Source organism: Anabrus simplex, chromosome 5, assembly GCF_040414725.1.
Source record: "Anabrus simplex isolate iqAnaSimp1 chromosome 5, ASM4041472v1, whole genome shotgun sequence".
Lineage (NCBI taxonomy): Eukaryota > Metazoa > Arthropoda > Insecta > Orthoptera > Tettigoniidae > Anabrus > Anabrus simplex.
Genome location: NC_090269.1, coordinates 202,970,182 through 203,114,360, shown reverse-complemented (window position 1 = coordinate 203,114,360; position 144,179 = coordinate 202,970,182). Strand labels below are relative to the sequence as shown.

General features: G+C 38.9%; 1 protein-coding gene across 2 annotated transcripts; it reads left to right on the top strand.

Annotated features, from left to right (window-relative positions):
* Positions 1-24,436: 24,436 nt before the first annotated feature.
* Prim1 (DNA primase small subunit) lies at positions 24,437-127,676 on the top strand. Of its 2 annotated transcripts, XR_011018307.1 has the most exons (9): positions 24,437-24,624; positions 24,707-24,863; positions 42,590-42,765; positions 42,851-43,049; positions 62,819-63,029; positions 80,648-80,853; positions 107,098-107,276; positions 118,011-118,152; positions 127,523-127,676. XR_011018307.1 is itself a non-coding variant. In XM_067148437.2 (8 exons), the coding sequence occupies exons 1-8, from the start codon at positions 24,516-24,518 to the stop codon at positions 118,028-118,030; spliced, it is 1,257 nt and encodes a 418-aa protein (XP_067004538.2). In that variant the 5' UTR covers positions 24,437-24,515; the 3' UTR covers positions 118,031-118,648. The 2 variants fall into 2 exon arrangements, 1 of the variants encoding a protein (XP_067004538.2); XM_067148437.2 differs by lacking the exon at positions 127,523-127,676 and having other exon boundaries at positions 118,011-118,648.
* The last annotated feature ends 16,503 nt before the right edge of the window (positions 127,677-144,179 follow it).

The following is a 144,179-nucleotide window of genomic DNA, read 5'->3' as shown; positions in this document are numbered from 1 at the left end:
TATCTGGTGGACTTAGAAAATTTTTCCTCAACTTTAAAACTAAAGTTTTTCTTCTGAATTTAACTTCTACAAACATAAAGACTTTACTTCGCCAGTCACAACAAAAATTTTGAAACTGAATCAAACCACATTAAGAAAATCTTATAAATACTTCTGCAATTAATCTCCATATCAACATTAAAACTTGGACCTTGTTTCCAAACAAATTGCATGTGTCACCCCTGGAGGAACTTTTGGGGGGGAAGGTCTGTACCGGGCGGTACACCTCCACGCCGCTAATTTAAAATGTGCGCCAGTTGAAACTCCTCTGCTGGAGGAAGTCTGAACTTTATCTACGGTATTAATTTTCTACCTTCTCAGAAGATGTCACTACCTGGAAATTTTGGAGTTTTTGAACTGTGTCATTTTCGACGTATTTTTGTTTTGCTTGTAGTAAGAAGTGTGAACTTTCTCTTCTAGAGGACACTACTGAAGATCAACAATAGTGCACCCTAGTGCGACGTGAAAGAACTATTTTTTGGAGAAATTTTTATTTCAAAAGTTTGTTTCTTGTTAAATTTCTTTCTGTTATTGTTTAAGTTGGCTGTATACCCCTCTCTTTCCCCTTGTTTTGTATTTAGCCAATCCCGAATTTCTTTTATTAATTTCTGACCAATCTGATGCATCTTCCCCCAACTTGAATATGTTGCTGTATCCTACCCAATAAAGTGATTGTGGGCGGGTGTTTTCTTCCCTAAAACGCCTCGAACTTTCCGCGAGAGTATATAAACTGCTGATTTTAGGGTCTCTGCGCCACTTCTGTTCCATCTTTCTGTGTGTAAAGTACATAGCAGGGGGCGGGAAGTGCCTCTTTCTTCGGCGGCAGTCAACAACCAGGTAATGGCCGATTAATTACTTCTGTTCTTTGCTAGCTCAGCAGTTTAACTCTCGGGGCGGGTCCGAAGTTTTTCCATAATGTAACCTTCCTTAAAATGTAAAGACACTTGGTATCTATTCTATCTTTAAACTGCATATCGGGATAGAGAGTGCTTAACCCTCTCGAGCTCCCACTCATATTGTTTTGAGGTGAACTTATTTTTTTCTCAACCTATTCTTCTTTAACGTAATGTAAATTGTTTCCTTCTTAAGTCACCTCTTTAGTATGGGATTAGCCCTTGTATTAGTGGCCTAGAGCCAAATTAGGTTTTGAAACAAATACATTAGGAGTGCAGATCGCCTCCTCTCAAATTGTTATTTTAGAGGTCATGTAATTACCCTTTTTCATTTAATAGACCTCAGTAGGTTGGGTATGTTACCCCTGTGTCTATGTCCTGAGAGGACAACTTGAAGGTGGAGTTTGGTGTGGCCTTTGAGAGGCTTAAAGTTTGAGAGCGTGTGGCTCTTTCTTGAAAATTAAGTGTTTTATGCCTCGAGGAGGCTTTTCTGTGCAATTTGGAGCAAGTGCTCTTGAACATGAATGGGGTTTTCTGCCCCTCTGGTAAAACTTATTTTGGAGTAAAGTTGGGCTAATTGCCCTAGAAGTGTGAATTCGGGGCTCGAAGCCCAAATACTGTAAATACTGTAATTGCACCTTTTGTTGCCTTGCTACTCTGTACCTGCCGTACATGTTATTTCTTAATTTTGAAAAGAAAATATAACCTTGTTAAATTTTAAATTAATTTTACTTTCGTAGCTTGAGACCTGTTCACCACCCCGCACATTCTTTCACGCATAACTACCGCAAAAACACGGTAACAATAAGATTTGATATTCTGATAATAAATAACCAAACAATAAGAAACAAGTCCTAATCCATCCCATCCTAACAAGATTCTAATTAAATTTGGTCCAACAATCAAAAATATTATTGATAATACAAATATTAATACCAAAATAATAAAACGATTAATAGTCAAATCACCGTGTATATATTCATCTCTATAAAAAATTACTAAAGCTGAAATAAATAATACAAATCCTATAAAAAAGTGATATCCAATCGAACAAAAAGGTTATAACAATTGAGCTTCTATTTAAATTTAATACTTCTCACTCAATAAAAACTACTAAATCATGTATAATAAAATAAATCCTATAATAACTAAAAATATCGCCACAATAAACAAAAATAAAAAAAACTTAAGAAAACAAATAGATAATGACCATAAAATTGTTTAAATGAGTTACCTACATCATTGGTATCACAAACTAACATTTTACATTAAACTATTCGAACATAATCACAACATACATACATACATCTCCCTTCAATACTGCAATATTTAATGGTAATCAATGAAGTAACAGCAAAATAAATTCACGACTATATCCACTTGAACAAGAATAAATCCCAGAATATATTATACCATGTTGACTATAAGCATATAGATATAAAGTGTTTACCGCTCTAAAAATGACAATAACATTAATGTAACTATAGACACTCATGATCAAGCAACCAGTCTGTTTAATAGACCAATCTCACCTATTAGATTTAGAGAGAGGGGAGCAGCCATATTAGAAGAACTAAGAAGAAATCACCACATAGCCATCGAAGGTTTAAAATTCATCAAACCCTTACTTACTTACTAATATTCTTCGTCTACCAAGGCGCTCATACGTAATATTGGCTAATGCAAATAGACCAGAAGAGCGTAATCCATGAGCAATTATAAGTGTATAACTTCCTCTAAATCCTCAAACACTTATTGTTATTAATCCTCCTAGGACAATCCCTATATGAGAAACTGAAGAATAAGCAATTAAAGCCTTTAAATCCGTTTGGTATAAACATACCAAACTAACTAATACGCCCCCAACTAAATTAATAGCAACCCAAACATAATTATACTTTAATCCTAAAGAAATCATTATTGAATAAACACGTAATAATCCACATCCCCCTAATTTTAATAATACACCAGCCAAAATTATAGAACCAGACACTGGGGCTTCCACTTGCGCTTTCGGTAATCATAGGTGCACAAGAAACATAGGAATGTTTACTAAAAAGGCCAAGATTAAAACTAAATAAAACATAATATTAAACAAATTTACATTTTTTAACAAACTTAAATCCAAATTACCATAAATTCTATACACATTAAACAACCCTACTAATAGAGGCAAAGAAGCCAATAGAGTATAAAACAATAAATATACTCCCGCTTGTAGTCGCTCAGGTTGATATCCTCAGCCTAAAATTAAAAACAAAGTAGGAATCAATCTACTTTCAAAAAAGAAATAAAAAGAAAATATACTTATTCTTCTAAACGTACAATATAATATTAAAATAAAAACAAAACATAAATTTGAAATAATTGATTATAAAATTTAACTCGATAAACCGACTCTCTCGCCGTAATCATCAACGCACAAATCCAAAATCTTAATAAAATAAGTCCATAAGATAAAATATCACTTCCAAAACAATAACTTAAATTACGAAAATCACCTGATAAAATACAACCTATAAAAACATAAAAGTTATAAAATATATTAAAGACTGAACCACCCACCAATAATCAATTAAAACATAGGGGGATTAAATATATAATTATAAATATAAATTTTAACATTGTAAAACTCTAAATGTTTGAAAAAAATCGTTACCATGAGTTCGAATTATAGAAACCAACACAGATAATCCTAAAGCTCCTTCACAAACAGAAAATGTAAAAAAACATACTAAAATACAATTCATAATCAAAAAATGTAAATAAAAATAAAGTAATCCAAATAAACTCAACACAATAAATTCCAAACTCAACAATATAGACAATAAATGTTTACGCTTAGAACAAAAAGTTCACACTCCTATCAAAAATATTAGAATCAAGATAACTCAACTTATATTTATTACCATTGTTTTAGTATAATAAAAACACTGGTCTTGTAAATCAATATTAAGATACTTCTTCTAAAACTCAGAGGAAAGAAAAATTCTTCTCACTAATCCCCAAAATTAATATTTTATACTAAACTACCCTCTGAATCTTAAATTTAAGAATTCTTATTTTCAATCTTCTTAATAGTATAATTTTCATACAAGCCAATCACCCTCTTGCTATAACCCTTATTATCATTGTACAAACATGCATTACCTCCATAACTGTTGGATTAATGTCCTCCTCCTTCTGATTTTCCTATATCCTATTCTTGATTTTCATAGGAGGTATATTAGTCCTTTTTATTTACATTACTAGTTTGGATTCCTATGAACTATTTTATACCTCTATAAAACCCGTTGTTATTACCTTATTATTAATCACCCTAATCTTCATAATATCATGGATAAGAGATCCATATTTTACCAACATACTTACCAAAAATACGGATCTTATATCAATTGATCTAATACATATATCTCTTAATACAGAAGCCACCCCTCATTTAATTAACCTCTATAATAAACCTAACCATCTTATTACATTAATACTGGTAAACTACTTATTTCTTGCCTTAATTGTAATTGTAAAAATTACAAACATCTTTCAAGCCCTTTACGACAGAAATTTTAATGGCTAAACCTATACGAGTGTCACATCCTCTTTTCAAAATTGCTAATAATGCTTTAGTAGATTTTCCAATATTTCCGCCTGATGGAACTTTGGATCACTCCTCGGCCTTTGTTTAATAATTCAAATTGCCACCGGTCTTTTCTTAGCTATATACTATATCGCAAATGTAGATCTAGCTTTTTCTAGTGTAGCTCACATCTGTCGTGATGTCAACTATGGTTGACTCTTACGCACCATACATGCTAATGGTGCTTCTTTCTTCTTCATCTGTCTTTATCTTCACGTAGGTCGTGGTATATATTACGGCTCATATAACTATATACACACTTGAACTACAGGTGTTGTAATTCTATTTTTAGTTATAGGAACGGCTTTTATAGGATATGTACTCCCTTGAGGTCAAATATCTTTTTGAAGGGCAACTGTTTTACAAATCTATTATCGGCTGTTCCTTATTTAGGTATTGATTTAGTTCAATGAGTTTGAGGAGGGTTCGCTGTTGATAATGCCACTCTTACTCGATTATTTACTTTCCATTTTGTTCTACCACTTATTGTAGCCATAATAATTATAATTCACCTCTTATTCCTTCACCAAACAGGATCAAATAACCCTTTAGGTTTAAATAGAAACTCAGATAAAATCCCATTCCACCCTTATTTCTCCTTTAAGGATATTTTTGGTTTTATCATTATAGTAGCCATCCTACTATTATTAACCCTTCTTGAACATTCCATACTAGGAGACCCTGATAATTTTACTCCTGCCAATCCTTTAGTTACACCTGTTCATATTCAACCTGAATGATATTTCCTTTTTGCATATGCAATTTTGCGATCTATTCCCAATAAATTAGGAGGGGTAATTGCATTAGTAATATCTATTGCAATTCTTCTCATCCTTCCTTTTACTGCAAATAATAAATTCCGTGGAATCCAGTTTTATCCAATTAATCAAATCCTATTTTGATCTATAGTTTCCATTGTTATCCTTTTAACATGAATTGGTGCCCGACCGGTAGAAGACCCTTATATCCTAACTGGTCAAATCCTTACACTTCTATATTTTCTTTACTATATTCTAAATCCCCTAATATTTTATATTTGAGATAATCTAGTAAATTAGTTATTAAGCTTATGAAAGCATATGTTTTGAAAACATAAGACAGAAGTTCAATTCTTCTATTAACTTTGCTAAATAAAATTCACTAAATAAGTAGTGACAACACAAGAACCTTCAACACTAGAAAAAATAATAAAAAATTAAGTGGTACAGGTAAATAAGCCTTCCATGCTAAATATATTAATTTATAATACCGGAATCGAGGAAGTGTTCCTCGAACCCAAATAAATATAAAAGCTAAAAGTCAACTTAAAAAGAAATAAATTGACAAAATATCGCCCCCTTAAAATTATACAAAACAATATTCTTATAAATAAAATACTAGTTTATTCAGCTAAAAAGATTAATGCAAATCCTCCACTTCTGTATTCAACATTAAATCCTGAAACCAACTCCGACACCCCTTCCGCAAAATCAAAAGGAGTCCGATTAGTTTCCGCTAAACATGATGAAAATCGCGCTAATATGAGAGGAAAAGTTAAAAATATGAAGCATACATAACCCTGAAGACTTATCAATCTTATTAAAAATAATTATCTACTAAAAACATAAATAAAATCAAAGCCAATCTCACTTCACAAGAAATTGTCTGGGCAACAGCTCGCAATCCACCTAATAATGCATAATTAGAATTAGATGATCATCCCGCAATTATCACCGTATACACACCCAAACTTGTACATACTAAAAAAATAAAATCCCTAAGTTAAAAGTAAATAAAATTGTTATAAAAGGGTAAATCAATCAAGTCATTAAAGCCAAAAACAATCTAAAATAGGAGAAAAATAATATATTAAATAATTTGGTGCTACAGGGTATGTTCCCTCCTTAGAAAATAACTTAATTGCATCCGCAAAAGTCTGTGGCAAGCCAATAAATCCCACTTTATTAGGTCCTTTACGAATCTGAATATAACCTAAAACTTTCCGCTCCAATAAAGTAAGAAAGGCTACCCCAATTAATACACAAATAATCAACATAACAGCCCCAATATTCTCATTAAAATCTCTATTAACAATACTACCTGTAATACTCTTACATTTTTTAATTCTAAATTCAATACACTTCTCTGCCAAAGTAGTATTAATATTTATCACTTATATAAAATTATTTTGAATATTTGGTCCCTTCGTACTAAAATACTCATTTACTATAAAGATAGAAACCGACCTGGCTTACGCCGGTCTGAACTCAGATCATGTAAGGATTTAAAAGTCGAACAGACTTATTAATTAAACTTCTACACCTAATCATATTCCTTAATCCAACATCGAGGTTGCAATCTTTCTTGTCGATATGAACTCTCAAAAAATTACGCTGTTATCCCTAAGGTAACTTTATCTTATAATCGCTAATAACGGATCAAATATTCATAAATAAATGTTTGTAAAACAAAGAGTTATATTTATCTTTGTGTCACCCCAACAAAATATGGTAAAATACCTATTAATAATACCACCATACAAAATATGTATAACTCCATATAAAGATCTATAGGGTCTTCCCGTCTTTCATATTCATTTAAGCCTTTTGACTCAAAAGTTAAATTTTATTCATTACATGGAGACAGTTAATGTTTCGTCAAACCATTCATTCCAGCCTTCAATTAAAAGACTAATGATTATGCTACCTTTGCACGTCAAAATACTGCGGCCCTTTAATTCAATATCAGGGGGCAGGCCCGACCTTAAATACATCTCAAAATGACATGTTTTGATAAACAGGCGAACATTAAATTTGCCTAGTTCCTTCACATAAATTTACATATATTAAATATCTTACACTTTTATATACTAATTTTATCATTATTAGACTTACATTTCCATTACGAAATTATTTTCAATACACAAGTTAATATTATTATAAAATTATATTACAATAAAATAACTTATAACATTATTCAATTGATAGCTAATTTAAAGCCTACAATTCTTTATAACTCCTATAATAATTATACATCCTATTCTAAAGCTTATCCCTTAAAATATTATATTTAATTAACAGTCAATACACTAATATAAAAACTACTATTAAATAATGAATTAAATTCATTTCTTGAAGAACCAGATATCTTAAAACCGACTAATATTTCATTACAAATTTGTTATTCTTGATAATAATATTACATTAACCAACATAACAAATTAGCTCTTTTTAATTCGGGAAAAATAAATCTCTACTCCAATTTTAATAAACCCTGATACACAAGGTACAATATTAATTTACTTTTCTATAAATTTTTCAACTTTTTCAATTTTCCTTCACAGTACTACTCCACTATAAACAAATAAATTTGTTCTATTCCTATACTAAAACATATATAATGAATGTTATTTCAATTAAATAAACTCTGCCTATCACTAATTTTAAATTGATACTTTCAAAATAATTCGAATCGCACGAACATCCTCTCAGTGTAAATGAAATGCTTCACTTTAAGCTTTATTTTGCATTCTAGATACACTTTCCAGTACATCTACTATGTTACGACTTATCTCACCTGATAATGAGAGCGACGGGCGATGTGTACATGTTTTAGAGCTTAAATCATATTATCATAATATAACAATATTCCTTTCAAATCCACCTTCAAATGCACTACTTTTTCAATGCAAGATCCATTTAATTTTTTTTATTGTAATCCATCTCTTACTTGACCATAAGCTGCACCTTGACCTGACATTCACTCTAATAAGAGTTAAAGAAAATTACCACTCTTAAAAATAATCTTACGACGGCGGTATACAAACTGATAACAAAATCAATTCGACTATAACGTGTACTATCGATTATAGGACAGATTCCTCTGAAAAGACTAAAACACCGCCAAATTATTTGAGTTTCAAGAACATAACTATTACTACTCAAGTAACAATATTTACAATTTCAATAATAGGGTATCTAATCCTAGTTTATAATCCAATTTTCAAAGCTTCATATACTACTTTTAAGTTCTATATAAATTCAAAATTCTACCTAAAAAATTTACATTTAGACTTATTAAAATTTATTAACTCCTACACTAAAAATATTTACTCTAACCCTACGTACAACCGCGGCGGCTGGCACGACTTTAGCCGGCTACACATTATATTACTAATTCCAAGTCACCTTGATAAATAATATTAAATACTGCAAATATACCTTCACTATTTAAGCTTATAAATCTACAATCACAAAAATTCACACGTAAAACATATAAAAAGTTAATAATTAAGCAAGAATAAAATTTTTTAAATCTATTATTAAACAATGGATCAAATAATATTAATACTAATAATAATATAATAGCACATAAATATTGTTACCGTGTTTTTGCGGTAGTTATGCGTGAAAGAAGGTGCGGGGTGGTGAACAGGTCTCAAGCTACGAAAGTAAAATTAATTTAAAATTTAACAAGGTTACATTTTCTTTTCAAAATTAAGAAATAACAAGTACGGCAGGTACAGAGTAGCAAGGCAACAAAAGGTGCAATTACAGTATTTACAGTATTTGGGCTTCGAGCCCCGAATTCACACTTTTAGGGCAATTAGCCCAACTTTACTCCAAAATAAGTTTTACCAGAGGGGCAGAAAACCCCATTCATGTTCAAGAGCACTTGCTCCAAATTGCACAGAAAAGCCTCCTCGAGGCATACAACACTTAATTTTCAAGGAAGAGCCACACGCTCTCAAACTTTAAGCCTCTCAAAGGCCACACCAAACTCCACCTTCAAGTTGTCCTCTCAGGACATAGACACAGGGGTAACATACCCAACCTACTGAGGTCTATTAAATGAAAAAGGGTAATTACATGACCTCTAAAATAACAATTTGAGAGGAGGCGATCTGCACTCCTAATGTATTTGTTTCAAAACCTAATTTGGCTCTAGGCCACTAATACAAGGGCTAATCCCATACTAAAAAGGTGACTTAAGAAGGAAACAATTTACATTACGTTAAAGAAGAATAGGTTGAGAAAAAAATAAGTTCACCTCAAAACAATATGGGTGGGAGCTCGAGAGGGTTAAGCACTCTCTATCCCGATATACAGTTTAAAGATAGAATAGATACCAAGTGTCTTTACATTTTAAGGAAGGTTACATTATGGAAAAACTTCGGACCCGCCCCGAGAGTTAAACTGCTGAGCTAGCCAAGAAAGAAATTATTAATCGGCCATTACCTTGTTGTTGACCGCTGCCGGAGAAAGAGGCGCTTCCCGCCCCCTGCTATGTACTTTACACACAGAAAGATGGAACAGAAGTGGCGCAGAGACCCTAAAATCAGCAGTTTATATACTCTCGCGGAAAGTTCGAGGCGTTTTAGGGAAGAAAACACCCGCCCACAATCACTTTATTGGGTAGGATACAGCAACATATTCAAGTTGGGGGAAGATACATCAGATTGGTCAGAAATTAATAAAAGAAATTCGGGATTGGCTAAATACAAAACAAGGGGAAAGAGAGGGGTATACAGCCAACTTAAACAATAACAGAAAGAAATTTAACAAGAAACAAACTTTTGAAATAAAAATTTCTCCAAAAAATAGTTCTTTCACGTCGCACTAGGGTGCACTATTGTTGATCTTCAGTAGCGTCCTCTAGAAGAGAAAGTTCACACTTCTTACTACAAGCAAAACAAAAATACGTCGAAAATGACACAGTTCAAAAACTCCAAAATTTCCAGGTAGTGACATCTTCTGAGAAGGTAGAAAATTCATACCGTAAATAAAGTTCAGACTTCCTCCAGCAGTGGAGTTTCAACTGGCGCACATTTTAAATTAGCGGCGTGGAGGTGTACCGCCCGGTACAAATATTAATATACCACATAATGAACCCGTTTTGAGTATTTCCTGGCATTGAATTTTCATCGTATTTTCCCCCCTATTAGAATGAAAATATTCACTTATCTACAAAATAAAACACGGGACACATTTACTAAACACTAATAATTTCACTTTACACACCCCTTGTAGCCGCTTGGCGTCGCCGCACGCCGTCGGATAATAAATATTTAATTAGAATAATAATCATAGTTTTTTATGTATATTTCTTGAAATATATACTTAAATAGGTATATTAATATAAATGCATATTTAAAATAAATACTTTAATTTATTACCAAAAATTAAATGGATAATGAATATAGGTCATTATATATATATACCTATACTTAAAGAATATATTATATAAACATTTATTAATATATAAATCTATATTTAATATATATGTAGATATATACCCCCTACAATGCTAGAAATATCTATAAGATCCTCTTTTCCTCTCTCAAGTATATTTGTTATTAACGTTATCGGGGGTTTGTATATCAATAAGTTATTATTAATTAATGTACCTTTTCTATATGTAATTAATATTATATAAATGTGTATATATATATATATATAAAACTATTGTAACTGACCAAAATTTCTTACTAAAATTATTGACTATTTCAAAAATGATGTTAAATAAGGCCTTTATTTGAAAATTTTGAAATTTCAGATATTTTCAAAATTGTTATTAATCTTTATCAACTAAACCTATTTTAATTATTTTTCATCAACCTCAAATTTTCCAAAAATCGTTGATTACCAAAAATGCAAAAAATGTGCACTTTTTAAAAAAAATTCTCCAAAGAAAATTTCCTCCTTTAACTACCATTTAACACTAACAATCACCCTGCACCAATACTTACTATTCGTACATTAAAGTTTTTAACAATGAAGTGTCTGATAAAAAGGATTACTGCGATAGAGTAAATCATGTAATTATTTACCTTCATTATATCTAATAGATTTAAACTATTTCCTAAAGTATCAAAAACTTTCCATTTCATTTCAACAGCCACCATGCTGCTTGGGGATGTAACTCTGATACAGCTAAAGGACCTCATCTCCTTGCTGCCGCACAACACCACGATTTGGTTATCTTAAACGACAGATCTCCCACTCGCTTACCCCCCCCCCCGAACTCCCAGTGAGGTTGATCTACCCCTATGTTGACCCACCATGGCACCAGTAATCACATGGCATACTTTACCTGACACACACTAGCGATCACTTTAAATAATTATTATTACATATGGACTAGGCTGACCCCATCTGACCCCCTTTTCATCAGCAGGCGTTAGTAATGTCCGCCCCTTACGATATTTTGACAGTTATACATTCTCCTCTTATTTAACTCATCGCATAAACCTAATACCTGACTGCGATTTAAACTATTCTACCCTACTTAGCATCATGCACGATTATATTCATATTCGTCACCCGTACAAGACAGTCATTTCCCGACCCTTTAAGCAACCTCATTGCTTGTGTTCGTGGGATACTGAGGCCCGGTTTCATCAACACATGTTAGTACTTAACAAGGTGTTAAATCATTTTAACATGCAATTTAAAAAAATTTGCGTTTCATCAACATCTGTTAACGTTAACATATGTTAAACAGCTTATTAAAGTTAACATCAGCCATTTCCCATGTTAAATCGCTAACATTAGCATTTTGCAACTTGTTCCAAAATGGCTGCTTTGAATCTCTCTTTATATGCGGAATAGCTATATTCAAATCTTTTACATAATAATCCTGATCGAAGAAGAGTCCAGCGACTTATTGACTTTGAAATTTTGACGGATGCATATTTTCTTCATAGATACAGGTTATCGAAAATAAAGGTTGTTGACGAGATCGAATGAGGTTGGAATATCCTACTAAGAGAAACTTACCTCTTTCTCCAATGTTGCAGTTACTGATAACATTACGATTTTTTGCTACTGGTTCTTTTCACCCACTGTTAGTAGAGTTGTTTGTCTGCAGCAATAGCATCCATAAGAAGGAGGTATGTAAATTTCCTTCAGTAGAAGAACGTCAGCAAAATATCCGCGACTTCTGTGAAATAAGCCGTTTTTCTGGTGTTCGAACTGATCTCTATACATGGATCGCTGATGGCAGGTCTCCGCTGCAGGAGAAAGTACGCCAAGTTGAGCGCGCGGTTCGCCATGTTGGCGTACCCAAGCTAGAGCTCTCCTTATGGGGAAGCAATGATAATATACTCATTTTAAGTCGCAATTAATGGCGCATTGGAATAATTAAAAATGTAGAGACATGTTCACTCAAAACATAAGGACATTGGGATCACTGACACGTCATTTCGAGGTCAGTAAATCTCCGGGATAGCAATAAACATGAGTGTATAATAACGACCGACAAATATTAACTTAGGTGCTGAATACATGCAATTAGTGATCGGTAACACAATACGAGTGAAAACCAGTTTCTGGAAACATTGCTGTAAATTGTATATATGTATGCCACGAAATTATGCATTCTTAAAATGATGTAACTATAAACGTAGCTCACTATACAGGCCTAGATTCGACATATCGTAATCGGTGCTTGATAATGAATTTCTGTTTCCTGTTTCCATGAAATAACGCGCATATTATCAAATTAAAATATCATTGAAGCAAATGTACACATTATAAAACCAGCAAATATTCAAAACTTGTCTATATATCACATTACCTGCAGCTTAATTTACTATTACAGACCTCTTTAATTACATTCAGCTAGCAAAGCGATATTGATAGTCATCATCAGAAATATGTAACACCCGTTAAAAGAGTCCCAAATACCACGAATAGTATAATGGGATAGCCCCAAACACCCACCACACTTTCCCTTCTCCCACCACTCCAGTGTCTGAAACCCATAATTATTACTGATGTAAATAAGGTCTAGAATTCCTCCAGACTTCATTTTCTAAGATTGTTATAAGGTCACGTCAATTATTTCATCGAAACCGTCAGTTTAATTATGAGAAATAAAAAAATATAAGTAAATCTTTACTTGCAGTTAATGTTCAGTAAAATTGAAAAAAGTTGGCTGTACATCACTTCTAAGGTTTACAGTTTGTCCATTTCTATCAAAAAAGTCTTCCTCTAAGTGATCCGAGCAGAGAACATCTGTTTTAGAAGGCTCCCAATTCTCCCGCCTGATACTCCTAATCGATGATCTTAGATGTTCGGGTCTCGAGAAAGGAAACCTACAAAATTTAATTGCCATTTTGCTTCCGAAATATGCGATATAAGATACAATAAACCTAAAACTCAAAACACTACCCTAGGAAGATTCTTATGTACAGTATAAAACTCCCCGATGCAATTATTTCTCCTTCTGCTGATCGGTTCTGTTTGTACATCCATAAGCTGAACACTGCGGTATGTTAATACCCCGTAGAATGTTTCTTCATTCATATTTCAGATAAACACATACATATTTAAATTGAATCTTGTAATCCACAAGTATACTACAAGGCAACGAACCTAAATTCGTAAAATACACTACTATTTACTTTGCAATAACACAGCACAGAACACTCGAGGAACTACAATCAAGGGGGTTGGTGTCACTGAACTAAGCATAAACAAAGCAAGCGCGCTCCTCGTTGTCTGTTGCACCGTGCGCTCGCTGCCATCCGGTGGTGCTGCCATCTTACTACGCCAGTCATCTTCTATTCGGCTTACTGCTACCCAAGCTACCAGCCATCCAGGTATAGAGATCAGTGGGTGTTCTATGTGTAATAGATTGCACACATGTAAGAATCCAATCGCCTGGAGGCAATAGGGCCGAATTATATCGTAATCGGAGGGGATATTTCTCTGTTAATATTCAGGTGATTAGTGATCCTAACCTCCAAATCGGGGATATAGTTGCTAGGTGGCCTGGTTCTGTACAAGGCAGTACAATATTTAATAACTCCCACAATTAACGAAGGGATTTTGTTAGGTGATAGTGGATACCCGCTAACGAAGTATCTGTTAACCCCATTGAAACCCTCGCGGACTTTCTCCCACGCCTTGTCCTTTTCTTTTATCGTCAAGCCGTCTGTGCACTTGCATTCAATAACTTCTCTATATTTACTAACTAATTTAATTAACAACTCTTTTTCGAAGGAGGGAAAAATAGAACTACGTCTCCGTTTCACTTCACGCGCCATGCTTAACAGCTGTACTCAAACAAAGGAGCATCGGAGCGCGCTGTAAAACAGCATGTTCGTACCACTGCCTCCTTGATTCGCACCAGTTCACAATGTTGTGAGAGTTAACAGTCGATTGGTTAACATTTCACAGGAGAAACTTGATGAAACGCAAGAAAACTAACAAAATGTTAGATTTTTAACTCAGTATTAACTAACTACTTGTTAGTTTATATTTAACATGTGTTGATAAAGGCCTTTCCTGGCAAGATGTAGTGTTTACAGTGCACTATGTCTTCTGGTATGAGCTAGAATAAAATTGTTACTTTCATTGCCCTGTCTCAGTCTTACGCTTGGCTTTGACAATATGAAAGTGACTGAGGTATGAGTGATGCTAGTAATGCCATTCCTTCTGCAGCCAGTCCCTGTTATGATTGGTGTGAAAATGTCGCTCATAGGGTCGGTTGGTGCACGCATTTCAGTGGGTTTGGCAGACTGATGTGCAATAGCAACTTCTGGCTCAGTGAGAATAGCAACGGGAAACTACCTCACTCCTCATTTCCCTAGTACGCCTCTTCAGTGACACCTAGGCCATCTATGGCACCTAATGGTGAACCTGTTGAGGATCCAACCGGCCTTCGGGCTGAATACCCAACATACACATACGTGTTGATGGAACCGGGCCTGAGTGCCACTAACTGATACAAAGACGTCGGCGATTGTTTCGTGTATATCGTAAAAAAAATAACTGCTCACCATTACTTCATCTTAAAAAATAATGTATCCTACTTCAATTCCAAATGACGTGCTGCATTGCAATCTATCATTTCCTCCTTATCCAGTCATATTCCTGCTTCTCACCTTTGGAACGCTATCCCTGCACTAACACGGGTATCTCAAAATGTATCGCCATCAGTAATAACTAATTCTCTATCATCTCATTTTTTTACCTTACTTACTCCGGATTATGTTTTACCAGACTTTAACCCCCCTCATACCACCGCCACCCCTCAATTTTCCATATTACTGCAAACTATTCATCCTAACGAACTTGAATCGGCCCTGCATGCGACTCATAACTCTTCCTCCGGCCCCGATTTTATCTCCTATGCAATGATTCGGCTACTCCCACTACGTGCTAAACAGGTACTTTTCGCTTTCTATAATCATATTTTGCAAACTACACTCACTCCTCTTCAATGGAACGATTTTTTCTTGCTTTCCATTCTCAAACCTCGTCACCTTCCCACTGAACCTTGTAATTTGCGAGGGATCGTTTTGGGATCATGCTTCCGGAAAACTTTCTTAAAAATCCTTTTATGGTGACTTACGTGGGCTCTAGAGTATTATAATCTGGTACCGAAAAATATATACGCGTTTCTTAAAGGCCGTAGCGCTCATGACGCTGTTAACAATCTCATTATTGATATTGATACCGTAAGCATAGCACCCTCGCGCTCTTTTTAGATATACAAGGATCTTATGATTCGGTTCCTCTTAACCTCCTTTGGAATACCCTCGCACTAAAATGACTACGTTACCAGTTAGTTTTTTGCGTATTTTGCGAAACCTGTTGGTGCATCGTACTCTCATTCTTAAATCAGCTCAATATTCTAATCCTTCTCGTCAATCATCGCATGGGCTTCCTTTATTTCTCCCATGACGACACTGATACGTGCCGCAACAATCTATCTCACCTCATGGGTACCGCACTTAAGCGTCGTCACTCACCTGGATTATAACTTTATTTTCAACATGTTCTGCCATGATGTTTACCCATAAGCGTACTTATAATTCGGACCCGATTGTTTTTCTGGGTATGAAGTGCCTAGTTGTACTCATCACAAATATCTCGGAGTAATTTTGGATCACAAATTGACATGGCAACAGCATATTTCACGACTACGTAATAAAGCTGATGTTTATATTAAAGTATTGAAAATGATGACTCGTCCGAATTAGGGAGCCGATCCAGTCACAGCCAAGTTATTATATATGGCTACGATTCGCTCGCATATGGACTATTGTGCGCAGGTTATTGATACAGCACCTCTTGCCACCTTAGCACACCTTAATACAATTCAGTTTCAGGCTCCACGAATTTGCTTCGGAGCTCTTACAACTACGCCAACCAATGCTCTTCTTGTCGAGTCTGCCGAGGCCCCACTATTAATTCGCCGGCAATTACTTGCAACCAAATATCTTTTTAAAAGATTTGCTATGGCGAATCATCCTTTGGACCCAAAACTGCAATTACTATATGAATACTATCAACTCCCTTTCTCTCGACGATGCCGAAAGCCAGCGTTATATTTTGCTTAGTAATCCCTTCATACTTCTCGCGATTCGATATTGAGACCCCCCTCCGTATTCATTTTCCTTCGCTAGTTTTTATCTTATGCTTTCTATCATCATACAACCTGCTACCCGCTTTCATTGGTCTCCATCCGGAAGACTGCGTTGCCTGCAAACCAAAATCAGGGGCTGGGACGTGACCAAAGAGGATGGAATTGACGTTCCACCCAGGCCTGGCTTCAAAGAGTATGTGATATAGTGATGTGTGCGAGTGACGCTTGGACTCGCGAGAATCGAACCTGGCGGTTCCAAGCATCTCCGAGTTGGTCTTGCTCCGAGTAACTCTCCGCGGTGACGATCCGTAACCTGTTGCTGCACAGTCGGAATAAATACTCCAATCATTAAGTACTATCTCAACAGCTAACTAAATAATGATCATAGCGTGAAACACGCGAGTGTATGGCCGTAACATACTCGTTTCGTATGTTTGTCACACAATTACATCAAATACACTATAGTGTATAGCGTATATGATTACATTCAGTTTTCTTTTGCTTCAGTATTGCGTTGGGCTCTTTAATTATATGACGACTGAAATGCCATCGGAACGCCAATTCTCCATCTCAAAGCAAAATCATAGCGAATGTATCCTATTAATTGCACTGCCTACAATTCTCGATCCGAGATTTAAGATTTTGCCTTTTATGTGTGGTGCTCAACGCGATCAGGCAGTGCATATGCTGATTAACGAAGCGTGTAGATTATGGCCCACGACTCCATCCACTTCAATACAGGCCGTTACACCATCAAACACAACTGGACTCGACATCTCATTTTGGGGATCATTTGATGCCCGTGTCGCAGACGAAAACCTACGTCACAACGTCAGAGCAGATGCTACGGTCGAGGTACAAAGATACCTGAAAGATCCTTACGAATCCCACTCGATAAATCCACTGAATTATTGGACACACAATGCGGCAAAATTTCCAACACTCGCTAAACTTGCGAAGAAATATTTATGTTCACAAGCAACATCCGTTCCTTGTAAACGACTTTTCTTCAAGTTTGGAACACTAGTGACTCTCAAGCGAAATCGTTTGAATGCGGATATGGTGAATATGATTCTAAATACAAATTGGAAGGACACGTAGTGCACACCACCGGTTATATTGTGGTCCATGAGTACCTCTGTCCACACGTTCCTAAGTTTACGTTACAATAAGGTTTTGTTGTGTAGGCCTATACATTGTTGTAAATATGGCATAATGTACATTTTCGGCTGTTTATCTTGATGTTCAGTAGTACAACGAATGCCCTAGTTCAACTTCCATAACGTTCAATTGATTGGAGGCATGCTCTGGGCATTTGGTGAGGTATCCATTCCCTTTTCCAGATTCTCTCTGGCTAGGGTAGTGTACCAAAGCCTTCCACCTTTCTCGATCTTTCCACCATTCCTCTTCTAGTATTTTATTGCTATCGACTCCTCTATTTACAATACAGTCCACAACAGAGCTCCTCCATCTCATTCTAGGACGTCTCCTAGGCCTCTTTCCAGTCTCTGTATCCATGAATGTTCTCTTTGGTATTCTGTCTCCTGGCATTCTCATCATGTGTTCAAACCATTTTAGCTTTGCTATATCAATCACTTCTTGAAGTTTACCCATTCCTACGATTCTCCTTATTTCCTTATTTCGTATTCTATCTCGCCTTGTCTTTCCCTGTATCTAACATAATTATATTGTTTCCACCTCCGGTATTTTGTCCTACCGTATAATATCATACTTATTTATTTGGCAAGGTACCGTATGTATGCTTCAGTATTAACGACTGTTTCAAAGGGTGACTGTGTACACACTGCTTTAAAGTGATGTTCATTACTGCATCGCAACATTATTATGTACAGGCAAGTTGATTCACGTCGCACCAACACAGATAGGTCTTACTGTCCGACTCCATGGCTAAATGGTTAGCGTGCTGGCCTTTGGTCAAAGGGGTCCCGGGTTCGATTTCCGGCAGGGTCGGGAATTTCACGTCGCACCGACAGAGATATGTCTTACTGTCCGGCTCCATGGCTAAATGGTTAGCGTGCTGGCCTTTGGTCGCAGGACTCCCGGGTTCGATTTCCGACAGGGTCGGGAATTTTAACTATCATTGGTTAACTTCGCTGGCACAGGGGCTGGGTGTATGTGTCGTCTTCATCATCATTTCATCCGCATCATGACGCGCAGGTCGCCTACGGGGGTCAAATCAAAAGTTCGGCACCTGGCGAGCAGAACTTATCCTCGGACTCTCCCGGCACTAAAAGCCATGCGCCATTTCATTTCAGATAGGTCTTATGGCGACGATGGGACAGGAAAGTACTAGGAGTGGGAAGGAAGCCTTAATTAAGGTACAGCCCCAACATTTGCCTCAGGGCTACCGAGAGTGGGGTTCGAACCCACTATTTCCCGAATACCGGATACTGGCCGCATTTAAGCGACTGCAGCTATCGAGCTCGTTTATATTGTACATTATATCACTGTGCATTGTTGGGAAACGGAAACAATACTTGTCCTTGGTCTGCTTACAATATTATGCATCGTGTTGTCTCCATACATGGCTCGCAGATAACGCTGACAGCGTACCTTGAGTTTTAGGGTGCATTTCTTCGTGAGTCCATTCGCAGCTCATCACTCCTACATGATCCTTGGAGTACCCCACTCTAAAGTGACGTTTTGCTCCCGTGTCCCGCAACTTCCTTGAATACCGAGCTCGATACCTATAGTCGCTTAAGTGCGGCCAGTATCCAGTATTCGGAAGATCGTGGGTTCGAGCCCCACTATCGACAGCCCTGAAGATGGTTTTCCGTGGTTTCCCATTTTCACACCAGGCAAATGCTGGGGCTGTGCCTTAATGAAGGCCACGGCCGCTTCCTTCCCACCCACCCCTAGCCCTTTCCTGTCCCATCGTCGCCATAAGACCCATCTGTGTCGGTGCGACGTAAAGCCAATAGCAAAAAAAACCTTCCTTGAAGACCGAGCTCGATAGCTGTAGTCGCTTAAGTGCGGCAAGTATCCAGTATTCGGGAGATAGTAGGTTCGAACCCCACTGTCGGCAGCCCTGAAAATGGTTTTCCGTGGTTTCCCATTTTCACACCAGGCAAATGCTGGGGCTGCACCTTAATAAAGGCCACGGCCGCTTCCTTCCCACTCCTAGCCCTTCCCTGTCCCATCGTCGCCATAAGACCTATCTGTGTCTGTGCGACGTAAAGCAACTAGCAAAAAAAAAAAACTTCCTTGAACTTGAAGCTCCGTGTGCGGTAGGGCGGAAGCAATGTTGTCAACTTAGCAGATTTCTCGCTAAATATGGTGGATTCTAAATCCACGTACTAACACGTACTATCGAGACTGTCTGTGCATGGCTTCCATCATCACCTCTGCAAAAACAAGATGTACGACAATCCGGTGAAGACTTGGATATGCCAACTGTGTGAAAAAACGTGTGATCGTTATCACATAGAACTGTGTACAAAGCGAACAAAAACCATAAGTGAATACGCAAAACTATATATTAATAGAAATAATATTTAAATCATTTCTTTTGTTGTACTCTGCACATTTGTGCACACTAACAATAATAATAAATCCTTCTAGCGGCGAAAAAATCCATTTAGCGGCTAGCGGTATTTTTGTCTGAATATGTTGTGTCTGAGGATTTTCTAATGGCTTTGTAAATTGCAAATGCAATGTCCCACATTTATGGCATAAATATCACCGAATCAAATTAGTGGGGAAAATTATATAGAATGCAACCGTGTCCTTTGTGGACGTACCACTACTGTTGTTTCTCAATTGCGTTAGGCCGAGCCTGTAAATCCCCTCGTGTAATTAGGAAGTATACTTTTCTACTGGACGAGATCTGTTTTCGTTTGTGAGTGTGTATATTAACGCAGTGTTTCACTGGTATCTGTGCGGGACTGTCATCCTACTGCACCACCACAGGGGTCATTATTTAGTATTTTAGTGACTTTCATCAGTGTGTTATGCATACATTCTGTGTTTTTTATGTTTAAATGATTTACGGCATTTATTTATTTATTATTAAATTAAAATAAAGGTGAAAAATGTAGCGGATTTCTAGTGCCAATTAGCGGATTTCACGCTCACAGTGTTGGCATCACTGGATGGAAGGCATGGAAGGCCTCAGCAAGACCTTAGAGCATTGAAATTTGTATGCTCATTCGGTGTTCGGCTGTTGTGCAGTGCACACGTCTCGCTCCGGTCACTGGTGCAGCGGCTTTTTCCCGTCTGTAGATAAGTATTTTTTTTTAATCAATACTGATCTGCATTTAGGGCAGTCGCCCAGGTGGCAGATTCCCTATCTGTTGCTTTCCTAGCCTTTTCCGAAATGATTTCAAAGAAATTGGAAATTTATTGAACATCTCCCTTGGTAAGTTATTCCAATCCCTAAATCCCCTTCCTATAAATGAATATTTGCCCCAGTTTCTCCTCTTGAATTCCAACTTTATCTTCATATTGTGATCTTTCCTACTTTTATAGACGCCATTCAAACCTATTCGTCTACTAATGTCATTCCACGCCATCTCTCCGCTGACAGCTCGGAACATACCACTTAGTCGAGCAGCTCTTCTTCTTTCTCTCAATTCTTCCCAACCCAAACATTGCAACATTTTTGTAACGCTACTCTTTTGTCGGAAATCACCCAGAACAAATCGAGCTGCTTTTCTTTGGATTTTTTCCAGTTCTTGAATCAGGTAATCCTGGTGAGGGTCCCATACACTGGAACCATACTCTAGTTGGGGTCTTACCAGAGACTTATATGCACTCTCCTTTACATCCTTACTACAACCCCTAAACACCCTCATAACCATGTGCAGAGATCGGTACCCTTTATTTACAATCCCATTTATGTGATTACCCCAGTGAAGATCTTTCCTTATATTAACACCTAGATACTTACAATGATCCCCAAAAGGAACTTTCACCCCATCAACGCAGTAATTAAAACTGAGAGGACTTTTCCTATTTGTAAAACTCACAACCTGACTTTTAGCCCCATTTATCAACATACCATTGCCTGCTGTCCATCTCACAATATTTTCGAGGTCACGTTGCAGTTGCTCACAATCTTGTAACTTATTTATCACTCTATAGAGAATAACATCATGCGCAAAAAGCCTTAGCTCCGATTCCACTCCTTTACTCATATCATTTATATATATAAGAAAACATAAAGGTCCGATAACACTGCCCTGAGGAACTCCCCTCTCAACTATTACAGGGTCAGACAAAGCTTCACCTACTCTAACTCTCTGAGATCTAGAGTGTTTTATGTTTGTGTTTGTTTCCTAGTACTTTTCTTTTGTGTTTGTACCGGTGCTAGTATAGTGTAATCCCCTTTTGGAATACTATGTCTGTAGATAGTGGCGGTGGCCCTTTAGGACGACCTCCTGATATTGGTAAAGATGCCGTGCGTGAGGATTTACACATGGACGCTAGTAATACTGATACCCAACGTGACAGTTCTCAAGATACAATACGTGACATGGATCGGCGTCCGTCCGTTCCTGTACCTACCTATTCTAACACTCATCTTGGCCCTTACATAGTATTTGTCGAATCGACTGCATCTCAAAATAAAATAGGACATATTCACCCTATGACTCTGGGTCGGATTTTCTATGAGAGGCAAATTGGTGACGTCAAGGCCATCCATAGGAAGGGTAGAAATAGAATTCAAGTTACTTTCATGTCTAGCAAGGCTGCCAATGCCTTTCTTTCTCATCCCATTCTTACAGAAAAGAAATACGGGGAGTAATACGGGGAGTAGACACTACTATTTCCGAATCCGACATTCTCACCTATTTAGACTCACCATATCCTGTAGTGAAAGTACAACGTCTAAATAGACGTTCATCCAAAGTCAACAACTTCCGAAAAGTGTGTCCATTTTTAAAGTCATTTTAGAGGTTCAGGTCTTTATATTCTCTCCTTTATTATGCAAACGATGTCAGCGGTATGGACATACCGCTACTAATTGTCGTTCCAGGGAGCCGAGATGTGGAAAATGCTCCCTTACTCATTCTACTGAAGATTGCACTCACCAAGTCGTTAAATGCGCTAACTGTGCCGGAAATCATCCTGCGGGAGCAGAACATTGTGAAATCCACAAACAACAAAAAGAAATTAAACGCATTATGAGTGTTGAAAACAAATCATATTTAGAAGTGAAAAACTATTTTGCCCCATTACAGTCCCTCTCCAACCCCCTTCTGATGCCCCAACATTTTCCTCCTTTACCCAATAGACCTTCTCAATCGGACGAAACTCTCCCTCGAAAGCGTAAATTTACTATGGTGGTTAGTAACCCTTCCCGCCCACGCGTTAAACCAGGTTATGACAGGGCATCATATCTCAATTTGATAAGTAATCCGAAGACGGTTCCAGAACATTCTGGTACTCCAGTCGTGCGTTTGATACCTGCTACTTCTAACGAGCCTGCATCTACATCACGGCAGTCAAGTCCCCACGGGCAACCTTCGGATTCCCACGCACCACTTTCAGCATCTCCCTCTGTCCCGGCTGTACACGGTACTTCCAATGTTAATTTTATCGACCAATGTCGCACCTTATCCAAGGCAATTGACGATTTAATAGCCCACACGGGACAAAATGTCCGCTTGAAGCAGTTGTTAAAGTCATTACAGGAAGATGTTCTTTCATATGTACCCTCCCCTCCTTCCAAGTAAAACATACGGCTATTGTAATAGAATTGTAAGAGCACTTTCCACACATCCGCCTCCGCCTCAATCGTGTCTGTAAGCTTACACATCTCTCTTGCCTTACTTTTTTTGACAGTACCATCTGTCCATGTGGCCGAGTAGTCAGTACTGTAACTCTGTTTTTTTTTTTCACTGTCCGACATATGAACATCACCGTCGCGAATGCCTAGGTAAGCTTTTTCATGAGGGTTACCAACTGTCGTTAAATGTTTCGTGTTTCGTGTCCTAACCGACTTTTCACGTTGTGGACTTAATCATCAATGTTTTTTGTTGTATGTAACATCCCTTTGTAACCTTTTCCTTTCATCTGGGTACGGACTTGCACATACTCACCCTTATATGTGGTCCGGTTTTTGTTTGTTTGTAGTAAGACGTCGTGGCAGACCACACAGACGTGAAGAATTAGAACCTTGTGTCCCAGTGTTTTTGTGTTCTTCCCTGATCGTTTAGCCTATATATCATTGGTATTTTCCTAAGTTTCATCATTAACCGTTGCAATTCGCTTTTTTTACATAGCTCTCCCTCCTCTTTCGTAGTGTACTTTTTTCTTTTACTGTTGGCATCACTCCCCGACATTCATTAGCCCGCAAACCAGTGACTGGACGTAGCGTCTTACGACGATGTCCAACAACTAACCAAGAAGAAGAAGAAATTTGTATGCTATTTGTATGCTCGAAGAGCAAGACCAACTACACCTCAGTCACAACCACTGCCTGCTGGATCTGCATCCAATGGCTGCAGCCATCGGGTGCATATCGAGCAGGCAGTGGTCACAACAAAAGGGCGCGTAAAACTTGGATCTTGGATGTGATGTCGTAAGCTTTTTGGTGCAAGACAGGTGCAAGCGATCCGTTTATTACCATGGAAGGGAACAATTTCGACTCAAATCTTCTTCCGGACCTTCTTCCATTGTACTACAAGAGACTTTTCCCATATGGACCATACTTTAGGTGGCTCAGTTATGGAAATGGTAGGTCAGTCGTTAGCTCTTGAGTATAAGTGGAATAATAACATTGGTTTGTTATTTTAATTTGTGCTTTGTCATTTTTCAGTTACAAAAACATACTTCCCTCACCGAGAATTTTCCTTTACTTTGGCCGAAGATATCTACATTCGTTACCTGTCATTCGCCAACCAAGAAGAACTAGAGAATGAGATACAGAAACGGAATCCATACAAAATTGATATAGGAGCAGTTTATACTTACAGGTATGAAAAATCTAGATAAATAATCGTGATTATTGTACAGAGTAATGATACTGTCATTTTGAACTGATAGCAATTGCAATTACCTTGCAAATGTTGGCTTAATGGAGAGTAGGTGGTGGTGGTGGTGGTGGTGGTGATCTTTTTAACAGGAAGTTAACATGAAGCCTCCCCTGTTAAAAAGGGAGAGTAGAATTGTGGTAGTAAAACTTCCACAAGGCTTCCAACTTAGGAACTAGGTCAGGTTACTGGCAAGACCATTGACCGGTGATAAGAATATGAGAGAATGTGAGACATCCGACGGTGGCACTTCCGCACCAGGTGGGCATAATTAGGTAAGAGAAAAATGATTTGCAGCAATATTTTAAGTTGTGTAAAAGGGGAGATCCTTCCTTTATACTGGCCATCTTCCCACCCCTGGATGTATTCTTATCGGTATAGAAGAATTAAAACGAAGACTGTGTAAAGCTGAGAAATTAGACCATTTTCTGTGTTGCTATTGGTTGGCTTGGGCCTGCTATGATGAAGACAAGTTTCCTGTTGTCTCCGATAAAGCTCGTTTCATGCCTGGCCTCAGAGTTGCCACAATCGATAAAAATAAATAAACCGTTCAGTTTGAATTTGTCATGGCATGTGCCGTTTGACCTTACCTTTTTGTCACGTTATAATTCTTGTTGCATTGTAACTGGACTTAAAGGGAAAGCTAGAGGCATGTTGGCTGCTTCATCACTCATAGGCCCCGTTGCTTTCGCTCAGACCAGTAGTCTTGTGCAGACCATATCCTAACCTATCCAGTCCTATATTATAATCTCTGCAGAGTATTGGTCTTCTCTCTTCTTAATTCTCCAATGTTGGCAACCGTTGTTTATTATTAGTGATCTTGTGCTATGTTGGATCTCTAATTTCTGTTTCGCAAATGGGCAGTGGAAGTTTTACCAGGGCCACTGTTTTCATGACAGAGATTAGCCTGGACACTTGTATGAAAGATAGACCGATCACAACCAGCTCACGCCATGACAGTTTCAAACTTGCAGTTTCCTTATTCTGACCAAATGTGGCAGCCCTCTGGTCACACTTGATATGAATTCTATCCCAGACAATATAATTACAAAGAAAATGGTCGCACATCTGTTTTAATTCTTTAATTCTTCTTTCACTTTTACGACCATGTAGGATCGGTCAGTCCATTATCCAAATCTCTTCAAAGGGGCTGTTCGGGCCTTGGCGGTCCTCCCAGTATGTTTTCATATGTTCCAATCTTCGTGCCCTCCCTGGTGTTGAAAAATATTTGTGTTATGGATTTCTTTCTTGTTAGTGTGAAGCGGATGTTTGTGTCCTGAATTTTTTTGTTTAATTTTATCCCTGGTAAGCATGATGATCATAAAAACTAGGCCAAGTCTATGTGTACGATACAGATCTCGCCTGCTAACCTACAGTCATGTGGAAAATGCGGGAGAGAAAGAGGTGAATACGCTCCTATCATTATATCTACCATCAATCATTGTTGGTACTTTCATGTCTATGTCATCCAACTTGTGAATAAAATATCCTGAGTTCACCCAGCTTTCACTTATATTTAAATGGTGTGAAAAGCAAAATTTAAGATAATTTCATCTGTGAAAACGGTTCCTTTTTATTAAGATAATTTCATCTGTGAAAACGGTTCCTTTTTATAAATTGCAGTTGATCACAATCCCTAAGTTACCACTCTACCTTTACATCTCCTTGAATTGATTTATTTTGAGACAGTATATATTCTGCGACAATGTCCAACAGGTGATCAAAATCATGACTTAATCACTGTATCATCGTAATATTTATTTTTTATGAGAAAGCTTTAAAAGTTTATAGTGTTTTGCAGTAGACTGTATACATTCTCACTTTGTTGGATATTTTGTAAACACCTACACGTTTGAATCAGTGTTTTCTTCACTGAAGGAAGTAAAATCTAAAAACAGAAACGAACTTTCAGATTCTGTGTTATCAGATATTCTTCGAGTGGCAATCTCCAGTTAGAAGTGGAGTTTAAATAATTGTTTTCCCACATCCAGAAACCATACTATTCTCATTAAGCAGTGTTTGCAGAAGGATGTCAGTAACTATTTAAGGACCATAACACAATGTTTCACAAGATATTTGTGGTCTTTCCTTCAGAGAGATAATTTATTCTATTTCTGTTTTGGTGAGTAATGACAAATTTTCAAGGATCTGACCTTTGCTTATTAAATTATATCTATATACTAGCACAAGTACCCATTCTTCGTATGGGTTATAAAAAACTGGCTTTGGTTACTCATACTATCGGCGCGAGTGACTTCATTAGATATTTATATCACTGGTGAACTTACTTAAGTACGTAGAAATTATTAGTCATGTTTGAAATTATAGTGTAAGTATACTGCCGCTAGATAGTACCACAAATATAAATATTATTGAATATACTTGTTTGATCTGACATATCCTAACTATTACAAATGTGTACCAATTTTGGGTGGCAAATCTCGTTGCTGTAGAATCCTTGAGCTGACGTTGCCATGGTTACGGCCGTTCGTTTCTTTATCCGATTCCTAGAGCAGGGGTAGTGTGGTACCAATATCTCCATAACGGTTGGTTTTAGGGCCCGTAGGGCTATCCGAGTTTTGTTCTTTGTGTCAAGGGGCTTGTACGACAAATTCAACATTACGCCTGTAATAGCCTATGCTAATGTGTGACAGGGATCAAATCACGGTTCTCACGGAAACCCTTTGATATTCCGGGATGATACATAGCCTATGTTACCCGGAATGATGACATCTTTCAAATAGTCAAAGAAATTTCAAAATCTATTCAGTAGTTTCTAAGATTAGCTGTTACATAGACAAAAATTGACGTTTCTCTTTATGTATTATTTCCATCCCTGCCCAAAGGAGTGCTACGAGCGTCTTACACAACAGTTTATTTTTTCCAGATAGTAAATTATAGGTATACCAATTTTGGTAGGCTGCTATGTCCAAACGTAAATGCATAATCTCGCTGCTGTGGAATCCTTTAACTGACGTTGCCATGGTTATGGCTGGTCGTTTCTTTACCGGATTCCTAGAGCAAGGGTAGTGTGGTACCAATATCTCCATAACTGTTGGTTTTCAGGCCTGTAGGGCTTCTTTGTGTCAAGGGGCTGAAAATGAGCTTTGTCTCGTCGTTGTACGACAAATTCAATTTTGCCTATATTAGCCTATTATTTTTATATCTCTGCCCATCACCCCCCTCCCCTTCAAATTGTTTTGAAAATAAAATACAGCCCATGTTACTTACTGGCAATGTAGAATTCTATAGGTGAAGTAATTTTTAAAGTCGGTTCAGTACTTTTTGAGTCTATCCGTTACAAACAAATATACAGATTTTTCCTCTTTATAATATAATTAGTATAGATATAAAATAAGAGTTTTGTCTGTACATTGCTCAGAAAAGAATTGTACTTCTGCATCGGTCATGCCCATAGTAACAAGGAAATGCATTTTTTACTTTTCTGTAATTTCTGTATGTATGTATGTATGTATGTACACACATCATGAGAAAACGGCCCAAGAGATTTTAATGAAAATCAGTATGTAGAGTTAGGGGTAAGCCTCTACAATCTAGGCTATAAATAATTTTATTCATGTTGAGTGAAATGGTAGTTTAGGGGAAGGCCTAAAATTTAATTCTCAAATATTTATATAATTATTAGTGGTCATATCAATAAATACTACATAACTGAAGTTATATAACATTAAATTTCCGATCATTCATGTCTGATACATTTTTACCGTACCGGCTATGATAACACAAGATATTCGTGAATTTGTATTTTTGTTGCTAAGTCCATGTCAACACTGAGCCGCGAGAAAATGGGTTCACAGAATTTAATGAAAATCGGTATATAGAGTCGGGGAATAAGAAACTGCAGTGTAAGCTTATAAACAATTTAATTCACCCTGGATGAATTTGTAGTTTAGGGGAAGGCACCTAAAATTTAATTTTTAAATACATATGTTTTTTATCCTATCGAAAAGTACTACATAACAAAAATTATAGAGAATACAATTTCCTATCATTTATGTTTTATTCAGTTTTACCATACTGACTAAGATAAGAGTGGTATTTTAGAGTCGGAAGAAAACTAAATGTGCAGGCCTACAATATCGAAAGCGCATAACAGTGATCAACAATAACATTACATTGACCATTGTTTGTTGTGATGTTATTTGTCTCTTATGCTGCCACTCAACTCCGATAGATGGGATTACTGCAGTGTACCTGACTGAATATTGGCTTGAAATAGCTGGGAAGTTAGAAAACTTTCTTCTTTAGCATGCCATTCCTCTGGTTCATACATTTTCTGATACTGCTGGTACATTACGCACTGGTTCATCATAGTATACCAGCTGTTTGGTCCCTACTCTGATGCGCTGTTTTGAATGAGCAGTGTGCGCACTTAGGCAGAGGCTCACTTAGTAGTGCATACCTGCCGGCTTGTACGGTTTATCCATTAAATTTATGGACATTGCAGCATTTTATGGTTTTATGGATGGACCGTATCAATTTACGACTTCGTGGACAAAAATTTGAAACGTTTAACATTCGATAATCACCCCCCTTCTGTACAATTGATTTTTGCGTGGATCGAAGGCAAGTCCATGATAGTCGATAACTCATTCTTTGATATGGTTGGTACTCTTAACTGTGTGATTGTCGTGTCATCATTGTAATTGAATTTAAAGCCAGGATAAAAATCGATTGTTTGCGTGGGTCGAAGGCGAGTCCACGATAGTCGATAACTCATTCTTTGATATGATTGGTACTTTTAACCGTGTGATGTTTGTGTCATCATTGGAATTGAATTTAAAGCTGGACAACAATTCTTCCATATGAATCTTAGGCTTCGACAGGCTCTGTTTCACAAATTCTTTGTTCCGTTTCGTTCGCTTGTTGTGATTTAACCCATATTCATTGACCACGTGAGTGTTTTTTTATTTTTATGAAGTTGGCATTCCTTGTATGTTTTGGCCATTTAAGGTTATGACATATTTTAATGAAGTGTTCGAGTTTTTGTGTTATAACTTCCTGCTTTGCAGTTTCCTGTATTCCTTGGACTAATTTTGACATTGGGACGCTTTCATACGCTGTATTCCTATTGTAGGATTCATGAATAAATCCAACAAGAAACTGTACTTCCAGACATTTAAAGAATCATATTCTGTTGATTTTCCATGCATACTAAAATCAAGAAAGGGTGAAAAATTTGCCTTTTGCTCGGTATGTGGGTGTGATATTAACATTGTACATGATGGAGAAAACGATTTAAGTAATCATGTGAAGTGCGGTAAACATGTAAGATATGTTAAATAGAAAGAAGATGATAAGAAAATCAACGCATTTTTTGCAAAGTCTGGAAATGTTAACAGTGACGTAATTAGAGCCGAGTGTCTGTTTATTCCTTTTTGGTGGAACACAGTGTGCCCTTAAGTGCGGCTGATCATGCTGGTGCTTTAGTTACGATTTTTCCCACATCAGAAGTTGCAAAGAAATATAGCTGTGGTCGCACGAAAACGACATGCATTGTAATTAAAATGGCAAAAAATGCATCATCTGAAGTTGTTAAGTGCCTTTTAGAACGGACCATTTTCTTGGGCAACGGATGAAAACAGTGATATGAATGCTCAGTTGTATCCTATTGTTGTTTCTGTTACGGGGTTACCTGTGGAATGCAGAGGTGAAAGAAGGTGCGGGCTGGAATGGGTCTAACTACAAAGCTGAGATATTGATTAAAATTGCATTAAAGGTTATATTTTCGAAATTAGCAAAACATAACAATTTTGACATAGAATTTGAACATTCAAGAAATAACAAGTTAATAAATCAGGTACAAGACCAGGAAAGCCAAGATTTAGAGACACTTTAACGATCTGGGCTTCAAGCCCCACTTTTTACAATTCCTGAGCTCTCAGCTCACAACCACATATTTATCAAAGGGCAGAAAACCCTTAATAACCTGGAGTATTTGCTCCCACCTAGCACTGTCAGGCCTTCTAGAGGCACATATCCAAATACAAGAAAGAGCTGACCCGCTCTCAATTTTTCAAGCCTATCAAAGGCCACAACGGACTTTACTATTAACTGCCCTCAAGGCACACTTACAAAGAAACGGGGGTACCTCGTACCCAACGGCCTTAGTAGAAAAACAATAGGTTAAGTTAATGGCCCGCAACACCAAGTAGAATGGAGGCGAGTACTTGCACTCCTACATGAAATCTTTTAAAACCTAAGAGGCACTAGGCCGATGAAGCAGGGGCTATTCCCAAACTATGGAGGTGACTCGTATGAGATAACTTTAAGACATTACAGAAGGGAAGAAACGGTTACAAAACATAGTCACCTCAAACTAAAAATGAAGGGGAGCTCAAGAGGGTAAAGCACACTCTATCCCCGTTTTACAGTTAAAGATATGTGAAGTTTTATAAAAGCGACGGCAAATTACATGTTTCAAGATAGGTTACATAGTAAAGATTTCGGACCTTCCCCGCGGTTTAGACTGCTGAGCTAGCGAGAAATAAAGATGTTAAGTGGCCATTACCTTGTAGAAGAGATGCAGCCGGATGAAAGAGGCGCTTCCCGCCTCCTGCTACACTTTCATACACTAGGCTAGATATTGTTGGAGTGGCCGAGAGACAGGAAAATCAGCAGTTTTTATACTCTCGGGGAAGATTCGAGACCTTTCATGAATAATTAAGACACACCCACAGTTGTTTATTGGCTGGCTACAAGTTACACATCAAAATTGGAGAAGAAATATACGATTGGTCAAAAATTAATTACAGAAATAATTGATTGGCTAACTTCAAAACTGGCGGAAAGAAAAGATTTATATTGCCAACCCACAAATGAAAGAACGAAATTTAGTAAAGAACAAACTTATGAATACAAAATTTCTTCAAATAAAGTTCTTCCACTTCTCATCAGGGTGCATGGCCATAGTTTTTTGTAGAGACATCTATCAGAGAATGTCCACACTTCTTGATCAGTAGAAAACAAAACAAGTTGAACTCCACACAGTACTGACAACTTCGTAATCACAAAATTTACGGTAGTGACATCTTCTGAGGAAACTTATAAGTTGATACAGTTGTTAAAGTTCAGAGTTTCTCCTGTAGAGGAGTACTTAAAGGCGGAAAATTCAGATGTGCGGTGTAGAGGTGTATCAACCGGTACAGTTTCATTGAGTGCTGTGCTATCCATACCAGCGTTAGATGGGGATTCAACAGAGTGAAACATAGGTAACCTGATATTATCACAGCTGAATTCTCATAACATACCAATTGAAAACGGTGTGGCTTTATGCTCTGACAATGCTCCTGTTATGACAGTACACAAAAATGGGGTTTCAGCAGTTCTGAAGGAAGTTCAACCAAGTAAAATGACATCATAGGTTGAATTTGCCACCTGATTAATCTAGCAGCTGAAAAAGGTGCTGGAATATTATCACTCAAAGTGAATGAGATCCTTGTTGATATATTTTATTTCTTAGGGAACAGTGTCAAAAGAAAAGAATGCCTTCAGAAATTTCAGAACTTGCACAATAAATAGGCAAAGAAAATTCTGAAGCATGTACGTATTAGGTGGTTATCTTTTAGATGTTTGGATAGACTACTGGACCAGTGGGATCCGATACTTTCTTTCTTCAAGGAGGAATCTTTAGGTAGATGTTTGGATAGACTCCTGGACCAGTGGGATCCGCTTCTTTCTTTCTTCAAGGAGGAAATTTTCCACAAGCTTGACCTCTTTCAGAATACCTAGAGTTGAACAAATTGTATCCAAAGAGTATCAGAAGAATTCTTAATTCTGCTACTACACATGCCCCTAAAAGAATAGCATGTTCTTCCAAATGTGACAAACCCATTGGCTGCAGTAAAATCTTTATTAAAATTTACAAACCCATCCTAAAAAGTAAGACTTCTACAACACGTGAGGAAAAATTGTTTATGTTCCTGTCTTCAAACTTGAACAAGGCCTTTTGCACTTTCTTTCATGTGACTCTTCCTGTATTTGACAAATTCAGTGTTGCCTCACAAGTTCACTTTTTATTAGAACTTCTAATGGATTTGCTAAAGCAGTTGTTCACCAAGTTTAAGCCCAAAATTGTCAAAAGCTCCTCATTACTCGAAGTTGAGTACAACTTGATTCAAAATCAAAGAAGTGATGGTGAGTTAGTTATTGGCATTCAGATTTCGAACAGAGTGAATGGTCTCCAGGATACAGATAAATCAATTTCCTTTTCATCAGTGATAAACTACTTTTTCACTGCCCGTGACTACATCATCAACAAGTTTCCACTCGAGGATGATGTGTTAAAGCATGCTCAAGGTGCTAGGTTAGACAAAATTGAAGATGCACACTTTTCTTCCATTCGTTTTTTCCTTGGAAAAGTTTCCTATCATGTTATGCAAGGAAGAGAATGAAACTACAGATGAGGTGGAGGAGTTCAGAGGCAGTTCATAGCTCTTCAGGTAGATGACACTTTGGCTGCAAATCAAGATGCTGCAAGTGATTCCAAAAAACCAAACCCCACAGCACTTAACGCCCTTGAAAGGGCCTTGGCCTGCCCAGCGATCACTGCTCAGCCCGAAGGCCTGCAGGTTACGAGGGGTCATGTGGTCAGCACGATGCATCCTCTCAGCCATTATTCTGGGCTTTCAAGACCGGGGCCGCCATCTCACCATCAATAGCTCCTCAATTCTAATCACGTAGGCTGAGTGGACCTCGAACCAGCCCTTAGGTCGAGAGAAAAATCCCTGATCTGGCCGGGAATCGAACCCGGGGCCTCCGGGCGAGAGGCAGGCACGCTACCCCTACACCACGGGGCCGGCTGCAAGTGATTCCAGTTGGGCAAAAATATCAAGAATTTGTGGAGCTGATGGACTTCTTAAGTATAACGAAATTTCTAGAGTAATGTTCTCTATTCTCGCCATACCCCATAGCAATGCGGAATATGAACGTGTTTTCAGCCTTGTTAAAAGAAAACAGAACAGAGTTCATCTCGTCCATGTCCAATGAATCTCTGGAGTCTATTTCTCTTTTGAAGACCAGGAGTTCTGGTCCCTGTTATGGCAAAACGTTTCCTCTAGACCTTTTACAGGAAGCTAAAAAGGCCACAACTATGACTTTAAAGTCGAATTAGCATGTGATTTGCAGTGTGTATTGTATTGTTTCTTGACTGTGTTATGTTAAAAAAGTTTTATTGTGTAACGCCTTTTTCAGTTATCGCATACCTGCTTAATTTATCAAGGAAGTCCTGTTGTATATGCTCCAAACTAATATTCACCATGCCTCCTGCTGTTTAACATGTTTGTCTACAAATCACTGGCCTATGATGTAAGTAGATATGTTTTCGTTGAAGTATCCTGTTTAAATCTTAAATATTTGAATTTTGTAGCCCAGAAGTATTATTATTTTCGTCAAGCCAGGGTATTCCCATTCCCATGTTGAAAATCATTACATTTTTGTTGCGCGTGAGTTTTACTGATAGCCCTTTTCGAAAGTTGGCAGGTGTAGTAGTAGTGGTAGTAGTAGTATGACCTGGTTGAGAATTACAATTTAGGCCTATTCCAAATTATAGCAAAACAGTTCACTAAATAACTCAAAATTGAACCCTGAATAGAGCTGTTTCTTAAGAAAAGCTTCTTCTTCTTCTTCTTCACTTTTATTATTCTACATTCATTTTATTCCAAACTAGCTGATGTACCTGTGCTTTGCTACGGAATTCTACATTGTATATGGAATTCTAGTGTACACGTTGTGAGCAAGATTGTATTAAATTGCATAGGTCTTAACATTACCCTAGAAACGCGACGGGGATGTCACCAAACATCTTTTCTCATATGAAGACTGAGTTAGGGAATTTTCACTGTAATGGTATACCCGCTTGTATGCCATCAGTCACAGTCAGGTTGGGGAGTTTTCATTATAATGGTAGACACTCTCCACCTGCCTTTTTACATCCTCAGAAAGACTGTGTTAGTGGTTTTCCGAACTGAAATGAACATACGTTACAATGATGTCAGTACGAATGGCGCGATTAAAAGCATTGCTTTCATATGAAATACTCGATCAAATGAAACACCACATAGTTTCTCACTTTTAACAAACAGGACTACACTGCCGATCCAACAGTCCAGAGTTCCCCGCAGACAGCCATGATTCGTGAAATCTCTTCGTCTTTTTTGGCGGGGAGAGGGTCGAATAGTGGAGACTCCCAGGGCAGAAACTATGCCCTTTTACTAATCTGTTTCCTGGGAGTACCCGATGAGTCGGAACATATCAATTCACTACACTGGCGGCGGAAAAATCTATCTGATTTGGAGACAAATTTTTCCTCCAAGTCAGAGGAGAAACCTCCTCTTCACTGATAATTTGGAATAAAATGAATGTAGAATTTAATAAAAGTGAAGAGGAAGAAGCTTGTCTTAAGAAACGGCTCTTTTCATGGTTGAATTTTTTGTTATTTAGTGAATTGTAGTGCTATAATTTGGAATAGGCCTAAATTGCTATTCTAGACCAGGCCATACTACTACTACTACTACTACTACTACTACTACTACTACTACGTCAGCTTCTGCCTTAAGTATGCACACTGCTCATTCAAAACAGCGTGTCAGAATAGGGATTGAATAAATGGAATATTATGAAGAACCAGTGTGTTACGTACCAGCTGTATCAGAAAATGTATGAACCAGAGGAATGGCATGCTAAAGAAGAAAGTTTTCTAACTCCCCGGCTATTTCCCGCCAATATTCAGTCAGCCTATTATAGTCGATATGCAGCAGTAATACCATCTATTGGAGTTAAGAGGCAGCAAAAGAGGCAAATAACATCACAACAAACAATGGTCAATGTAATGTTATTGTTGATCAATGTCATGCGCTTTCAATATTGTAGGCCTTCACATTTAGTTTTCTTCCGACTCTGCAATATCAAGTAACTATTCTCATTTTGGTTCCGTATTGAAGTTGACGTATGTCTCAAATATTATTACAATATTATAAGTCCACCTATTCAATACAATACAATATGATCCACTATTTCATATGGTCAGAAATTTTTATACATAATACATAGTGTCAATGGTACATGTTTCACCCTCCTTACGGGCATCATCAGCCTATATCAATCTTAAAAATAATACATATAGAGTCATTCTAATCTTATAAATTATAGGTTAAAATGTTGAAAATGATTTTGTAAAACATTATACAATAACATCTAAAACAACGATAATGCACCAAAGTATGTTAAAAGAGAGTAAATTAACAGTTTTGAAGATTAAAACGTGATTAAACATGAAATTTTGAGAGTTTAAAACTAAACTACTACATAATTTCTGAACTCCGCTAGCTTTGACATACGTTTTATCATTAGCAACGCCTCTACAAGAAGTTCCATTTTCTTTTCGACTTTCAGATATCCCAATCATATACATTTTAGCATGTTTATTACGTTCATACTTCCGGTTTAAATAACTGACAGTGATTTTACCATCTTGGATTCAAACTTGGGAATTGAAGAAACATCCCCCTTTGATAATTGTGTTTACACTCAAGGCCATCACAGTCTTAATGACATTATAAAAAAAGGATCCATTTTAGTTTTAAACTCTCCTGAGAGCTATGCTGGTAGTAGCTTTACTAATAATGAATGTAATGAGTTCTGCTTTAACCTGTTTTAAACAGTTGCTAACACACTTGACATACGGGAACAATCGAAGGTTATTCTAATATTTAGATTTTAATTGACACGGTCAGGGGGATACTCTTGGACCTAGTTGACTTTCATTACATCGACGTTCAGCTCAACCAAGCACCCAGGACAAATGTTAATAGCCATATATTGAAATGTCTTTATATACAACGTAAATAACCAGCAGTTGTTCTACCAACTTCTTTCACATTCTTTTTATATCCAAGACGGCAAGCTATCTTAGATTTAAAACATTGGAACCCCAACAACATGCCGGACATTCACAAGAAGTCAACATTTATAACAACTTGACAAAGCTTTTCATCTTATCTGCTTATGTCTAGTGTTTTAAAAGTGTTTTTATCTTTTGTGAATGTAGTGCTTTTCTTCAAGATATTATTGTGTTGTATATATTTTTAATAACTTGCCGATTTTAAATTATATGGCTGAGGATGACCTCGAGAGAGTCAAAACTGGTCCCAGAAACAAGAATGGTGTCATTTTTAGTCATTTAGTTTTGTTTTGAAAGGTGATGATTTCTTTCCTATTCCCCTAGAGATATATGTCTGTATATATGCAATATTGAACATTAAAGTGGAAGATTTTAACTGATTTTTGTAATAATATTGAACTGAGAACTCATTTAGGTATAGACTGTCTTTGCAGCCTGATTGTCAACATAATAATCTACTTTCAATCCCATTATCCCTCAGTATGGCTAACATTCAAACGTATTCAAATATTGCATTGTTGGCTACAGTCGTGAACAAAGGGAGTAGTGTATCAAGGAAATATAAATAAAAATCAGCTGATTTTTTTATTCCGATCATTTGTAGTTCTGAGTAGGCAGTTAAAGTATCTGTAATTTATATTTTACACCCTCGATCTTTCAGTATTTATGAGCGGTTAACTAATAATAATCAAGTTCCTATATCCCAATAATTGCAATTCAAGTCCCTTGCGTAGTTTTGACAGAAGTTTTTTGAGAAATTATCGTAAACAACCACATATTTTTCAGCATTTAGGAACACTTATATTCTCCATCCCATGGATTAGGGAAAATAATAGTAATCTGTAATAATCACATAAACACATTTCAGTTGAGAATTGTAGTGCTGATACGGTATATTAGATAGCATCTTGCCTATTATATCAGTGTGTATCTTTGTGTACGGTAACCCTTTCAATACTTTAGCACTTAACCAAATGGCAGGTTTCATTTCTATTACAGCATAGTAGGTAAAGTGCCGGTCCCGTGGTGTAGGGGTAGCATGCCTGCCTCTTACCTGGAGGCCCCGGGTTCGATTCCCGGCCAGGTTAGGGATTTTTACCTGCATCTTTTGAGATGTTATTAAGGTGCTGCTGTAAGACTTGCCGGCGAGTTTCTAAGTCCCTTATCAGTGCTATTGCGCATGTGTGGCTAGCGGTGTATATAAGCGTGTGCAAGCTTCTGCTTGCTCATTCCGAGCGGAGCAGTGCCACGTTATAGACGTGTACGTTATCCTATGTATAGGTCTCCTCGACCTATAGTTAAGAAAAGTGTAATTCATATTGATAGTTATGGTAATGGCGATGGCTATCATGCATTTATGTTGTATAAGCCAGAAGAATCTGGTGTATTACTAGGTTGGAGGCTGAACATGTGTGTTTAATGTTATTAAGGACAACGTTCCCAAAGGACTTATGGCTCGTTTCCACCTCGCTAGGATTGCTCCATTAAAGGGACACTGTAGTTTTTATTGAATCATTTCTACTATGATTCTACGACTAGTTTTAAGAAGCGCGACAAATTAAGCACGAAGTACTTCAAGACTGTTTTATTTTTAAGTTGTTGTTCTTTTAAATCCGTGTTATTTCATAAGTGAGCAAACCGGTTTGCATATGTTTTTATCAGTTTATGGCCTAAGACTCGCAAGTCTTGGACTTGTAGAAAATATAGTCTAATTTTAACACAGTTTCATGTTGTTAATATGGTTTTAAATTGTGATCAATTTGAAGTAGATAAACTTATATGATTGTCAATTTTTCCACAAACGTATGTCAGCTGATGATGACACAGAGGGGCGTCGAGAGTAGTTCTGATTGAAATATATGTTGTAATTACAACTAAGCAACAATTTTTATGTATTGAATGTGGACCCAAATTATAATAAAAGTTGTAATTTTGGTTCAATACAGACAAACAATGAAGTTTATTAATTTAACTGACAGTGAGGTAGTGGCCCCGGACTAGAAAGCCAAGAATAACGGCCGAGAGGATTCGTCGTGCTGATCACACGACACCTCGTAATCTGCAGGCCTTCGGGCTGAGCAGCGGTCGCTTGGTAGGCCAAGGCCCTTCAAGGGCTGTAGTGCCATGGCGGGGGGGGGGGGTGGTAGGATAAACTAGCACTAATATTAATCTGCCTATGCATTTAACTTTGTTGGTAATCCTTGAGTAGTTCTTGCAAATTTTTGACTTTAGAAATTAGAGTGCTTATTGTATTATTTTGAGTAGTCTTATGAATTTTGAACTTGAATTGTAATTTCCATATCTGTTTGTGCTTAGTTATAACCTGTTGTAATTAGGATATGTCTGATTGTAGTTTAAAATTACTGTAGTGTATAGTAGTATCTGAACTTAGTCTGAACGTAGTTTAAAATTATGTAGTGTATTATAGTATCTTATTAGAAATAAGTGTGTTTATTCTATTACTGAGAAATATTTGTGTAGTATGGTATCTGTGGTATCTGTAGTAACTCTCTTACTAGAATTCTGTTGCAGTTTAGAATTGTGTAATTCTTGTGTATTATTTTCTGTTTTCAGTAAATTGCATCCTGTTAGGGTGTTGTAGGAAAAAAAAAATCATTCAACTAAGTGGTATTGTAGTGTAGTAGTAGCCTATATTAATTACCATATTGTCGTGTGATCTTTGTGAACTATCTTAGACAATACAGAATTTTTTTCCTTTCATTTTTATTTTGCACAGAATAAGTTATCTATTTTTCCTTTTCTTTTCATTATTCAGTAAAGAATGGATAAGGAGGGCAATTGTAGGAACTGTGGGTGTGGCCAAGCATTAAGGAGTGAGAGGGAGGAGTTGGAGTCTTTGAGGGATATAATTAAGATTCTCTCAGAGGACAGGAAGGAGAGTAGGCCTCCCTCAAACAATGTACAGGATACAGTAGGTGTGAAAGAGGGGTGGGAAGGAAATGGGGGAATTGTAGAAGACAGGTGGCTAATGTTTTAAGGGGAAGGAGATTGCCGGCTAAGGGCTCCATTCAGGATCAGATTTCAGGACAGGTGTCTGTGAGAAATCGATACGAGTCACTGCAGGTAGAACAACTGAGGGAAGATGAGGAACTGTTGTTGAGAAGTGTGGAAGCAGGAGGAAGGGGAAAGGTAGGAAAGGGAAATGTGTAGTAGTGGATAGCAAAAGACAGGTGGAACAGGGTCATGGGAGGGAGAAAAGGGAGAAGGAAGTAGCTTCCGCAGCTGTCAGGAAAGACAGGGATGACCAGGAGAGGAGGGGATCAAATGAAATGGGTAGGGTTGAGGCTCTGGTCATGGGGCACTCCATTGTTAGACATGTGGGGAAAGTGTGTGGAGGAAAGAGAACCAAGATAGCGTGTTATCCAGGAATTAGGTTGAGGCAGATGTTGAGGAAAGGAGGAGGAGGTCGTGTTTCACATTGGTACTAACAACGTAAGACAAGCTGGTATAAGTACCAACATACTGTAGTTGGGGATGTGTGGGATCTGGTAAATACAGCTCGGGTGAAGTTTAAGGAAGCGGAGATTGTTATCAGTGGAATATGGTGTAGGAGGGATACTGACTGGAAGGTGACTGGGGATTAAAATGAGACTATGGAGTGGGTATGTGGGAAGCTGGGAGTGAGATTTCTAGATCCTAATGGGTGGGTAGGAGATGGGGATATGGCCTTCACTTAAACTGCAGTGGTACATATAAGTTAGGAAATTTGTTTAGATGTGTTATAGGGAGGTACATTAAGGGAAACGGGGTGGCCTAGGGAGCGGTGATCGAGGAACAGGGAACTGGAAGTCAAGTAGGGATGACATAAAAGTGTTAGTGCTGAACTGTAGAAGTATTGTAAAGAAAGGAATAGAATTAAGTAATTTAATAGATATATACTTACCAGATATTATAATAGGAGTTGAATCATGGCTGAGAAATGATATAATGGATGCAGAAATTTTCTCACAGAACTGTAGTGTGCATCGTAGAGATAGAATAGGAATGGTAGGAGGGGGAGTATTCGTTCTGGTGAAAGAAGATTTTGTAAGCTATGAAAAAGTTAAAGATGACAAACATGAAATTCTAGGTGTAAGGTGGTAGTGGTGATTGTTTAAAGAGGAAGTACAATTAGGCAACCATTCTCTCCTAGGTGTAAGGCTTATTTCTAAAGATAATAGGCAACTTGATGTCTTTGGAGTGTACAGACTGGGAAAGGGTAGCACTGATGCTAATTAAGAATTATTTGATAAGATAATCAGCTATGTGGGAAACGATAAGGAAAGGAGTGTGATTGTAGCGGGTTATCTCGTTTTACCAAATGTCAAACGGGAAGGTAACGCGAACTACAGGAAGCATGGCCAACAAATGGCAAATAATACTTTCAGGTTCCCTATGGGAATCAACATCTATATCATCCGATGACCAGGCAGGCATCAATTTTTGGTAATGAGACAAAGTCTCTCATAGTGCATTGGCACTGCCGGTGGCTCCAAGTAGCCTATGCAGTGGTCTCCACAGTATACACTAGCCATGCGTCTTGGTGGGTGTGCTATTTACCAACTGATGAGCCAAACTTAGCACACTGGGGCGAAACGCTGGCAACCAGGAATGAGTTAGCTGGAAAATTGGTAATGTCCAATAACGGACAATTTATATTGGTATTATAAATTTATTCATTCGTGACAAATATTTCAGGTTCTGTATGGGAATCAATATCTATATCATAAGTGGTATGTACCGAGCTTTCAGTGGAGAGATGGCATGGAATGACATCAGTAGTCTAATAAGTTTGAGTGGTGTCTTTAAAAGTAGGAAAGATCACAATATGAAGATAAAGTTAGAATTCAAGAGGACAAATTGGGGCAAATATTCATTTATAGGAAGGGGAGTTAGGGATTGGAATAACTTACCAAGGGAGATGTTCAATAAATTTCCAATTTCTTTGCAATCATGTAAGAAACGGCTAGGAAGACAACAGATAGGGAATCTGCCACCTGGGCGACTGCCCTAAATGCAGATTAGTAGTGATTGATTGATTGATTGATTGATTGATTGATTGATTGATTGATTGATTGACATACTTTCCCTCGGTACTCTGTCATGTGCTTACAAAATATAAACATAACTGTGATTGTGTGATCTAAAGATGCACTGATTAATTCATCTTGTCCTCCACCAAAGATCACACATCCCCCCCCCCCGTAAAGGCCTGTATTATGTCAGCTGTATTAACTTAAGAAATACCGTGATACTTGTGTGGAGTCCTCCTTCTTCCCCTGTGAGTGGCTGCGTGGTTTGGGTCATGTAGATGTCAGCTTGTATTTTGGAGATAGTATGTTGAAACCCGACTGTCGCAGCCATCAAGATGGTTTTACATGGTTTCCCCATTTTCATACCAGGCAAATGCTGGGGCTGTACTTTAATTAAGGCCACGGTCGCATCTTCCTACTCCTAGTCCTTTTCTATCCCATCGTTGCCATATGACCTATCTGTGTCGGTGCAACATAAGTCAGATTGTAATTGCTTGTAAATTTTTACAATCACTAGTTTGTCCAACCGGTGAATTCACTTCCTGTTGTTGACACAGATTTCTATTACAGAATATGTTTGAGACAGTACCATGTTTCACTCGCAGTATGTTCATATTCTTTATTTACAAGTTTCATTCAATTCCCTCTTGTTGTATGAAATACATTTTTGGTAGTAGTGTACTAGTATACTGATTTGTCGTGTTCTTAAATTCTAGGCCCAAGGACCATAAAACATTTGCTTTGTTCCAACCTGTGGAGAAAGAATTAGTATTTGATATAGATATGACTGATTATGATGAAGTTCGCTCTTGCTGTAGTGGTACTGATGTGTGTCGGAAGTGCTGGCGATTTATGACAGTTGCTTGCAAAATTCTGGATGCAGCCCTAAGAGGTAAGACTGTGAATTCGAGTTCTTATGAACAGAATGAATCCAATATTAACTCAGCTTATCTTGGTTGTTGCTCTTTGATTTTTAGAGGATTTTGGATTTGAGCATCTTCTTTGGGTGTTTTCTGGTCGACGTGGTATTCATTGCTGGGTTTGTGATGAGAAGGCTCGCAAATTGGATGCAGCATGTCGTGGTGCCATAGCAGAGTACTTGCAAGTAATTTCTGGGGGAGAAAATCAAGCAAAGAAAGTTTTTATTACCGGTGACAAAATGCATCATTCTCTTAAGTAAGTTATTGGAAGTCATTTATTATTATTATTATTATTATTATTATTATTATTATTATTATTATAACCTTGTCACTCTCTAGTTCCTATGCAAATAGAGGCTTATTATATACCATATTTACTCGTGTATTAGACCCCCTCATGTATTAGACCCTCCTTGGCTTTTCGAGACGAAGAAAATTAAAAAAATGAATCTCACATATAAGACCCCCCCCCAATGTAATTCGTCGGAGAAGAACAATTCCACTTCGAAGCAGGTGCAAGCCTTATGCAGCTCTGATGACATCATACAAATTTGTGAATAGTTGCGTCCGTATGACCCACGCAATGAAAACATGCGTCAGTAATGCGATACATCTGTGTTTCGTAGTTAAGAAATGTCTGCCTCCGTAGCGTAGGCCTACTGCAGCTGTGATGATGTCGCACATATAGGTGAATAGTTTTGTGTCCGACGCGCGCATTGCAAGCACGCATCAGTCATGTATATATGTCTGTGTTTTGTAGTTAGGAATGTCCGCCAGCGTAAGGGTTAGCACAATTAACCGCCGTTCTCAGGAGCTTGAGTTCGATTCCCGGTACTGTATTGCCAGAGATTTACGAATGGCAGGAGGGTTGATTTGCGTTAAGAATGGTACATGCAACTCCCTTCCACTGGAGGCCTGTCTAAAAAAGAGCTGCACAACCTCGGGATGAGGAAACGAGTTTACTTTAGTTCAGAAATATTCACCTTTGTTGCTAGGTCTGTTAATACAGGCAGGCAAGATCATTAACAAAGTGATCGTTTAATATCTTGTAACTCAGGCCAATATAGGTTTTTTTGTAAAACGTGATATAAACAATCCAATCACTGTTGTTTTACTCGCCCAAACAAATAATAATAATATTGATTTATTTATGTCCCCACTTACTTTCAACGATTTTCGGAGGCGCCAAACAAAACATACTAGGGTATGCGTTAATAAAGAGTGGGAGACAACGAACGTACGAAATTAAACATTATGATATTAAAACGCATTGCTGCCACACCTGTAGATGTCCAAAATAGCGGCAAACTTTTGTGTTATTAAATTTTATTCTTTCTGTTGTGGAACTTTTGGCACTATCCAGGCGATAGCATACCTAACCACCGAGCTCGATAGCTGCACTCGCTTAAGTGTGGCCAGTATTCGGGAGATAGTGGGTTCGAATCCCACTGTTGGGAGCCCTGAAGATGGTTTTCCTTGGTTTCCCGTTTTCACACCAAACAAATGCTGGGGCTGTACCTTAATTAAGGCCACGGCCGCTTCCTTCACATTTCTAGCCCTTTCCTGTCTCATCGTCGCCACAAATCCTACCTGTCAGTGTGACGTTAAACAACTTTAAAAAAAAAATACCTAACCTAAACCATTGCGATCTCTCTTATCTCATTTACAGCTGTTTAGGTAAATACTGATGTGATAAATGTAGAGAACAAGCATGAAATATACTTAAAAAAAGGGTCTGGCTTTCAACAGCTGCAGTTGTCAAAAGAATGCTTCGAGTCACTATGTATTACATTCGGAAATACAGTAGAACCTTGATAATTCGAAATCGGTTAATTCAAAATCCCGCCTAATTCGAAGAAGCTCTCGTTCCCGGAAACATGAGATATAGTTTTGCATGTTATTTCAATTGTTTAATTCGAAATACGGATAATTCGTAATTCGAAGTACAATGTCGGCCCCATTACCGAAATTCAGACTTTTAAAATGTAAAGGCAGTTTCGAATTAAAACAATAGTATGTTACAGAGTAATTTCAACTGGAAATTATCCGTTCCGCGTCACAATAGAACGTGCGTTCCGGAACATGGAGGGGTAGCTTTCCGCACTTACACTCACTTCGGTGGGTCTACAGTGCACTTCATGATTGCTAAGTTGAATGAATCATTGAATGAAATCGGAATTCTTTTGTATTCAACCTTTTAAGGAATGCCGTAATATCACACAACAGGCAGTGTGCGGGAAAACAGAATCCGCGAACACTGGCGATGCCGACAGTTGATGAAAAAATGTGGCTCATATGATAAATTCGTAGGCACCGAACAATATTGTCATTGCCAGTGAAACTGCATTGCTTTATTTTCATGTGAGCCCAAACGGTCTTATGGTTTTAAAGGAGAAATTGCCAGCCGGGAAAACGTACAAGGGTGAGGGATGGGGGTCATAGTAGTGCGTTGCAACGCACATGAAAGCGAGATACTTTATCCCCTCGTCATAGGAAAGTTCGATAAGCTACAATGTTTTAAGGGCGTCGGACACTTTCCATGCCAGTACAAAGCTTCTAAAAATGCAAACAGTACAGAAATCCAAAAAGTAATGCATTTGCACAGGGCAGCCGGCATAATTTATCCTCGTCTTTGAATTGTGTGATTTTTTCTTTCGTTGCGTTGGGTTTTGTCAGTGATTTATCTAAGTGCATTATTTGAACATTGTAAATGCACCTTGTTGGACACATTTCGGAAATAGTTTTTTCCATGGCATTTGAAAGGTTTAAACTGTGAATCGAAGTGATTGCATGTATTAATGGGTCTTAGAATACTTTGTGACGCGGCAAGTGTTTACATTTCTGAAGTACGAGAGAAGTGCCATGGCGAGAAATCGTACAAGGATAGAGTCATAGGAAAGTTCGATTTTAAGGGCATCGGGTACTTTCTGTGTAAATACAAGGCATCTAAAATGCATGGTATAGTAATCCAATTAATAAAGCACTTGCACAGGGGAGCCAGCATAGGTTTCTCATCGTCTTTTAATCGTGCTTTTTTTTTTCTTTCTTTCGTTGCGTGAGGTTATGTTTACCAGTGAGATATCCGAGTGCATTATTTGAATACTGTAAATGCACCTTCTTGGATACATTTTGGAAATAGTTCTTTTTTCATGGCATTTGAAAGGTATAAACTGTGAAGCAAGGTTAACTGCATGCAGTAACGAGCCTTAGAATATTTTGTAACGCAGCAAGGGTTGGTACTTCTGAATTGCGAATTGGCGGTTAATTCGAAGTCTGATTTTTGAGTCCCAACGACTTCGAATTACTGTACAACTCGTAACACAGAGATGCCAACTATTACGATTCATTCGTAATAATTACGAATTACCCGTCATAATTACGCCTTTACGAATGACACACCACAAATTACGATTTTTTGTTGATTTTTAAGTGTAAGTGTATGAAGTTGTCAAAAGGATACACAAGGAATGCCATTACAGCTTGAATTCTCAGAATATTATTTTCGGATTTTTCAGTAATCATTGATATCCCTGTACTGTCCCTCGTTTAAGAATATTTCGAGTTTTCACGTGCCAAACGCAGTGTGTGCTTCCAGTACCAGAAATACAGTAGAAGTCCGCTATAGTGAGAATTCATAACAGCGAAAAATTTGCTCGTTATAGCGGATTGTCGTTATATCCGATTTTTGTAAAAGTTGGGGAAACCTTCATACACTTTAAAATCGGTATGAAACGGCAGTCAGTTTGTTCAAAACTTTTGGTTTCGTGGATGAATTCCACACTATGGATTACTTGTTTGTTATTTTTCGAAATCCGATACTACGTGAAAGTGTGTGTTTAATTTCACCCTAGACAACCCTGAATGCAATACGACCCCCACTTTTTCCGTCAAAAAAATTAAATCAAGCTTAAAAAGTACTTGGCAAAATCATATGAATGCCTTTCTTGTACAGTATGCATTTTAAGACTATTTGTCTTCACGCCATCGTGGCTATTGCGGTAGTTGCGAGTGGTGTTAATTACTGTTAGGCCGCAAATGCAAGATGACTCTTGATTTTTCACATGAGATTCTGAGGAAAAAACGTCGTCTTTGATTCAGAGAAATACGGTATCACTCCAGAGGCTTGTGTGGCAAACTTTTCAGTTTTCTTCTTCAAACTACGTCAGCTAACCTAACCGTATATGTTTAATGAAAACATTTGAAACGCAGCTATACTCCGTACGGCTCTACTTCTAAATTGACGTTTTAGCAGATTTTGGCTCTGTCTGGTGGTTATGCGCTGAAGCATAGACATCCAACCAATCCCAAGCTGTCATTCATATCGATGTATATCGGCAGAGCACGATCTCGAAACTTAGTTGCCAGCTCTAATATTTACATTCGCCACGTGGTTAACCTATCTCGTTCAGCGTGTTTGGTATTCGGTACGGTTCGCGATCTTTTGCATTTTCCTTCAATATTTAGTGTGTTTTTCATATTGTTGGAGGGTTCCAGTGACTCTGAGATCAGTGGAGTGTTCCCTTTGTAGGCCATAACCTCCTTTCTGCGCCAGCCGTTAATGATGTGTTATTTCCTCATTCTCTTTTATTGTTAATAAAAGTGCCAGATATTATTAGAAAGTTTAGTTCTTGTGAATTTGTTTTCAATCCATATTCATTCGTTTTTCTGAGTATGTATTACAATTTAAAAGGGCTGTTTACCGCGGTCATATTGCATCAGCTATTCTCGCAGGCGTAGCGCGCTGGCAACAGAGGTAAGGCGATGCTCATTTGTTTTGCGAAACTTCAATTTAGAAGTAAGGCCGTGCGGAGTATAGAGAAATTATAACTTTCTTGCTATAAATTTACATGATGGGAATAGCCTTTCCGAAATTTAACTAAACGCAAGAAAATATAAACTATCCTCTGAAATCAGTGATGTACGCTACTCTGCCATATTTTGAGGTGTTTCACATTCTTACTTAATTTCAGTATTTAACATTAAAATTAAGAGATTGTTTACTTCAGCCTATATTTTTAAAGAGTTAACAACTGCTATAATACCAATATATTGGTCCATTATTGGACATTATAAATTTTTCCAGCTAACTCATTCTTGGTTGCCTGCGTTTCGCCCTTGTGTGCTAAGTTAGGCTCTTCAGTTGGGACTTAGCACACCACCCAAGACGCAAGGCTAGTGCATACCGTGGAGGCCACTGCGTAGGCTATTTGAAGCCACCAGCAGTGCCAATGCACTATGAGAGCTATGTCTCATTTCCAAAAATAGATGCCTGCCTGGCCATCAAATGATGTAGATGTTGATAAATATAAATATAAATTTACTCATTCAGGACAAATATTTTAGGTTCCCTATGGGAATCAACATCTACATCATTTGATGGCCAGGCAGGCATCTATTTTTGGAAATGAGACATAGCTCTCATAGTGCATTGGCACTGCTCGTGGCTTCAAATAGCTTATGCAGTGGCCTCCACGGTATGCACTAGCCTTGCGTCTTGGGTGGTGTGCTAAGTCCCAACTGACGAGCCTAACTTAGCACACAAAGGCGAAACGCAGGCAACCAAGAATGAGTTAGCTGGAAAAATTTATAATGTCCAATAACTATAAATTTACTCATTCAGGACAAATATTTTAGGTTCCCTATGGGAATCAACATCTACATCAATTAACAACTGCTATCGGCCACGTTTTTTACGCATTTATTACGAAAACTAGTTATCCTCTTTCATTTTGAATTTTCTTTAGAGAACAGTAGTCGACGGCTATTACTAATCGACTCCAACATCGTCTTCGAATGTCGATGAGGGAGGTCGAAATGCACATTGTGAGAAAACTATACCGTACTAAGATGATCGAATCGCATTTTGTGGCAAACGTTTCAGTTTTCATATTCAAACAGCATCACCTATTCTAAGTTAACCATACTATACTCGTGATGAAAACACACTTCAAGCGCTAGTAGAGAAACGATAACTTTCTCGCTATTAATTTAAATGATAATAGCATTTCCGTAATTTAACCAGATTTTAAAGACTGAAATTATAGACATATAATCAAGATGTGAAATGGACTGCTGTGAAAGGGCTTGATCTTTCATTTATGCATTACATTTTTAGCTTTAGAATTCCTGCCTGAACGTTCACGACTAGATTTTTCTTTTTTCTCATTTAAAAGCATCGTATCATCATATTAAAACACTTGTCAACAAAAATATCGGCACATTCCTTACACACGATTCAATGAATTTACATTTAAGAGCTGGACAATTTTCCTTTTAACTTGAAGCCTACTAACAGAAAGAAAATCTATAAATTTAGCCTCAAAAACATTCAAACTTTCTCTATAAGCAATACTTGCCATTTTCCTTTTAACTTGAAGCCTACTAACAGAAAGAAAATCTATAAATTTAGCCTCAAAAACATTCAAACTTTTCCTATAAGCAATACTTGCCATAATGCCATTACATTAGGGTAAAGCAATTTTGCACCATATTGTTTCAACAAAATATGTACACTTCTTAAAACCCATATTTTCCTCAGGGCTTGACAACGCATTACGGCATTCCAAATGGGGTAGCTTGGAACACAACTAGCCACACTTATATGCATAATATGTATTTTCCTGAATTAAATCAAACCCACAGATCACACCTACAACAACACATCGGTATTGAAGGTTAACTGCTGCAGTATACAATAAAATATGCGTATTATATTTTAAGCCAGTTAAAATAGGGGTCAAGCAGATCAGAAGATTATGAAGTACTATAAAAATCTTTGTCACTGGAAGAATATATATGCAAACACAATATTACTTACATTTTCTTGTCACGAGAGAAACTGAAGAAAGACCGTGCATTCTTCTCTACTTCATAGTTACTGCAGCCAAACACAGCACATACCTTTCCCCTCATGTTGAGAGGAGATATCAAGGAATGACACAGGCTACTATTTAATTATGTCAACTCACTGAAAACACATAAATAACACCAAAAACTTAACACACAAATACACGTGCTCTTATGACAGAATCAGTAGTTCTCAGGTCAATCCGCTAGAGAGAGCTCTAATAGCCGTCCCTCGATATCTCGCTGAGTATCGTGTATTGTCTGTACTATATTTGGTTTCATATAATTATAAGTGCTCGTGTCGTGTTTGTATATATTTTCAACCAGTGTATGAGTTTCTAGTGTTCCGTGTTTCGTGAACACAAGACAGTTTAAGCCAGAACTAAGAACTTTTTAAGTTTCAAGTGCTGCTTGCCATGTGTATGTTGCATTTCAAGGTAATGTCGCGGAACCCATTGATGTGTTTCCATGCAATCGCCTTTAGGTACATAATTTTTTTATTCTGATGATTGTTATCAGATTCCCCTTGATTTGATTTTCAACAAGAACTGATGATGACTCCAAGGGAGTCAAAACCGGTCTTGTTATAATTTAATATATTTTACAATGTGTTGAATGGTGGAACATCCTTCAACTCTATCTTATTATATTTTATTATATACACAGGGTAATTTCCATGGATTTATAGGTCACTTTGACTACATACATGTCAGAATTACTTGTCCCAATTGCCAGAGCCCTGTCACATATATCAACCAGGAGGGATTCACTTATATTTACTGCCAAGTAAACACACACAATAGTGAAAAGTAAAAAGTAGTTTGTATCTGGTTTATATATATATATATATAATCGTGTAAGTTTTCGGCAACTATCAGATAGGAAAAGGCAAGTAGTGGTGATGGTGATGATTATTGTTTAAAGAGAAGGACTGGGGAAGAAGAGCCATGGCCATAATAACAGCCCTAGTATTTGTCTGGTGTAAAAATAGGGAAACTACTGTACCAGGAACCGTTGGTCACCTGGAAGATGAAATTTTAAAGTCCGAGATTTGTAACGGGACGGCCAGAATTTAGGTTCTCGACGGCACGGCCCGGTACTCAGCCTGCAGTCCACGTCACCGATGACGCAACAGCGTGTGAACAAGGCGTGACAATCTGGAAGTTTCCAGATGATTTTCTAAAATCCAAACCCCTTGGAATTTTGATTTAAAACCTACGCCATCTTGTAGTCCATGGTTTAAACGTACACATCTGCAAATTTGGCAAAAATCAACCCATGGAATTGGGAGATATTCGAGGAGAAAAAATACAGTTTTCCACGAGGCTCAGGCGATCGCCCGGCTCGTGGATATAAAAGGGAGAGCCACATTGACAATGTCATTGTAGTTCCAATTCAAAGCTCAGACTTGTCGAGTGTGCAGGCATGAGAATGAATCTTTACTCGGTATTTGAGCTTAGTACGGTACACGAAGGATCGTCAAAATAAACTTGTGAATTCAGTGAACGATGTGACACAAAATGTTCGATCGCGTACGGACTTGTAAATTTGATGAGTGCTACAACACTTAGAAACTTCTCGACAACACAGTGTATGATGGTGATAGTTACCAATTTCATGTTTCTAACTACAGTTTAAAACTTCAGTGGCAAGTAATTACTTGAAGTTTTTTCAATACATTATTTTGTGTGAATTAAGAACATATCTTAGGATATTATAGACTGCTTAGCTCTCAAAAGTAGACTGTTAACAATCGTACTTTGACGTGTACGTTTAAAGACTGTGGAATGGTAACATATTCATGGCGAGTGTGAGATATTGAATTAAATTCTCTTTCTTCCACATTTGTACTCTGAATTTTATAGACCATTGTAGTTGAGAAAGGACGTTATTTTCAAGTGTTAATTTTCTTAAATATTATGAAATATTATGAAATTTACAAACATTCTTCATGAATAGACTCTTATCATCGCATATAGACACTTATAAAATTACGTGAAGTGAATTTTGATTTTTGCAACAATATTAGTGGAATATAATTTTGTTAACAAACTTTATTCCAAGTGACACTACTCTTAAATTTGATTTGAAGTAAGGACATTATTAATTATCCCTAATGAATTATGCTTTCAGTAGACTACAATTTTCGAGTGCTCCAATTTAGGAACAATTGAACTGTACTAGAAATAGACTGTGAGATCTGAGTGATACTGATTACAGACGGTAGACCTAGGTGTATTATAGACTAGGATTTCTAGAGCAAGAATCTCGAAATATGCTACTACTGATAAGATACTCCATCGGTTCTATCAGTATATTTTGAATACGATAAATTCTAACGAGTGCCTATTACACTTATCTGCACCTGTCGACGATGGAAAAGAACGTGGTTCGATGAGGGATTCAAACGTGGTGCCATGGTGGACATCACGACGTCCGACTACAGGGAGCTCAACTTGTGGTTCGCTGAACTACATGTTCTTCAATCCAGTCCAGTGTTCCAGTAATACAGGTGATATAAGTGCTTTAGAAACTGTAGTTCCACCACACTAACTTTTGTTGAATGGAACAGCAAAGTGAGTTTTGAAGTGGGTAGCACAACGAACATTATGAACTTGAACTAGAATCATTTGGGTCTATCACAATTATTTAAAGACCAAGATTGAACTTTACAAGACGCAGTTTATACTTCACTTTCGTAATTTTGCGAATTTCAGTGTTAAATTTAGGTAAAATACAGCAAAAATTTGCATCTCGAGTGCTATAAACTTAAAAACAGAATTTATGTTACAAGTGATGAAATATTTTATTTGTTTCAGTTCACTAAAATGGACTTATTCTCAAAAGAGACAATATCAGAAGAGTTCGTTACTTGAAGATACAATTTATTTTCATTCAAGCATTAATCTAAAGACTTAAGAGAAAAATTCTTCATGTTGACAAGCCTATGTGCAGGATAAATGCTTTACTTTCAATAGCTTCAACTAAAGCTAGCCATTTTTTTGTATATAAATCGTTATCGAAGAAAATGATAATGGATCTACCTTTTGAGTTCAATGAAAGAATAAATGATGTTGTTGTTGCTTGTTTAAAGGGGTCTAACATCGAAGGTCATCGGCCTATGAATAAATGTTCTTAAAGAATAATACACTATCATTTCGCATACCCTCTCTGTACCGCTCCATAAGAACCCAAAATCACTTTGATAAACCTCATGCCTCAGTGTTCCCGGTACACTACGGAAAACGACCTTCAGGGCTGCCGATGATGCGTTTTGAACCTACGATCTCCAGAATGCAAGCTACATGTATATGGCCCGTACAACACACTTGGTTACACATTACTATTGCTTCATGTTCCCCTCGTCGAAGCTACCGTATTTATGAGTAGATTACACTCACTGTAACAACGCTATAATCAAAGCTACACTTCTCCGTACAGTCGATATTAGTATGAGATTTAATTTCCACTGAAAGAGATACCCTTATCTGTGGGCAAGTCATACTCATACTTAGCCACATTAGAGTAATGTGTAGGAAGACAAACAGGTGACTGACTTTCGGCGCTCGCACCAAAGAATTTCATTGGTTGTGACAAGCAAAGAGTTGCATGGAAGGTACTTCTATCTCCATTTTCAAACCAATATTGAAACTTTAATCAATGTCTAGTTAAACATCGGCTGAACATTGTTTATGCAATGGAAGATCGTGCTCGATTTAGACGTTGTTTTGGTAGACGTTGTCTAAGCCTTAAAACTAGTCATTGTTTCTGCAATCGGCCCTAAATCTTCAAATGGATATTTGAGTATCTTGAAAATGATTTAAAACATTGCCCAAAATGGTGGTTTAAATATCACCTTAATCATTGATCTAATACATGTCACCATAATATACTGTAAGTTAATTTTGATTGTAATTGACAATAACATGATTGAATTTGAATATAAATTGGTCTGAATGAGTTTGAGTTGGATATTTTCATAAAATGAGGTCTTAAAGTAGCCTTTAGAATGAACAACACACTGCAGACATATCAGCAAATGCAACCTAAACAAAAAAGACCTCTTCCTCAAGTCAGGAATTTATGAACTCGAGTGTCAAGAACCTAACTGCAGTGCCATATACAGGGTTATTCACCTAACATGTTACACGGAAATAACTTCTAAACCATTAAAGATATTGGCATTCTGTTTTCATATTTGTAAATGGTAATCAGGGTCTTGTAAAATAACGTGCTACTTAGTCTCATGGGGTGATTAATAACCAGGATATTGATAACTCCATATTTTTAAATGGAACGGCACAAATTCATACAGCTGGCCTAAAAGTTCACCTGTGTACAAATTCAAATATGTAAGATTTTCAAAATCGGACAAGTACTTTTTGAGATATTAATAAGAACAGAATGCGCAGTTTTGCATGCCGCATCAGATGGCGTGAATTCGGGCAAGGACAAATTGACGCGCAAGCAGCTTCCTGGGAGTGAGTTCAGCCACAGAATGGATACCAGGCATGTAAGCACCTTGTACACATGTGAAAGGTTTGCAAAGTGTGTATGATAGGTGAACTCATGACAGGACACTGATGTGTTTAAAAGGAATAAAGCAAGTACTTTGCCTTGAAAGGAACATAACTAAAGCTATAATTGTTATTGGTTTTAGTTCACAGTACATACTACTGTATGAGTTGAGAAATAAGCACAACACAAAACACTGGAAGAGTTCCTTCTAGAAAAGTAAATGAATAATGTCTGAGGTAGACTTCATTGGAAATGATCCTAAGGGTGTAGGAATGGGAATATAACGTCTCGTCAGTGTAATTGTTATGAGGCAGGCATTTTGTATGTAGAGACCGTGTTGGCAACGAGTTCAGTAGTTCATGTGGCAAAGCCATTCGTGGCCAATCATTGATTGGCTGGAGGCTGAATTATCACAACAATAAAGATACAAGGTAGGTGATGTTTGAATACGTGTGTCTCAGTAAAAAATGAAATGGCGTATGGCTTTTAGTGTCGCGAGTGCCCGAGGACAAGTTCAGCTCGCCTGGTGCAGGTCATTTGATTTGATTTGATGCCCGTAGGTGACCTGCGCATCGTGATGAGGATGAAATGATGCTGAAAACGACACATACTCCCAGCCCCTGTGCCAGCGGAATTAACCAATTATGGTTAAAATTCCCGATCCTGCCGGGAATCGAACCCGGGACCCCAGTGACCAAAGGCCAGCACGCTAACCATTTAGCCATGGAGCCGGACTGCATCTCGGTGATCCCCATACACAATGTGTCTATTTAACTATGTGCTCGAAATGTTGACCATCAACGTCAATGCACATTTGCAGTCATGTCGCGAGGGATGATGTCACAGACCGAAGAGATTCCCTCGATATTGCAGCACATGTTGCGATGATATTTCGCTTGAGATCCTGCGGTGTTGTTGGAGCTTACGCGTAGACTATGTCCGTGCACGTTCCCCTGAGGAAAAAGTCCAGCGATGTCAAATCAGGTGACCGTGCTGGCCACCTGATGACGCCTCCACATCCGATCCATCGACTGGGGAATGTCTCGTTTAAGACTTGCCGGGCTACAAGCGAATAGTGGGCAGGAGACCCATTGTGCTGGAACCACATACCCTGTAGTATGTTAAGGGGTACGTTTTCCAGGAGAACCGGTAACACTTCTGATAGAAATTCGGCATACCTGTTCCCCGTTAAATTACTTCCAAGAAAATATGGCCGCCGATTATCCCGCGCTATACATTGACACTCCATTTCCGCTGATGATTCACCTGCCTGAGCCAGTGTGAGATCTCACAAGACAAATAGTGCATATTCCGTAGATTGATATGTCCATGGTTGCTGAAGGTCGCTTCATCAGTGAAGAGAAGTCTCTGCAGGAAGTTCCTGTCGTCCCGTGCTCGCGAAAGAACAACACGGCAGAAATCCACACGTTGTCTATAATCGCGCTCATCAAGTTGTTGATGCAAAGATACGTGATAGGGATGAAACTTGTGTCGCTGTAAAATGCGAATGACACTTGCGTGGCTTATCCCGGTATCACGCGCAATTGCGTTTGAGGTAGTATGTGGATTATGGGCCACGACCGCCAGAACATCTATTGCTTTCTCTTCCCCTGTCGCTGGTGTGCTCCCTGTTTCTCTTCACATTATTATTCCTGTGTCCGTTCTGCAACAACTTGCGGCAAAGGCGTCATATTGCCATACGTGACGGATGATCCTGGATGGTATACCTCTCAGCATACAGTTGTGAAGCTCTCCTAGAACTCCTTCCACACTCTCCGTACAGGAGAAGCATGTCCAGTTTCTCTTGGTTTGTGTAGGGCATTGTGTAAGTTCTCCAGACTTACTCCAAAACTATACTGTACGTAACATGAGGCCCGTGAGACACAGGGCGGACAAGACCTTCCCCTCCTACGCCCTCTAATAGCAGCTACACTACCTTACCTTACTATTTCCATTTGTTTGCAGGACGTGCGTCATTCACACTGTGATTGCATGACAAAATCCATATTTTCAAACACTAAGACTACTCCAGAACAGTAATGCTTATACGGTCGCACTTTCAGTAACGCAACTTATTGTTCAGGTTCCTCTCCAGACGTACGTGAGTAAGACACTCGAAGGGGTAGACGGCAAACGAATAAATCTCGTGAAGAGATGATTTTGTTGGGTAGTATTGTGTATATTAGCTCTATGTAAACAGCAAGCACTAAGTGGGTTGCATAAGTGTTTATTTTGTTGGTGTTTGTCACATATTAGTTCTTATTCTGGGAGTAAAGTCATAGAATCAAACTTTAAGTGAGTCTTTTGTCAGTGGAGTGAGGCTGAACCTGGCATGTTACCCAAATTTAATTTCAGGGGTTATATAGCAACAGGTAAGGTTACAAAGCAAGTCTGGAGCCTCGTCAGCCTGATGACCGTCGCCGTGGGAGAGGGAGTGGCTCGTTGCTCTACATAATTAAATATTCCTGCAAGTGTTTTGCAGGTGGCGCCCATTATCCTTGTTATTTACACTTATTTGAGTCAACGTTTATCTGTTCAGTATTTCAATAAGCTTGCAGTAGTTACAATTGGCGCCCAACGTGGGGCAGAATGATATCCAGACTTGCTATATGACCTTGGTAGGCACATTTGGTCCAGTGTTTTAGTGGGCTTGTGTCAGGAGTTATGTATCGGTGTTGTCATGTTTTGAGTTCTATGTTTTATCAGTGGAATATGAATAATAGTAAGAGTAATAGTAGTGTAATGAATTTGAGAAGGAAAAAAGTGCATAAAGGAAGTATATCAGTTAATGATGAGGAGAGCAGTTGTGGCACAAGCACACAAAGTTTGATGAAAGTAGTTTTCAGAGTGATAATATGTCTATGGAAAAAGTGTATGGAATTGTAATGGGGGGTGAAGGGGAAGGTAGTGATCAAAATCAAAGTAGCATGGGGGGTAATAATGAGTTTATGAAGTTAGTATTGGAGCAGTTGGCCAAATTGATTGATCAAGGGAATAATTTAAGTAGTCAAATCAGTAATCAGGGGAAGGAATTAAGTGATAAAATTAGTAATGTAGGGGAGGAGGTAAGTAATTTAATTGATAAGCATTGCACGGCAGCTAATGATTGGAGTAGTAGTGTGGAGAAAGGAATTGATAATGTAGGGAGGGAAGGTGATGATTTGAGGGATTTTGGGGGTAAGGGATGTGAAGAAAAGGAGGAGGATTTGTCGGAGGACCTACTATGTGCTAAAATTGATGGTGATAACACTGTGGTAATTGATGCTCTTTGGGAAGTTGCAGAAATTGAAAAGGAAGTTAGTTGTAAAGGTGATGAAGATTATTTTGTGGAGGAGGAGTCTTTGAGGAAGACATATCATGTTGTAGAAGATGGTGTAATTGAGGAGATTAATGTTACGTCGATAATGTGTCTGAGTAGTGATGATTTTGAGATTAATGAAACTTCCGTTAAGAGGGTCAAGAGCAACAGTGTTGATGGCATGAATGATGTGCGAGTGGGAACAGCGATGAAAGATATGGAAGTGGGAGAATTTAGTAGTAATGGTCGGGATCTCGAGTTCAATGATAGTAGTGATTTCAGGAAGAGAGAGAGTGTGAGTGAAGGAAAGTGTGAGAAGTGTTGTGTGAATGAGATTGAGGTGGTTGAAGCTGGTATGTCCGATAAGGATGAGTGGAGGAAAACTGTCGATGCTGTGGGTGAAATTCTTTGTGAAGTGGAGGTTAGGTCACATTTTGTGCATAATGAGAATCATAAGAGTGGTTGTGAATATTATGGGGATTCAGGGTTTGAAGATTTTGTGAGGAGTAATTGTGTTGGAAAGCTTTTTGGTATTTGGAGAAAGTTCAAAGAAATTGAGAGTGACAATGTGTATGAGAGAACAGGAGGTCGATTCAAACGTATGTTGAGTGGAATATCTGATGCTGAAGATCGTACGAATGATTTCATTGAAGTGTGGAAGAGTATTGATGAAAGAGGTGCGATTGTGGTGTGTTTTCAGAACAGGAGGGATGTTTGGATTGTGAAATGAATATGTGTTCCGAATGTAAGTCTGTGTAAGTTATGTGTGAAAGAATGGGAAGAGAGTTTTTGTGTGAGATTGGCAACCAGGGTAGATCTACCCTCAGCAGAAGTGGTATCTTCAAAGGTGATTGATTTAGCGAGGCAGAATTTAAGGAAGTCAGCTGATAGGAGAATGATGCAGCAGGGGAGGCATCATGGAGATAGTTTTGAAGTAGGGGAGGAGGTGTTACTAAAGGTTCCACACATTTCATCTGCAGACAATGAAGAAATTCATAAGTTTTTTAAATTGTATCAGGGACCTTATACAGTAGGTAAGAAAGTTGGCAAGTGTGCTTATCACCTGTTGAATAACAAAGGTGACATGATTGGTACACACAATATTCACAATCTTAAGAGGTATGTAAGGTGAAGTATTGTAAGTTCAGATGTTTTGTGTATGTTAAGAAGAATATGTGAATTTTCTTTAAATCCTGAGTGACTTTGACAGGCTGTGTAGGCTGCTGTACTGAAAAGACTGTGATTTGCTCAGATGTATTGTATATAATCTTCACAAATCAAGGGGAGGTATTGTAACCGTACGTATGTACGATCCCCGAGTTTTTAGGTCAGGAAATTTTCGTATATAGTTTGTTAGGTTAAAATCATGTAATTTTGTTTATTTACCATGTAAAAACGTAATATTATAAGAAGAATGTATAGTTAGGGAATATTGCATATGTTCATCATTATATTTTGTATAAATTTCCGTTTGGGTAAGAGTCTGTAAATATGGCCTAGCCGTAAGGATTGTGCAACTGGGAAAACTGCGACTATATCGGGAAGGACGGTTGAAGTCAGTTGGATGTGTTGCAACAGGTGGCTTGAAAACACGGGGTACGGCAGGTTGTATCGGTTGAAGAATTGGAGTGAATCAATGTGGACATACATGAGTGGACGGTCTATGTCACATCATATACTCGATAGCCAATGCGAGGGCTTTGTTTTGAGCGAGGTTTGTGTTGACAGAGTGACGCGGGAAGAAGTGCCGGTGTGAGCGTTGCTACCACTAAACTTTTCAGGACGCTATTACCATGTGGAGCAAGCATATATAAGTGTGTACGCGTGTGCGGCGAGTTTTTCTGATTCTGATTCTCATTGCGGGAGCGACGTATTTGCGCAGTTTGCTACACGATCTGCTATTGTTCGTGAGTATCTGATACGGAGTGAACATGGTATAATCTCGACGACGGACCGGCTTTGCAGTGGACTTTCTGTAAAAAAGAAAGTATTTGTTTGGAACTTGTCACCCGAGTATGCAGCTTCAGTTGATGGAGAATTTTGCTGTTTGCTTGCCTCCGGACATGTAACGCTTTCTGTCCAGCCAGCAATTGGAAAGAATTCAAGACGACGAAGAAGTGTAAATAAGGTTAGGGATGCTGTTAGTAAAGAAGGTTGCATCCATATGTAGAGAAATAGTCGTCGTACTTTTCTCTACCAGATTAGGATTCACGGTAACAGTGGAGTGCAGTGGGGCTCTTACCTGGAGGTATGTTAAAAGTATAATGATGTTCGATTTTTAGTGATGATTTTAATGATGTGTAATTTGCCTTTGTAGACGGCAAACGAGTAAATCTAGTGAAGAGATGATTTTGGTTGGGTAGTATTGTGTATATTAGCTCTATGTTAATGGCCAGCACTAAGTGGGTTGCATAAGTGTTGATTTTTGTTGGTGTTTGTCACATATTAGTTCTTATTCGATGTTCGATTTTTAGTGATGATTTTAATGATGTGTAATTTGCCTTTGTAGACGGCAAACGAGTAAATCTAGTGAAGAGATGATTTTGTTGGGTAGTATTGTGTATATTAGCTCTATGTAAACGGCCAGCACTAAGTGGATTGCATAAGTGTTTATTTTTGTTGGTGTTTGTCACATATTAGTTCTTATTCGATGTTCGATTTTAGTGATGATTTTAATGATGTGTAATTTGCCTTTGTAGACGGCAAACGAATAAATCTCGTGAAGAGATGATTTTGTTGGGTAGTATTGTGTATATTAGCTCTATGTAAACAGCAAGCACTAAGTGGGTTGCATAAGTGTTTATTTTGTTGGTGTTTGTCACATATTAGTTCTTATTCTGGGAGTAAAGTCATAGAATCAAACTTTAAGTGAGTCTTTTGTCAGTGGAGTGAGGCTGAACCTGGCATGTTACCCAAATTTAATTTCAGGGGTTATATAGCAACAGGTAAGGTTACAAAGCAAGTCTGGAGCCTCGTCAGCCTGATGACCGTCGCCGTGGGAGAGGGAGTGGCTCGTTGCTCTACATAATTAAATATTCCTGCAAGTGTTTTGCAGGTGGCGCCCATTATCCTTGTTATTTACACTTATTTGAGTCAACGTTTATCTGTTCAGTATTTCAATAAGCTTGCAGTACGGCGACAGCTACGAATGCTAGCTGCTACACATGATTAAAAAACTCGACAGACTGCTCTGCATTCGGAAGAGCGCAGGTTCGAGTCCTGCCTCGCCCAGCATGAAAGTGATTTGCATGAGTCCCATGTTCAACACCAGGCAAATGCCGGATAGGAACCTTTGGGATGGGCCATGGCCGACGTCCTTTCCAAATCCTTCCCATTCCTGTCCATGGGAAAAGACGCTAAACTGAGCGCAGCCTATTACACATGGATGTCAAAACAAAACGAAACAACTTTAATCTCCCTTCCCCGTTGCATGTTTGCCAGTCGTACAATAACTTTGCACACCGAGGGTATGTTACGGTATCAATAAATCAATCAATCCTGATATGCATTTAGCACAGTCGCCCAGGTGGCAGATTCCCTATCTGCTGTTTTCCTAGCCTCGGTACATCACATTATGTTTACAATGCATGCCTGGTATCCATTCTGTGGCTGAACTCACTCCCAGGAACTGCTTGCGCGTCAATATGTCCTTGCCCGACAGCACGCTGTCTGATGTGGCACGCAAAAGCCCTAATGCTGTATTTATTTATATCTTGAAAAGTACTTGTCCGATTTTGAAAATACTTGCATATTTGAACTTGTACGCACTTGAACTTTTAGGCCAGCTGTATGAAATTGTGCCATTCCATTTAAAAATATGGAGTTAGTATCAATATCTCTGTTATTAATCACCCCGTGAGACTAAGTAGCACGTTAATTTACAAGACCCTGATTACCATTTACAAATATGAAAACAGAATGCCGATATCTTTAATGGTTTAGAAGTTATTTCCGTGTAACATGTTAGGTGAATAACCCTGTATATATAGGCAAAACAATATGTAATTTCCCCACGAGAAACAAACAGCATAAAAATAAATGTAATCGACATGCAGCCCTCGGAGAACACATAGATGGCAACACGCCTTTTGACAGACATCAACACAGATCTAAAAGTTTTGCACATTTAAAATAAAAGGAAATCTTTGATTTTTAAAGAAGAGATCGAAATTTACATGACAAAAATCAAACTGACCTCAATGACCATACAGATTTTAAAATTCCCCCTTCTTTACTTTAATTTCTGAACAACATTTCAAACTTTTTGCATTAGCGCTTCCTGAATCCCACAGGAGGCTATTCTGACTTAAATGTCTGGGATGTGGGTTAGGATATTCTTATCTATACTAAATTCTTTTAATTTACACAGCATATTTCGTCAGTTGAGATGGGTTCTTTTAGGTTATTATTTATCACTAAAAGTAATGTCTTACAAGATACTTGTCAATCATTTCCATACTTTTATTTCACCTAAATCATTAACTTGGATCTACTCCCTAATACACCAAAATACATTTTAACATGAAGAATCAACATTCCCCTCCACTTTGCAATGAACAGAGTCATTGCCCACAGCACTCTGCTCACTCCCCTACTTCCCCTCCTCTCTCTGCAGAACAGAGTTAATTGCCTGCAGAATTCTCACCCCCCTCTTTTACCTACCAGGACTGGGCAAGGACGTGGCTGCAGTCCGAATGCAGTTGCTGAAGTTAACAGACGATTGATTAGCAGCTTAGTTTAAGTACAGAAACATTTCTATAAGTTAATAAGATGACAGTAGAGGACTACTACAATCATCATTTGTTATTACCGGTACTTGTTTATATCACCAACTCTCAATCATTGATAAGTTTATGCAGTGTAAACAATTTTGTACATATATGCACATGATTTAAAGTGATTTGATAGAATCTGAGGATATTCTTATAGAATGAAACATGTCATTCCTTGTTTATTACTGTGTATATGATTTTACAGGTATGTTATGGTGTTATAACTAGTGTTTTTGACTGACTGAAAAGCTTTAAAGTTACATTAACTAAGTCGACACTGGAAAATATGGCTTCCTTCTTAACGAATTATATAAAAGTCCTAAGTCCATAAATGGAACTACCTGTTCTATACAGTAAAATTATATTTTGCAGCTGCACATTACAGTCACCAGCAAACATCTTCTTGTAAATTTCAAGCTTTTTAAAATTGGGGTATGCATTAGATTTGAGTAAATATGGTAATTTTGTTCAATATCCTATAGATTAATATGTACACCTAATGCTTCATTTATGGTTGAGGTCTCTTACTGTAATTCAAAAACTTGCTGTGAAGGTATGGTTAGTTTTTATACCTGTATCTCTTTGTTTTAGGCGGGCGTTGGAGTACATCGAAAAAGAATTCACTAATGTAATTGTTGAGGAGCAAGATATTCTGGGATCTGCATCTGCTATTCAACAATTTCTTGCCCTAATACCTGATGAGTCTATAAGACAGCATTTACAGGAGGCATTTCAGAGGTATACAACATCTCGTGATCGCTGGGATGTAGCAGTTTCATATATTCAGGGCTTGAAAGACAAAGTATGTTTATTAGTATTATCATTTTCAAATTCTTGGACTGTGTTATTATTGTTATATCCTTAATATTTGTAAGAGAGCAACTATCGTATTTACTCGCGAATTATTGTAGTCTTGTGCCACCAACTTCCCTGCTACCGGCGTATCGTCATTCCATGTGACGTCATCTTTATTGACATCGAGGGCATTCAAGACCCCGTCTTTTTGAAACTTAAAAATAGTTTCGTTCCCGACTGTAGAGTCCAAACAGTGAGAATCTAATTGTAAATTGTTTCTGGAGATGGTCTCTGTTATTCCTAGTTGGTATATGTGTAGCAGAAGTCACCCCTTCTGAATAAAGCCGTACTGTAGAAAGAGTGCCAACCCACCAGCAGATAACTAGTGTATGTTATGAATTGTTCTTCCGAATGTAATACATAGTGAATGAAAGCTATAATTGAGATACGAGAGACCGCATTATTTAGGTTAGGTATGCTATCAAGTGCTCGGACAGTGCCAGGAGTTCCATGATGGAAAGAATAAAAATAAATAACAGGAAAACTTGCCGCATTTCTGGTTGTTGGTAATGCATATTATTAATATTATTATTATTATTATTATTATTATTATTATTATTATTATGTTTAATTCTGTACGTTCGTTGTCTCCATTTTTTATTAACGCATGTCATAGTATGTTATGTTTGATGTCTCCGAAAATTGTAAAAGTATTTAGTGGGGACGTAAAATCAATAACATTATTTGTTTGTCATGATTGGGTTGTTTTTATCATGTTTCAAACCTACTTCTCTCCAAAAATTACCTACAATGGCCCGAGTTACAAGATATTAAACAATCACTTTGTTAATGATCTCGTCTGCTATATTTATAGCAACAACCGTGAATTTCTTAACTGAAGTAGACTTGTTTCCTCATCCCGAGTTGGTGTAGCTCTTTTTAGGCATGCCCTCAATGGAGGGGAGCTCCATATACCATTTTTACTGCATATAAACCTTCCTGCCATTCTTAAATCTCTGGCAGTACAGCACCAAGAATCAAACTCAAGCCCCTGAGAATGGCAGCTAATTGTGCTAACCATTATGCTGGCTGGTGGACATTCTTAACTACAAAACACAGACATATAGCATGACTGATGCGTGCCTGTAATGTGCAGGTCAGACACAAAACCATTCACCTATTTGTGGGACATCATCAGAGTTGCAGTAGGCCTACACTATGGAGGCGGTCTTTTCTTAACTACGAAACACAGATGTACCGCATGACTGTGATCCATGTTTTCATTGCGCGGGTCGTACCGACGAAACTATTCACAAATTTGTGTGATTAATGGGAGCTGCAGTAAGGCTTATACCCGCTTTGAAGCGGAATTGTTCTTCTCTGACGAATTACGTTGGCGGTGGGATGGTCTTGTATGCTGATTTTTTTTTCGTTTTCTTTGTCTCGAAAAGCCGCGGGGGTGGGGTCTAATACAAGAGTAAATACAGTATACACAACCAGGGATTGTGATGGTGTTTTAATATAAGTAAACTAAGGTTTCAAGATGTTTAATCAATCTTTATCTTTTTAATGTTGGATATGGCTCTGGACAGTTGATGGCCATTCCCCAAGAACATTTCATAATCCATTTCTAATTTTACCCCGCATTTACGTTCCCGGCTTTTACGTTTTCCCATCTTTTACAATATTTTTTGTTGGTCCCCTGAGATTTCCTATGCTCACAATGTATTAAAATCCTCAAATTTATGTTTGCGACATTTTAATTCCTGCCATTACGCCACGACAGGCCGTTCGAGAGGAAAAAAAATTGGAGGTAAAATGGCGTTGCAACTAACCTAAAATGCTTTGAGTAACCACGGCATGACAACCAAATCAAACAACTATGGTCTATAATAACTCTTGGAACTTTCAGTATTGAACTTCTGCGTAGCCAACGCAGTGCATTCTTTGATATCAGGTGTTTTCCACTATGTCCTAAACCTTATTTTCAAATCCGACAACGATAAAGTGCCCATTAATCTTTCAAGAAGAAGAAGAAAAATCCAACGAGTTGAATTAACAAAACCGCAAAGGAGAAGAAGAAGGAGATATCAGATGTTTGCTCTATTGCTAAGTACAGTATAAGCCACAAGAAGGAGACGTTATCAAGTGATTCAGTGTTTGTCTTGCCCAAGTTTGTTATTTCACGGTGAACTGACACTAAGGATACGATGAAGACCCAGTGCAGTGGATTTGGTCAAAACTAGCGAAAAGAAAACTACCAGGAACTGGACTCGGGTCTCTTATAGATAAAAGAAACATATAAGAGATGCAAAGAAAAGAAAACATAACAGTGATAAGGGTAAGAACTTAAATTTATTATGAAAAGAAAATCAAAAGAAAATAGTATAAGTAAAACAGGGGGGCCGAAAATCAAATCGGTAATATTAATAATATGTGGCCCGTGATTGAAATACACCAGACACAATGATAATAATACCTTCACAAACGCTTACCTTCGTAAAGGACGTGAAGAAAAGTTTAGCATAAAGATATGGCATTTATATCAATTAGCTGAAGCATATGAGTTTAGACGGTACAAAACATTTCTTTATAGCACGTCAGGTCAAGACAGTCATAAGATTAGAGAGTAATAGCCTCACATCATAACGTACTCTCATTCGATTCCACCGTCAAGGCATCAAGACTCTCAACAATAATCCTCACATCCCCCGAGAATACAATAACATAAAGTAAAAAGAGCATAAATGGAGAAGAGGGAAGGGTGCACCGAGCTCTTAAAATTCAACCAGAGAGAAAAAGCAAAAGGGGCGGTTACCATGGTTTCACGCAACACAACAAGAAAATATGGAAAGGCAACCCTCAAGGAATTAAACATATTAAACTAGAAAATAAGTAAAGAAAGCCAATGACGGCGATGTGAAACGAACAATAAACGGGTAAATTAAGCACAAAAGGTATCACGAATCAAACGTCAGAACCACACAGAGACCAAGAGGTTAGGTTGTCGCAAATAAAGGGACTTATAAGAGCGTCGACATACAGCACATAATAAATAAACAACCGCTCTCGAGCTCAGACAATATGAATCAGAAAGTGGTCCATCAAGTTAGCTTGAATTCATACCAGATTTATGAAATGGACATGAATTATACAGAGCACGCGATAAAATAATACGACATGAGCTCAAGCGGAATGTAAATGAAGCGACATGGGTAAAAGGTCTCGGTCGCACACAGCAAACAATCTCATACACACACATAAATCCGTGCTACCTTCCATTCTCAAAATAAACATAGTGGATCAGTAAAAGAAAATCAAGGTTAGCACACGAATAAAACAGAAAAATACGTAATGAGGGAAGCCTTTCTAACCTAACTAAAAGAAGATTAAAGAAAATTAAAATACCTCGACTACATAAGCAAACAGCATACACAAAAGGCTCAGATGTTTACAGGAACATCTTGAATTTCTTAAAATATCTTTTATAAGCCATAAAGGCGACTTGAAAATCAAATCCTTCCATCTTCTCAAGTCGAAAAGATCTCAAAAAATCCATCAGAAAGATAATCCCACAAGATGGGGCAAAAAGAAATGCTTTGACCTATCCTATCGTATAAGACGCCATCTGTCGGAATAGAGAAGGATTACATAGTGGTAACGACACATGATGGGAAAGAGTAATAGTTGATAGATACTCGAGTTCGCTAGGAATGTGAAGATATCGGAAAAAGTAAACGTACCATAAAATGATATGGTGTGGTAGAACGGTTATTGTTTTACATTTGCGTTTGTTGTTGGAGTTGTTAAAGTTATTGTCACTGATTCGTCACATTTACTGTACTTTTGTTTTTTGTTACGTTTATTTTTGTTCTTGTTATGTGAGTCGAGCAGCCAGAGTGAATTGCCGCGATCTTCCTTTCCCATTGTGTGTATTTGTTAATCCTTCTTTGTTATCGCTTTGTTGTTTTCCTGCTAATAATGGTAAAAAAGAAGGAAAGATAAACTTTCACTATGGATGAGAAAGTTTGAATATTAGAAAAGGTTGATTCGTACGCGGAACACGTGTTTCATTGGCATGCGAATTGTAGCTTCCTGTATCCACGCTGAATACAACTGTGAAAAACAGAGAAAGCATTACATCATGTGCTTCAGAATGTGGACCAAACTCCAAGAAAAGGAAGTATGCGTCATACTGCAAATACGAGAAAATGGAAAAAATTGTAAAAAGTTGGTTTGAAACTTCAAGTGTTGCAGGCATTCCAATTGATAATGTACTCTAAAGGGAAAAGGCGCGTAAAGTGGCAAACATTCTTGGCATTGAAAATTTCAGCGTGTCCAATGGCTGGATCGACTGATTTAGGAAAAGGTATGACCTAATCTATAAAACTGTTTGTGGGGAATCTAATGCAGTTAGTGGTGAAACTGTGGAAGAATGGATCGATAGAAGATTGCAGGACCTGACTAAGAATTACGAACCCAGGAACATTTTTAACCTAGATGAAACCGGACTGTTTTTCATGTGTTGCCCAGCAAGACATTGGCATTCAAAGGAGATAAATGCCATGGTGTGAAACACAGCAAGATGAGGCTCAAAGTGATGTTGGGAGCCAATGCTGATGGCTCTGAGAAGCTCCACCCCTATGTGATAGGGAAATCTAAAAAGCCTCGTTGCATCCAGAATGTGCGATGATTACCTACTGCCTACGATGCCAGCCATAAAGCTTGGATGACCTCAGATCTTTTCCGACAGCAGTTAATTGCTCTGGATTAAAAAATGGGTGCTCAAAATAGGAAGATCCTTCTTTTCATCGACCGTTGTCCTGCACGTCCCGTGGATGTTAATTTGAGGAATGTGCAGTTAGAATTTCTGCGTGCTAACTGCACAACCAAGCTACAACCTATGGAGTTAGGGGTTATTCACTCCTTTAAGTCACTTTATAGGAAGAACCTGGTGCAGCAAATTTTATTTCTTATGGATGCTGGAAAGGATCCATCATCTTTCAAGTTTCAGTCCTGGATGCGCTTCACTTCATTGCAAAATCTTGGAAAGCTGTGAAGCAGACTACCATCTCGAATTGTTTCTTGAAAGCAGGATTTTTCAAGAATCATGCCGAATCTCAGCTGCCAGAAGAAGAAGAAGAAGACGAAGACCTGTTACCTGATGTATGGAGAATGTTGCAGTCAGACTGCACTACTGAAGATTTATTCGGGTATATGATTCTGTGATCACTGCAGAGGAAAGAAGTGTGGAGGAGTTGGTTGCTGAGCAAACAGCAGCCAAGTCTCCCACCAGTGACAGTGATGAAGGAGAGGAAGACAGTGAAGTGATGCCTACCAGTTCTGATGCAAGTGCAGCAGTGGATGTTTTACGCATTTATCTGTCATCTGTAGATGGGGGTGAAAATAATTTTCAGAACCTTTATGAGCTTGAAAAACAAATAGAGGTCTTAAGAAATAAGAAGTGTAAACAGAGATTGATTCTGTACTATTTTGGTAGGAAGCAGTGATTGTGTAGTCTTCCATCTGGAATAAATTTGTGTTAATGTTGTAAATACAAATACAATAGTAGCAATTAATATGTTTCATTCCGAGAAAATATTGCATCTTTTTTTTTTTTTCTTTATAGGGGCTTTACGTCGCACCGACACAGATAGGTCTTATGGCGACGATGGGATGGGAAAGGACCAGGAGTTGGAAGGAAGCGGCCGTGGCCTTAATTAAGGTACAGCCCCAGCATTTGCCTGGTGTGAAAATGGGAAACCACGGAAAACCATCTTCAGGGCTGCCGATAGTGGGATTCGAACCTACTATCTCCCGGATGCAAGCTCACAGCCGCGCGCCTCTACGCGCACGGCCAACTTAGATAATTCTATAGCCATTCTAAGAAAGTAACTACTGTAATCTGTATATATAAAGTAACATGTCCTGACTGACTGACTGACCGACCGACCGCCGAGCCAAAACTACTGGACATAATGAAATGAAATTTTGAGAATACATTTATAGTACAATGTGAATGGGTGAAAAAAGGTGAAAAATAATTTTAATGCATTTAATGAGGATACTTATATCTCAGAAAATGAAGATATTACAGACCTGGAAATTGGTATTTGGGATCTCCTTTAAAAATAAAGAAACACGTATTTTTTTGTTTTTTGGAAAATCCAATTAATGACCGGGGGGGGGAATTCTCTCAGAAAACAAGTCAGATTGCGAATTTGGGCGGATTATATACAAAACTTAAAGCACCCAATTATAAATTTCAGTATAATAACGTAGCGAAGCACGGGTATCTTGCTAGTAAAATAATATATTACACAAATTTTTAACCACCTGCCAGTAACCTTCTCCTTGGCAAAGGATGAGCAGAATTGCAAAGACAGTGTAGTCAACGGTTAATACAGTACAGTAATTAACTTACATGGACCTTTATTTGAGGTAAGTACAGTAAATCGATTGAAATACTCTATAAATTAATAATATGCATTTGTGTAACATTTACCTCCTTTTTCCAGATCATTTCTATATATACCTGTACAAGTTTTTTCCCACGATTTACACTTGTCCCCCTTTTACACTTTCCCCACTTTTACACCAATATTCCTTGGTCCCTTGAAAAGTGTAAAAGAGGGGTAATACTGAATATAAACTAAATGTGGTAACTCACCTTAAGTCATAATTTGTGACAAGACAGTTTCTCCTGTATTATATGTCAACAGTCTCCTGTATTATGTCAACAGTTTGTTGCTAAAACTGAAGAAGCATTGATATTCCGTTCTGAGCATTTTACTTTGTCATTGAGAGGGCAAGTTTAAGTAGAGATCTTGGTACCGTGATCAAAGAAATCCATATTTGCTTTTTTTTGTCCTTTTCTTTCTTAACCTACACAATCTTGTATACTGAATAAGGCTTGGAAATGGGTCAGTGGTGTACATTTAGTTTTTCTGGCTTTTCTCATGATGCTGAGCATGGCTGTATCTGTTTCTTGGGTGAAAGATGGTATGATCTTCTCTGACCTGAAGTACAGTATATTGAGCTGTCTGCACAGATGGCTTCTGTTATTTTTTAAGATAGGATCTTTTGTCAGGGTATACTCCAGTTGGGTAAAATCAAGAAAGTCTTCTTGTGACATTTTATCATTAAATGGCTTATTTGATCTTACTCTTTGAATGACTCCAGAATGTAGAGTGAGGATCCCTTATTATCTATACTAATATCATAAAGAGGAAAAATTTGTTTGTTTGTAACGAATAGACTCAAAAACTACTGAACCGATTTTAAAAATTTCTAATACCAATATAAATGGTCCGTTATTGGACATTATAAATTTTCCAGCTAACTCATTCCTGGTTGCCAGCATTTCGCCCTCGTGTGCTAGGCTGGGCTCATCAGTTGGTACCTAGCACACCTACCAAGACGCTGGCTAGTGCATACCGTGGAGGCCACTGCGTAGGCTGGAAAATTTATAATGTCCAATAACGGACCATTTATATTGGTATTATAAATTTACTCATTCGGAACAAATATTTCAGATTCCCTGTGGGAATCAACATCTATATCATTTAAAAATTTCTTCACCTAAAGAAATGTACATTGCCAGTGAGTAACATGGGCTGTGTTTTATTTTCAAAACAATTTGAGGTGCGGGGCATGGGGGGGAGATATAAAAATAATAGGCTAATATAGGCAAAATATCAAATTTGTCGTATAAGGACGAGACAAAGTTCAATTTAATCCTCTTGACCCAAGGAACAAAACTCGGTAAGCCCTACGGGCCCGAAAACTATGTTTTAAGTACCCAAAAAACAGCCGTTACGGAGATATTGGCACCACACTACCCCTGTTCTAGGAATCGGATAAAGTAATGAATTGCCGTAACCATGGCAATGTCAGCTCCAGGATTCTACAGCAGCTAGATTATGCATGTACGTTTGGCATAGCTGCCAACCAAAATTGATACACATATGACTTACTATCTGGAAAAAATAAACTGTTGTGTAAGACATTCATAGCACTCCTTTGGGCAGGGATGGAAAGGGAGTGAAGTAGTACAGCGACCAGCGGTTGTCGACGGGCCTCCGTTTTTACGTACTGGCTTAGATTTCAGCATTTTGCGGAGTCTGTTACCTTTAGTTTAAAATATTTTCTATCAAATCATGGAGTAGTAGGATCACTGATGTTATTAATGCCGATATTTTGGTCCACTTTTACGATAATTGTAATCATGAAAACAACCTATATACTGTACACAATTGTCATGACTTGAAAACATTTCTCAACATTTGTACTCAGTCCTACTCACTCATATAATACACGGAGTGCAAACAGAACAACAAGTAGTTCTCAAGAGGCTAGGAGTAACACTAAACAATTACGAAGCAGAAAGAAAAATATACCAACAAGCTATTTTGGAACATACGAGAACATTTAAAATCCTATATCACATTAGAAAGTGTTTCATCAACAAGTTTGTTCACGAACAATATTCTCCTCTTGACAACATAAAATTAATGCCAATACATTTGTATAAATGTTACTCCAGGAACAACGAGAACAAGTCAAATGTCCATAACATAGACAATTATCAACTGCAGAAAATTGTCAATATAGTTAACGAAGTTTTAACGACAATCATACAAGTTAAGCAACATTGAATCAATACAATTAGCCAGATCTCAAAAGATTTTTATTTAAAAAAAAAAATTAAAAAAAATAAATAATTTTAAAGGATGTTCACCAGATGAGTTTCGTCAATAAAATGTTAGACTTAGATAGATTTTAGACAAATATGTTTTAACTTAAAGACATAATTTTATTGTTATATGACTTGTAAAATATTATAAGATTTGTCAATCAGTTTTATAGGCATAATCTTAATCAAAAAAAAAATTGTTTCATGATCTTATATAACTTTAGGTAAATAATAATTGGCTGAAGATTATCACGAAAAAGGAGCGAAACATGTACCATATCAACATCTTAATAAATATGTAAGTTTGTACTACGTTTTTATTGTACTGAATAGGTGGTAATTAACAAAATTATAAGAATTTGTATCACAAGTAGATCTTCAATACGGACAAAGAAAATGAAATTTATAACCCACTTCATCTTGCCGCACGGAAATTGTAGCACCGATACACACACTGTCGGATCCCGGGCGACGCTGTTCGACAAGCATATTTTTGAAGCATACGGCACCAGAGAGTGTTCGACAGATGGGGATATGTCTCATGCCACACAGCCGCACGCTACATGCCGTGCCGTGTTTCTTCAATTGAAAGTCGACTGCAGCATGCTTCACTGTCGTATGCTCCATGTCGCCCAAATGTTGCCTCAGTGGAATCCCGCCTTAACAGTTACGAAATGTCGGATCAAATAAATACATTCAATAATATTTATATTTGTGGTACTATCTAGGGGAAGTATACTTACACTAAACCTGCAGCTCTGTGAAGGGAGCAGGTATATCTAGGTGGGAATGAAGGAAAAACATGGTAGCAAAAGATCTTAGAGGTCGACGCTAGATAGGAACTAATATTTAGAGGTCGCCATGAAGAAAAGAAGCAGCAGATACACTATAATTCCAAACATGACAAATAATTTCTACGTACTTAAGTAAATACACCAGTGATATAAATATCTAATGAAGTCAGTCACACCGATAGTATGGAGTAACTAAAGCCAGTTTCTGATAACCCGTACGAAGAACGGGTACTTCTGCTAGTTTTCAGTTATAGCAAATGCCTAGTTACATGGCAAAAAGTTGTGCCTTCTACAGAGGCATTTCCTTCTTTGAGTTGATTCTCTATGAAAATTATGAATTAAAGGGTTGTTTCCTGTCCTCATTTTAACTGTCCTGATCCCCTTTTTTCATGCTCTTATGATATTCTATTGGACAGTATTTTTCTTACTCTCTTTGTGTCATATTATAACATATTTGCTATAATGAAAATAAAATGCATAATATAACATACATGTGATTTGAAACATTATTTGATGCACATTACTTAAGCACTTTCGCTGGTTTTGTTATTCCTTTCCTCGCATCTGGTTTATGACCATTCTTCTGGCATTTTCTCACATTGTCATTCAACTTAGTTCTATTAATTTGTCGTATTACACCCATATTTACATGCAGTAACAGCGACAGTCAGCAAAGAAAAGTTTTCGTCTTATCATTTTGAATGTACAGTGAAACCTCATTATCGCGTTCCTCATTAACACGTTTTCCCACTTAGCACATCGTAAATTCAAAGCCCTGATTCTCATCGTATTAAATCCACATAAAAATACCTCACTTATCGCATCACGAATTTTCGCTATTACTGCCTAGTATGATCAAATTTTTCCTAGCCCTGAAAATTATTTGTCATCCCTTGTACAAGGAATATGATTTCCAACTCAGACTACAGGGGCTACTATAACAGCTCACCATTCAATTTGTATAGCTCCTTCATGAAAACGGTAATGAAATAAGTACTTCAGATATGGTGCTATATCCCAACCCATTGTCTTTAGTATATCCCCGGAAATCTTATCAATTCCAGCTGCTTTTCTAGTTTTCAACTTTTGTATCTTTTCTCCATTTGTGTTTATCCTGTGATCCTGATTGTTTACCACCTGTATCTATCTTTTGTTTTTTCCCTTTTCCTGTAATTATCCAGCTTTTTTTTTTTTTTATCCTACCCTTCCCACATGAAGACAAGATCTGATAAGGTGACTCCTCAATGAGCGTTGAAGCCTGCCCTTGCGATGGAGCTGGGATTCAGGATCAAGCTCATCGGGAGCTGAGAAGAGATGGATGGAGAAGAAATGGCATTGATGAGAGAGCATATCTATTTGAAGTTGGCAGTGTATGAAGATGTTCCTTGTCCTTTTATGTTTTCATGTTTGTCTTTGTGTCCTAATTCTGTTGCTCTGTCTTACTGCACTGACCTACCATTGTGTTTGTCTTCTTATGTGTTCCTTTTCTTGTTTCTATCTCTGTACATCAGGGGTGCAGAAATCCCAGGCACCAGGTTGCTACGGTGACTGTGTTTTGGCTGCTGGCGCCAAAGAAATGTCCAAATTATTTGCAGTTTTAAGAAAAGACTAGGTAGACAACAGATAGGGAATCTGCCACTTGGGAAAATGCCCTAAATGCAGATCAGCGGTGACTGATTGATTTGTTTAAAGTCCTATATTTACATGATAAAAGAACATAACAAGAGAGGTAATACATATTTTGTGGAGGAAGAATGTAATTTGTTTTACTTAGTATTTAAATACGTAGGTTATTACAGTGGTACAGTAATTATTTGATATGGAGTTATTCATATAGTAATGCTAGTTCTTTTAATAGTCTGTAGTGCTTACGAAGGAGTTATCGTAGGTGAAAATTTATTATTATATTCATATCTTTTTGAAGAAGCAAGATGTTCAGGCATATTTTTAGCCTTGGCCTTTTAGTCATCTTTAATATTTCTGGGGGTAGAGTATTAAAAATATGTGGTCACAGATATGCTATATATGTCTGTCAGAAAAGTGTGGTTCTACTTCGGATTGGTAATGCAGATCTTAGTTGTTATCTAGTGTTGTGGCATGTACATTTCTGGTCCTGGAATCTGTGGTAATTCTTAAACGATGTGTGCTGTCACAATTTTTGGGTATAACTGTCTTATTTTTAAAACTTAAGCAGCTAAATTAAACATTTTATCCGAGGAAAAGGAAAGAAGATTGCCCAAGCTTAGTTTTCGATATTTGTTTAATGGATGATGGCTAGAGGTATTATATACTTGTCCAGTGCCCCATCCTGTCGTATAATTCCATATTAAAATGCGTAATTGACGAGTACATAATAAACATTGGGCATTAATTGAGAGAGACGATTTGTCTAAGGCGATAGGAGATATATAGTAGAGTTTGTTGCTGTCTCTGTACATTGGAGGTATGATAGTACTATTTCATGTGGCTGTAGATCATTATTTTATACCCAAGTATTTAATGTGGGTTTTTTTTTTCTGTATCACGTTGCAACTACAATAATTGTCTGAACATTTCTGACAATGCAGTTTGATTATTAAATAGTGTGGATGTTGCAATGTTTTATTGTGTGAAAAGGCAATATAATAGGTCTTATTTTAATGAAAAGTCAGGAAGGTTACCATTCAGCCATTTGTTTATTGTGATCAGTGCTGTATTACACTTTTAAAAGTCTGTTCCCAAGACACATTGTTAAAATCTATTACTGTGTCATCAGCATATGAAAACATTTTTCCACCTATCTGTAAATCACAAAGGTCATTTATGTATAACAGGAATAACACTGGTCCAAGTACTGTTCCCTGTGGTGCTCCGGTTTCAAGATTTCTTTATTTACTTATTTTGTCCTGTACAGTATTTAACTCCTTGCTGTAGAAAACTGGCTGTGGAAAGTGGTAAATAAAAATGTAAACAGACTGTGGGATGGGTTTAAAGCAATTGTTGAGGAATGTAAAAACAGGTATGTAGCTTTAAAGGTATATTATAACAGAGAAGTGAAGAGCCTCACAAGGACTTACATGTTGGAAAGAAATAGTTGGAAATGGTTATGGAAGTAAGGAGAAATTGAAGGAACATACTAGAAAATTGAATCTATCGAAGAAGTCCGCTAAGAATAACATGACGGCAAGCATAATTGACAGTCATAGAAATTGCAGTGAAAAATGGAAGGGTGTCTATAGGTACTTTAAGTCCGATACAGGTTCCAAGAAGGACATTCCAGAAATCATTATTGAACAAGAGAGAGTATGTGAGGATCTACAGAAGGCAGAAGTATTCGGTCAGCAGTATGTAAGGATTGTTTGTTACAAGAATAATGTCCAGATAGAGGAGGTGATTAATGCTAACAAAGTATTAAAATTTACCCAAGATAACAAAGATTCCAATGGGATAATATGAGAATCAGAGCAATCTGAAGACTAGATTTGACACTTGTTTGTTCCTTTCCAATTCTTATGTTATTCTGTAGTTACTGTCACTTCCTCATGAGTCTCTTCACTTCTGTGTTATAATATACCTTTAAAGCTACATACCTGCTTTTACATTCCTCAACAATTGCTTTAAACCCATTGTCGTGAAAAATGGGTGTCTATAGGTACTTGAAGTCAGATACAGGTTCCAAGGAGGACATTCCAGAAATCATTATTGAACAAGAGTGTGTATGTGAGGATCTACAGAAGGCAGAGGTTCTCAGTCAGCAGTATGTAAAGATTGTTTGTTACAAGAATAATGTCCAGATAGAGGAGGTGACTAATGCTAACGAAATCCTAAAATTTACCTAAAATGATAAAGATTCCAATGGGATAATATGAGAATCAGAACAATCTAAAGACTAGATTTGACACTTGTTTGATCCTTTCCAATTCTTATGTTATTCTGTTAGGATCCTTCTTTTCTTTTGTGTTTGTCCTGTATTCCCGATCATTTACTATCTGTAACTATCTTTGTCTTATGTTTCGTCCCTTTTCCTGTACTTGCTTGGCTTCTTATCCCACACTTCCCTTATGAAGACTGAAGATCTAGTAAGATGACCCCTCAGTGATTGTTGAAGCGTACCCTCCTGAACAAGCTGGGAAGCACAATTGAGCTCATTGGGGTCTGAGAAGAGGTGGATGGAGAAGAACTGGGATTGATGAGCAGAGAGCCCATCTATTTGAAATCAGCAGTTTATGAAGATGTAGAGATTGTCCTTGTCCATTTGTGTTTTCTTGTTCATCTGTGTGTCCTTTTTCTGTTGCTCCGTCTTCTTACATTGACCTGCCATTGTGTTTGTGTTATTATGTGTTCTTTTTCTTGTTTCTCTTTATATAAGACTAGATTTGACACTTGTTTGTTCCTTTCTAATTCTTTGCCATCTCCATTTCCTTCATAGTCACTACTCGATGCGAGGACAAGAGCTTAATCCGTGACGGTGCCATAATGCATTGAAGCTACTTGTAGAAGCACTAATACATTGGCAGTGACCAGCAATTACATGGCAAATGACGAGTGCGGAGGTCACTCAAACCCTTACCTTGTGACTGATTGCCCCTGACTGGTGAATCTACTACTGTAGTACCTAACTACAGACTCACAAGACAACCGCTAGATATCATGAAGATCAAACTTTTTCAGCAGTCTGCCATAGCGAAAAACATAAAAGCTGAACAACACACGACTGCTACAGTAGTCCACTGGAGTGAGAAGATTAAATTAAATTACAGTATTAGGTCTGTGTAAATGATTATACACTACCTAATCAGTCTTATAATGTTCAGTTAAATAATTAGACTTACAGGAGTTACAGTAATGTTGGCAAAAAGAGAAGACAAAGAAAACCAAAAACCATGAGATTTGCAATAATATGCAGTTTATAATGACATATGCTGGAAGTTTCATTCATAGGTTTGAATTGCAGGACAAAATTGCTCATTGCTAAACAGTTCTCTCCCATGTAACACCAAATGAATGATTTTAAATTTAACAACTCACCATTACTGTAATTTAGGAATGAACTATCAAAATATTACAAACAGCACATGCCTTTTGCTTTCACCTCTCCCAAGGAACACCTGCCATATACTGTAGCAGAAAACAAAGATAATTTTTTGCATGTGTTGTTCACAGTATACAAGCTGATATCATGTTAAAGTTGCCAGCCATGTTGTATGTAAAGAATGAAACAGTCTGAAAGTTCTTTTTTTCAAATGTAAATAAAAAATGATCACGCTTTCTTCAGAATTGCTGGTATTATGCTGAAAATGCAGTATATTATTGTTTTGGATGTTGTATGTTATTGTTTTAACTCACAATAATGGAACTGGCCTTAAAAGGTTGCAATTATGACAAGATGTAAAGAAGACTGAAAAATAGGTACAAAAAATCATGCTTTTTGTTTAATCGTGTTTATTGCAGTTGCTATATTTTCATGTCTCTAGTCATGGTGACTTCATTGATTTCATTTGCGAAAATACCTGTTCTTTTTGTGATATTGTATCCACTATATCTAGTTGGCAATACACCGTATTCTTAATAGTAACAGTGGATGTTCTGGAAAATAGTGAGGGCAATGCTCTTGCTCGAAACTGATGTCACAGATCTTGTGACTCTTGCGAGAAACTCAAGACGAATTCTCCTGTACCGCGATCTGTGCGACGTCCCAGTAACTACAAGCATAAGCTTGCTAGTATATCATAAGCCGTTCTTGCATGACATACTGTAACCTTCCCATATGAAAGTGTGTGTGCCGATGAATTTTGTCAAAAGCCTGGTAAAGTACTGCATGTTCAACAATGAGCCTCTTAATACCATTGTCGAAAGTGAAAACAGAATGTCAGTGTCTTAAACTTTTCATGACTTATTTGGGGTTGACATGTTAGCTGAATAATCCTGAATAATTTGTGAATAACTGTAGATAGGATGTACATCTACCTGGATACTAGAGGTGTGCATTATTCAAACATGAGACAGGGCAAGATGTGCCTTGCTGCATATTCAAACACCATTATACATGAGTGGAACATGTAATCTAAAATGCCAGAGTTTGCTCCTCGACAGGGCATGTTCGATTCAAAGTAGGCTGACTAGGGAGGATGACCTTTCTTTCTTTCTTTCTTTCTTTCTTTCTTTCTTTCTTTCTTTCTTTCTTTACTGATGTTGCAAACAGTGCGGTTCATCCAGAGATGAATAAGCTCTTGTTTACATAGAACAAAGGCTGTGAATTTGGGGGGTATAAAATGATGATGGAATGGTTGAGTTAACCATTAATTTTGAGCTGAAGTTCACCATGACATGTGAATCGACAGACAGTGTTATGGCTAAAATTCAAAACGGTGAATATAAACTAATCAAGTGAGAAAGAAGGGCTCATTTCTGATGTTTGGAAGAAATTCCTTGCTTGTGGTCACTTCAGACAGTCAGGAGACAGGTTGTTTCCTTTGAAATGATTTGTGTACTTTTAGCATATAAATCCGATACAACTTATTAAAAAACATGTTTGCAAATTTCATTCTAGCGCTTCTTGCCAAGTTTCGCTGGCAATACAAAGCAAACCATATCTAGCATATTTACATGTGCACCAAGGATTTCCAACCACTCAACACTGTTGCCGGCGAAGAATTGATAAATATCGGTGCTAATTTTAGCAAAGTAGATATTGTTGATATATTACCACATCATCCCACCATTAGTAGAAATAAGGACGGAGGGAGGAGAGCACTGGTACCTATGACTTAGATAGTGCTTGAAGGAGTGAGTATCAAGGGACAAGGTTGAACATAGCTCGCTTCACCTTTTAGAAGCCAACTTCGGTCATAATCATCCTTGACAAATATGAACCGAGCACACAGCGTGTTCTGCATGACACTACTGGATACCTCACAATTGTTGTTGACAGGGTAGCTTCTTGTTATGAAGAACAGGTCGGAGGTGTTCTCTGCGACGATTCCCCTTCAGCGGTATTGTGTGTTTTTAAGTGCCAGATCATCCCAGAAGTATCTCTACCGACGTAATTTACTTCTTTTGAATGAACAACCCAACAGGCTGTGCTATGGCATCTCTTCAAAATAACCCACATCCACAACTTACGTTGCATTTCGGACGACATCGTCTTAAAGTTGTTGCGTACAATTACAAGACACCATTACACATTGCACCGTCATATAACGAAGTACATTACTATGACACAAATACTCTATAACATTATAAGGAATATTTCCTTCGTCACCATAATGTCGATGAACACAAGTATTGGTCAAGTGGCTATTGAATGTGGGGTGTGATAAATTGAATAGTGATAACATACATCTGCAATACCAGTCAGTTTCTGTACTTAGTCTGCGGATTCGTGTACTTGCCGCTGCATACAGTGGCAGAATACGTATCCTTCATAATTATGTTATACTGCATCACAATAGATCTCGGTAGAAATGAAAGGAATATACTCCCTAGTCGCTTGTTGACACATATTTACAGAATGGAGAAGGCCTGTAGTTGGCTATTTGCATACTCATCACAAACAATATTCATCTCCGTCTACTGGTAGGCCTATGACACGCTGCTTGCCACACAGTGTGGTGAAATATCGAGACACCGTCTCGGACTGCCCAACACTACTGTAAAATTATTTATGTAAGGAAAGAGTTGGAGACTATGACTTATCATGAAAGAGCGTGGTCAAAAGCTCGAAGAAAGATATCTGAAGAATATCTGAACCACTTGCCAGAGCAAAGATTCAGAAGAGACACAATGTTGTAGAGAAGAATAAAACAAAAAGGAACTATTCAGTTTTATTCCTTCATTAGTTTGAGAGGAAGAAGAGTTGTGTGCAACATTTTTACACAAGGAAGAAACACGACACATTTCAGTTTTTTGTTTAGTCCTCTTACTGATGACTGATCTTCTGTCGGTTTTGAGCTATGTATTGCTTCTTGTTTGGTTGTGTTTATGATCTATCCCTTGTTTACCTACTTTTGGTTTTGTAGACTGTTTAACTTGTCCCTCGTCACCTTTTGTGTTCAGTTTTAATGAGGTTAAGTTTATAAAATTTAGGTACCGTACATGTTATTTTCATAACCTTAGAAAGATTTTTTTCTGTTTTATCTATATCTTTCTCTTATCCAGGGACAACTGAAAAAGAAGCAGCTCTTCCTTTTGGAAGAGATTATGTTGCAGTACACTTATCCACGTTTGGACATCAATGTGACTAAAGGACTTAATCACTTGCTAAAATCTCCATTCTCCATACATCCCAAAACTGGAAGAGTATGTGTTCCATTCAGTGCTAAAAGTGCTGAGAAATTTGACCCTTTTAGTGTTCCTAGTGTAAGGTAAGGAATATTTTTAAAAAAATTATATTTAACTTTTAGTATTTATCGGGTTACTAGCTGTACCCATCCTTATTGGCGGGTTAATCAGAATGAAGGTACAGTTACACTAAGCTGAATATTTGTAAACAGAAGGTTAATTTTGTGTTGCCTGCTCAGTGTTCTCCACAGAAATTTTCGTCAGCCGGGTGGCAGGAATGAGTAGGTGGGCGGGGAATACTGTGTAAAAAAATTAATATATAATAATATAATATAATTAACTAGCTGTAGTACCTGGCGTTGCCTGGTTGGTTTTTGAATGTTTACTTTTAAGAAGAGTATTACCAGTTAGTTATGTGTGAAGTGAATTTTTATAGAATTCCTTTTTGGGATATTGATTTTTACCATCTATTATATAGTTTTAGAGTTATTTAGATGTGTTCGATTTCAAGCTTTAGATTATTTAATTTTCGAGTAAAACTTTGCCCTTGTGGAAGCCCGAATTGACTGGGAAGTATTTGATCCTTTCAAAAAAATAAGTGATAACTACATGTATTTATCTGTCGTGCTATCGATATGATCTACATGATTTCAACTGTCTTTCAGAGTGTCACCAATTCAACACCAAACTCGGTCATTTTAGACTATTTACTATTAAACTTCATTCAGCCTTCCGTCTCAATGGCGGCTGAACGTGGACTTAAATAGTATTCAAAGCGTCACAAGTCATCTCAGCGACAATGGATTCGACATTAATACTGGTTGTTTTGCATTATTTTCAATGCTATCCCCTCCCACTCCCCATCCCCAGCGGGGATTGATATGTTTCATCTCCATAGTATTTTTATTTCCAGATGGTAAGTCATGTGTACCAAGTTTCGTTGAGAGCTGTTCTGGAACATACCCACTTACAGCCATATGTATAACTTAACCATCCAGAGTGTCACAGTTCAACTCAGCAACTGCATGAACGATGGTATTCAACATTAATATCAGTCATTTTCGTTTATTTTATATTTCACCACCTCCGATAAGAGTGCTAGTGGTGTTTTACCCAACAGTATTTTTTTCAGATAGTAAGTCATATGTGTACCAATTTTGTATGAGGGCTCTGTTGGAAAAAACACACATACATCCGAAATTTCGGTCATTTTGGACAATGTCTTTTCCACCCATTTTCATCTCCATCCCGATGGGGGCTGAACATGGTCTTCAATGACGTCCAACGTGTCACTGAACTTCTCAGCGACCTCGAAAACTATGGATTCTACACTATTTTCAATCTCCCCCCCCCCCTCGCCCCCCCACCACAAATGCTAATGAATATTGATTTTTAAAAATCCGGGGGTAACTGTACATCTCAGCGACCTGGAAAACCATGGATTTGACACTATTCTATTTTCTGTTATTATTATTATTATTATTATTATTATTTATTATTAGGTTTGTTACAACCCCTGAGGATCACGAGTGACTTGTTCGGTACGTCTTCTTTCTTCCCAATACCTCTTCATTCTCTCACTCCTCCTCTTTCTCTCGGCTTCCGTGATCTGAATCTGGATCCTGGTGTCTGTCCATCTGTGACCTTCCACGAGCTTTTTGTATTTGGACCTATCCTGTACTGTCATCAGTGGATATTTTTCCTTTATGCCAATAGTCTCCCAATCTTCTCTGACTTCCTGCATCCACTTATTTCCAGTTAAGCAGGTTGCATTCCATATCTTCTTCGTCAGCCTACTGTCATCCATCCTCATGAGATGTCCAACAAATCCTAACCTTCTCTTTCTTATCACACTCGAGATTGGTTCTATACTCACATATAGTTCCTGCCTTGATCGGTGTACCCAGATTTCACCTTGCTTATTGGTGCCCCATATATGTCTCAAGATTCTTCTTTCCTCCTTCTCCAATTGTATACAAGCTCTCTTGCCCAATGTCAGCGTTTCAGTTGCATATAATGCAGCATTCCTGATGGTTATCATGTAGTGTCGCAGTTTGGCGTTCCTCGAGAGGTTCTTCTTTCCATATGTAGTCATGGCTGCATATCGTAGTTTCAGCAGCAGTTGAGCTCTGTCTGTGGTACTTTTGTTGCTTTGTACTTTACACGTGATGTTCTCACCTAGGTACCGGAAGCTGTCGACTCTCTCTACCACTTGGCCTTTTACATTCCAATCGGTCTTCGTATTCAGTACCTTCGTCTTGTTGTAGGCTATTTTCAGACCAACCTTTGCTGCAATCTCTGCTAGATTAGCTAGTGCCAACTTTGCGTCTTCTTCCTTCTCATGTAACAACACCATATCATCTGCGAAGGCAAGGCAATCCACTATGACATTGTTTTTGATCTTATATCCAATCTGTACACCTTCAATTCCTATGGTTTTATTCAACTGTCTCCACTTCATCCAAAACTAGGTTAAATAATATTGGCGACAGACCATCCCCTTGTCGGACTCCTGTCTTAATTTCAAAGCTGTCTGACAACATTCTCCGGTATCTTACTCTAGCAGTTGTATCCTTCAATGTTTCCCCCACCAATCCATGTGTCGTAGAATACAATCCTCTGTCGCGTAGGATGTTCAGTAGTGTGTTCCTGTCTATTGAATCGTAGGCTTTTGCGAAGTCTACAAATGTAACTATTGTGTCCTTTCCTTTCCTGTGTCTGTGTTCTATGATTCTCTTGAGTCCAAAGATCTGTTCTACGCAGCTTCTCCCTTTCCGGAAACCACCCTGGTATTCTCCTATGGTCGATTCAAGCTGTGCTTCCACTCTGTTCAGCAATAATCTCGAGAGTATCTTGTACCCAATATTTAGCAGTGAGATACCTCTGTAGTTATCCAGTATTCTTTTGTCTCCTTTCTTATGTACTGGTATAATTATGGCTTCTTTCCAGTCGCTAGGTATCTTCTTATTTATCCAGATATCCATTATTATTCTGTACATGCTTTCTTCCATTGCAGGACCACCCCATTTGATCTCCTCGGCGCATACACCATCATTACCTGCCGCTTTGTTGTTCTTGAGATCCTTGATTGCCTTCACAACTTCTGTTCTGGTGGGTGCTCGTCCATGGTTGATGTCTCTGCTATACTGTAGAGTAATACTCCCTGTGGGTGCTTCTGTGTTCAGTAGATCCTTGAAATATCTTGCCATTTCCTGGCATACATCTTTTTCTCCTATTTTCAACTCGCCATCTTGTCCTTTCTCAAAAGGTTCTCTCGCCTCATAATCCTTTATCCTGCTCTTCATCTCCTTAAAGAAGGATCGTGATTTGTTATTCTTAAACGCATGATCAGCTTCTTCCAGCCTCTCATTCCACCTTTTCCTTCTGGCATTCCTGATCGTCTTGGCAGCCATCTTTCTCTCTGTCTCGAAAGTTGACAGGTCCTCTTCCTTCTTGGTAGTCTGCCAACTTACCCACATCTTCCTCCTGTACTCTACCGCCTCTTCACATTCTTCTGTCCACCATTCGTGCTTCCTTCTCTTGTTATTAGTGGCCAATCGTTTGGATTCTTCTCTAACCTTATCCTTTAAGTTTTCCCATTTACTCTCCACTGTCAGGTTCTTCATGTACTGATCTTGGTTTTTGTTCAGCAGTTCTCTGTCGATCTGGTGTGAGTTTGTGTTTGTGTTTCTCCTAGTTCTGTTTGGTATCCATCTACATTTGATTTCAGTAAGATAGTGGTCAGACTCCATTCTGCTGTTTTTCCTGACTTTGGTGTTCATGATCTCTGCATGATTTTTGTCTCGGATCGCTACGTGTTCTATCTGCCTTTCACCAATTCTATTGCCCGGACTTACCCAGGTTGTCTTTTTACTCGCCTTGGCTTTGTAGCGTGTGGTCATGATTCTCATCTTGTGTCTTTTGCACAAGTTCGCAAGCCTTTGTCCATTCTTATTTGTTCTCTTGTGTGCAGGGTAATCCCCTACAGGGCCTTTGAATCTCCTTTCAGTGCCTAGTTGTGCATTGAAATCCCCCAGCAAGATCGTGACACCTCTCTTGTTTGCTTCCGTTACTACCTTATCCAGTGTGTTCCAGAAGTTCTCTGCCCCTGCCTTGTCTGTTTTGTTCTTATCATTTGTGTGGGCGTGTGCATTGACAAGTGTATAAGTTTTATTGCCAGTTTTCATCATCAAGTATGACAATCTCTCATTCACACCCTTCCAGTCAATGACACTACTCAAGAAGCTTCGGTCTACTATAAACGCCGTACCAAACATAAACGGCTGTTGTTTCATCTTGATACCCGGTTTTCCCTTCAAAATTACATATCCTTCTGATTCCACCGTATCTTCATCTCTGAATCTCGTTTCCTGTAGAACCAGCATGCTGATTCCATGTTCCCTCATTGCATCTAGGACTTGTTTCAGTTTCCCCACTCTGATCATGGTCTGTATGTTGATGGTTCCTAGTTTAAAAGTTCTCTTGGGTCTGATCTTTTGTGACCAGCGTATTGAGGATGTTGAGGTATTGGGGAGCTCCGACTCTCCCTCCACGCACGATACAGGTCCCCCAGAATCCGACAACCTGCTTGCGTCGACTGAGGTCGACGGGGGATTAACCCCCTGGGGTAAAGTAGTGATTATCATGTGCTCCATGGTTACTTCACAAGCCGAAGTATTAAGCTGGGCTACCGCAATATCGGTAGCGTTGTTACAACTGAGGTAATGAGCCCCAGAGGGCATTTTATACCTTCTGCCAGGATAATGTTTACCTTAGTTGGTCAGGGCAGGGAGTAGGCATTTCCTCCATACCCTCCTGAATAGCTATGGTTTTCCCGCCAGTACTCGGGAGGCTGACTGCAGTGGTTTCCCACTGGGCGATTATTATTATTATTATTATTATTATTATTATTATTATTATTATTATTATTTCTCACTCCCCTCTTGACCCCCACCCCTAACCCCCTCTAGGGACACCATGACCTTGACATCGGTGTGGGGGCTTGAGTGCTTGTTGATCCCGAGGGCTGTGCCAGCTCAGGGTTACCCATGCTGGATTGGCCTTGGTGTAGGGCCAGACTAACAAGGTGTCCCCCAAGTTGCCTGTAAGGTGTCTGTGCTCTTTAGATTTCATAACTATTTCTACCCTTCTATACTCACATTCTTAAATTTCTTTCCTCTTCCTGTCCAGCCAACCTCTCTACCTCGGGTAGAACAGGATAGTATGGAGGTTTTATCCTCCCCCAATCGCAAGTTTCGGGTCGTGGCGAGGTGATGCATGGCTACTGGGAGAGTAGTTCTTAGCGACCCAACCCAATCACAAGTTTCGGGTCGTCGCGAGGTGATGAATGGCTACTGGGAGAATAGTTCCTAGCGACCCCCCTTCAGATACCGGGCGCCCTCTGGAGTATATAGCCTTGCCTTCGGTACGTCAGGGCTCTGCCGAAGGTCGACCTTTTATATCCCGGGTACTCTTGGGACATGTATGGTTTTTGAGTTTGATTTTGGTTTTAATTCTTCGAAGGCTGTAGGCCTTAAAACTGCATCTTTAAATTGTACCGCAAAGAAACGTAAACGCTTCAACAGAGCCGATGATTTGTTCAATAGGGAAACGTGTGAGGAAAATCTGCCTCGATTCCTGGTTGCCTCCAGAGTCGATGGACAGAGCTTCCTTCCAGAAAATCAGTTTCTAATCAGTAATGCTGTGGAGGATATTGTTGTTGGAGAGGTTGATGAGATGCGGAAGCTACGAGACGGCTCCGTACTTATCAAGACTAATACGGTTGTACAGAGTAAGAGGTTACTGGAAGCTACAATGTTCGGACCAGTACCTGTTAAGGTGGAAAAGCACAAGTCCCTGAACTCCATTAAAGGAGTCATCTTTCACAGGGACTTAGTCAAAGCCTCTGATGATGATCTCATCCGAAGCCTTGCACGTTGGGGAGTTTCCGACGTCAAGAGGCTCAAGAGGCGTGTCGGAGCTAATCTTCACGACACAGGTGCTTTCATACTCACCTTTGACAAACAGACACTGCCCGAACGAATTAGAGTTTCAATGTATACGCTGACAGTTCGACCGTATATTCCAGCACCTATGCGCTGTTACAACTGCCAACGGTTTGGTCACACATCACTGCGCTGCCAAGGCTCAGCAACTTGTGGGGAATGTGGAAAAGGGGCACATACCGGTGTAGAATGCACACCACCACCCGTGTGTGTAAACTGCACAGGTGAGCATGCCCCGCGATCCAAGAATTGTCCTATATTCAAGGAAGAAAAGAAGATCCAGGAGATTAAGACACTGGATAAACTATCTTATCCAGATGCCCGGAGGAAATTTAAATCAATGGCCCCATAGTCTATCTACAGGAATCTCGTTTGAAATCTGGACACGACACGACTATGAGAGGATATCATCTTTATTCCAAGGATAGATTAGCTGTGGATGGTGCGGCAACTGGGGGCGTTTGTACCCTAGTTCGCTCCGACATCTTCAGCGAAGAAGTACCGCTCCGTACTCAGCTAGATGCAGTTGCAGTTCGCACTCCGTTGCCAGTAATGACAACGGTGTGCAACGTGTACTTTCCACCGGACTACGATCTTGAAACGCATGCATTACAAGATTTGATCGCTCAGTTGTCTCCTCCTTTCCTCATGCTGGGAGATGTGAACGCCCGTAACACACTATGGGGTTCTCCGTCTTCCTGTGCTAGGGGGAGGATGCTCGAGCGACTGATCAATCTGTTTGATCTTTGCGTGCTTAATACAGGGGAACCGACACACTTCAGCAGCGCACATGGCACTTTCTCACACCTGGATGTCACGTGCAGCTGTGCGCTAGTTCCCCTGCCACGATGGCAAGTACACGATGACCTCTGTGACAGTGACCACTTCCCGATAATTCTATCTATCTTGAATCAAAGACAGTCCGAAGTACCCAAGCGCTGGTTACTTCGGCGGGCAAACTGGCCAGATTTTTCAAATCGCGCAGTGATGGCCGATGATATGCTGGAGTCTGTTGACGACCACGTCTCTTCCATTACTACGGGAAGTTTGGTTGCTGCAGAGGAAAAAATTCCTTCCTCGTCCGGTATTCATCGCCGGAAACAGGTCCCATGGTGGACGGACGAAATTGCAGCAGCCATAGGTGATCGCCGACGGGCTTTTAAGCATTATTGTGTACCGGGCGGGTTGGCCGTGCGCGTAGAGGCGCGCGGCTGTGAGCTTGCATCCGGGAGATAGTAGGTTCGAATCCCACTATCGGCAGCCCTGAAGATGGTTTTCCGTGGTTTCCCATTTTCACACCAGGCAAATGCTGGGGCTGTACCTTAAGGCCACGGCCGCTTCCTTCCAACTCCTAGGCCTTTCCTATCCCATCGTCGCCATAAGACCTATCTATGTCGGTGCGACGTAAAGCCCCTAGCAAAAAAAAAAAAAAGCATTATTGTCGGAATCCTACGATGGCCAATCATATCACATTTAAGCGTCTGCGCGCAAAGGCCCGTTTTTTTATTCGAGAAAGTAAGAAAGCTATGTGGGAAAGTATGTGTCTTCTATGACTGCACATACTCCGTCATCACAAGTGTGGACAAAACTCCGCCGTATTGTCGGTGTACAGAATGTGCCCTCAGTACCCGGAATCTCCATTAATGGAGATATACGATTCCTTCTGTCATTGCTGACCATATTGCGTCACATTTTGCAGATACGTCCAGCTCTGCAAGATACGACCCTGCATTTCTTCAAATTAAGCGCGAAGCAGAGGCACACCATCTCTTTTTCGCCTCCATTGCTTCGCATCCCTACAACGTACCTTTCACGGAGTGGGAGTTGCAAAGTGCACTCGCGCTATGCAGGGATACGGCTCCTGGACCGGACAAAATCCATAATCAAATGCTTAAGCATTTGAGTGAAGCATTTGAGTGACAGATGTCTCAAGGATATCCTCTGTTCAACAGAATATGGAGTGAGGGAGTATTTCCATCTCAATGGCGTGAGGGAATTGTGATACCAATTCCCAAGCTAGGTAAAGATCCAAAATTCCTGGATAGTTATAGACCAATATGCCTTACAAATGGCCTCTGTAAGCTATTTGAAAGGATGGTTAACCGGCGTCTTGTGTGGGCCATGGAAAAGGAAGGTCTCTTGTCTAACTACCAGTGTGGGTTTTGCTCTCATCGGTCTGCCACTTATCATCTGGTCAGACTGGAGAGCGCCATTCAGGAGGCCTTTCTCCGGAAGGAACACCTAGTCGCTGCGTTTTTTGACCTGGAGAAAGCTTACGACACTACCTGGCGATACGGGATTCTCTCCACACTACACCAGTGGGGATTTCGGGGAAATTTGCCAACGTTTATTGAGAACTTCATGTCCCTCCGTCTCTTTCGAGTCCGAGTAGGGAATGCATTTTCTCAATATTACGTTCAGGAAAATGGAGTACCTCAGGGATCGGTCACGCTGTTCGCAATTGCCATCAACGGCATCGTTACCGCTGCTGGGCCCGCAGTCGTTCCTTCGCTGTATGTAGACGACTTAGCTCTACATTACAGCTCCGGAAGGGTGGCGTTTGCAGAAAGACAGCTACAGCAAGCTATTAACCGAGTCGACAGTTGGGCCCTGCAACCTGGTTTTAGATTTTCAGCAGCGAAAACCTCAGTTGTACACTTCTGTCGACGTCGGCCTGTTCATCCCGAACCAGAGCTCCGCTTGCGAAACAGTGTCTTACCAGTGGTTGACACCTGCAGATTCCTGGGTCTCCATTTTGATAAGAGACTTACGTGGCAGCCCCACATCCGTCAGTTGAAGGTTGCCTGCATGAAGAGACTGAACATGCTTAAGTTTCTCAGCGGCACCTCGTGGGGGGGCTGACCGTGCGGTACTGCTACGATTTTACACGGCGACGGTCCTCTCCCGAATAGACTATGGAAGTGTGCCTTATGGCTCGGCATCAAAATCTGCGCTGAGCCTTTTGGACAGTATTCACCATAGTGGAGTAAGGCTGGCAACGGGAGCTTTCCATACTAGCCCCATTCCCAGCTTACTCGCAGAAGCGGGAGTTCCACCTTTACGGATAAGGAGGCAGCAGTTACTTCTCACATACGCTACCAAAATTCGTGAAATGCCGCTACATCCAAGCTATCAATGCATCTATCGTACCCAATACCACCAGAAGTGCCAAGACCGGCCGAATGCCACACGGCCGGTTGGGTTTCGGATTGATAGCTTGTGTCATGATTTGAATATCAATATCGGTGGTTGTCTTGAACAAACGCTTAGCGAGGTACCTCCGTGGTTGGTTCCGCAACCGGATATACGCCTAGATCTGCTCCGTGGACCCAAGGTGAACACGGATTCCTCCGTTTATCGGAGGTATTTCCAGGACTTCGTTCACCAATATCCGGCTGCGAGACTTATCTTCACGGATGGTTTTAAAATCGGAGATAATGTTGGTTGCTCTTTCGTCATTGATGATGTGAGCACGAAGATCTCGCTCCCTAAAGTATGTAACGTGTATACTGCAGAGCTTTACGCCATCTTAGAGGCTCTGCAGTTTGCACTGTGTGACGAAAGAAGCCACTTTCTTATGTGTACCGATTCGTTAAGCTCTCTGCAGTCTATTGAAACCTGATTCTCGCAACACCCACTGGTACAGCAGATACATGACCTTCTAGCCAGGTTAGGGGATGCTGGCACCAGAATCACTTTCACGTGGCTTCCAAGCCACGTTGGGATTGCGGGAAACGAACTTGCGGATGAAGCTGCAAAGGAAGCTGTACTTTTACCTCCAAGACCAGTCAATGTACCTGCTAAGGATATTTGTTCTCAGCTATGTCGAACCATCTTGGCATCCTGGGAATCGGAGTGGCTAGATATCCGAACTCCCAACAAGCTGAGAACAATTAAGAAGACAACTACCGTGTGGCAGTCCTCTTTCCGACCTTCACGGAGAGAGGCCATAGTACTATGCAGGCTGAGGATAGGTCATTTACGATCCACGCACTCTTATCTCCTAAGGAGAGAAGACCCCCCAGGGTGTTCTTGTGGTACCGACTTCACCGTGGCCCACATCCTCACAGAGTGCGCCGATCTCTCTGGCCTAAGACGGAGCCTCGGCCTGCAGGAAACACTCGAACGCATACTAGCCGATGACGCGACTACTGCTAATCTCGTCATCCGCTTTATGTGCGACAGTGGACTTATCAAGGGTATATAAATTACAAGTGCACTGTTACTCAGGGAACATACGTTCCCTTTTGAAACGTTAGTAATCCTTTCGGCCTAGTTAGATAATTGTTTTTTGTTTTATTTTGTACTGTGTTTCCAAATTCCTTTGTTGAATAAAAAATTTTGTTTTATATTTTAAATTTCTTTTCCACTTATTTGTTCAGAGAGGATGATTACCTCGTTGTACTTCCTCTTAAAACAAAAATCACCACCACCACCACCCCCACCCCTAAGGGATAAAAAAATCCGCCGTGTCACTATTCATCTCAGCGACAAATAAAACTACGGACTCAACATTATTTTCGATTATTTTTATGTCTCACACCCCCCTCGCCGTCCATCCCAAAAGAGGCTCAATATATAATTATTGTTGTTGTTGTTGTTATTATTATTATTATTATTATTATTATTATTATTATTATTATTATATCTCGCTCCCCCGTTGCCCGCATCCCAAAGGGGGTTGCAACTGGATGTAAAAAAATGACCGTACCGGGCGAGTTGGCCGTGCGGTTAGGGGCGCACGGCTGTGAGCTTGCATCTGGGAGATAGTGGGTTTGAATCCCACTGTTGGCAGCCCTGAGGATGGTTTTCCATGGTTTCCCATTTTCATACCTGGCAAATGCTGGGGCTATACCTTAATGAAGGCCACGGCCGCTTCCTTCCTATCCCATAATCGCCATAAGACCTATCTGTGTCGGTGCGACGTAAAGCCACTAGCAAAAAAAAAGTTCGGAGTGCCATTAGTCAACTCAGCGACCCGGAAAACTATGGATTCAACACAATTTTCGTCCGACTCTTCTGAACGGTCAGCGTTCTGGCCTTCGGTTCAGAGGGTCCCGGGTTTGATTCTCAGCCAGGTCGGGGATTTTTACCTTAATTGGAATTCCAGTGGCATGGGGGCTGGATGTATATGTTGTCTTCATCATCATTTCATCCTCATCACGACGCGCAGGTCGCCTAAGGATGTCAAAAATAAAGACCTGCATGTGGCGAGCCGAACCCGTCCTGGGATATCCCGGCACTAAAAGCCATATGACATTTCAACACAATTTTCAATTATTTTTATGTCCCTCCCCATCGACCACCACCCGCAAAGAATAAAAAAAATCTGGAGTGTCACTATTCATTTCGGCATCCCCGAAAAATATGGATTCGACACTATTTTCGATTATTTTTATGTCTCACTCCTCCCTCTATTCATCACAGCGACCGCGAGAATTATGGATTCAGCACTAATTTCGATTATTCTTACATCTCGCCCCCCCCCCCCCCCCCCCTCTCGACCCCCAACCTTAGGGGATAGTGTCTGAAGTGTCACTATTCATCTCAGCGCCCCCAAGAACAATGGATTCGACACTATTTTTCTATTATTTTTATATCACACTACCCCTTCGTCCCCACCTGTAAGGGATATAAAGTCCGGAGTGTCACTATTCATCTCAGCACCCTGAGAACTACGGATTCGACACTTTTTTCGATTGCTTCTATATTTCACTCCCCCTGCACCCCCACGCCAAAGGGGGCTGAAATTGGACTTTAAAAAATTCCGAGTGCCACTATCCATCTCACCTATCCCGAGAACTATGGATTCGACTCTATTTTCGATTATGTTTTATCGCGCTTCCTCCTCGTCCCCCAACCCAAAAGGGGCTGAACTTGAACTTTAAAAGATCCGGAGGGTCACTATTCATCTCAGCAACCCCAGAAAGTATGGATTCAACACTATTTTCGATAATTTTTATAACTCAGCCCCCTTGCCCCCGCCTTTAAGGGAGCTTGTGGTGCCGCATTAAACGGCGTGCAGCTGGGCAAGGACATATTGACACGCAAGTAGTTTTCTGAGTGTGATTGCAGCCACAGAATGGATACCAGGCATGTAAGCATATCGTACACATGTGATGAGTTTGGAAAGTGTGTATGACAGGACAGGGAGGGTCAATAGACATCATATAGGCTTTTGGGTCTGTTCTAAATCCTTCCCATTCCCATCCGTGGGGAAAGACGCCAAACTGAGCGCAACATTTTATACATGGATTTCAAAACAAAACAAACAACAACTTTAATCTTCCTTCCCCGTTGTGTGTTCGCCAGTCATACAATAATATTGCACACCCAGGGTATGTTACGGTACATCACATTTTGTGTACGATAGTTTACAGTACATGCCTGGTATCTGTTCGGTGGCTGGAATCAATGCCAGGAAACAGCTTCCGTGCCAATACTTCCTTGGCCGACAGCACGCTGTCTGATATGGCACGCAAAAACCCTAATGCTGTTTTTATTGATGTCTCAAAAAGTAACTGTCCGATTTTAAAAATACTTACATATTTGAACTTGTACGCAGTTGAACTTTTAGGCCAGCTGTATACATTCGTGCCATTCCATTTTAAGAATATGGAGTTAGTATTAATATCTCGGTTATTAATCATCCCATGAGAATAAGTAGCAAGTTATTTTACAAGCCCCTGGGTATCATTTACGAATATGAAAACAGAATACAGATATCTTTAATGGTTTAGACATTATTTGCATGTAACATCTTAGGTGAATAACCCTGTATACAGTATAGACCAATAGATAGATTATATAGACTCGCCTTTGCTTGTTGGGAACTCCCAGTTGCTCTTCGTTAGGAGTGGATGATAACTCGTGTCTTTCCACTGTTGATATTGTATACTTTTCACAGTTTCTTAAATATTTTGCACATCGAATACATAGCTACATTCTTCAAACTGGGCAGACCTATCAAAATTGGTCCTATGACATGAAAGTACATCTTGATCACGCCATGTTGGATTGCTATTTCCAAATAACAGGCATAAGAATGAATCTCCTATCAAGAAAGGTACTTCATAAAACATGACAGCGTGTTCCCACCCTCCTATATGCAGCATTTAAGACTGGATTATCATGATATAGCGTTAGCTGCTGTCGCTTAGCGACAGTCTGTACATCAAGTCAATCCAATCTTGGTGCGGCTTTGCAATTTAATAAAATCACATAAAATGACTCATAATAATAAAACTACCTATCCGATTTCGTTCAAACCACTTTATAATCCCTCCCTTGAGTAATAAGAGCAACTTGTGAATTTTTCAGCGAAATCGGTCCAGTAGTTTTTGAGTCTACTAATCTCAGATATACCAACATCCAATTTTATATATATATATTTCAATTTATTCACCTCACGGTAAACATTAACTGAAAAATTGAACTATTTTAGTTTTATTATCACGAACAAGGCATACCAGTATGCCTCTAAACGACATGTGAAGGATAGTTGCCCTCCCCGCCCGTGGCTAAATGACAAATTAAAAATATGATGGCTTGCCGTGATGCATCTTTCCAAAAGTACAAGAGAACTCTCAATGAATGTGATTTTGAAAACTACTGTGTGCTTAGGAACAGAGTCAAGCAAGTCCTAAGAAATCAGAAATATAAACACTTCGACTCTCTTTCAGGTAAACTAAACAGAAGTAACGCTTGGAAACATCTTCGTTCACTGGGTATTGTGAAAGGTCAGTAACAAGATATGGAGCCAATGATTGTTTCCCCTGATGAACTTCATACATATTTTTCAATTAACCAGCCAGACTTCAATGCTTACCAATCATCCACTCTACCACCTAATCAACAAAGTTTTACTTAAAATTACTTATATTGGTATTATAAATTTACTCATTTGGGACAAATATTTCAGGTTCCGTATGGGAATCAACATCTGTATCATCTGATGGCCAAGCAGGCATCAATTTTTGGTAAGGAGACAAAGTCTCTCATAGTGCAATGGCTCTGCTGGTGGCTTCAAGTAGCCTACGCAGTGGCCTCCACGGTATGCACTAGCCATGCGTCTTGGTGGGTATGCTAAGTACCATCTGATGAGCCTAACTTAGCACATGGGGGCGAAACGCTGGCAACTGGGAATGAGTTAGCCGGAAAATTTATAATGTCCAATGACGGACCATTTATATGGTATTATAAATTTACTCATTCGGGACAAATATTTCAGGTTCCCTATGGGAATCAACATCTTTATCATGAAGTTTTACTTTCCAAGCTGTCTTTGGCAACCGAGTTAAGAAAGTACCGTATTTCTCCAAATCCAAGACGACCGAGTGCAAGACGACTCCCACTTTCGCCTTCAAAAAAATTAAATCTGGCTTAAAAAGTGCTTTCTTAAATCATACTTTTATTTATAACAAATTTCATTTTTAATTTGAGACAAAATAAACACATACAAGTATCATGTATATCGTACCTACTTCCCTAATAATTTTCATTGGAGATATCTGATATTTCCTTTGAAAGTTCGGGGAATTGCTCTTCGTGATCCCACATTTGTATCGCATCTTGTGTTGGCCTTCCAACCTTGTGTTTTTTTGCACACATACCTCACAATTTTATGTTTGACTTCTTTAAAGCGTCCTTGTTGCGAGCCACTGATTACCTTTCTTGTACACTATGCAGTTTTAGACTATCTTTGTCTACACACCAACACCGAACATGGGCGTTAGTTATGCCATATTTTCATGCAGCTGCAAAATTATTCTTTATTTCTGTATGTTTAATAACCATTAATTTAAAATTGGCATCATAATGTCGACGAAATCCCGTTAAAAATTTGCTGGCAACACCTGTTCTATGTGTCTCTACAATATGACGATCCATCACGAAAAATATGCGAACAGTACACATTTTTAGACGACCTTTGTCTTCATGCCAACGTTAAGCATTTGCTTTAGTTATGCCATATTTTCTTGCAGCTGCACGATTATTCTCAATTTCTGCATGTTTAATAACCAGTAATTTAAAATTGGCATCATAATATTGAACAGAATCCGTTGAAAACTTGCTAGCAGTACTTGTTTCACGTGTGTCTACAATACAGCGATCCATCACGAAAGTATTCCTTTTGACTTTAAAACTCTATTAAGCGATAGGTACAACTGGCTGCCGCTAGATGCACGTCTCGCTTGCTGGCTTCAGCGGTTAGCGATGTATAGTATAATAAAGCCGCAGACGTTGAAGGTCAACGAGTTTAGTGCGCCATGATATAGTCATTTTGCCTTTGGCATTTTTTGCGCTCATACCTCACAATTTCATCTTGGACTAATGTAAAGCGTCCTTGATATGGGCCACTGAATGCATTTCTTGTACAGTACGCATTTTTTAAGCTATCTTTGGCTTGCCGCTAACGTCTAACATTGGTTTTAGTTGTGCCGTATTTTCTTGCGGCTGCACAATTATTCTTTAATTTACGCGTGTTTAATAACCATTAACTTAAAATTGGCATAAAATATCGACAAAAACCTGTTAAAATTTTGCGGCAATACCTGCTCCATGTGTGTCTACAATGCGACGTTGCATTGCAAAAATATTTCTGCTGCCTATAAAATGGTTGCTTTTACTAAGTGCCAGGTACAGTAGACGCGTTATAAATCTGTCACTGAATAACCGTGGCATTTCTAAGAATTCTGAGGGTTGCATCCTTGCTGTTACAATTCAAATTACATTTCCTGCGCAGCTGGGGCTCGGAAGTACATTATGGTCGACTTTGCAATTATCTCAAGAGAGTAGGCCTAATGTTTTGATGCAATTCTGCAGATTTGAGAAACATTTTTCTAGAGGCTAGTAGAATGTCATTCTGTCTTCACTATTTTCCAAGAACCAGTGACGTTACACAAAGGTGCTGTACAATCAACGGCCCTGGCTAGCGATGTGTAATAATGACGCGTACATTGAAGGTCGAATTTCGTGCGCGTGCTCTGTGGGGGTGAAGGGAAGCAGCTTGGTTACCGTGGTAGCTGCCAGTGGTGGCCGTTACTGTTACGTCCCAAATGCAAGATGACCCTTGATTTTTCACATGAAATTCTGAGAAAAGTACATCGTCTTAGATTCGGTGAAATATGATATATATATGTATACATACGCTGCTGGTCAAACGTTTCCAGGCAAAACGTGCACGACTAATGATGGTAATGATAATATCATTGTAACCAAGTTTTCAGGGTTGACGCAAGTGTAAAATGTCTCCCAATGAGTTGGCTCTGCGAATGTGCGGGAGGTCGTTCAAAGTTACAAGTGCTTGGTACTTATCCCGCCATGTGCAGCTTACCGTCTCTCATGTCAACATGTTGTTGCTCAATGGTTGTGCTCTGTGTGGTTCAATTAATGTACTGGTGAAACAGCTTGGTTTCTTTATTAGAAGGGGAGTTGGTTCAGTTCTGATCTTCAAAGAAACTGTATTATAACATAGTTATAATATCATTGCAATCAAAAGTACTATTAATATTGTGACTTTGCCAGTACCACAGATAGCATGATACTTCGTTTCCTTTGTGGAAAGAGAGACAGTGTAGAGTTACGATCAGCATTTAATACGCTTCACGGAGAAAAATGTACAGTACTGGCAGTCACTAGAAAGCTCAAAAAAACCCATACAACAATTAGTGATACCATTTCATGTATGGATAAAACGGGGCCTAAGGAAGACAAAAATCGATCGATCTGGAAGGCCCCGAGTTACGTCAAAAGCTGAAGGCAAATCATTTGCAGTCGGCAAATGAAACATGAAAATTACAGCTCTTGTAGTAAAGTCGTTGACCATAGTTAAGCGTTGCCTCAGAGCTGCTAATCTTTGTGCTAAATTGCAATTAAAAAAGCCAATTCTATGACATGGAAATAAGCAAAAGAGTCTGAAGTTGGCCAAAAGTCCACAAAAAAATTTGACAGTTGAGGACTGGAAAATGGTGCTGTTATCCTGACTGTGTAACACCCACAGTGAAACTTCGTGATGATTTGGGATTGTTTCACATACAGTGGAGTTGGTACGCTGCACCATATACCACATTTGTGGAATAGTTGCATGTACTTGCAGCAAAGGGGGCCTTCTTTGATGAAAAGAAAGTTTGATGTGTTCTGGTGATCTGTGGAAGTAAATATATTGTTAATTCCTTGCTTAGATGTAGTGTAAAAACTTAATTTTCTTGTTAAAAATTGTTTTTAAAAAAATACATATTTGTCAATTCCATGCATGGGTGTGCTAATTTCTTTTAATCTGTCTTTTTCTTTTTACAGTTCAGTGCTTGTCCAGAAACTTTTGACCAACAGTGTATATCTCTATTACATTACATTTCCGTGTCTTATATCATGATTTAACTGTGTCTGTTTCACGTGTTCCACTTTGGCTGCAACATGTTTTCTTATTGCACGTGGTGCTGTTCCTATCAAGGAACATAGTATTTTGGTGGGGGTTAGTTTTAGAAATCATGTAATATTGTTGCAGTATTGGTGGCCATATTTGAATCTCAGATAAGTAGCTCTCATATTTCTAAAAGTATGTAATTAAGAAACTGACGTGCTACAATTTTTTTAAATAATATTTCTGTTTAGGAAGAAATAATGAACCTATAATTTGTGCATGAATTCTGAGATTGTGGTGATGTGACAGCATTTTCCATGGCAGGCAGGGTATGTGAGATAATAGGGTAGTAAGCCAATGTAACATTACATATTGATAAAGTAAACTCGTGTCCTCATCCCGAGGTGGTGCAGCTCTTTTCAGGCACACCCCCAGTGGAGGTGAGCTGCATGTACCATTTCAACCGCATACCAGCCCTCCTCCCATTCTTAAATTTCTGGCAGTACTGGGAATCGAACCCGGGCCCCCAAGGACGGCAGCTTATAACACTAACCGTTACGCTACGGAGGCGATGAAACGGTTTTTACTGCTCTACGAAATAAATTTTCGAAAATCATTATGAATATGCATGTATATCCTGATTTAGGTCTTAGTAAAGTTTGTGGGACCAGTTAATTAGCGAGCTGACCTCTGTAGTGCTGCCTGTACAGAAAATCTCCCTGAAAGATTATTTTCTCATTATCTTCAGTATATGTTCATTGATCTCTATAATATAAAATTGAAATGACATCACATCTAAACTGCGGGGTGGAATTTCATAAAATTTTGTGCAAACATTTTGGAAGGAGCTGTCACATTACAATTGAATTGTTTTTTTGTTTTTTTTTGAAACGACACATGTCAAGATTTTGTCACAGTTAAGGAAAGTAATACAGTCTTTAAGTATAGATCTATCGTTTTCTGCAGAAACTACACACGTCACTGCATTGCTTCATCTGGTAGCTCTGCCTGGTAATAATAGTTTGTTGGAGAAACAGCACTGTCACTGTACGTTTTAGGTGGATATCTCCAAACTAAGCTTTATTGACAAGTGCTGTTTCAAAAAAAAAAAAAAAAAAAGATTCAATTGTTTTATTTGAAAATGTCCGGCTCCGTGGCTAAATGGTTAGCATGCTGGCCTTTGGTCCAAGGGTCCCAGGTCTGGGATTTTAACCTTCATTGGTTAATTCGTATGGCTCAGGGGCTGGGTGAGTGTGCCGCCTTCAACATTAGAAATCATCACAGGTAGGGCCCCATTCTCACGGACGTGCAGCTCGCCTATCAGGCGTCAAATCAAAAGACCTGCACCAGGCTTCTCCGGACGCCATACGCTATTATTATTATTATTATTATTATTATTATTATTATTATTATTATTATTATTATTATTATTTTAAAATATTCAGCTGAATATACACTGGCAGACAAAAAGAGTGGATCACTTTAATTTAAGAGAAAAACCTGTATTTATCTTACGCGTTGCTTTTTATTCATTCATATAACATATTGTTATAAAATGAAATTAACCAATGCTCTGTATACTTCGTACTGATTATCAAAGTTCTCTTTTTTTTTTTTTTTTTTTTTTTGAAGTTTATCAAGAAACTTATTACAGTAAAACCTTGTTACGACATTGTTGCAGGAGACAACAAAACAGAATGTGTTAAGCGAGAAAACGTACTATTGAATATACGAATAAAAGCTATCCGACAAGATATGGAAACACTAGGCACGAATTCTTCCGACATGAGGGCATTTTACGTTGTGTATCTGCGGGTACAGTGATAGCTATATCTACCATTTCTAAAGATGAGAGAAAAGTATTAAAAGGTGTGAAAAACACCGAACAACAAATACGAAAACGTGCGCGGGGGCTAATAAAATAATCGGAGTAGGCCTATTATTGCAGATCACTCTTTCTACAACAAAGTAGAAGCTTTTTATTTCGGTCCAGTGGGTTATTCAACTTTATTTTCTGGTCACACTCTTAGACAATGAATTGGAGGTTACACTCGACCATGTGTGACTGAGAGGAATGCCTTTGGCTGCCAATTTCATAAACTTCGACCAACTCGAATGATTGACTCAAAACTCGAAGGTGCGAGTTCAACATTCGCGATCTCTATGTGCTTTAAGATACGGATGCAGTCCACTTCCTGACAGATTTTAATTTTGTCTTCATTAGTGACGAATTTTATGACTTTTTCTGTATCCACAACTAGGCTTTCACAAGACAAATATGCACCACGCTAGCCAATGTCACACGATTATGTTCCTAATCCAGATATAGGCTACTGTATCACGCAACAAATATTTGCTACACTTCATTGTACTACTCAACACAAAATAAATTCGTAACTTCTGAATGGAATGCGAAATACAAGCACAAATAGGCTTACTGTGTTAAATTCAGAAATCTCGCTGAACATTCCTGAAGCTTCCCATAATCACGCAGCTGTGGCGATGGTTCTTACCCGCGTTGGAGATCAATCACATTTCTTTCACAAGGGATGACAAATAACATTTTCAGGGCTAGGAAATATGTGATCGTACACGTACTAAGCGGTAATAGTGCAAATTCATGACGTGATGAGTGAGGTATTTTTAATGTAGATTTAATATGATGAGAATTGGGACTTTGAATTTATGATGTGCTAAGCGGGAAAACATGGTAATGAGGAATGTACGAACGAGGTTTCACTGTAGATGTTGTAGTTTATGCAAATGTCATCACCTTAATATCGCATTACACTGAGCAAAATTATGAACATACCACTGAGAGTTTTCTTGATGACACTACACTTATCTTGCCTTAGTACTGGATGTTACCTACCACCTCTGGCGATGATTACACAGCCTCCATCCTTTGCAGCATGCTAGCTAGAAGGTCCTGGATCATTTCCGGGGGGGATGAGCGCCCACTCTTCCAGTATTATTGCCTGCATTTCGTTGAGGGTGTCAAAGTTGCGGCGCCAGTCATTTCAGCCAAGCATATCTCACAGATGTTCTATGGGATTGAGGTCTGCACTGCGAGCCAGCCAGTTGGGGGTTCATATCTTAACGTCTCGTAGATATTCTGTCACACAGCGGCCTGCAGGGGGGCATGCATTATTATGCATCGGGATAAAATTTTCATCAACTAAGGTAGCGTAGGGGATTACAACCTCTGTTAACACCTCTGTGATGTAACGCTGTGTATTGCACCTCCATCAATGAAAAGAATTTCCTTCTTGGCCTCAAAGCTGATACCGGCCCATACGGTGACGGAGCCACCCCGAAATGGTGACCTCTCGGAGATGTTGCAAGTTGAATATTGCTCCCCATGCCTTCTCCGCGCGCGCGCTCTCTCTCTCTCTCTCTCTCTCTCTCTCTCTCTCTCTCTCTCTCATTAGGTGACAGGAGGCATAATCGTGACTCATCTGTGAACAGTACCATTGACCACTGCTCCATACTCATATTTCGATGTTGATGTGAAAACTATAATCGAGGTGCTCTGTGCTGTGGAATATGCTGTAGGCTAGTTGCAGGTTTTCTTGAGGTCAAATTGGCTGATAGGAGTCTTTGTCTGACAGCCCTTGCGGTCACAGTGACATTCCTTACTGTTCAAAGATATAAGCTTCATTGTTGTTTCCGTATTGAACTGAGATCACAGAGATGAGTTATTTATAAGGTTCAACCTAGTCAATACTACTTAATTAGTAAAAAATTCCTTACTGTCTCAAAACAATTTCTGGCTTCGGCGGTGGTAGTTTGACGTTAGCTGAAGACTTGGACGACCAGAAATATATCATCACTAGCAGATGTAGACCTACAGTGGCCTGATCCAGGTCATCTATGGTAGGTACTGAGATCACGAAATCGTGTTACAGCATTCTGGACGCTTCCATATGATGCACCGATGGCATTAGCCGCATAACTAATTCTGCGTCCATCATCCACGAACGCCACTGCTCTTGCAACGTCTTTTGGGCTAAGAAGTGTCTTAACTTGTCAAATGAGAAAGAGAAACTGAAGGAAAATATTTCTTTGTGACAGATTTGTGTCACACATTGATAATCCATCAATAGCTTCTGTCCCAGTATTGTAAAAGTTAAAAGGTATTATTGCTAGTCGATGCAATAAAATTGAGTGCCTAGCACTTACAGGTGGAAAACAGCTCCTTAAGTTAATTTATGAATCTCTAAACATAATATTATTCTCCAAAACAGCAGATTACACTTTAGAAACTGCCTTAATTTAAAAATGAATGTAATTAATGGAACAATTCCCTCCAATAATTGGTCTTTAACAATTACAATTTCGTTTTTACAAAGTGATCTACTTTTTTGTCTGCCAATGTACATTATTTGTAAAATTACTTGCAAGAAATTAACATAATAGCTTAAAATGGGAAAGTGTCTCAGTTTCTTTCTTGCTCAATCACATCAGAACTAGAAGAGCAATTGAGCTTGAATTTGGTATGGATATAGCTCAGATATTCAGTTCAAACATTGGCTTATTCTGATATTTCAATAATTAATCATTTCAAAATTATATCCATTAATATGTAGGTATCTACTGCACTTGCGCATGTTTTATCTGCAAAAAAAAAAAAAATAGGGGGCAAGTGGTTAATCATCATCATCATCATCATCATTTCTTCGCTCCAGCAAGCCAGGTGCGGTTGTGTACGAGCCTCCTCCAGTTTGTCCTATCCATCCACAGATGCTGCTCACATATGTGATGCCAGTTCACATCTCTAATTTCAAGGTCCTTCAATATCTGTTTTTCCCAAACATCACAAGGTTTTTCTCTTGGTCTCTACCCAGGAACATTGTGGTCAAAGTATGTTCGAGGAGTCCTGTGAGGGTCCATTCTTTTCATGTGACCAAACCATTGCAATCTCTTCACTTCTAGAGTCTTCAGCAAGCTTCTTTCCAATCCAAGCTGTTGCCAGATATCCACATTCCTTGTTTTATCCGTTTTTGTTTTTTGTAGACAAGAACGGAGGAACTTCATTTCTGTTGCCTGAAGATGACTATTTGTTGGTCCAGTAAGTATTGCTGCTTCCAGGCCATACGTCAGTATAGATACTAGATATATTTTGTACAAGCTGATCTTGGAAACTAACGGAAATGTTTCATCCCAAAGTATTTGACGTACAGCGTGATAGAATTTGGATGCTTTCTGTATTCTGTTGCTAATCTCTTGATGTATGGTATTGTCTGATAACAGAACACTACCTAAATACTGGAAGTTGTCTACAATATCCATCTCCGATTCTTAGATGAACAATTGGAGAGTTTCTACTCATCACCAAGCCAACTATCTTTGTTTTGCTGATTTTGAGACCTAAGGTTGTAAAAGCTTCATGGCAGTGATCTAGACTAGTTAAGTGGTTAGTCCTGTCAAAAAATAAAGCCCAGTGTGTGTATTTAAATTTTATTTTTACAATAAAGAAAATCATACGTTTATGTAACCGTAATAATTCTGCAAGAAATGATGCTGTTGCATGTTAAAGCACATATTCAGGAGCACCTTAGCGAAGTCCATCAACGACAAGCATATCTCACATGCAAATAGTGTTCAGTAGTCATGTTAGCAAAGTGGCGATGGTGGTGGTTGTTTTTATAGATTGCAAAGCCGTATTCTCACTAGTCCTATTGATTAGGAAAATAATGGTGATTGTCAAAATGAGAAGAAAAATGTGACGGAATGGTCGCTCGAAGAATGAGTAGAATAAAATAATTATAGGGGGACAGGCGCTGAATGCCTACGCCTTGAATGCCCTAATATTGCCAATTCAGAAGAAGACAAAATGTGATGCCTGCTATGTCCTAAGCTCCAAAAACTCATCATTAGCACAGCAGGACAAGACTGCTGTTAGTTGGTGTGCTTTGTCTCTTCTGTGGCCACCCATCACTGCTACATGGCATTACTGCTTGGTCAAGTTCACCGGTCACTATGTCTCAAGTATTGGCACACTACATATCCTCATCACAGTTGTCGGGGCTGAGAAGAAAAGGATTTAGAAGAACTGGGACTGATGAGGAGAGACTTAATAGACTGGCAATCAGCACTGAAGACATGACTTCATACCTTTTTACTAATTTTATGTTGTGAAAATTATTTAACTCCTAAATGTGATCAGTCAGGAAAGGAAGGGAAGCTATTCAAATTCAACAATCACAAATATACTTTATTATCCATTCCATTATTGACGAATAACGAAATGAGAGCTCTCCCAGTCCATGACGCGTACTTTATATGTTGATCGTTTCTACTTCCTGAATGATAACCTACAACTGGTTTTGATTAAGTGTAACATCTCCGAGTATGTATCTCGCGTCACATTCTGTGTCAGAGTCAAATATTTTTCACCCCTTATTGCATTGTAAATGGCTGGAGCAACTATAGATAATGTTGAGAGTAGAGGAGGGAACTGGAGAGTGAGACCTACATGGACAGACAATGCTCGCAAGAGGTCGTTCAACACCAACCTACCCGACACACTGGAAGGGTTACATGATGTTAATGATGATGATTATGATGATGGCTGCATCATAAATATTTCACAACGCACAGGAATGGGAAATCAGCCTAGTGATCCATTGTCATCAGCCTCCACTATTAAGAGACGGTTGGGCTACATCCTGTTACCTGTTGTTGATAAAGCAAAAAGTCTGCGTTCTTTCAAAGGAACAGCTATGAAATGTTTTCCAGTAGATTATTAAAACAAATCCACATGGATGATGTGCAGTATTTTCATAATTTAGTTGCATAATAAGTTTCTTCTGCGGGTTTGATGAGATTTCTTGGCGTCCAAGCGCTTGCCATCAAAGAATAATGCACCCTCCACCGAGTTGATACAGAGTGGAAACTAGAGGACAAAAGTATTGTTTCCTATTTGCTGCCTGATGTAACAGTAATTCAGCTAATAGACCACTGCGTTATTGCAACCCTTCTTCTTTTTAATGTCCTCAACCTTACATGATTAGTGGGTAGCTTTGCTGCCTAATGTAACATTAATTCAGCCAATAGACCAATGCATTATTGCAACCCTTCTTCTTTTTTATGCCCTCAACCTTACATGATTAGTGGGTAGCATTGTTATCCTCACGAAAGAGGCATTCTCTCCATTGCTAACTTATTTACTGTTGTGTACACCACCCATTCTTGATGTCCATCATAAATTCTTTTCTTGGTCTTCCTCTTCTCCTTTTGACCTCCATTCTTCCCTCCGTCAGATTGGGGCACCAGGTTGAATGTCTTAGCAGGTGACCTATGAATCTGTTCCTTCTACTTTCTAATCATTTTACCAGTTGGTATTTTTTATTCAGACTTTTCAGCACACTTCTTCATTGCTTACTGTACTGGTCCAGGGTATTTTTAGCATGCACTACATTTTGAAGGTCTGGATTTTCTCTTTTATCACCGCAGATTTCTGACCCATACAGTCCAACTCTCCATACAAATACGTATTTCTTGTGAACGTATGATGCCAGCAATGATCTTTTCTTATATAAGGCTTATGCTATTCGGCTTATCTCCTTTTTGCTCCTCCATCAGATGAAATTAAGCTGCCAAGACAAAGGAAATTTTGCAACCCTAAAGAGGCGTTATTAACGGAAACTTCTAGGACTCTTAATTTCCAAAGAAAGGTCTATGGTTCAGTTATGAAAAGAACTAAAACTTACAGAGGTGCTTTATCTTGCCCGTAAATCACGGGACCTAGTGACCGCTCAGAACATAAGCTGATCATGGAGAAAATTGTATGTTGATGTCAGAGCTTGCTCATTTTTATGGGTTCACTGACAAAAATTAAAATGAAGGACTGATGTTAAAAGATATCCTGAAGGCTATTGAAATAACATTTATTTTTGAGAAGTGGATGAAAGTAACATTAAGGAGTGGTTTCATACTGATGTATTGTCTAGGCATCATATTTTACGTTATGACAAAATAGTAAGTAAAAGCGCATGTGGGAACTCGGCAGTCAGCTGCAAATTGATGAGTGAAAGTGAGGAGGATGGGGAAGAAGAGTGCATCACAAACAATCACAAACTGCTTTAGACCGCACTGGAGTTGGCTGAGACTTTCACGGACTTCTTGGTGCAAAAGGTCGATATGGATTTTTCAGACATTCTCGTAATTATTTACTGCTTGTGTACTTGGGCATAAAAAAAGAAAATACTGTAAGTTGTAAGAGAGTGCAGAAAAAATTAGCAGATGTTTTTAAAAAACAGCTTGAATGATGCCAGGTAAATTTAATTTATTAATGTTCTGCGCTACCACACCTGGGAAACTGGATATCTTAGGATGATAAATGTTTTGTGGGTAATTTATGTGAATATTTGGTATTGTTCTTGCATTGATTAGCTTTAATATTTTGATTTTAAAGAGGGATTCATGTACTGTATTTTATAATTCTATGCATTCAGGTACGTAGTTTAAAGTCAATTAAAATTAGTATTACAGATTATCAGGGCTTTTTAAATTTTTCAAAATTAACCATTCCCCCCTTTTCTGGCATTAAAACAGATAATCAAGGTTTTACTGTATAATGACCTCTTTTGTGTACTCTTTTGGAACAATCTTTTCTCTCTGTATCATTCTGAAGAGCCTGTATAACCACCGTAGACCAAGTATTGCTCCTGCTTCTATTATCATTTCCATAGTGACCTCATCAATTCCAGTATGATACTAAATCTGAAGAGACACTATGGTCAAAATATCATCATATAAAACTACAAGTTTGCATTTGTTTGTAAATGCGACCACCAAGACTGTTGTCTAAGTCCATTTTGGTTTTTGTATAAATTGATTTTATAAATAATTCTGCTTTTATATTATACTGCTATCCTTAATTAGTTCCTGAAAATCTCCTTTGAGTAATCAGTTCATTATTGGTGTCCTTATTGCTATTCCTTATTTCATTTTAGCCAGTTGATTGAAGAAATCAATCAGTATGATGCTAAAGCTAAAGAGAACACAAATGAGGAAGATAAGAAACGAGTGAAGGATTACAAAAAAACTGGAATGTTCAGGGGTGTTGTTGTGTTTGAAGAATTTGTTCGCAAACTAGAGGAGTCCTGGAAGGGCAGGAGGTTAGAAGAAAGTGGTAAGTGATTTAAGCTTGATTTAACTATGTCCTTTTTGTGTTCTGGTTGAGTTGTTCATGTATAATATTTACTTCCTGTGTACTTGTTCTTTTACAAAAATTCATAAATTCTTTGCTAGACATCACAATGAAGTATCTCTTCATTAAATCAGATCCATTTGTTAAAATATCTGTAAAACATTGTCAGTCTGGATAAAGTAATATGAAGGTGGAACGTTGTACTATGGTAGACCCAACACCTTAGGCCAGTCGGAAATTTGGACACTTTAGAACATACTGTATCTGTCTTAGATATGAAAGATATGAAACATGCAAGTTTGATGATCATTGGACATTTTTTAACTCCATACTGCAAATGCTATATTCAGTGTTCTCCCCATATATTTTCGTCAGCCATGTGGCAGGAATGAGTAGCCGGGCGAGGAGTACTATGGAAATAATGAATATGTTCAAATGTCAATTTATTATCCTCAGGGCATTAACGATATCAAAAAGGTAAACATTAACCACAAAATTGAACTATTTTAGTGTTATCACGAACAAGACATAAGGGAGTAATATGAATTTCTACTGTTTTACTGCTTGTTCATAATCATGCAACACCAGGAGCCATTCAGTTGCCGTGCAGTGACATGCGGGTTTGCAACGTCATGCGGAATGGAGTGCTCGCATACGATTCCACGCTAATACAGACACCGCTCACTCACTGCACTACGTGATAGTCGAGCTAAACATTTAAACATCAATGTAATAGACAAATTTATACTGTCAGGGATGAAGATTTTTCATGTAAATAAACATTTTTACAGTATTTACATTTTAATTTAGAGCGCCAAAAGTTTTTAGCAGAGTGTGAGAAAAAATTTAATTTGCAAAACAACAATTACAATTTTTTAAATTGCTCTCCATTAGCTCGTATACATTTTTCCATTCTCTGCAACCACTTAGAAAACATCTCAGTCCAAGCTTCTTTCAGGATGTCACTTGGTACATTCCTGTACACGGCAGTGGCTTCTTCATCTGACAAAAACCGCTTCCCACAAATTTTTTCGTTAGTCTTAGGGAACAGAAAGAAGTCGCATGAGTCCAGGTCAGGTGAATAGGGGGAATCAGGTAATACTCGCACTTTTACATTTTCCAAAATGTCCATTGTTGTGGCAGCCCTGTGTGCAAATGCATTGTCGTGATGCAGCAAAAGGTTCCCACTCTTGGACTTCGGGTGCTGTGACCTCCATGTAGTGAGGACTTTGGGAAGACATTCATTCACATACCATTCAGCATTGATTGTATAATGTATGTCGAAGGTCACAGAGGTGAGATGCCCCATTTTCTTGAAAAAAAAAGTTGCCACCGTCTACATACCAGAGCTCCGACTTCGTCAAACTTGTCGGGGTGGTTCCTCCCCTGGAAAGCACCAGCACCGCACAGAAGACCCTCTCTTCGTTTCAGGTTGGTAATGGTAGACCTGTCTAAAGTTACACCAAGATATTTTGGGTTGGTATTACACTGCAGAGTGTGGTTTACGAACCTGATCATAGGTTGATAGTTTGCCAGCCTGTTATTTAGGTAGAACATAGCTACCTCTGTCTTTAATGGACTAGGTTTCAGGCGCCATTTTTTGAAATAATCACCCATCTTGTCAAGGTCTTGGGATAGAATGTCTTCTGCCTCATTGAAGTCTATTCTTTGTATGGTGAGGTTGATATCTGCATAGATAACTTGCGAGATACAGTTTTTGGGACATCATGGATGTATATGTTGAAGAGAATGTGAGACAAGACTGATCCCTGTGGCAAGCTGTTATTAAGTTTATGAAATCTGCTACGGACATGTTCAGTATGAATTTGGAAAGATCTGTTACTGAGCATATTTTTTATCAGTATGAAAATTTTAAGACATGGTATAGTTCTAATGAGTTTCAGGAGAAGGCCTTCTTTCCAAACAATGTCATAAGCAGCTGTGAGATCGAGGAACACAGAGAGATTTTTCATTTTTCTCTCAAATTCTGCTTCAAGGAAATAAGTCAAAGCAAGAACCTGATCACTGCAGTCTTGACCATGCCGGAAAGCAACTTGCTCAAGTGGAATAAGGTGTTCAATTGCAGGAAATATTCTATTGAGGATCAGTCTTTCTAGAAGCTTATATGTAACACTTAGTAGAGGTATGGGTCTATAGCTTTGAGATGATTTTGGATCCTTGTCTGGCTTCAATATAGCAATAATTTTAAGCTATTTTGAATAGAGCAGGCAGGTGGCCCGATTGCAGAAGATCACCGAAGAAAGAAGCAAGCCAACGTTTGGTTGCTGGACCACAGTTCTTTATAAGTTCAGGGTATAATCCACCAAGTCCAACAGCTTTACCGAATCTGAGTGTGTCCAAACCTTTTTGTACCTCTTCTGGAGAAAATGGACTTGTATATTGGTCATTTGGCAGGGTGTCTTGTTTTCTCTGCCTTAGTTCTGATTTAACCTGCTTGGTGAATTTTTTATCCCCTAAAATACGCGATGTTGAGACGAGGTGATTAGCTATGGTTTCCACATTAATTTAGGAGTGATTTCTTGATGGTGTGGAAGTTGGATCGAGCTTGCGGATGAAAGACCATGCTTTTCTGCTGGAATGTGTGAAGTTGAGCTCCCTTACAGTTGTTATCCACTTCTCTCTTCTAGCATTGTCTAAGGATTTGAGGAGTTCGATTGCTTTCTCTTGACTGCATTCTTCCTCATATTCAACGGACAAGCGACTGGTTTCCTCATTCCAACCTGGAATGTAATCCTTCCGATAGCCTCGAGGAATGTTTCTTTTTGTGGCAGATTTCATTACTCCAACAAACCTACCGTAATTTTCAGAAGTTGGAGGTATCCATCTAATATTGGCATCTGTGTGCAATGCATAAGCATTCCAATCGGCTGCATCTTACAGATTTGGTATTCCTCATGATACAATCACTGGATTTGTTCCTATTATATGTGATTTCATTCATAGAGCATCACAGCCAGAATTCTTGACTGGGTGAAAATTGCAACAAAAGCTTCAATTATAAGACTTTATTACCATTTATGCTTTTTTCTTTAATGATGCTGGTTCCTGGGACATAAGTACTGTATTTTCAAATTATATTTTGAGGTGTTTATTGGATGGAGGTTAACAGCTTTTAAATTTTTTAAAATTTTTTTATATTCCACTTGGTGAAACCCCACCTACCAAAATAATACATATCTTGCTTCCAGTCAAAATTTACGTTACCTAATGTAGAAACAGTGTGTCAAGTTTCATTACAATCCTGTAAACAAGTTTGAAAGAAAGAAAAATGCACATATGTTCTGAATATTGTGAAATTGAAAAAATCAAGAAAAAGCAATGGAGTTCCTTTCACTGTTTAATATCCCCTGTAACTGTATTCTTTCTCTCCCTCATGATCCTCTGCAAATCTCTTGTCGCCTCTCCTCTTCTTTGTTATTGGACCATGTTCAGAATAGTAGCATATCGCTTTCATGACAAGCATTTGCTGAATTCCCGTACTGTCTTCTGTACAAAGAATCCAGGTCCAAGTTGAAACTTTGCAAGAATGACAATCCTGTCTTTATTTACATCATTGAGGACTACAGCAGCTTCAAAAGCAGCTAATTTTACCAATTGGCCGTGAAGGAAGGTTGTCTATGGACACCTCTTCCGAAGTAGAAAATTTAAATTCTCATTAGGGTTCTGTGTATTTGCATATGTATACATTTCTCAAGGAGTTCAGATGAGGCTAGTGCCCTGTACACTGGCTTAATAACTGAAGGAAAAGCTTCTGGAATATTGTTCTGATGAGTAAATTGGCAGTGTAATAGACTGATACTTGTCACAACTACATGTAAATACCCACAAGCCCTTGTTTATTACCCTCATCACTATGCGTAAACTACTGTCTCCCCAAACTTTGCACTGGCAAGCTGATCTAATTGCTCACTTGGCAATAATAAACCTATTAATCTAAATCCTGCACTTCCATCCAAGTTACTAGTAAACTGCTTGGTACAAAGTGACAAATTTTTCCACAAAGCTTTGGTAAGACTCTTTCTTCAGTGTTGATTTTACCTTTCTGTATATTGTTCTTATGTATTTTCTTTACTGATGTGAACACTACCAAGCCTATCCATCCTGAAATACTTTCCTTATGAATCAGTCGAAGGAAAATGAAAACTTTGCCTTCAGTTTCACCAAAAATGAGTACCAAACACTGTAAAACAATCCAACAACTAAATACTATGGCCATCTACAGTAGAATGTTATTTAGGGCTGTTGCTCAGGTGGTAAAAAATTTAATTTTGCTATCTTACATTGCCTGTCAAAATTGTTTGTAAATACTAATTATATAAAATATTGTCAGAGTAGGGTACATGGCTCTTGTAAGATCTCGGATTAACTTATAGGGTAATTAATCTACTCAACCTTTTATTACAAGCATGTAACTGTCATAAATATATTTTTAATAAATAAATTTTCTGCCATCATATCCCCTTAATATCACATCACACACAATTCAGGTTTTTATTTTGTAGATTAAAATCTACAAAACTTACGTAGAAACACCTGTCAAAATAGTTACAAATTAATTTTTCACCTTTGTTTTTCATTGTTTACATTGATCTACAGCTCAAGAAATAAACAGAATGGGTCTTCCTTGATGCTCTCAGTAGGCCTAAATGTTATTAATAAGTTATAAATAGAGCCCAGATTCCCATGCACCATCAAATCTCAAAACATGCTTGCATTCATGTACAGTAGAACCTCGATAATTCGAAATCGGTTAATTCAAAATCCTGCCTAATTCGAAGAAGCTCTCGTTCCCGGAAACGTGAGATATAGTTTTGCATGTTATTTCATTTGCTTAATTCGAAATATGGATAATTCGTAATTCGAAGTACAATGTCGGCCCCATTACCGAAATTCAGACTTTTAAAATGTAAAGGCAGTTTTGAATTAAAACAATAGTATGTTACAGAGTAATTTCAACTGGAAATTTATCCGTTCCGCGTCATAATAGAACGCGCGTTCCGGAACGTGGAGGGGTAGCTTTCCACACTTACACTCACTTCGGTGGGTCTTCAGTGCACTTCATGATTGCTAAGTTGAATGAATCATTGAATGAAATCTGAATTCTTTTGTATTCAACCTTTTAAGGAACGCCGTAATATCGCACAACAGGCAGTGTGCGGGAAAACAGAATCCGCGAACACTGGCGATGCCGACAGTTGACGAAAAAACATGGCTCATATAATAAGTTCGTAGGCACCGAACAATATTGTCATTGCCGGTGAAACTGCATTGATTTATTTTCATGTGAGCCCAAACGGTCTTATGGTTTTAAAGGAGAAATTGCCAGCCAGGAAAACGTACAAGGGTGAGGGATGGGGGTCATAGTAGTGCGTTGCAATGCACATGGAAGCGAGATACTTTATCCCCTCGTCATAGGAAAGTTCGATAAGCTACAATGTTTTAAGGGCGTCGGACACTTTCCATGCCAGTACAAAGCATCTAAAAATGCAAACAGTACAGAAATCCAAAAAGTAATGCATTTGCACATGGGAACCGGCATAATTTATCCTCGTCTTTAAATTGTGTGATTTTTTTCTTTCGTTGCGTTGGGTTTTGTCATTGATTTATCCAAGTGCATTATTTGAACATTGTAAATGCACCTTGTTGGACACATTTTGGAAATAGTTTTTTCCATGGCATTTGAAAGGTTTAAACTGTGTATCGAAGTGATTGCATGTATTAATGGGTCTTAGAATACTTTGTGATGCGGCAAGTGTTTACATTTCTGAAGTACGAGAGAAATGCCATGGCGGGAAATCGTATAATGTTAGAGTCATAGGAAAGTTCGATTTTAAGGGCATCGGGTACTTTCTGTGTAAATATAAGGCATCTAAAATGCATAGTTTAGTAATCCAATTAATAACGCGCTTGCACAGGGGAGCCAGCATAGATTTCTCATCGTCTTTTAATCGTGCTTTTTTTTTTTCTTTCTTTCATTGCGTGAGGTTATGTTTACCAGTGAGATATCCGAGTGCATTATTTGAATACTGTAAATGCACCTTCTTGGATACATTTTGGAAATAGTTCTTTTTTCATGGCATTTGAAAGGTATAAACTGTGAAGCAAGGTTAACTGCATGCAGTAACGGGCCTTAGAATATTTTGTAACGCAGCGAGGGTTGGTACTTCTGAATTGCGAATTGGCGGTTAATTCGAAATCACGTCATTCGAAGTCCGATTTTTGAGTCCCAACGACTTCGAATTAACAAGGTTTTACTGTACTATCAAATGATGGAACATGTACAATAAACTAGAAAATATGCATTATCCAAATTCAATTCCTCATTGTTATATTTTCATTTCCTTTTGAAACACTGTACAGCAATTAATTTCTCCACATTTTCTTCATTTAAGTTCATTCATGTAACTGACAGAACATTCCTGAACACAGAAAATTATATTTCTTTGTCACAAGAAGTAACGGGTTCATACTTAAATGAAGACATTTAGGACAAAATATACCTGAAGTTATCTCTTATAACAAATTAGCTTAGAAATTCCTTTCCCTCAATCCATTTAGACACGGGGTTTCTTCGTAGACTTTTAATAGGTGGCATGACACCAACACTTCACAGCACAGTCCAACACTAAATTACAATTTGAAGCGTGTAACTATGCTGCTTTCCAATTCCCTTCTTTTCTGAAATATTTTGGCCTCAGACGTGTGACCAGTGAGCGTTTGGGGTAGGAAATTTCAGGGAAACAAAACAGGATTCAGTGCAAAACCAAGGTTTGTAAGCTGCTATCTCAGTAACGCGGTGTCACAGAAGTGTGATTCAAGTTTTGATTTCATCATCTAACATAGACGGAAAAAAGAAATAGCCGTCATTTAGTAATGCAAAATGTATGGTTCGGTTCTTACTGGGACACCTTGTTTATAAGGATTAGAGCGATCGACGCAGGGTCTTACCGCTTATGTCAATGTTTACTCAAGCGACAGATAAGAAAGTGTTTGGCTAACTGGATTATAAGCACCTCTAAGAATCTAACTTTGGTTGTCAAGTAGTATGCCAGGAATACATTTTCTTTCTCTCTCAATGATAGACAAATAACATGGACATATGGTCCCAAATTCTGCATACCAATGTTCCAAAAAAGCCACTATCCTGCAAGTTAACATAATATATGCATCAAAGTCAGAAGAAAAGCCATTTAATCCAATATAAATGTCCAATTATTTGTACTAATCCAAAATTTTCCAAATATGCATTATGCATGAATTTTCTCCCAAAATGGCCAAAACATCGAAACATGCATGGAAACAGTATGGTTATTTGGAATTGATTAGTCATAAAATGAATATTTGCAAAGTTTGAGAAGTGTGACCAGCTTATTTAGGAACATGCATTTACATGGAAATCCAGGCTCTAGTTATAACTAACAGACATGAAAGTAGTGAGAATGATTGCTGGTACAAACAGGTATGATCACTGGCAGGGGAGAATTTGGAATGAGGAGATAAAGGCTAAGTTATGAAGGTATAAGGTGGCAGGGAGAGATTCAGTTAAGTAGAACTGTAGTAAGCAGTTGTCCTATGTGGAAGACTTGGTCTACTGAAACCGTGCAATCTAATATCTTGCAGCTTGAAAAAAGATGCAATGAGTATGACATGAAAATTAGTCTTGTCAAGACTAAAGTGATGGCAGTAGGGAAGACACCTAAAAGGGAACTGAATGTTAGGTTGGGAATACAAAACAGGACCAGGTAGATAATTTCAAGTAGGTATTTAGGATGTGTATTCTCCCAGAATGGCAGTGTATAGTAAGCAACATTGAATATAGGTGCAGCAAACCTAGTGCAGGGAGCTTGCATATGCTATCAACAGTATTCTGTAAGAAGGAAGTCAGCTCTTGGACAAAACTACTGGTATCTATACACCAGTCTGGTTTCAGACCACCTGTGCTGTACAAACCTAGTACAGTGAGCTTGCAGTTGCGATCAGCAGTATTCTGTAAGAAGGAAGTCAGCTCTTGGACAGAACTATCAATACACCGGTCTGGTTTCAGACCACCTGTGTTGTACAACTACTTCCTACAAACACACAGAAAGGACCTACCAGTACTATTGGTATTTCAAAATACTCTCTTTTTTTGTTAACCATACATGTTCTAACACATAAAATATACATGTTAAGATGTTTTAACCATGCTATTACCTGGTAATTAATAAAAATTAGAGTTAAAGTTACTTTCCCACCAGGTGCTAACATACATAACTCACTGAGGTTTCCAATAAATGTTAATAGATAAGTAGAAGGAAAACAGATTTTATTTAAAAGTAGAACATTTCTCAAGGACATATATTTTATTAGATTCTTTCTTGATCTAACATTGTATACAACAGTTCCTGAACTTTAACTCTGAAAACCCTTCGACCTAGTTCACTCAGTCTTTCCATGTCATCATGAAGACACTCTAAAAATAACACTAATTATGCTTTCTTTTCAGTTTTCAGTTTCTTTTCTAAATATTTACTTAACACATCACTGTCACTTTCAAATTTGATTAACTGCTGGCAGAGCTTTTTGTAGAAGCAGAAGTCACTGGACTGAAAGTTGAAGTCCCTTCAATAATATCTGAACTGCACAAACTCTGTCTCCTCCATTTCAGCTTGGTGAGAAGGCTCTCCTACAACAGGTGCCACTTCCATAGATGTGTTTGTTATAGAACTGAAAAATGAATGAACAACATATTCATGCAATTCTTCTAAATTAGAGCTAAATTTTAGTCTGCACACAAGCCTTGGTTTAAGAAATTATTAGTTTCAATAATTATGATTGTTAGGTTAGATTATATTAGTTTCAGTTTTATATGTATGTATGTATGTATGTATGTATGTATGTATGTATGTATGTATAGTCCTCAGCCTGAAGGCTGGTTGGATCTCAACAACTCTGCCATCAGCTGTCATAAATGGCCTAGGCATCACTGAAGAGGCGTACTAGGGAAATGAGGAGTGAGGTAGTTTCCCATTGCTTTCCTCACCGAGCCAGAAGTTGCTATTACATATCAGCCTGCCAAGCCCACTGAAATGCATGCACCAACTGACCCTATGAGCAACATTTTCACACCATTCATAGCAGGGACTGGCTGCATAAGGAATGACATTACTAGCATCACTCATACCTCAGTCACTTTCATCTTGTCAAAGCCAAGGATAAAGCTGAGACAGATCAATGAAAGTAACAATATTGCTCTAGCCCATACCAGAAGACATAGTGCACTGTAAACACTACGTCCTGCCAGCAAAGGCATAGTTTCAGTTATATCTAATACATTAATGAACAGATGGGTAGAACTTATGGCCTACAGACTGCATTTTCCCCTCACTCTTTCACAACTAGAACACTGATCTGTACAGTAGGCCTACTATTAAAAAATATTGCAGAATTGTACCTTCTTCCAGCAATGAAGGGTTCCAGAAAGGTTAGGACATCGAGGTAGACCCATTTTTTGTTTTCTGTACAGCAGAACCTGGGGGACGTTATCTCTGAGTTTGATACCCTGCCCTCAGAATTTGCCATTTTTGGCACAACTTTTTCCTGAAATAATGAATTACAATATTGCAATGAAGAAAATATACATGTAGTAATTATGGCATACATTTATTTGTCATTAAAGCGAACAATGGTGTTCATTTCATTAGGTACGAGATGGAGGTTAGGTACGCACTGCTTATGTTTTCCAAACATTTCTTCAATTAAATCACGAGAACGATAATTACTACTTCTCCTAGTGTAACTTTCTTTACCAATCTATTTCGTATAATATAATTTACCAATAATTAATCTAAGATAACACTACTCATAACATAATCATAATAAATCTAATAATTACCAGTTTTCATCCCAATTCTCGATGGTATAGAATGCCATACAAAATCCACGGTCTCTCTTTTACTATATCCAGGGAGTATAGGATTGAACAACACTTTGTTTTTATACACTAGGCAAATTAATGTTTCAATTTCATCAACAGACCAGCTATCCAAGCTCCATTGGTGATAGCAGAAACTTTGTGAAATATGAATTCAGGGAGAAACCCGTATGATAATTGTAACACAGTCAATATACAGTATATATATCAGATGAATGGTCGTGACATTCTCTTTCGAGTCAGGTACTGAGCATACAATTAGTTTCCTTATGGTTCAAAAGATAGCACCAGGAGTCAGGTTCTGAGCATACAATTAGTTTCTTTATGGTTCAAAAGATAGCACCAGGAACTGAAACCTGCATAAAGCTCACGGGGACAGAAATGAACGCAGTTCCTTGAAAAAGTTAACTTAAAATCACAAAGATAACAATCACGTTAAGTACACTTAGAATCATTATTTGCAGAGTCCTTAGTCTTGCAGTTGTTGGAGTTGCAGTTTCTGCAAATATCCTCTCCTGGTAATAACAATTAAAATGAATCCGAAAACACAGACATGCAAATGGCTCGCATCGTCAAGGCAGGAAACAACATGGAACAATTAAAAAATCAGTACAGTAATACATAATTTGTAATTTTCCTGGTCTGATTGCATGTAACCTCTCTTGTCTAAGGAATTAATACAGTATTACCCCTTTCAGGTTAAAAATAGTGATATTGTTATGTTTAATAGCCTTTTTTTCCCTCCTGTTTCTTTCTTAATATTTTTCATTTTTGTGTTTCAGATCGTAAAATGGACTTCTAAAGCTTTACAATAGAGTGATGGTGCTTGACTCCTGTGCCTTCATTTTTTTATTTCTGCCACTCTTAAATTTGTATGAGACTGATCCTGTTGGCTGCTATCTTCAGTTAAAAAGAAGATCAAATGTGAGCCACTGTACACTGTTTTACTTTGATATGTGGCAAGTTCTGGAAGTGAGCTCAAGCTGTGTAAGATTCATAGCATGCTACATACTTGTACATGAACTGGTTTATGACTAGTGCAAATTGTAATACCAATATAAATGGTCCGTTATTGGACATTATAAACTTTCCAGCCAACTCATTCCTGGTTGCCAGCGTTTCGCCTCAGTGTGCTAAGGCAACCAAGGATGAGTTAGCTGGAAAATTAATAATGTCCAATAATGGACCATTTATATTGGTATTATAAATTTACTCATTCGGGACAAATATTTCAGGTTCCCTATGGGAATCAACATCTATATCATAGTGCAAATTGTTCTGACATGATTTTACCGTAGCTGAGTGCAGTTTGACATCTCAAAACACTATAGCTTTTGTGTTTTCTGAATCAGGCAAGGAAGTAGACTTTAAAACCTAGAATGTGGCCTTACCTGCTGTCTTTTTTTTTTCATTTATATCCACACAGTGGTTTCCATTTCCATATTTTTGGATTAAACTTGTTAAATTCCATTTTCCTTCTATGTTTTCTTGTCTTTTATCACCTATATTAACCTATTTTCTTTTCCTTCATTGTCCTCATGTTGCGTTTAGTACTGCTCTCTTCTTATTCTGCCTACATTCTCTTGAGTAGTCCCTTTGGTAATTTTTGATGCCCTTCCACTTGCTGAAGCTGGGAAGCAGAAACAAACTTCTTTCTAACTCAGAAGAAGTAGATCTGGAAAACCTGGGTTTGGTGAGTGAAAATGGAGAGCTTGTCCATTTGTTTTAAGTTTGTTCTTCTCTCTCTCCTTTCTGTTGCTTCCTTTGCCATCACTGGCCTATAATAATAATAATAATAATAATAATAATAATAATAATAATAATAATAATAATAATAATAATAATTTGTTATGTCTGCCAGGCTGAGTGTTTCAGATTGGTAGAGACTCTTCTGAGTTCAAGACAGATTTGATCCTGGCTCAGTCTGGTGGTATTTGAAAGTGGTGAAAGATTTTAGCCTCATGTCTGTAAACTTACTGTCATATAAAACAACCCCTGCTGGCAAAATTCTGACACCTCCAAAAACTGTAAAAGTACTTTGTGGGACATAATACCAATAGCATTATATTATTATTATTATTATTATTATTATTATTATTATTATTATTATTATTATTATTATTATTATTATTATTATTATTATTATTATTATTATTAAGGCATTATTATTATGATGGAGCTGGCCCTGTGGTGTAGGGGTAGCGTGCCTGTCTCTTACCTGGAGGCCCTGGGTTTTATTTTTACCTGTATCTGAGGGATGGTTCGAGGTCTACTCAGCCTACATGATTGAGGAGCCATCTGACGGTGAGATGGCGGCCCCGGTCTAGAAAGCCAAGAATAATGGCTGAGAGGATTAGTTGTGCTGACCATACAACACCTTGTAATCTGCAGGCCTTTGGGCTGAGCAGCAGTCGCTTGGTGGGCCATGGCCCTTCGGGGCTGTTGTGCCATGGGGTTTGGGTTTTTATTGTAGTCCATCTCTATGGCTAAATTGTTAGCGCACTGGCCTTTGGTCCAAGAGGTCCTGGGTTTGGTTTCTGGCTGGGTTGGGCATTTTAACATTCATTGGTTAATTCCGATTGCCAAAGGGGCTGGGTCTGTGTGCCATTTTTATCATTACAATTCATGATAGGTAGTGCTCCATCCTCACAGATACATAGGTTGCCTATAGTCATCAACTCAAAAGTGCACGAGCCCTCTCCAGAGACCATACACCATTATTGTTACGGCAATATTGTGGTGGACAGAGGTGAAAGAAGGTGTGGGTATGAATGGGGGGGATACACGAAAGTAGAAAGAACAATTTTAAATTTGGCAGTTATATTTCCTTTCGTGACCTTTTTCTTTTTTTTTTTCTCTTCAAATATTATATTTTAACAAACAATTTGCTGAGCGAATAACAAAATCTCTGGTACAACAATGAGCTCGAGAAGTAACATTATAAACTCCTAGAACAATTAGACAGCATTAATTAACAGTACAAGCTTGAAGCTCCTACCTTGCCAATATGACAAGAGCAACCACTGCTCCATTCAGTAATACCTCTAGGAGACAGTGTGTCCAAAATATGCTATCTTACAAGTGCACCTTTGCTCCACAAAATTACCTAGGAGATTACTACTCAAACATTATACCATACCAGCCTTCCAAAGGCACCATTCAACCTTTACATTAATAGGAAGAGCGTCTTTGCTCTATAAATTTACACTTTCCAGGCCTATCAAAGGCACCACCTACATTTAACTGCTCAACAGTCTGATTGCTTTAAAATTGAAATGAATAAGGTTAACTGTAACAGGGGTAATGAGTACCCATTCTACCTGGCCTTTGGTAAAAATAAAAGGTTAAAGTTACTGGCCGACAATCATAACGGTGAGGAGGCGAACAGATGCATTCCTTGAAATGTAAATGAAATGCTTGAAACCCTATTTGGGCTTATGGCCCGACGTTACAGAGGCTAAGCCTGTACAACGGAGGTGACTGGATGGAGAAAAATATTTAAGTTACAGAAATTACTAGATAGATTTTAAGGGTTACAAACTCATAGTCACCTCAGTATCAAGTTGAGAGGGAATACGAGAGGGTACCTCACTTTCTATTCCCAGATTTCAGTTAAGTTCTTTAGACTAGTTTGAAATTTACATTTAAAGTTTGAAATTTACATGAGAGAAAAGAAAAGTTAAAGTACTAAAGATTTGAAACCTTCCGCTCGAGCTAGCTTTGAAAGACTATCACATGTTAAACAGGATCTGCCTCCGTTACGAACACATTCTAGACTGGAGCGATCCAAAGACAACGTGGCTCACCAGCCCTCGGCTTTTATAGCGGAGAGGAGAGTTCCAGAAAACTCTGGGCCAAGGCCTGGGCCAATTTTCAGTGGATAATCAAATATCAAAATTTTATCATTGGTGAATAAATAAATGTACAAAATTTTTTATTGGCCAACGCCATGTGTTGGCAGGAAGAAATAGAAGTGTTGATAACTTTTGAATATCCAAAACAAACACTAAACATTCCAGTTTAGAAAACCTTAACACACAAAATTTATCTTGAATTTTAATAGTTCATCTTCACCCCAGAGGGTGTGACATAATTTGATAGTAGCGCCATCTGTCAAACATTAATTTTACAGATGGCCTTCTACAAGGCACTACTTATAAATGCACAGAGCGGGTGTACCTCCAACCCCAAAAGTCCTTCCTCAGTTGTCACAGTATTGAAATTTTACTTTATAGGAAAATTTTCTGTTTGAAGGTTGAAGTAAAAAAAAAAAAAATGATCGATGGAGAGTTCATTTGTAAGGTTATTATGCAGTAAATGAATCTTGAAGCATTCTTGAAGCCATCAAATTCCGGAAGATGCAATCCAAGCTTCACGGCAAGAGCAGCCGCTGCAGCCGATGATGAAGTAGGCAGTTGTGGTACCGCACCTCAGCCCTTGCCGGTAAAGATGGTGCTCAAGTTCGCCGTCATGAAGGAGACTGGACCAGAGCGGGGTGGGCCCTTACCCCTCGCCAGCATCACTCGCCAGTTGTTGTAACTCGGCCACAGATGACAATTTGAGCACTGAAACAATCATTTACTGGGCAGCAGTGACCGTTTTTATGGAGAGAGAGTTTGTTTATATTTAAGCTGGAAGTTCAGATGAGGCGGGCGGCATCGAGGATGAGTGTGTGAAACGCAAGCTTGGTATTGGAGGAGGGCGAAAGGTAATGGCACCCGGGCAACGGAGGAAAAGCAATCATTCTCTAGAGAGGAAGGCTTTTACAGAATGATATATCAACAAGGTAATACCATAATATATTTAAGTGGGGCAGAAGGCCTCCACATACCACTTATAAATTAAACAATGAAATTTAAGATTCAAAGCCTACTCAGAAAAACAAGGGATTTCAAATGGGTTTTATTTACGACAAATGAACCCTAAATATTCTTTCAGTGGCTGGATTGCTCACCATAGAGTGACGGTGTTAAGAAATCCAAAATAATACACGATCTGTGAAATCTATGGGCAAGCTTGCCTGCCGGTACAAAATTCTTAACCCTGACCTGATCTCCGAACTTTAAATTGGTGGGTCTCTGTCCACGATCATATCTCTCTTTAACTTTTTCATGAGAAGCCTTGAGGTTACTGTTAGCTTTCCTCCACAGGTCCCTGATATTATCACGATCTATTGTCTCTGGCAATATCTCATTGATGGACCATAGATTAGACAATGGCGTGTTGGGAACAAACTTAAACATGAGAGAGGCAGGAGTAAACTTGTGTGACTCATGAACAGCCGAATTCAGAGCAAAAGATAACCGATGCAGAGAAGTATCCCATTTAGAATGATCTTAATGATGAAAGGCGATCAAAGCAGATCGAAGATTACGATTAACACGCTCAGCCAGCGATGGTTGAGGGTAATAAGCATAAGTAGGGATATGGGATAAGGGGTAAGTCGAAACATAATTTTCGGAATAAATTAGATGTGAATGCCTTAGCATTATCAGAGACTTAGGACCGAAAGAAGCAAAAATGGTACTAAGACAAGAAATAGTGGACTGAACAGTAGCCAGCTTAGTCTGAAATAATCATGAAAATCTGGTGAAGCCATCTACACACACAAGGATGAATTTATTCCCGTTCCCCTTAGATTGAGGGAAGGTTCCGACGTAGTCTATGTACAAACACCCCATAGGGCGAGATGCTTGATGCGATGACAATAGCCCTAGCTTATTAGACAAGGAGGGCTTACTAAGCAAGCAAGATTTACAGGCCTTAACCATTTCTCTGACTTTGCCATCCACACTCTTCCAGATGAATAATTCTCTAATTTTCTCTCTAGTTTTGAAGATACCTGAATGTCCCCCTAATGGGGTCTCATGATAGTACCTGAAGATCACGAGCACAAGAACAGCTCTGGAATTACTACTTTCAACTGATCGTGCCTCGAAGGGCAACACAGAACCCAATTCCTCAACACATAAGGGACAACATGTTGCCCAGAAGAAAGAGTTTCCATTATAGGAGCCGGCACTCGATCTTCCCGTTGATATTTTTCGATATCTCAAAAGAACATAGGGGCATCGGTCAAAATAGCATTGACACAAGAAGGTTCGGAAATGAAAAAAGAACTGTCCTCCTGTTCAATGGATTCAACATCACCAGAAAACATTTGTCTTAATCCATCGGCGACCACATTCTCTGATCCTCTAATGTGTCGCACGTCAAATTGAAAAGCAGAAATACAGATAGCCCAACGGACGATACGTCCTGTACGACGAGACCCAGCTAAAACCCAGCTTAAAGCCTGATTGTCAGTTTCTAACTTAAATTTAACTTGCTCCAGATAGAGGCGGAACTTCTCCAAGGCAAACAGGTCTGCAAGTCCTTCTAACTCGTAGATGGAGTACTTGGCTTCTTGAGCCAATAATAATAATAGCGTGTGGCCTCCGGAGAGGCCTGGTGCAGGTCTTTCGATTTGACTCCCATAGGCGACCTGTGCGTCGTGATGAGGATGAAATGCTGGTGAAGACGGCACATACACCCAGTCCGCGTGCCGGGGAAATTAACCAATTATGGTGAAAATTCCCAACCCTGCCGGGAATCGAACCTGGGACCCATGTGACCAAAGGCCAGCACCCTAACCACTTAGCCATGGAGCCGGACCTTGAGCCAGTAATGTCCTAGACGTATAGACAATAGTCCGCCTTTCGAGTTAGGTGTTTTGAAGGACAGCAGCAACAGCAGATGAAGAGGCATCGGTTTGAACTATGAATTTCTTAGAGAAATCAGGCATAGCTAATACTGGGGCATTACAGAGAGCTAATTTAAGATCTTAAAACGCAGCTTGCTGCGATGGCCCCCATTCGAACTTGACACCTTTCCTACGAAGTAGGTTTATGGGCTCTGCCCTATTAGCAAAGTTGGGAATACATTTCCTGAAGGATTTCACCATGCCTATGAACCTAGTGATTCCCTTGACGTCTTTAGGTGGCTTGAAGTCACGAATAGCCTACATTTTGGAATGAAGCAGTAAAACTCGTGTGCTAATGGCACTGCGTTTTTAAATGTTTATGCAACTCTATGAAAAATTTAAATAGCTCTAGGATCAAGTTTGCAAACGTTGCTAGGCGTGAAATAGTATAATACGGTGTAATATACTTGACAATATAAATATATAGTAAGGTTTATAAAATCTCGTATGTCAGATTCGTGAAGTTTGGAGATGCGGAACAGTTGACATAAAAAACAATTGTGAAAAGAAAAATGTTAAAAAGCACAATATTAGAACAATTGAGAATCGCATTTACGCAGTGTGTGATTTCTTGAAGATGAGAGCTCAGGTAGTTCTTGAGGTAGCGTAAGGTGTAAAATTTTAAACACAATGGCATTAGCACATAAATTTTACTCCTCTCCAAGAACTTAAGTCTTGCTTCTTTTATATGATTGATCCTCAACCTCTTCAAGATTTTAAGATGTAGTGCTGCTGCTAAAAGTGTTATAATACTTCATGAACTGCAACTAGTGGAAAATTTATACTTCACCTATTATTTTCCTGTGTATTATTTTTTATATTTTATGTGATCGGCTTATGATGACCCGGAACAGTGGTCGAAACCGGTACTGCTTATAATCAACTAGTAATATAACATTACATTTCTAATTCTACATTTATTGAAAATGTTGATCCATTATACAGTATAACTTCTTTCAATTTAATTGTAGAGTACCACTCCTCGGAAACAATAGAGCTAACTCTGCCCGAGTCTAATAGCGCCGTGATGCGTTCGTTATTTACCTCAGTTTTAAGAAATGGCATGAATCCTGGGGTCTCAGAAGCAATTCCAGGGCATTCCCTTGGGCCTTCAAATGGTGACTCAGCTGACGACGCTAGTCACTTCCTATCGGCTAAGTTAGTGGAGGCAGCACTAGAAGTGGAACAGGAAGGTGTGTTGTTCAATGAAGTGCAAATTTTGGCTAGATGGGAAAACAACCCACACTTAAAACAACCCTGTGAGGGGCCTGCTCCATTCCTAGTTCCACTACGTTTTACCAAGGGACACTTATTTTGCAGATGTTCTGTCGATCCACACGCATAACACTTGAGTGTGGGGAAGGTTCGGTGAGGTGGCGGCCGAGAACTGTTAGATGATGGCGGGGGCTCCGTGGCGACTCGTGAAGTGTCAGTGTACCTCACTCCCTCTGTGCTGACACTGCCATTTCCTCAAGTTCAGAGAAGGTTTGAGGTTGAGACACAAAACATAAGTATGACCTATAAGATGGAGAAATTCCTTCGACAATGGTTTGCACAATTTGATCTTTGGGAAAATGGAGAGTGAATACCCTGGTATAGAACTTTGTCTTGGATGAAATCGGCCAAATTCTCGTCCAATCTTTGGACTCGAAAGTAGTACTTCTGTATTAGAGATGACATGGCTCTAGCCGGAATTAAGTTAGCCAAGAGAGGGGCATGGAAGTCTTCTGTAGAAGATCTATCAGCTATTGCTTTTACAATTTTGTCCGAGAGGATGTCTACAGAATGGGAGTAAATTATTTGGGGGATTTGCGAGTGAGACAGAGCGAACACCAAAGCATAATCTTGAAATTCAACTAGGAATCTTAGAAGTGACATTACATCATTAGTTGAGTTAATCGAAAACTTGGGAGATGCCCTTAAGCAACATGGGTAAGGGGTGGGCTGCTGAAACCTGGCGAAATAATAGGGGATGGCATTGGAGGTCGAGAGAGTTCAAACACTGCATTACTGATAAAGAAGGGTGGAAGTTGTTTTAAAAAGATCAGACACTTGTTCCGATGGGGCAGATGTTTGTTATGGAACCACCGATCCCCTACTCTCAACAGACCTACTAGAGTCCTCTTTCGTAGTCATGTTTACAGTTTTAGCACTAGCGGCCCTGGACAACAATTGACTAACCCTATTACAAATGTCAGAAAGATGTTCCAATAAATTACTAGCTTCCTTCACATGATCATCCTTCAGTTTTTTTAGAGACAATAAGTCCCTAGCCCTATTGTAAAAATGGAACAGTCTGGCTTGAACATGCTTAAGTTGATTAGTAGAAGGATCACTTACTTCAAATAAACTAACAACAGATGCTAGCTCAGTGGTATTGTCAGTGATAGTGGACATAGCTTCATCAATGTCCTTCTCCCCAAATACTGGGATACAAGTGGGAAACTAAAAATTCTTTAAGTTTGGCAATATCTGCCGCAACCGTGCCACCAGGCTGGACCTTCCTAATTAAGAGTTCATAGATTAATTCCTCCTTGCGCAAGTACTCCGGTGCAAGGACTTCACGAGAACCAGACATGGTGGTAGAAAAGCTGACAAAATTTGGAAAATTCCAGCGACCAAAAATTTTTTTGAGTTCAATGTTGATTTCTATGAAATGCCGTCAAAAGGGGCTTTATCCAGACCCATTCAACCACGGTATTCTGCACTCCCAGTTTTGTAACTTTCAGCTCGAAGAAACAGACCTGGCAAAAGGAAGAATTGATGTTCAGTGGGCAGTGGTAGGTCAGATGAAATAAGCCGATGGTGTACTTAAAAGTGACAGACTCTCTAAGGTGATGTGCTATTTTATCACTTCCACATAGCAATGCAGAATGTGAAAGGATTTTTAGTAGAGTCACAAAGACAAAAACATAGTTCAGATCCTTGCTGTCTGAACAAACTTTGTAGAAACTTTTAACCTTTAAATCAGTTCAGCAAGGCAAGTGCTTTGAGCAAAAATTTAGTTCAGAGTTTCTGAAGGGGGCTAAGTCAGCTACGTGTGTGTTGAACAACAATTAGTCGTAATGTGATCACCATGTTGAAGGTAGTTGTAATGTGATCACTCTGTTGAAGGATGAGAAGTCGCATGTTCCTACTGTTCAGGTAGGTCCAGTATTTAGTATTCACATATAAATGATGAAAAAAATATATGTGTAGGCCAAATAGAATTGTTAATGTATTGAATTATAATGAATTAGTACATGTTTTGCCATCAGTGATGTAATACCAATATAAATGGTCCGTTATTGGACATTATAAATTTTTTCAGCTAACTCATTCCTGGTTGCCAGCATTTTGCCCCCATGTGCTTGGTTGGGCTCATCAGTTGGTACCTAGCACACCTACCAAGACGCATGGCTAGTGCATACCATGGAGGCCACTGCGTAGGCTACTTGAAGCCACCCGCAGTGCCAATGCTCTATGAGAGACTTTGTCTCACTACCAAAAATTGATGCCTGCTTGGCCATTCTCTATCAGATTTTCCGAGTTAATTCTAATTTTGTTCTTCAGGTTCTTTGGGTTCCGACTGAATTGAGACTTCCTTTAAACACAGCATTTGCTTAAGCTACATAGAACAAGTCCAGCTTTCTCAATTTGTCAAGTCTATATTGGTCATATTGGACAATTCCCTCTGCGCCATCGTGGAACTTGCCCTCAGAACTTTCCAGAAAACTAAGACTTCACTTGAATTCAAATGTGCAACACGAGTCCAACCGTCAACCTAGACTTTGGCATCAAGAAATTTTAAACATCATCACAATTATTTTATTCATTTGTTAATTTTAACATTCTGATCATATGTATTGTAACTTATGTATAAGGTTTTTACTTGTATGTCATTCCACTACCATCCATCTTCATGTTCATCCATATTAATTTAGTTTATGTCTTTTACTTGCAATTTTGGCTTGGCTCATGATGGTCCGGGATATGGACCGAAACTACACTATCATATTGTGATGTTTTGTTAAACGTTGTATGATTTTAAGTATTGAGAAGGTGGAGCAATAAATCTTGTATTCATTTTAAGTTTTGCCTACTTGAGCTCAGAAAACCAGATCTCTGCCGTCTGAGCTATTCAGCCTGGTTGACATATCATTGTGTTTATAGCACTGGTGTTCATGTCCTTGATATCTTCCTATTTATGACTATTATATAAAAGCCAGAATGAGTTGTTACAGTAGAAACCCTCAAGGCCCTGTGGCCCACTTCCCCATCGAGTCTTTGGGTCTCGCTGGCTCAAGATGGAACCGTGGCCTTTCAGGAAACAGTTGTGCTCGTACTAGCTGATGATGAGGATACTGCTGATTTTGTCATTAGCTTTGTGTGAAAGTGGGCTTTTTAAGTGTATCTGAATTTCAAGTGTACGGTTACTCAGGGAACTAGCATTCCATTTTGATATGTTAATGTCCACTTCAGCTATTAAATCATTTATGTATATTTCTTTCATTGGTTTTAAAAATTCTTTCATTGAATATAATTTTGTACTCAAGTCCACATTTAGTTTATTAAGCAAGGATGGTTGCCCAGTTGTACTTCCTCTTAAATCCACCACCACCACCGTCGGGGCACTCATATTTGAATCCTCCTATATCCCTAGACAGGTGCAAAGGCATTTAACATAGCTTTCCACTTACAAGCTTTGCCTTCTTTACTCGCAATGGGAAAGGTATATTTAGTCCCCTTGCGGGTAATGAAATTGTGCAATTTCCTATTCTATGCTGATGCTCTTTGTCATTCTTATGTAGGAACTTCATTTTTATTTACTTCAAAGGACATCTACCATTTTAACTCAACCCATATCTGCCCAGAATTATTTGTTTGCAAAAATCAAAACTTTTTACAGTGAAACCTCGTTAGTCTATTCCTCAATAACATGTTTTTCCCACTTAGCATGTCGTAAATTTGAAGTCCCAATTCTCATCGCATTAAATCTATATAAAAATAGCTCACTTATCGCATCATAAATTTTTGCTATAACCGCTAGTAGGTTCACATTTTTCCTAGCCTTGAAAATGTTCTTTGTAATCCCTAGTGAAAGGAACTTGATATCCAACTCAGGTAAGATCCCCTGCCGCAGGTGGCAGGTCTGAGAATGTTCAATCACACGAGGACGAATATCAATCATCAGTCAATCAATACTGATCTGCATTTAGGGTAGTCGCCCAGGTGGCAGATTCCCTGTCTGTTGCTTTCCTAGCCTTTTCCTAAATGATTTCAAAGAAATTGGAAGTTTATTGAACATCTCCTTTGGTAAGTTATTCCAATCCCTAACTCCCCTTCCTATAAATGAATATTTGTCCCAGTTTGTCCTCTTGAATTCCAACTTTATCTTCATATTGTGATCTTTTCTACTTTTATAAACGCCATTCAAACTTATTCGTCTACTAATGTCATTCCACGCCATCTCTCCGCTGACAGCTCGGAACATACCACTTATGTGGGATGCTAAATGGTTTATTTTGTCACCTAATCAATACATATAAATTTTACATTTAGGAATTTATTCTTAATTTGCTTGAGACATTTTTCGCCCTTCATTGAGGGCATCATCAGTCAAAATTATCACCTCAAGGTAAAAACATTACAACACCCAACACAAACGAATAACATTCAACCGCATTAATAAAAAGACATCAATACTATCCACGTAAAAATGCCTCCGTGGCTCAGACGGCAGCGCGTCGGCCTCTCACCGCTGGATACCGTGGTTCAAATCCCGGTCACTCCATGTGAGATTTGTGCTGGACAAAGTGGAGGCGGAACAGGTTTTTCTCCGGGTACTCCAGTTTTCCCCGTCATCTTTCATTCCAGCAACACTCTCCATTATCATTTCATAGCACCTTGGGAGTGGCGACCCCATTGTAATAACAGCCTATATATGTTTCATTCATCACATCCCTGACCCGGTCAATGACTGGAAAACAGGTTGTAGGTTTTCATTTTCACTATCCACGTAATTTTTCGAGTCCGTACATTTCCCCCTCCCCCTCCCTCCCTCTTTTTACAAACCAACACTTTATCAACCAGCACTCCCAACACACAACAAGCTCACCCCTCCACTCTACCTTCCTCCATTCCCACAGCTCACCACTGCGCATGATCTCCGCCCATGCTCCTCCCTCCCAAAGCTCCCCACCCCCTCCCGCCGCCATTGCCAACCACATGTGCGTATTACCGACTGTGCCTCTTTCATAGTCAACCAACATCCGTCAACAAATTGCCTCTCAACGACACATTAGGTGTGTAACATAACATTTACTCTTCATTACGTACCATGATCTTTTCTTACACACCAACTAATACTATTAACATCTCGATTACAGATAACTTCCACTTCATACAACACAACTGCCAACAACACGCTAGAATTCCAGCGCACATCGGCACAAATATGGCGTGCCACAACGGGTCCTCTTCGCACACCAAATGAAGTGATGCCTCGTCCCAGCTACATCGCTCCGACTCTATAGTTACCGTATATTTTCTACTCTCTCCACTGCAGTTCACAGCATAAACAACTCCATTCTTGTTCACTAGACCAGCAAAAAAAAAAAAAAAAAAAAAAAAAAAGACTGTCACTTCATCCCGAGGTCCTTCATACATTCATTCATGAAACAATATTAATTTACGTCTTACCGGCATCTCACACCAATGTTTTCACACGTCATTCCAAGCTACAAGAAATCTACAAAGAAAAAGGGAAGGATCCAACCTGCAACACATTCCCTGCAATACATTTACCTACAAATAACTGCCGTCATTGTTGCCATTCAAATGCACTGTTTACTCAATGACCCCCATTGAGTCTCCGTCCACGCTGACAAGTTCACCGTACCAAACCCGGTGCTTCAACCAGACAACCTTATGTTTGATGCATATAGAACCTCATTTGGCTATGGAATATTTTCCCTGCCCCCCTGTGATTATTAACTAAGTTTAAACCACTCTGCATATTTCTGAAACGACAATACTACAATCATCTTCCAACGATTAAAGCAACGGGACGCACGTGGTAATTTACTTTTTGTATATCCTTGCTCACCAAGCTGCTCTCTTGTAAATATGTATATAAACTGTAAATTTCTCAACTGTTCATTTAGATAATGTATATATACTGTATAGTTACCAACCATTGGCAGTAATTTTTGTTAAAAACATTGATGCCGTGCACTATACCCTTCCCCCCCGAATGTTATACTGTATATAATTTTAAAATTTATAATTTTCTAAGAGTGCATCAATTATACTTCAGAGCACCACTGCTGAACTCTGCTATAATTACCCAGTAATTTTAAGCATTGGTGCCGACTTCTTATTCTTTAAACTTATAATGTTTAACCATCACCATTGTACAAGATTTTCTCTTACTTAATTTTGCCATTGTAATGTATACTAATTTGTGCATGTTAAATACTAATCAGGTACCTGATTTTTACCTTGAGGTGATAATTTTGACTGCTGATGCCCTCAATGAAGGGCGAAACATGTCTCAAGCGGAATTAAGAATAAATTCCTAAATATAAAATTTATATGTATTGAATAGGTGACAAAATAAACCATTTAGCATCCTACATTCAGTATCTTCAATTCGACAACAATGATTTTTATCACTTGCAACATACCACTTAGTCGAGCAGCTCTTCTTCTTTCTCTCAGTTCTTCCCAACCCAAACATTGCAACATTTTTGTAACGCTACTCTTTTGTCGGAAATCACCCAGAACAAATCGAGCTGCTTTTCTTTGGATTTTTTCCAGTTCTTGAATCAGGTAATCCTGGTGAGGGTCCCATACCTTGGAACCATACTCTAGTTGGGGTCTTACCAGAGACTTATATGCACTCTCCTTTACATCATTACTACAACCCCTAAACACCCTCATAACCATGTGCAGAGATCTGTACCCTTTATTTACAATCCCATTTATGTGATTACCCCAATGAAGATCTTTCCTTATACTGTATTAACACCTAGATACTTACAATGATCCCCAAAAGGTACTTTCAGCCCATCAACGCAGTAATTAAAACTGAGAGGACTTTTCCTATTTGTGAAACTCACAACCTGACTTTTAACCCCGTTTATCAACATACCATTGCCTGCTGTCCATCTCACAACATTTTCGAGGTCACATTGCAGTTGCTCACAATCTTGTAACTTATTTATCACTCTATAGAGAATAACATCATCCGCAAAAAGCCTTACCTCCGATTCCACTCCTTTACTCGTATCATTTATATATATAAGAAAACATAAAGGTCCGATAATACTGCCTTGAGGAATTCCCCTCTATGTTGCGTGATAACAGGCAAAGGCCTTGAATTCTGAACTTCGCAGGGTAAGTAGAAGTAGCACCTTCGGGGAGCTCGCTGTTAGCCTGAAGAATGTTCAATTTTGCTTGCCGGTTAGCAGTGAGATTGCTGAATAACCCAGTGAGCATGTTAATGCTAAGCAGTAATAGCAAAAATTTGTGATGCGATAAGTGAGCTATTTTTATATAGATTCTTACAAAAACGCAAGAAGCAATTATAGGAATGTATAAATCAGTAGCTCTTAGCATCAGAATATAATTTTTGTGCTCTGGGTAGAAAATGCACGTTTCTGCAGCAGAACCATATGCACAAAGAACATATTTATAAAGCTAATATAGGAAATTCACCTGTTTCTGTCACTATCCAGCGTCATTCTCTCATGTAGATTGAACTCGTACTAATATAAACCAACAATCAGCAAGAAACCCAAGTAGTCATATTATCATTCATACTCAGCTGTAGCAGCATTGATGCCCTACCTATGCACGAGGTCAGTTCATGATTTACTACGACCAGTAAATTTTAGAGGGACAAAAGCGAGAGGCAGTAATGTGTTGTGAAAACAACTATGGGCATATATGGGTTAAGAACAACCTCTTTAAGAGAAGCTGTCTTCTATTGCCATTTGTAACCAGGAAAAAGTCTTATTTTCAAGAATTCTTCATTGGTTATAAATGACCTAATAAATTTTAAAAATCATACTGTACCTTTCCTTTCACTTATGCTCCCAAGATAATTTGCGCTTGTGCCTACTTTCACTCTCTCCCCACTTGTGGCTGGATTTTTTTAAGATCCATGTTGCATATCTGAATATTCTTTTCTATAATCTGTCCTTCTTCAGCCTACACATATGTGCTTGTATCATATCTCATTCATCTCAGCTGACTGTGCTCTCTGTAATGGTATCTACATTTGTTTATGTTTTAAAAAATATGTTTATATTACTTGATTTTATCTGTTATGTTTATGCTTAAGGATAAAAAGAGGTCTGTTGTCGTGTACCGACCTCCCACGGACTCGAACCGGCGGACTGCCAGGTGGAAGGCAGCCGGGATTCGCAGCCGAGTCTAGAGCTCAAGGTGTCAGAGGAGATTAATTAGTGTCAGAATAATGATAGTCATCGACATGAGACACCTTGTAGTACTTGAGTAACTGTATAATAAGTATAATAATTATAGTTAGATTTAATAATTGGAAAGCAGAAGGAAGCTTTCAGTTAAGTATTGGAGAGCGGTTTGTGAAACGCGCTAGCTTACGAAAGCTGTTGACTACAATAAGATATTTACTGTGTATCAACAAACAGAGCTAATATGCCAGCGAGCCAGGCGGCCCGCTGGACAACCGACAAAGGGGCAAAGCTGAGTACACGGCCAGTCAAGGCCATTACAGATGCGCTTTAGGAAAACAAGGAAAGATGAGGACAAAGTAAGACAGAAGACAGTAGTGCCTAGGTAGCAGCACTTACTGTGACAACTATTGAGAATAGCCACTTGAAGGCGCTAGTGACTGGATGAACAGTTTGGTAATGCCGTAAGACCCAACCCCTTAGTAGGAGGTAGGGATAGAACTTTGAGTTCAGGAGCGGAGATATAAACCCTGGCCAAGATGGCGCGGGGCCTTCTTCCAGCCAGTAGTTCGTACTTGTCAGAACGATATTCTTTTCGAGCATAGCCCAAGTGCCGTAGGGCAAGATTCAGAGATACGCGTAGTAGAAAAGTAGGCGCGTGGAACAAGCTTGCTCTCTCTTTAGATCATTACATTCAGACTTGTAAATATACTGTACATAGTAGTTGTAGTTGTCCTCAGTAATAAAGGACAGGTAAATAATTTCATCTTTTATTTCGGGAGTTGCGGGACGAGTCATACCTACAAATTACCTCCCTACAATCCGCTCGGCAGGACAGGTAATACTTCAACATCCAAGTGCCTGGTGACCAACCTACGAGATCGTCTCACAGGACAGGTAGGTCACGACACTGTAAATTATTAATAAATTATAAGAACAAGAAATGTGTGTATTTTTAATGATATTCCTGAGCTCCTTGTGGGAATCATGGGTAAAGTGTTGACTTCCGGATCCCAAGGTCATAGGTTCAAACCCGGCAGAGGTAGTTAGCTTTATAAAGTGTGGACAAAAGTCCGTTTGACGCTCCATATCGTACGATGTCGGCATTGCAAAATTTTTCTGGTGACACATGGTGTTTACCCCACAAAATTCGCTCAAATTCAGCCATAGACGGTTTACTCCGTCATCTAGTATGCCTAGAGTAAAACCAAGTCCATCTACAATAATATCGAACCTTAATACAAGATCAACATAGCCGATGCATTGGTTGAATGTAAACAAGCCTGTAATACATAAACATGACCTGATTATTGTGTTGAATTGCTAAGTTGTCAATAATAACGAAGCAATGCGTGGAAAATTCAAAATATAAGTCTTTTCTATGAACTAGTATGGTCCAGAAAGTTGGTAATAAAGGATTGCATTCTAAAATAACAGTCCTAGGGGAATATCTGAGAATTTCAATGTGTGGCATTTTCAATTCAGTTAATAAACAAAATCATTCAATCAATCAATCAGTCACCAATGAACTTAATTTAGGGCTGTCGTCCAAGTGGCAGATTACGTATCGGTTGTTTACCTAGTCGTTTCTTAAATGATTTCAAAGATGTTGGAAATTTATCAAATTGGCATAGATGTAGTAAAGGTCACCCTTGGTAAATTATTCTAGACTGTAATTCTTCTTCCTATAAATCAATACTTATATTAGAAATACATTTATTTGAATGACCCTTGTATTATCATACACTTTAAAATATAATAGCCTACCTCGCTGAAGAAATTTGTTAGAAACATAACCTTGTCATGAATTTCAATTTTCTCATAACAGTGATTCTTACGATGATTCACCAAACTGTTATTCTACACCTGTTTCACTTTAGATAATCAACAGGAGAATCTATTTGAAATTCCCTGGTGGCATATGCATTTTGGTATAAAGCACTTTAACACACATATCGTTGGCAACGTAAATACGTACTATAAGTGACAGTATATCAGTTGATACCTTGTCCTCTAATTTAACAAAGAGAATACAAGCTAGGGTACAGTCAGAAAAGGGCATCACTTTTGAGAGGGCCGTTACACTTGCACAGGAGGAAGAAACCGTAATATTGTCAAAGAAGGCACGAGAGGGCCTACAACACAAACATAGTTCAGGGTTTAGCAAGCGCAAACCAGAACAGGAGCACAGTGCAGCACCAAAGTGGCATACTAAGCCAACACATGCTAGTGTTAGGGTGGTCTGCTACAATTGTAGCAAGGAAGGCCACATAGCAAGGAACTGTAAGAACACAGGAACGCAGGGGGCTCACACCACACAGACCGCTAGTTCCAATACAGCTATAGGGGGCACATTCAGTAGATTAAAATGCCGCTATTGTGGGAAGACAGGGCACATTGGACGTGACTGTAGAAAGAAACAGAGGGACAAGGAAACAGAGGTACGAGAAACAGTGCGCATAGTACGCACACAACCAAACACAGTGACAGGTGAAAACAGAACTTGTTATCGTTGCGGCCGAAAAGGTCACATACAGGTGAATTGTCGACAAGGTGCACGCACACAAAGTGCACACACACAAGGTGCACACACTCCGGTGATGCGTACGGATAACCGTAGGTGCTATTCGTGTGGCCAACAGGGCCACATTCATAGGAATTGTCGAAAAGCCCAAGGCAAGTCCACGGGCAACAGGGCCATGAAAGGCCAAACTCAGAGTGATCGCATAGGGGGCAAGGCCGTAGGATACCGAGCCCAATGCGAACATTGTGATAGGTGGTCACATCGAACCCAAGACTGTTGGTTCAAAAAGAAGGGCGGTAGTACGCAGACCACGAGGTCCCGAGAATACTGACGTAGAAGGCACGGTGCTGATTCAGGTCGCAAACCAAGGAAGACCTTTGAGATTTTTGATAGATACTGGGTCCGATGTCAGCCTAGTAAAGAGGCAATCAGTACCCAAGGAATGCCTGATTGAGGGGAGCAAATCAATTGAATTAGCAGGTGTAAGTAAGGGAATAATTTACACACAAGGTACTGTACGTTTTGCCATTGGAAACACAAGTCACACATTTCATGTGGTAGGGAGTGATTTCCAATTAACACAGGATGGTATAGTTGGACGAGACCTCTTGACAGATAGCGTGATTGACTATAGGGAAGGTCATGTCACCATAAGAGGGCGACAATACCCTATGGGGGCGCGAGAGACGAAGGTGATCCGTCTCGAACCAAGGACCCAGAAGGTCGTTGTTATAGAAGTAGATCGAAATCTACCTTTAGGAATTATTGAGAAGGAAGAGGTGATACCAGGGGTGTACCTCGCAGGGTGCCTAACCAAATCAGAGCGCCATGAAGCAGTGGTTAGCATGATGAATACCACTGAAAAGGCAGTGACTTTACACAGTCCACGAGTGCACATACAGGAGGTAGATAAGACCTGCCTAGCACAAGTGCGAAAGGTAGAGCAGAACAGTAGAGTGGCAAACGGAAAACCGGCCACCCAGAAGCCCCGATCACAGCGGGTGATAGACTGTTTGCGAGTTGATCACCTCACGCAGGTAGATAAGGAAGGGATATACGCCATCTGTGCTGAGTACAATGATATCTTCCATCTTGGGGGAGACAAACTAACTCACACTGATGTACTACAGCATGAGATCCCTACACCCCAAGATCAACCTCCAATTAATGTAAGACCATATAGACTTCCCGAGGCACAGAAGGGGGAGATACAAGCTCAGATAGATAAGATGCTGAATGATGAAATTATCACACCTAGCACATCAGCCTGGAATGCGCCATTACTTTTAATTCCGAAGAAATTAGACGCCTCAGGGAAACAAAAATGGAGGGTCGTGATCGACTTTCGAAAATTGAACGAGATAACGATAGGAACCAGTTATCCCCTGCCATTAATTTCAGAACTGTTAGACGCCCTTGACAAGGCGAGATACTTTTCGACCTTAGATCTCGCGAGTGGCTATCACCAGGTGTTGTTGAAGCCTGAAGACAGGCCAAAGACAGCATTCTCTGTGCTAGGACGCAAGTACGAATTTAGGAAAATGCCCATGGGTTTGATGGCCGCGCCAGCCACGTTTACGAGGCTGATGAACAATGTGCTCACAGGGCTAACGGGTATAAAATGTCTGTGTTACCTGGATGACGTCATTGTGTACGGGAGTTCAATCCAGGAGCACAATGCGAAGCTAAGAGACGTATTTCAAAGGCTGAGAGAGAACACGCTGAAACTCCAGCCAGATAAGTGTGAATTCCTAAGAACCGAAGTAGCGTTCCTAGGGCATGTAATCACTGACGAAGGTGTCTTACCAGACCCACGTAAAGTACAGGCTGTTAAGGACTTTCCGAGGCCGACCACTAGCCGCCAGATCAAGCAGTTCTGCGGACTGAGTGGGTACTATAGGAAGTTCATACCTAACTACAGCAAAATCGCGAAACCGCTGTATCAGTTAGTGAAGAAGGACGTTCCCTTTGTATGGGGAGACGATCAGGAACAAGCGTTCCAGATACTAAAGCAAAAGCTAATTGAGGAACCTATATTACAGTATCCGGATTTTGAAAAACCATTCGTTGTTACCACTGATGCGAGCAACGAAGCGGTTGGGGCAGTATTGTCACAAGGACCTATCGGGAAAGACCTTCCAATAGCCTATGCAAGTAGAACGCTTTTTGGTAGAAAATTCACTGTTGTGACAGACCATAAGCCGTTGAAGTGGGTCTTCAACGTGCAAGATCCGTCTTCACGCCTGCTAAAGTTCAGGCTGAAGCTAGCGGAATACGACTTCGACGTCGTGTATAAGCAGGGCAAACAGAATTGCAATGCAGATGCCCTGAGTAGGAATCCCACTGAACCCAAGTGCCAAGCGCGAGTGGTTAACTCGGCTCAGCACAGGTCTCACTCAGAGACAACAGTAGAAACTCAGGCCTCAGACGAGAATAGAGAGGAGGTACTGTCTTCAAAACCCGAGGACGCTACGGCAGAGGGAATTGAAGCGGACGGTAGCGAGGTTTCCGAGGACGCTAACGCAGAGGAGATTTCGCCCGAAGGTAGCTTATCTGAGGAAGAGAACGAACTAGGCGAAGCTGAAAAGCTAGCCATTTTGAAAGAATGTCATGATTCTTTGGTGGGAGGCCACCAAGGAATAGCGCGCACGTACGCCAGGGTACGTGAACGAATTCAGTGGAAGGGCATGAAAAGGGACATTGAGCGCTATGTACGCACATGTCCCTCCTGCCAAAAGAATAAAGGGACCAGACCAGACGTCAGGGCTCCCATGAGAATTACGGATACCCCGAACACGGTCTTTGAGAAAATATCCCTAGACGTAGTTGGACCTCTTCCGTTGACAGAGGCAGGAAACAGGTACATACTGACATGCCAAGATCAGCTGTCAAAGTACCTAGTAGCGAGTGCCATGCCTAATCAGGAGGCAGAAACCGTGGCACGGATGCTAATCAATAACGTAATAAGTATCTACGGGATACCAGAGCAGATTCTCACTGACCAGGGTAGTAATTTCATGAGTGATGTGTTTAAGACGCTGTGTAAAACTCTGCGCATTCGGAAAACACACACTACAGCTTTCAGGCCACAATCGAACGGTAGCATAGAAAGATCCCATAAGGTGCTCACGGAGTACCTAAGGCATTATGTCTGCTCAGGGGAGCAGAATGACTGGGACAAATATTTGCCTACAGCTAGCTTTGTGTATAATACCACAAAGAGCACAAGTACAGGGTTCACACCCTACGAATTAATTTTTGGAAGGAAGGCAAATATCCCAGGTGTGCTGCAAAAGCCACCTGAAATGAATTACAATGAACACCAGAACGTGGTGGAGGAACTGACGGCACATCTTAGGCGAAATCACGAGGCCACCAGAAAGACCTTAATAGAGCGAAAGGAATTGGAGAAAGAACACTACGACAAAAAGCAAAATGAGGTCACCTTTCAGGTAGGTGATAAGGTTCTCTTGCGCAATAACGCATTGCGAAGAGGAAAATCCAGAAAGCTAAGCCCACCATTCGAAGGTCCGTACGAAATAGTAGATGTTTCAGGGGTGAATTGCACCCTACAGATGAACAAGAAAGGAAAACGGGTTAAAGTACATAAGAACCGATTGAAATTGTACTTGTAGATGAGTGAAATGAGAACTGGGAAGCGAATGTATCCATAGATAGAAGGGTAACACATATCCTGTCGTTACCTTGCAGGTAGACAGCAGATATGGCGCGAATGCTAGGATTGTTGTCCATCGTAGTAGCAGTGATAGTCGTGACGTCACATCGCTACAGAATAGCCGGAGAAGTACTGGATGTCAAGGTGACACCATATGAGAGTACTCCAGGGGCATACTTCGACAATCAGGGTGAGATACAGTTATACCATACGGAATGGACACTAGTTACCTATGTAAACCTGAATAAATTAAGTGATGTATTTTCAAATGTCAAGAGACACATACACTGGACTCAATTAATATGTACACAGTTAGAAAGAAGTACTAACCTAACATGTCAACAGGATGTTAAAATGCTAAGTGCACAATTAGATAGAATTAAGGAATCGAAGGAATTAATTACTAGGATTACTAAACCAATAGGGGAAACGGATAATACTAGGTGAAAACGAGGCCTAATTAATGCAGTAGGTTCCATCGCAAAGGCGTTATTTAGAACATTAAGTCAAGATGATGCCGATAAATATGAGTCAAAAATTAGTGAGTTAGAGCAGGAACAGCTTTCAATTATGAAAATTGCAAAAGACCAGATGATAGTAGTAAAATCAACACTGCAATCTATGAACAGCACCATTTACGATGTCACAGCCAATGAGCAGAGATTAACTCAAAACCTTGCAGAAATTAGATCTTATCTTGCCAATAGCACGCTTCAGATTACAGAAGCACTTAAGCAAGTAGAATTAGAAAACTCAGTGAATAGGCATTTAATTGAGATTGAAGGCCTTCTCATACAACTGTATGAGCATTACAGTGTTGTATTATCAGGTATAATGAATGCTCAGGTAGGAGTCATTCAGGTGCAAATAATTTCACCAGATGATATTATTAAAGGTTATAAGAAACCTCAGGGAGATTTCCCTAAAGGATTGTCCTTGCCATTTGATTTAAAATCAGCTTACGGCTACTTGATTTACAAGGTAGCCACAGTGGAAGTGTTCGCCAACAAAAATTATCTAGTGTACGTCATCAAGACACCCCTTACAGATAGGGTAACTTATACAATGTTTCACATGATTCCATTCCCCACGTATATGAAGAGTAATCCACACCATTTTGTTTATCTTCAAGAGACCAACGACTACATCCTTATGGACAAAGAGAAACAAACTTATGTTCAATTAGACAAGGATCAGGTAAATCAATGTAAGGTAGTAACACCCAGTTGGAAACTGTCATGTTAAATTCCCCATTAATACAGTGTACACTCAAAAGAGTTGTGCTGTCCAGCTTATTTTAGGAGTTAGTCAAATTCCAGATAATTGTGATAAAAGAGTACTTCCCGTTCAACAGCTTATGTGGATACCTATCAGAGCTAACAGGTATATATACGTATCCCCAGAAGAAGTTAAAGTAACGTATGTGTAAGGATATCACCAGTGATATCAGGTTAACAGGCACTGGTATTCTTGTTTTAAGTGCAGGTTGCACAGTATATGGGCCACATAGTAAAATACAAGGTGTAGGTGAAGTGAACACTACACAAAGTAAAGACTTTGTACCAGAAGTCACACTTGATTATGACTGTTGTGAACAGATAGGTAGTGAAATCAAGTTAGAACAGATACCCGAAATTAATAAGTTGTCATTAAATAATTTGCTAAATCACATTAACGATTTACAATGGGCTACCCATAAGACACAAGAAGTGGAAGATATGGTGAGACAAAAAGAAGAAGAACTGCAAAGACAAATGGTCTATCAGCATATTAATGTGTACAGATATATTGTGTGGATAGTTGTTGGTATCATAAGTTTAATTTTAATTTCTTACTGTTGTAATTGTTGCTGTCCGAAACTAGGGTTTCCAGCAAAGAGATGGTTTGAAGATGCACGGGCTCATTGCCCTAATATATGTATAAAACAAACGGTAATCACGAAGGGAGATAAGGTTAAGACTTCAGATGAGGATTTAACTATATTCCAACGTCCCAGGCGGATCCGGGGACGCTCGGAGATGTCTGAGGAGATCATGGAATTACACTCCAGGCCTGCTGGGGGACGCCCTAGTACGCCTGTGAGATCTATAGAAGGAATAGAAATAGACGCAAGTGACAATCAGAGTAGAGAACAACCTTCCCCTTCACCACAGGGTCGCCGATCCTTACGTATCGGCAACATCAGAGTATAAATAGTGTAGGACAGAAATGGACGCAACGTATGGTTGCATCCATTTCTTCCCTAAGGGGGGAGATGTCGTGTACCGACCTCCCACGGACTCGAACCGGCGGACTGCCAGGTGGAAGGCAGCCGGGATTCGCAGCCGAGTCTAGAGCTCAAGGTGTCAGAGGAGATTAATTAGTGTCAGAATAATGATAGTCATCGACATGAGACACCTTGTAGTACTTGAGTAACTGTATAATAAGTATAATAATTATAGTTAGATTTTACAGAATGGACAAGTACATACAAAAGAAAAACCTGCAAAGAATACATGGTAAGTAGGGAACAATTACACATGAATATCTAAATTGTTTATCCACTGCACTAGGGATACTGAGACATCAGCAAAGTCTTTTCGGTCTCCACCATAAGCACGCAGAGGGCATTCGTCCATTATATGATGCATGGTCTGGACTAAAGCACCACAATCTCATGCTGGAGAGTCCCTGAAGCCCCACTGGTGAAGGGAGAATGCAGATCTTTCACAATATGTGCGAAACCTGTTTAGTGATGCCCATGTTCTTCTTGGCAAACTGAAACCAGCTGGGGCGTGGTTTGGATTAAAGAGGCTTGGCCACTCTGGAGCTGTACGAATCCATTGCTCTTTCCATTCCTCTTTTAAATTGAAACCAGTATCCATTAGATTCTTAGCTGTTTTCATTGGTGGCTTACGGGATTTCAGCCTTTGTCTCCAGAGATCTGCAACATCTCTATGGATAGGTAGAGTTGGATTGGATATGATCTTATCATATTCTTGAACAAGGGCTCTTGAACGTCGCTGGCTTGGTGGAGCAATGTGGGACAGGACTGGCAGCCAGTGCGTTGCAGTAGGCTTCAGAGTACCAGAGATGATACGCATGGTGGTGTTAAGTTGTACATCGACTTTCTTCACGTGGCAACTGTTAAGCCATACTGAAGAGCAGTATTCAGCTGCAGAATACACGAGGCCATGCGCAGTACGTCGTAATGTGTCCGCTGAAGCACCCCATGAAGTTCCACACAATTTAAACAGAATATTGTTACGTGATCTCAACTTAGATCTGAGGTTTTCAAGATGCTTTCTATAAGATAGGGTTCGGTCAAGCGTTACCCCGAGGTACTTTTGATTAGGATTGTGCTTTAGCACTGAGCCATTGAAGCGTACTTGGAGTTTTGTATTAGCCAACTTGTTGTGGAGATGGAAGCAAGCAGATTCTGTCTTATTCATGCTGGGTTGTAGTCTCCAGTTTCGGAAGTAAGAGCTAAGTGTATTCAGGTCAGACGTCAGTGTTTACAAACTATGAAGTTCTCTATACTTCGACAACATGCTATCACTTGTTTCATCCATTTATACATAGATATCTCTACAATGTTGCTTCAAATTGAGTACCAGTAAGTGATTGAGTTGTGCCTTCTAACTTGCACACTATTTTTTCCTAAATGAATGTAAAGCTGAATTATGCCAAAGCTTTACAAAGGTCGATTATGTATATAATATTTTGTGCTTACTGTTCATGTATATTTAATCTTTGTATTTTGTGTACGGTACCATATGCTATTATGGCGACGATGGGATAGGAAAAGCCTAGGAGTGGGAAGGAAGCATCCATGGACTTAATTAAGGTACAGCCCCAGCATTTGCCTGGTGTGAAAATGGGAAACCACGAAAAACCATCTTCAGGGCTGCCGACAGTGGGGTTCGAACCCACTGTCTCCCGAATACTGGCCGCACTTAAGTGACTGCAGCTATCGAGCTCGGTGATTTGGGTTTTACCTGTTTAAGTAGTAGCTGCTTCTTTGGTGTGTTGATCTTCTCTTTTGATTTGATGTGTGGTGTCATCTTAGAATGTTTTGTTATAGTGGAAGCCACTTCTCTCCAGTTTTGAGTTTGTTAATCTATAACTAAAGGTTCTTCAGTCTGTCTTAACTAATTTACGACTAAATAAAATTTAGAAAATATCTGAAGAAATGTTTAACCTGGATCCGCCCAAGATTGAATTTTTTGAGAATAAAATTGTAACTTTTAGCGTTGGATACAGTGCGCGCGGTTACAATAATAAGAGTCCAAGAAGACTGTGTAGTTTGCCGTGCCATATATGGCACGCTGGGCGGATTCAGGTTAATAACAGATTATAGGCCTACCTGAAAAAACAAACAATTTAATCAAAACTGGAATGACGTGTTTCATTTCCTCTGAATATATTGCCATTGAGAGAGGTAGTTCAGGGTGTAGTAAGTTATGTTCTAGATCGGAAAGAGCCATGAGAGGCTGACCAACACGGAAGTGAGGAATAAGGTAAGATGAATCATAAGGGTCAGCACCGAGTCTGAAGAGAGTGTGAGAAATGAGACATGCATCTGTTTGAGAGGACTGGATAGCTAATTCC

Excerpts from the sequence above, each read along its gene's own strand:
- Prim1 (XM_067148437.2), top strand. The coding sequence starts at position 24,516 with ATGGAAGGGAACAATTTCGACTCAAATCTTCTTCCGGACCTTCTTCCA. Across the intron at positions 63,030-80,647 it reads TTCAGGGCTTGAAAGACAAA|GGACAACTGAAAAAGAAGCA; the intron begins GTATGTTTATTA and ends TCTCTTATCCAG. Across the intron at positions 107,277-118,010 it reads CAGGAGGTTAGAAGAAAGTG|ATCGTAAAATGGACTTCTAA; the intron begins GTAAGTGATTTA and ends TTTGTGTTTCAG.